Consider the following 144,179-nt stretch of genomic DNA (forward strand, 5'->3'; position numbering starts at 1 on the left):
CTGTGGGAGGGTGGGGAAAGGAGATGCTGAAATTGTGGTATCCCTGTGGGACATGAGTCAAAGTTGTGACGTGTTAGCAGATGGTGGTTCTGCTGTTAGTGAAGTCTGTGTCTATGAATGGAGGAGTGTGAAGAGTATATACTGTTGGATGACTGAACTTTTCATTTATTTTGTGGTTTTTGTTAGATATATGTTTGTCAAGTGATATACAATGTAGTGCTTTTGTGCATGCATACAATTTAAGGCATTAGAATTCTTACTAGTATTTTAAATAAATTATGATATAGCCTCCATTTCTGCCTAGTAGTGGAAATGGCATTAATTTACATTAAAGTGAAGACAAAACTAAACAAGACTTGTGTGAACATTAAAAAAATGATAAATACAAATGATAAATCCTGGCCCAATAGTACAAAACAAAACGAGGGATGCAGTAAAATGCCTTTACAAAATTTCATCTTAATGTACCTGAGAGAATGGAACCATAACCCCAAAACTTGGGACAACCATATTTTCTTTTTAGATGACTAATTTGAAGTCTTAGGCTTTACCTGTTTGAAACTGAGGTAAACTGCACAGATTTACACAAATGGACTGGATCTATGATAGAAGTTTGCATCAGTGTAGTTATGCCAGTTGCTAAAAATAACACTGAAGACAAGACTTTAGCTTCCTGTCCGCAAATGATCAGGAAATATTTGCAGCTTAGAAATAGACTTCAAAGCCTATTTATTGTAGGAATGGCCCAAATTCCCTGATGGACCATTTCAGCCTCCCTTGCCAGTCTCATTCCATTAAGATGATGGAACTATCCTCAATCGTGAGTCTTCTCCAAATAAAAACAAGCGTTTTCTCATAGACTGGCCCAAAAATCTTACTTCTGCAGGAACTCACTTCTGCAGGAAATCAGGATGAACACTTTCAGAGCAAATTGCTAAATCAATTTCTTCAACCTACTCCTTGCACAATACCACCACCAAAAAATAAAAACAGTTTCTACTGATGGGACACTGTGGTGGTACCATGTAAGAATAGTTTGGGTTTTTCATCAAAGGCTGTAGCCGATGTCAGTTTGAAGATGATCTTCCAAATTTGAAGTAAAAGTATAAAACTATGGATGCATGTCTGTCTGAATCTGCTGACAGACAACTCTAGCACCCCTGGAGCTTCTCAAAGTCGTAAGGCACAGCAAAGAGCAAACTGACCACTCTTGTTAGTTTTCAGTTACTAGCAGAAACTGTGTGGACCCTGGTGAAATTGAAAAGAGCAGGTTGACTTCATTCTGGTTTCATTTGTGTAAGTTTTGCACAGCTGATGTAGAAACCACTAGAACTAATCACTAGAGCTGAAAACTTAAAATTGGAAGCTATGGGAGGTTCTCTTCTACCTTGGGGAAGTGAGGAGACTTAGAAGGGGAAAATTCCTAGCAGCCAGAGGTGTTTTGATGTAAACACATCAAATTTATTAGCTGGTGGCTATCTGGAGCCTGCAAAAGATGGGAGCTCCAAAGTGGATAACAAGGACATCATCTTGGCAGGAATCATAGCAGTTGGGGTTGGGTGTGAAGAAGAAAGAGGCTTTACTTTTCAACTCTGTGTTGCTCTTGAGCAGTAGCACCATCATTTTAGTTTAATTCTCTGGCTATTAGGAGTCGAGTAAATTTTAAGCCCTTAGTATGGTGGAAGAGTGTACAAGGTAAAGGAATGAAAGTAAGAGGCAGGTGGAATAAGCTACAATGGAGAAGTAAGGAATGGAAAGAGGCTGTGTAGGACAGAAAGAGCATGCAGGGGAGGAGGCAGCATGCAGTGAAGAGGGAAGAAGAGTTCACAGGATTCACTTTTGGTCTGGGTTTACCTTTTGGACACATGGGTGTGTGCACTTCTACAGCTTTAAGTACAGCAACAATGGTGCTCCACTTGGGTCAGGGCCACAGGCGTTCATGTAAGAGCCAGTATGGAGAAACAACTGCTCTACCCACTTCTGCCTCCTTAAGACAAATGGAGGTGCCATTCCCACTAGATTGGGCAGATGTTTAGAATATGAGCTTTTATGCTTTGCTGAGCTTCTTGGACTTGACTTGACCTCAGTGGAATTCAGATATCCTGCCCGGGCTCCTCAAGCTCTGCTTCCCCTTGGTGGGTCTGTGCTAGGTGCTTTCTCAACTGGAAAACAAAAAGGGGGGGGGGGTGACAGGTCCCCTGCACTATCAATTGTTGGCACCAAAATGAGTCATTATTCAGCATCGATAGTGCAGATCTTCACATAACTGTGATCTATCCTCACACACTTCAACCTCCTTAACCATGCCCGCCTTTAAATGACCAGCCAGATGAACCAACAAGCCGCAGAGATGAGTGGCTGGGGCAGGGGACCATCACTGCAGCTGTTATGCCCTGCTACCCTTTCAGGAGTGGCTGGGGGTGTCTCTTGGGCTCATCCCCTGTAAAGCTGAGATGGGGGAGGGGGCAGTGCGCTGAGAGCTGGGTGCACACCACAGGCCCTGCTACGGCAGCAGGCATGACAGGGGAGGGGCATTTGGGGCTGTCCTCCTGGCTCCAGCCCTTTCGCCTGGGCGAGACGAGAGGCCCAACCCCCTGGGCACAGCTGAGTCCCCTGCGAGCCCCCCCAAGGGGGGAGCTTCCCGTCTCTCCTGCTCCCAGCACAGCCTTGGCCACAGCTAGGACTGAGCCCAGGCAGCCCACCTCGCTCGAGGCTCCGTCTCGGCCCCCGAGCCGCGCCGACGTGTAGCCCGAGGCCTACAGGCCGCCAGAGGGAGCCAGAGCGCCTCTGACACAGCCCAGCAGCGGCAGAGCGAGGGGAGCCACAGAGAGACGCCCAGGGCAGGCCCCGCCCCCACCGCGCCCCCCACTCCCTCCCCAAAATGGCGGAGCAAGCATTTCCGCTTCCGGGTCGTGCAGGAAGGCCGGGAGCAGGGAAGATGGTGGCGGAGACAGGAGCGCCCGGGTGGGGCCGGCGTTGGCCGGTGTGGGGCCGGGTGCTGGGCCTGCTCTTGCTGCTGGGTTTCGGGTCACGGCCCGGCGCCGCCACCACCCACTGGGTGGTCACCGAGGATGGCAAGATACAGCAGCAGGTAAGGGAGGCCCATAGAGACCGTCACCATGGAGATAGCCCCCCCCCCCCCAAGGAAGAACCCCTCCCCCTCTCCCCCATAGCGTGGGGACATCCAGTTCCCAATGAGACCGGGGACATGGACCCCGCCTCCCTGCTGTCGCCATGGAGATCTCGCAGGGTACCACCCCGCCCTTGTGGGCTCAGCCGCCCGACGCCCCCCTCCCGCCTCTCGTGCCAGTTCTTTCCTCGCTGCGTTCTCCTGGAGACATCGCCTTGGCGACACGTTCCAACACCTCCTCCCCCCCCGCGCGCCTTCCCCAGCGCGACTGTTCTTGCCTGAGCCTGTTCCAAGGGAATCGCCCTGCTGCTGCTGCTGCTGCCGCCGGTCAGGGTGGGCCTAGTGGGGCCTGATCCCAGGTCGGTGCCCCAGGCAGGGCCCCCGGTCTCTGCTTTCTCCTCCCACCTCTTTCCTTTGGCGGCTGATGGGGGTTTAGTCTCTGCCCTTGAGTGTCCAGCGCAGATGCTGAAAGAGTCAGGCCGAGCTGTCAGGAGATCCTTTCCTTTTGTAGATGGAGGCATGTTGGTGTCCCCGGGTAACTTCTCCAGAAGAAACTCCCTGACGGTTGTTGCATAGGGAATGGGTGTTTCTTCCTAGTCCTTGAGTCTAGTATGGGGTAATACTGGCTCTGGGGGGTGATACCCAGTGCGGTGGTGCCAAGGCCAGGCTGGTTTGAGAGCTCATTTCAGTGACTAGCTGGTACTCAGAACTGCTCGGCTAGTTCTTCACTTGTGATGCCTCTTGGCTGAATGCCTGTTTCAAGTAGCACCACAGTTTCTAGGAATTGATTAGAAAATTTGTAATATTTGCCAGTGAAATACTGTCTCAACCCAGCAGGCCCTCACAAGATATTAAGGTTATTACGCAGTAGAGCTAAGTACTTGGGAAAGCTTACCGTTAAGTTCAGACTAAAGTTATGTTTTGAGCCTTCAGGTTCAGTGACTGGATGTAACTCACTAAGGATGTTCAGATTTATAGATGGTGCCACCCAAAAAAAAAAAAAAAGCTGAATTCTGAGTCACAGCATTAAAGTAACTTGGTCCGCCTATGCAATAAGTGCTCTGTAACCCTGTGGTGAAGCTGTCAGGCAGTCCTTTTGATATTAGCAGATCTCAGTGTCCTTTATCTGGAAGATGATGGAAAAGTGACTACAGTGCCTGTTGCTTTTGTAGCTGAATCTCTTTGATTTGGTGATGATTAAAATCTAAAGTATGGATGAGTTTGGGATTTTCTCTCCTAATTCTCTTCCCTGTTCCCATGGGCTGGTCTAGGATAAGACAAGGAAGTTATGTTGTTTGCACTGAAATGCAGCTAGTTTTTATTTCAACTCTACTGTATTTGTATACTCTTGGTCACAGCTATTCATTTTGATACTAACTCTGTCTCTCAGTTCACTCAATTACTGAAGAGAAGTAGTTACCATTGAGTTTGCTCTTTTCTTACCAATTTGTTCCCTCAGTATTGTAAAGAGAAACAATAAATCTACTTTACACTAAATAGACTTTTAGCCTAAACTTCCGTTCAAAAGCCATTTCAGTATTCTGAAAGGAAAAGGAGGAGAAAGTCAAGGAGTCTTCTCCCTTTCTCTAATAGGTGAATCAGAGAAAAGAGGGAAAGGTGGGTGACTTAGACATCAAGTGTCTTACCTCTCTAAGAGGGAGCAACTTTGTGGGGACTAGTGTAAAAAAAATCTCCATCTTCAGTGTTTCAAATAGAAAGGGGGAACCGCTTTTTATGGACTGGACCCTTGATGCCTCTAATTAGGGTGAAAGTGCCCTTTATAGGATTGGGGAGGATCCTTGGAGTCATAAACAGGAAGGAGTAGGACTTTGTCTGTGATTTCTCTCTCTTCTGATCCTGCTGACTCAAGTGGGGAGATCAGGTGGTCATCCACAATAATGGAATCTGGTAGTGCCCAGCATCTCATGTGCATCATGTATTGTAATCTTGACACCGTAGTCTAGATGAAGCACTGACACTTCTTTTTAAAGTCACTAATACTTTTTGAATATCTAAACAGTTTGATTAAACAGATAAGGCATAGCTTTTGAAAGATCTATTAACAGGAAATACAGAGAGAGAACTCATTAGCTATATGCATATTTGCTTCCACTTGTACTATGAGGCTGTGATGATCTAGATAGCATACTTTCTGGTCCTAAACCAGTGGTTCCCAACCTTTTTGGCTTGAGGGCCACAGATATAATTTTTACAACCCTGAAGGGCCACCAGTCTCTACCAGCAGCTCCCCCCACTGCAGCCAGATGGAAGGAGTTCTGCGAGGAGGCTGCCTCCCTGCTCACTGATCTCTGATCCTCTTGGCTGCAGCAGGGAAACAGCATGTGTCTTGTAGCCCCATGCGCTCCACCTGTAACATGATCCTGTCCCTAGGCAGCAGCTCCCTTCTGCAGCCAGGGGGACAGGAGATCAGTGCTCCCTTCCCTCTGGTTCCAGCAGGACCCCAGTGCCTCGGGACCCAGGCGAAGCACTTTGCCGTGCTCCCTGTTACAGCTAGGGGGAGGGGAGCGTTGATCTCCCATCCCCTTGGCTGCAGTAAGGAGCCTGCACCAGTCTTTTAGACCCAAGGCAAAGTGCTCCAACTTGGTCTTTAGGCAGCCAGCTCCCTTCTGCAACCAGTGGGAGGGGAGAGGCAGGCCACTTTGAAAGCCCTCGAAGGCCATGGGTTGGGAACCACTGTCCTAAACTGTTGTGTGGAGTTCTTGTGCCCTATTAAACAGCTGACAAGTTCCATCCCAAAGGTGGCTGAACTGAGCATCTGCAGAGTGTATGAAGAGCTCCAGGGTAAAAAGGGCCTTATAAATGTAAGCTTCTTGTAAATTGTTTATTTTTAACCTAACTTCCTTTCCACAGAAGTTAGTATGTCCCCAAATAATGTAAATCAAACTGGCATCTATCCACTCCCAACTTTATTAAGGGAAATGAACTGTTAAGTTGTATGTACTGTGGCTATAAGTAGTGTGGTGAGATTGCTCTCTCTTCAGTAATTTGTAATTTACTATTCTTCATAAGGTGGTGCAATTGTGCAGACGGAGCATCTTCCTGAGTAAGATCTATATCCTGTGGATGGATGTTAGGAAGAATGGATGGGAAATTCCAATTGAGAAAGTAATAGCTTCTGTCCTAGTGCTACTTTCTCTTCCAGGAAGATTTTTCTGATTGCTAAAAATCCTGTGGTACTTAGAAGGTAGTATGAAATACCCAGGAAAAGAAACACCTATTCAGCAGTGTTTTTCTCAGTGTTCTAGTTGGGGATGCCTGGCTCTTCTTATTGTCAATTTGAATTTTTACAGTGCAATTGCTAATATTACTGAAGAAGCATATGGTTATCAGCTCTTCCAAATACAAAATTGCATGTGTGCCCAATGCTTAGTTCACCTCTTCAGCTTAGGTACTACAAGTTTCAAGGAGCATACACCATAAATAAAAAGTGATCAGCTGCCCCAGGGATTCATTCAAAATAATAAGCACTTCTGTTGTGTCAAGACCTGGAAGTGTACTGCAATAGCATAAAGCTGTGCTAGTGAATATGAAAATACCCCCTGCTTGTTTAGCATCAACCACTGTCTGTTTTTCCAGTCTCAGCACTGTTGGAGCAAGCCCCCTTTGTATCTGCATCATCTTTAACACTCTATATAGATCTTTGCCTCCTCAAATCCCATCTCCTTTCCAATCTTGGCTGAAAAGATTCTCCCTGAGCAGGATCCTTCTTAATTTCTCCTTCCCTTTCTATTAAAGCATCTTGAGGTATAGTTTGTATTTAAAAAGTTTCTAGAGTTCTATTTAATGAAGATTGCTATATATAAATAACTATTAAATGAAAGCAGGGCTTGACAAATTTGCTTTGTAGCTAGGAGCCAGCCCAAAAATTAAGGAGCCAGACAACGTGGGCCCAGCGGCAGGGCACCCTGGCCGGAGCACAGCAGCTCCTCTCCCCTCCCGGCCCCGCTACATGGACGCAGTGGCGCCCTGGCTGAAGCATGGCGGCTGCTCTCCCCTCCTGGCCCCGCCCCTTCCCCTCGCCTCTCTTTTACAACTTGGGCCCAGCGGTGGGATGCCCTGGCCGGAGCGCAGCAGCTGCTCTCCGCTCCTGCTCCTTCCCCCCGCCCCTCTCCCACAATGTGGGCCCAGCGGTGGGGTGCCCTGGCCAGAGCGTGGCAGCCACTCCCCCCGGAGCCCAGTCTTTCACTGGCAGAAATACTAGGCGCCAGAATTAAATTCCTAGACACCATGGCGACCTGGCGCCTGGGGTTTGTCGAGCCCTGATATATAGGTATTTCTACTGAACCTATCATCATCAGTATCTAGATGTCATTAGGTTTGTATCCTAGCAAATACAAATGCAGTACAGCACCAGAATAACTGAGGTTGTAATCTTATCTGTTTTTGATGACTACAGTTTTTGCTGCATAAGCATTAGTTAACTTCAGCAAGGAACGTTTTGTAAGTTAACATGTATCCAGCATATCCTGTGAAGGAAAACTCTACCAAGCAGAAAGTGCTTATAATCTTGAGCATTTCAGTAGTTTATCAATGATCTGAACTTTTTTGAACTTCAAATAATTTTGTTTTAATGCAGAAAGCAACAATCTCTAACTTGTCTTGTCTAGCATTGTTAAAATAACTCATTTTATTAAAAAATACAAACTTAGAGGACACAGGGATGACCCTGCAGCTAGTGTACACTTTTCTGACCTCAATTTGGATGAACATGTGATAATTGTGCGCTGTTAACATTGTCACCAAGGAACTGTCTGGCATATTGTAAACGCGTTTCTAATGTGGAGCTGGAGATCTTGTATCCTTCCCATTGGAATGGTTTATTATGCAAAGTGGCCTTATTATCTTGATTTATTTCCCATCTCTGAACTTGTTCCTTTGTTTTAATCCCAAAGGGGATGATTATAGAAATCTCAATCTAATTTACATAAAAATCCTACCTTAATAGCTGGTGTATGGTCATTGAGTTTGCATTCTCACCTCAGCAGGTCTGCATTGAATTTTAATTTTTTAATTTATTTGAATGTTCATAAGGTTAAAAAAACAGAGCAACTGAAATTATTTCCCTTGCCAAGAGGATTGAAACAGAGTCTAGTTTCATTGCTGCATCAGGAAGTGCCCTTTCTTCAAATGCCAAAATATGATCCTGTAACATCTGAGTGCTGTAATCAGTGCACTGCAACACTGCCCTCCGCTACCTACAGCAACAAGATGTGAGAGGGACTATATACCGCTTCAGTGATGGAAGCACACTGGTGTTAGGAGGTGCTACTTGAGAGCATACTCCCTTTTGTACCAGTAGATAATGCACTTAATTAATTGAGTGTGAACCTAAATTCCCGCCAGTGCATCTTTTTGTTTTAATTTTCCAAAACATTATTGGTTTTTAGTTAAGTCCCCAATTTTTTCAGGTGTGTCTGTCTTGTTACCAGAATAATTTGTCATTCAGTCAATTGTGTAATTATTGTTACTATTAAATAAAAATAACTTTTGAATTGAGCAGGACAGGTGGTTACACATTTTCAATAGGACTGTCCTCTGCAGGTATTTTCTTTTTCTCTCAAACGTTGGCAGCGGGAGCCCTTAGGCAGTGCAACTTTGTGTGTGGTGATTTAAGTGAGGCCACATGTAGTAGGGACTTGTCTGATTTTCACGCTCTTGGGTATCCTGCAGTGTACTACTGAATGATCTAATTAGCTTTTCCAAATCACTAGTTCTCAGGTTCAATTGCTACTGCTCTGTGTACCAAACCAATGTTACTGCTTCACAGTTTTTTCACTGGTTTTCTAGCCTCCCAGTCCCTATTTTAATTATGAGTAAGGTTAAGATTCTGTCATGGGTATTTTTAATAAACGTCAAGGACAGGTCACGGGCAATAAACAGAAATTCACAGAAGCCCATGACCTGTCCCTGACTTTTTCTAAAAATACCTCAGGGAGGGGGAGAATTAACAGTCAGAGCACTGCTAAGGGCTAATCTCTGCCAACTGCTCCAGGCCGGGGAAGAGGCGAGGTCGAGGGCGAGGCTGACCCAACCCCAGCTGCTGCTTCAGCCCTGGAGCTGTTGCTTTGGCGGCCCCCCAGCCTGGAAGACATCTTAGAGGTTCTGGAAAATCATGGATTCTGTGACAGAATCATATCCTTCCTTATGAGCCTCTGTTCTGGGCCTTGGTGCCTCCATAGCTTCCCATCTTCTGTTCACAGAAAATTCTAGCCTGCCATGGAGACTCCCTGTTTACAGTCATGAGGCTCAGCTTTGGAGTAGGCTCAACTCTATTACCAGTTTTAGTATTGCCAAACTAAATGGGAAGTGGAGAACACTGGTTGGTGACTAAGGTCTTAATCTGGTGTTAATAGTTAGCACTTACGTGACTTAGGTTGTTGTCAAGGTTAGTATTTGCAAAGAAGTAAGAAAGAAAGTATAGTTCTAATTTAAGGAATGGGACCTGAACTTGAGAGGTTTTGATTTATTCAGAGCTATAGAAGTAGCCCAGGTGAAGATCAAGTATCTGAAGTGTGGGTGCATGAGGGTATATCTATACTGCAGTCACAGGGCATGATGGTAGCTTGAGCCAACACATGTGAGCTGGCTTTAATTGAGCTAAGTCAGGTCTGAGAGCAGTGAAGACACAGCAGCTTGTGTGTCAGGTCAGGCTAGCCCCATTCGTAATTACCCAGGGTTCTGGGTAGGCTGGTAGAGTATAAGCTGAAGTGTGGGCTGCTGCAGCTTCATTGCTCTGGGACCCCCCCAAGCAAGCTCGATCAAAGCTAACTCAGATATGTCTACTCGTGCTGCAGTTGTACCCTGTGATTGGAGTGTAGACATAATCAATTAAATGTAGGCAAGACTTAAATGATGGTGATGAGAACGTAATATGAAGCCTCGAGTTCTTACTAGGTTAGTCATTAATCCTGGATACTTAAATGAGCGACAGTGACAAGTAACACGATCCCTGACTGTCACTTTGCACAATGATGCGTACATTTCTCTGCAAATTGCACTACAAGTTACTCTCTGCATCCAGAGCTGAAAGTGGAGACGGTACAGAAACTCCAGCCTTTGTGCAAGGTGCTGCATTCTGTACCCTTGCGGGGGGGAAGGAGGAAGGATGCTGAGAACATCTCATGCTTGTGTGTTGCACTCTTCACTGGCTCCTGTTGACCTGTGGTGCCTGTATTTTAAGGCCCTCAACATCAGAAATCACTTCTCTAGTCACAAGCCTGAGACAGCTATGTCCCCCTCCCCCCCTTGCAATAAGGTGACAAGACTGAGCCCAAACTTAAGAATTTCAGTACATGAGAGAGATCTTGTCCATACTACTTTAGTAAACTGGTATAGTTGCCTGAGAAGGCTGAGAACTACTGTTCCAGTTTATACTAAAAATGTGTGTAGGGATTTCTATTGTCTCAGTAATGACCGAGCCATTGAGTTTCAGCTGTTGAACTAGTTGCTGTTTTCAGGTCAAGTTTATCATCCTTTGGAGTAGTTAATATATTTTCCTTTTGATGGGCTTGCAACCACCTTGAAATATTTCCTGCAAAACTACTGATACAGCAGTCGTTGCTCTTTTTAACAATATTATGAGCATATGTGCTGAATGGATATAAACCCGTTTGTATCACAAACCTGGCTGTAAAGTTCAGACCAGTATATAATTGACTTTATACTGCACTTGTGGCTGTCACTAAGACTCAACTGAGCAGTGGCAAAACTAATACTATGCACTTAGTCTGTTGCAAAGCAGAGAAAGTGAGAGGACCAATACACATGATGCACACAAAATGCAATGCTGTCAAGATTTACTTGCCTAACTCATTCATGGCTCCATGGATTGAGAGAAACAGCTTTACCGAATTTGTGTAACAGGGTGGTTTGCCTCTTTAAGGGGCAGCCAGCCCCTGTAAGAACAGGTGTTTGGGCCTGGTAGATGGCATTATCCAACCCATCTGGGAAAGGTCAGATGATTGCCTGGTGAGGCCCTGATTTCTGTGAAGTCTGAAAGAGCTTAGTTTAAGGGGGGAGAGCTGTGGGAAGCAGGCTGGCTCCTGTGGCAGGGCCTGGAGCAGGGTGACTTCCAGGTAGATGGCTTATAGGAGAACTGGGGAAGAGCTGACAGGAATATGGAGGCTCTGGCAAGGAGTTTCCTGGGTCAGGAGAAAGGTAGCTTTTGGATTTACGTTGAACTACTTGATTTGGAGGGTTTCTAAAGGTTGATGGTGCAATCAATGAAACAGTGCCCTAGAGAAAGGGCCTGAACAGATCCAGGGTGTGGCATTTAAACTTTTCTTGGCTGGGGAGGTTAACGAGCAGTTTATATCACACCAATGAAATCTTAATAAAATCCCACATAGTCCCATTATATGTGTTCTCTCGCTCCCCTATTCCGTTTGCACCAAACAAAGGAACAGGAAAGTTACATAACAGTTCATCAGAGGTTTAAACTAGTAGCACAATTATATTTAAACAAGGGAGAGTCTCCACATCAGGATGGTTCATGGATGGCTTTAGAGCTAGTTAGTGCATTACTGATGTCCGAATAACCTTAGTATGTACTTGTATGTAGAGGGAGAGGGGCTAGGTTGCTGGAAAATAGTATATTTGGTGACAGTTGAGGAAAAATGCAGTTTAGCAGCCTGGGACAATCCAAAATCCAGTGCAGACAAACGAAAAAAATTACTGCCTGCCTGCCAGATTGTCTGTTGGCCTGCCCCTACATTTCCTGGCTGTGTTGACAGACCAACAAACTTGATTAACTGAAAATGAAAACTGAGCCCCTGCCTCACTTTCCTTGTAAATGCTAGTTTGCCTGGCTATCTGACCTATTGCTTTACTAAGTTTCTCCTCCAGCTCTGCTGGACTCATTGTGCAGTTTTGGAGGAGGGAGCATCCCGGGAGCACAGCTCCCTTTGATAGCATTTCTGAGGAGATCATGGCTGGAGGTCAGTGATCATTGACCAGCACATCCAGCATGAAGAGATTAATCAGAACACCAAATGTAAATGTAGATCAGACTCTAGCTTGATTGTTCCAGATGATTCGGAGTTTCTAACCTATAATGGCACATGCTTGGTGAAGCACCTGTCGCTGATGTGTGCTTGACAAAGATAAATTGTATAGGTTCATATATGATAAGATCAGTGGTTAGATGTTAGTCAGATTGAAATAGTGATTGTGTTGGTATGCGTGGTCAAGTGTAGAGACCAGTCAAAGAGATGTAGAATTATTTGTTTGCCAAGGCAAGTGTAAAATAGGTAGCTTCTATTAGTTCCTATTCAAGAGTCAGTCTTTGAGGCAGAGGGAACCTGAAAGAGGGTCAGAGAGGTGAAAAACAGACGAGTTTGGAGGAATGCTGAGGCCAAGGTTTATGGGGTCATGTTACAAATGAATTTACCCCTTTTTGCAGAAAAGGGGTAAATTTGGGCCAAATCCAGTGTATATGCATTGGTATGAGAAAGGAGGACCACCACTTGTTCACAATATGAAACTAAAAGGCCCCAATCCTGCAATTCACTGCATACAGACACAGAACTGGGATCTTAGTGATGGAAAAATACTGCTCACTACTTCCTTGGATACCCCCATTTCCTATTACGTGTGACAGGAAGCATAAGAATAAAACATCAACATGTCACTTTTAACATATGAAATGTGCAAAGATTAAACAGTCTTATGCTGTTCCATACTAATGATGCAGCTGCTTTCCCTTTTCTTAATTCAGAAGTGTGAAGGTAGCATGACAACCAAGTACAAGTTAATACACTTTATTTGAAGCCATCATTATCGTGATGAAGTGGAAACGTGAAGGCCTCTGTCATAAGATTTGTGAGAACTGTCAGAACTATGCAAGTTACACAGGTGGTTTAAACATGGTGGCAAAGATTCTTTTCCTGAAAATTGTGCTATTAAAAACTCAGGCTAAGATTATAACCTGCAGTACAACTTGTCTTGCATAGTTCTCAAAACAAAATCTACTCTCACCTTTTAGAAAAACTGCTACAATCCTGCTAGCAGCAACCATGTTTGAATGTTGTTGATCCAATGTGGACGGGGTCTAAATGAGCTCTTCTGTCATGCAACTGTAGACTTTCACTCAGTTTTGCAGATACCTTCAGTGTGAATTTTTTGATTTACTGGCAAAGGCATAGGCTGGTACTTCCTAAACACACACCACTTGTAATGTGAATGGTATGCAATTGTGGGAACTAGACCTACAAAGACAAAATTGATTTCTTCCTCAGAATGTTTCTAGAACCACACATGCTGCTTACCACTTCTGGGTTAGGAAATGTATTAGCTAGTGGAGAAGAAAAGAACCATTCCCAAGGGGAAGATTTACTTCACAAACTGTATGTTGGGACAACTACTGCAGTGAACAAGAGGCCAGCATGGCAACTAACTGCTGTTTACTGCGCATCTCATAGAAACATCTTGTCTTATTTCATAAGCTATAGGACTATTACAAATCCTTGGAGCTTTCCTCCATATGACACATAGAGACCTGCCCATAGACTGATTACAAGATACAGGATCAGTGTGCATGCTTGCTGGCAGAGGCAAGCTGATGGGTGAGAGAATGCCCTATCTTTTGGGCCCTATCAAATTCACAGTACATTCTAGTCAATTTCATGACCATAGGATTTGAAAATTGGTCAGTTTCACAATTTCTGATGTTTTCATCTGTAATGTGTAACTGGGGGATGGTGTAACATTGTATGTGTGTGGCAGCCAAGGTTCCTGCAACCAGAGGAGCCTTTCAATCTCCCTCATGCTGCTGGGAGTGTCCCAGCCGGGGGCCCCTAGTTGCTAGTCCCAGCCAGGCTGGGATGCTCCCAGCAGCACAGGGGAGATCATATTTCATGGGGAAAGGCTTATTTCATGGTCCCTGACGTGTTTTTCACAGTCATGAAATGGGTAAGGCCCTACCTCCCTTAGAATCCATTGCTTTATCTGTGTGAAGATTTATTGTGAGTTAGGTTTATAGCTTTTAATGTGGGCAATAGTCACAGCATTCCTATAGGCTAATAGATCAGCTATGAAGGGTAGGGCTAAGCTGTAGAAGACATTGGAGGTGTAAATGATAAACTTGTGTTTGCACTGGAAAAGGGATTGGAGAAAGGAGGAGGTTATTATCCAGGAGGACTATTTTTGATAGCTTTTGAATTATTTGAGGAGCAAGATTGTAGCTGTAGAGATGTAACATGTCATAGGATATAGCTTCCAGAGAAGGTCAGTTGGTAGTATGATTTTCTAACTTCTAATCATGTCTTGATGAATTTTTGGAGGTTGCATGCCATAACACATCTTGTGGGTGATTGTTCAGTTAAGAACATTGCTTTGTTTAATGTGATATGTACATTTTTCCCGTGGATCTCAAAGTTCTTTGCAAAGGATGGGGAAGTCTTGTTTATATCCCCATTTTGCAAATGGGTAAACTGAAAAACAAAGAGATTAATGTGCCATAGTCAAAGAACTTTTATAGGCTACCAAAGAGGAACACTGAATATGTTGGATCCAGAGTTTCGTCATCAACTTATACTACCTGAAGATCATCTGCATTCAGATTCTTCAGTAGATGTTGTCAATCCTTCTTAGCAATTGTATTACAACATGGAGACTCCTTAGTTTAGCAGATTATGCTAGGGTAAATGCTATCTCTGACTCTTCTGAAACTGGAAGCTTTGAACATATGAAACACTTGAATATGGAACCTAACGTATCAGATTTGAGAAGAAAGTCAGTCTTACTCAGAAAAACTGTTCAGTATCATGGTTTGTTCAGCTTAGGCTCTACACCCTTTTAAAAAAAAAAAGTCAGCAAATGTATTTGATCATGTTCCTCATGATTTATACTGATGTAGAGTATTTGTAATGACTGTCCATAGAAAACAAACTCCTACCTCTGTATGTAAACTGCAAGGTCTGCTAGTGGAGGTGAAAATGCTGGGGAGTACGAAATGTGACCTTACCAAACTTTATGTAATTTCCTGGCAGGTGGAAATGGCTTGAGTAAATTCGGGGATGTCACTACTTGTGTTTTTTATTTTGGGGGGAAGAGAAGAGGGGTACTCAAATTCTTCTGAGCAAGAATCTCCTTTCATTTTAAAGGACTACTTCAGTAAAATATTACAAGGCTTGGATGCTATGCTGGACTCTAGAATAAATCTTAAAATAGATTGAATGAGTGTTATACTGATTGCATTTGCCCACATTCAAATGTCTGCAAATGATATAGAGATTCCAAGAACAACCACCTCATACACTTTGTAATACTGACTTGTGCAGTGGATGAGGAGGGCTCTGTGAGGGAGAATCAGCATGCGATCATGTAACTAAAGACTGCCACAATTGAACTTGATTTTGTAACCCTAACAATATTCCTGACATTTCTTGGTATATAATTTTCTAGGCCTTATCTGCTATATAATGGACCCCAGTGGCTAATCATCAAGATTTAAACCTGGAACCTTCAAATCCACAGTGCTGACCATATTCACCGGTGCCAAAGGAGCAGCTGTTAACTGCCATTGGTAGTAGGCTAATATCTTCTGTATAGAAAAGGAGGTATCTGTGACCCTTTCGGGCCTAGGGTAGGCACCTGAAAATGCCAAGGTCAGGGCAAGCTGTAAAAGGAGGGCAGATTCTCCTAGCACTGGTGCGTGACACTGAAGTCAGACTTCCCAACCAGCCACAAACAGTGCTTCTGTTTCCCCACACTGGTTATCAAGAAGCCAAAGTACAAATATACACAGCCCCCTTTACTGCATTTCAGTCTCTGGCTCCCAATCAGACACTAGGTCCAGTAAAGAGATCAGTTATTTAAAACTCTATGCTCTTTACCAAAAAGGTTTCTCCTGACCCCAAAGGGTCAGCCACAGTACCAGATCAATATGTTTGGATCTTACCCAAAATACCACGCTGCCAGCCAATCCTTTAGTAAATAAAACTAAAGGTTTATTATAAAAAGAAAGAAACAAACTATAAGAGACGTGTTACAGGATTAAAGCAATCACATACATACAATGATTTGAAAGTCCATATATATCATGTCTCTAGAAGAATTGTGGAGTTTGCAGGCTTGTATAATCCCTCTGGTATACATCCAGTACCTGATGAGTCTCAGTCCTTTGTTTCACAGCTTCAGTAGATGAGTTGATTCAGAGGTAGGTGATGACTGAAAGACAGACTAAAGACTGGTGCCTGAAGACAAAATGGATATTGTGCAGCTGCCTTTTATGTCCTTTGGTCTGTGCCATGCTGCATGTGGAATTTTGCAGGAACCAAAATGGAGTCCAGAGTCACATGAGTAAGTCCTGGTGACTCATCAGGTATATCCCTGGCTTCTCCCTCTGGGTCCATTTTACCTGTGAATTTCTTAATGGGCCATTAATTTTTTATTAATTATTATTCATTAATTAAAGGATTATTTCTTATTTTTATTAATTTATTTCTTAATGGGCCATTAATTTAGCTGAGGTTAGTCCTGCTTTGAGCAGGGGGTTGGACTAGGTGACCTCCTGAGGTCCCTTCCAACTCTATGATTAAGCAGGCTTTTGTTCTGCAGCCATCCTGTCTGGGGTGTTGCCTAGACACAGCACAATTGAAATACAGATATATCAACCATGTCCATGGTTTCCATTACAGATATAACATATGAACATAAACATCTTATTTAACACATTATAACCTTTCTAACAGTACATGACATGGCATATCTCATATGAATTATTATGATTTTGACATACTGATGTTAAACAATGTAATAAATGCCCCCCCTCCCCCCCAATCCATCCAGCAAGACACCCCCAACGCGAGATCGGTATAGAAGGGAGTAGTCAGAGCTCCTGAATACACCTCAAGGGCCCCCCTAATCCAGCCAGCGTCACAGTATTGATAATCCCATGCCTGTGTAAATAATTACAGATTGATTGGCCCACTGAGATGTGTGAAGTAGAGCTAAGGGAGGACACAAGCTATTGAGTTACCAGTCCCAGCATATGAACTATTGAGACAGAAGCAGGGTGGTTTTGGTTGAGAACCTTAAACTCTGGAATGTGCTTTGGTCTTGATCTGACACTTCATGGTGTACTGTTATGCTCATTTATTTCCAGTCGAAGTAAGTATGTTCTTGAAAAGGGTTGATAATAGGTTGGTGCGTCAAGGTGATGGTTAGCTTATGTTACTTCATGGATGGAAACATTTTAAAACTGATCACTGCAATTTCTATTTAAGGTCCTTGGTACAACAGTAATGGGCATTTTAGAAATGCATATAAAATAAGGGGTTTAATCATCCATTTGCCATTATCATGAGTGGAAGCTGTACACCTGAAGGTATTTAAATAGGGCTGAAATTAAATCCCCAACTGAATTGTAAACTCAGAGCCCTGAAGCTGGCTGCAATATTGACTGTGGGCTCTAAGTGCTACTGTAATACAGAAGAATAACGGGTGCACTGTCAATGTCTGACAATAAAAACTTCTGAATTTAGTTCAACAGCTGCATAAAACTGGTTTGAGCCTTAGCTGAATGACATTAATTTTTATTTTTAAAACTCCATTTATCACAGCTGTAACATTCTCCAAATTTAAACAATTACATTTTTTAAACTGTCTTGCAGGTGGATTCGCCAATGAACTTAAAACATCCTCATGATTTGGTGATACTAATGAGACAAGAAACAACGGTAAACTACCTCAAAGAGCTGGAGGTAATGCAGTGTTGTGAGGATTAATACATTACTGTTTGTCAATTGCTTTGATGAGAGAGGCTATGTAAATGCCAAGTAAGGAGAGAGGTGTTAGCAGGGAACGTAATTAACCTGTCCGAGTGTGCAATGCTGTTTCAGTGGAAGAATAAGGAATTCTTCCCTGACTTCGTAGGCTTTTTCTTCCGGAAGTTTGGTAAGTCTGGCATTATTGTCCTGGGTTGCATTGCTAAAGATATTATTAATATTCATAACATTATCCATAAAACCTACATGAGCTTTTTAAAAAATATTCCTACTAAATTATATGGTTCTGTCACCTGGAGTAACACATTCCACAGGCTGCTATACAGAGAAACAATGTTTGGAGTTGTAAATTGGTTTAGCTGCTATTTAGAATGGTCCTTGTGGCTGATCAGTTCCCACAATGCTTGTCATTGTCTCTCAGTTATGACTTTTCTTTCCAGGAATTGACCCTCCTGCACAGACCAGGAAGCAAATCACCTATGTTTTTCCTCTCAGGCCCTTATTAAGGGAGAAGGGATGAGAGCCCAGCTCCTCTGACAAGGGGTTTGATGTAGTCTTTAAATCACTGCAATGGAGCCTAAATACTGTGTTTATAGGCAACTTAAAATGCATAGAATAGATTGTAAACTCTTCAGGATAGTAGGATCAGTGTCACTTCAGCTTTCTGAAAGTGACTGGCAGGCAATTGGTGCTTTAACAAATAATTCACTACATAAGCAGACTATTGAAAAGCTTTTTTGTGTACATGATGCTGTAACTGCATACATACCTTTATGTAGTATTGCTTCCATATTCACAGTTGCATGATACTGTGCTTTTGAACGCTTTTCTGCTGCAATGTTAAGTTAAAGGAGCATATTGATTATCTCATTGTTTCATGCATATAAATTCTTCTGATATTTAATGGATGTTCTACCTGCAGTTCTAGGTGAGAATCAATTATGACTTACTATACTAGATCAGTTCATTGTCCTGCTTCCAGCGATAGTCAGTACTGATGTTTCTTGGGAAAACAAAAATTCCTTTGCCCAATTGTTCATGAGGTGAAGAATGGGCGGGGGCAGAATTTTTAACTCTTCCATCAACCCTGCCCAACTCAGATCATGCTTAGCATGCAGAAGTCTTAATAGTCATGGTTGTAAACCTATCAAGTTCTTTGAGTCCAGCCATGACATTTGTGTTTATTCTGGGGGGGCGAAGGTTTGAGGAATGCTACAGGAAGAGTGTAGTGGATTGCTCTCACCTTTTGAGTGCTCTCTTGCTGTCTGCTCATGTCTACCATTCTCTTTGGCTACAAGCGCCCTCTGCAGACTGTCAGTCAGCCTTTTGTGGGTCTTCTGTGGCTTGGCCCTTGGCCAGGTCATACAGTCCAAAATACCTTCCAGGGCATAATGAACTCAAAACTAAAAACAGTTCCTTGCCCTTCTGGGCCAATTTATAAACAAAATAGATTCTGACCCTTTCTGGGTTAAATTCCCTCTCTGGAATTGAATCAGCAGGTTTCATCTGCCACTGATTGCCTCTAGTAATGAGGCTGGGCCTGGTCTGGTTCCTCTGGCTGCTGCTAGGCGGCACCCCTCTGGCTCCACCTCGGAACTGACTAGCTGGCCACAGGCAGCTCTTTTTATTTTGGCCTGCTGGGCCTTGATTGGCTTTTGCTAGTCCCCAGCTCTTCTGGATACTGGAGGACCAGATCTCACAGATTTTGAAAATGGCTGTTCTTTTCCTCTCAACTGTTTCCTGGGGCAGGGTGCAGCAGAGCAGTGGGGCCTCCAGTATGGGGCTGCGAAGGCCTGGTACACCTTGTCACAAGGAGTCTACACTTCATATGGTAGCATTTCCTCTTTGTTTGTAAATTTACTTATAGTGAATTTTGAGTGGTCTTTGATCATACTTCAGGGACAGTGGGAGAAACAAAGAGTCTGGTCAGTTCATGCTGTTTTTTTCTGTAAGTGTATATATCTTTTGGCTAAATCAAAATATCTGTTTAAAAAACACACTGAAATCAAGGAAAATATCTCTGATTTCTTAAGGGAGAAGAAGGGAGACCTTTTTAGGTGGTGGTGGTTGTTTGAATGGGCTGCTTTGTTAAGGAAGAAACTTGGTTTAAGGAAGTGTCCTATCAATGGGGATAGCTTATGTCCTTAATATATGCCTGTTTCTATTTCTGTTATGCCTGCAGAAACAGTTAGTTGCTCAGAAAATTCATATAGAGGAGAATGAAGACAGAGACACAGGGCTGGAACAAAGGCATAATAAAGAGGATCCAGACTGTATTAAAGCAAAGGTGCCGTTGGGTGACCTGGATCTGTATGATGGCACATACATCACCTTAGAGAGCAAAGATATCAGGTAATGAGATGAGACTCTTGTCCCTTTAATGAGGTTTTACAAAATGAAAATTAATATCTGAGAGGGGTCAAAAAAAGTTCAAACAGATAATTTTTTTTTTTTTAAATTGCTAGTTCCCATGGATAGCAGCTATTTTTATTGTGTGTTTAATGTTAGAGGGGTTTTCACTATATGTAGAGGAGCACTGCTTTCCTCCACCAAACTAATGCAATTCAGTCCTGACTTGTAGTGTTGCATTCCGGGGCTTCCATACAGCTCTGCCAGTGTCGGTCTATGATGATCTATAAAGATTCTACTGTTCCAAACCAGGACATGTCCTGAGCAATGACTGTCGGTCATGTGTGTCAAGTACACTGAGGTGTTTTTTGAGGGTGGATAAACTTCCTCTGGTGAGGAGCAGACTGAAACCACCAAGTTCATTTTTAACCCAAGACAGATTTGAAGTTGCATCTCCAGAGTAAAAAGTTAATGAATAAAACGTTACCTAACCCCAGTGCTTGAAAAGAAAAGGAATATGAATAGTCCATGTGAAGTTCAACTTTTTTGGTGGTTCATCTGCCATTCTTCAGGCCTGAGCTTCCTGTCTTACCATGTGTGCACTTTAGGTCCGGAGAAGGGTTACTTTATTAAAAACCTCCTCTCCCTAGAGCTGAGTTGTCTACCCCCTTTCCAGCTTCTACAGGTTTCTCTTCACAGTTCATAATATTTGTATATCACAATCTCTGACTTCTCTGGTCAGAATATATTGCAATTTGCTTTATAGAGGGAAGAATAATTACAACAGAAACACAATGGGTGGACAGATGTTCCTCAGTGTATGACCAAAATCTCCCAACTAGTATCTTTCTAACTATCAGTCTCTCTTCTAAGACAGCTAACAATTCGCTGACTTTGGGCCAAGCTCCGAAAGTGCAGTACTCCTATCCCTTTATAATGGCTCAGAAATCTGAGGGAGTGCTACAGTGGTGCTAACTAGCTCAAAGTCAGAAGTTAGCTCATTAAAAGTGGTCAGTTTTTAGCACAAAATATTGGCATTCCTGACTAACTCTTTCACTAGTGCCTCTCGTTAACTTTATGGACACTGTGTTTAATATGTTGCTTTCTGGTTTTAGTCCAGAAGACTATATAGACACAAAGTCTCCTGTACCTCCAGACCTAGAACAACCAGACTGTACAAAAATTCTACATCTTCCATATAGCATTCATGCTTTTCAGCACCTAAGGGTAAGTAGATAATTGCAAGGTGTTTCTCCTCCTCCTGCCTGATGGCCAAGCCTACACGAGAAGAGATTTGCTGTTCTAGCTAGATTGGTAAACTTTCCTAGTCTGAATGCAGCCTATACCAGCAAAAGAGTGCCTTTTGTCCATATACCTTATGTAGCTCCTCCCGTGTACCTCAATCTACACCAGGGCTTTTGCTGATATAGAAATGTATAAAAATTACACCCCTAAGCAACATTACTGTCATGACAACGTTTCTAGTGTAGGCTTGGCCTTAATGTGTATCTCTTGATTATTTTTAGTTTGCTTTAAAAGAAATGGTTTTAATGAAGGGTTTGTTATTTTGGGGGGGGCGGGCGGCAATAAGAGAGGATATTCTTGCAGTTGAAGCAGGAACCAGGGTTTCTTAGTTCTATTCCTGGCTGTGTTACCTTGGACAAATCATTTTCCATAATTTTTAAAGCGTCCACTCACTTCTTGGGTGCTCTGATTTTTGCAGTGCCTAGTCTGACACATTTTAAGCCTGACACTCTATAGAGGTACTCAGCACCTAAAGCTAAAATTAATGGGAACTGCTAGTGTTCAGAACTGCAGAAAATCAAGTCCTAGTTATCTCAAGTTAAGTGGGGGGGGAAACCCCGATCGTCCAGGATGAGAAGCTGCTTTTGGAAATGTTTGCATTAATTTCATTCTAATATTTTACCATCTGTAAAAGAGTATAATGCCTTTGTCTCAAGGGTGAAGCTTAGTTTGTCAAGTTTTTTGAGATTGAAGATATGAAGATGCTACAGGAGCATAAAATATATTGTAATTTTTCCTGAAATCTGCTTTATTGTACTCTTGTAACCTCTATAAAACTTTCAATAGACATTTATTGTGTTCTCTTTCTTCAATTTAGGGTGTTCAAGAGAGAGTTAATCTTTCTGCACCCTTGTTACCTAAAGAAGATCCTATCTCCATTTACTTATCCCGACGTTTAGGAAGAAGTATAGAGGACATAGGCCATCACATTTATGAAGGTCTAATGAAGGTATGACAGTAGGGAACCTTATAATTGTAGCATGCCCAAGAAGAGCCCGAAGAAGCTCTTGTGCTGCTGAATATGCCTGGTATGTGTAGTATAGAACACTATAGGTAGGTACTGTCTGGTCACATAGTATTCATCATGCGGAAGTACCAACAAATATTGAAATCCCTGGTACAAAGGGAAGCGCTTCAGTGTTTTCTACTGGAAGGTCAACACATCATGGGAAGCCATATCTATCACTGCCGTGAGGATCAGCAGCCAGAGAAGTAAATGGACATGATTTAAAGTTCAGCTTTAGTAAATGGTGAGATGTAGTTCATCAAACCACAAAAAATACACGCCCATCACCTTTACAGCCAAGTTAGCCTGAACATTTGGAATAGAGCCCAGGTAGTTAAAGGGTAAAGGCATCAAAAAGAGAAAACAATGGAAGCAAAATGGCCATTTTCTCAGAGTTTTCCACACTATACTGCAGCATACATTCCTTATTCAGCTTAAAATAAAAATATTGATGCTTAAACTGTCACTTTAGGCACTTCTCTCATTCCAAACCAGCACCCTCGTGAAAGTTAATGTTGAGGTTCAAATACCCTTGATGCATTTACATGCTGATTTCAGTCTCCCTTTAAATACTCCCAACTCCTATTGAGGGCCCATGTTGTTGCAGAAGGATAGGAGTAACGGAAGGCATGTTCAGAGTTTAACTTTTGCCTCCCATACCAATTAGGAAGCGTACTCAGCTTGTTGGTTTATACCTTGGCTCTTGCATTTTTACAGTTCATGTTTTTTTCTTACAGAACTCTTCTTCCTGGGTGCTGTATAATATGGCCTCATTTTATTGGCGAATAAAGAATGAGCCATATCAGGTAGTGGAGTGTGCCATGCGTGCTCTCCACTTCTCCTCAAGGTGAGAGCAGTTGATACAGGTTCCTTTTCCAGTCTGCTTACTATTTATCCTAAACAATACACAGTTTTTTAGTTACTGAAAATTATATCCTAAGAAAATAAGTGATGGCCATCTCTATTCAGTAGACTGTGTTCCACTATTAAGCAGCTACTTTTTAAATAGTTCTTAAGAGGGTCAAATAACCAGGAGGTAAAGGATAATAGTTTTGTTCAGTTTACATTAGAATTATGCAGTCTTTCACTTCAGTAATCCACAAACCTGACAATATCAAAAGAATGACAATCTTGCATCTTTTAGTACAAATTTATAGGCCAAGTTCTATACAGAAGGTGTCATGTTTTAGAATATATTTTGGCTAGATCATGCATTTAAGGCATGAAGTCAGCATTGCATACTTCCAACATTTACTAACTGCTGTTAGTTTTGGAAAGCCCTTGTAATATGTGTGGAGAGCACGTGAGAATCATAAGGATGCTCATCAGGAACCGTTTTTGTTTTTTTTCCTTTCTCTAGGCACAATAAAGATATTGCACTGGTAAACTTGGCAAATGTTCTACACAGGGCTCATTTCTCAGCAGATGCAGCCATCGTGGTCCATTCAGCTCTGGATTACAGCGACTTCTTTACCAGCTATTACACTTTGGGAAACATATACGCAGTAAATAAGATTTTATTTTCCAGAACTGCAGAAAACCAGATAGTGTAATATAATCTCTTTGGTTACAGTTGCAGCACTTTAGAATACAGAGGAATGATCAAACAATCCTGCAATAAGTTTCACACATCATTCAAGCTTGATGTTTTAAATTGGTTGGATTCAGACCTCTTTGCAGAGAAATTAATCTTTCAGCTACAAAGAAAAGCTTGTATCTGCTGTTGAAAATACATCTTAGAGCAACACCAGTCTTCTAGTTGATTTACCAAACAACATGGTTCCAAATTCATAGGAGATTGGCTGCTGATTAAAACAGAAATCATAAACTGAAGTAAAATTATCTTTATTAATCGCTGGAAGTGTTTTGTTAAATATTGCCGAACAGTGGCTAACTTTCTCTCTCTTTCAATCATTCTTCAGATGCTTGGGGAATACAACCACTCAGTCCTGTGTTATGATCATGCTTTACAGGCCAAACCAGGGTTTGAGCAAGCTGTAAAAAGGAAGCACGCGGTCCTCTGTCAGCAAAAACTTGAACAGAAACTGGAAGCTCAGCATAGGTAACTGAGAAATACATCCCCTGAGAAGCCTAACAAAAATTCATATGCAAGTGGTCTCATTCTCTGTTTTGTGCCTGTGATTATTGCTCACTGTTGTGGTAAAACGGTGATATGTTTTAACTTACTACAGTTCATTACTCTATTGCATAGTCATAAATCATACAAATATTGTAAGCAACCAAAAGTTTCATGTTAATGTGAAACAGAAAAAGCTAATGTTTAAAACAATTCAGCATAAACCTTTCTTGGTATCAAATTTTAAGATCACTTCAGCGAACGTTAAATGAGTTGAAGGAATATCAAAAACAGCATGACCATTACCTGAGGCAACAGGAGATCTTGGAGAAGCACAAGCTGATCCAGGAGGAGCAAATCCTGAGGAACATCATCCATGAGACACAGATGGCAAAAGAGGCACAACTAGGTACAAATTTTGTAATGAGTACTGAGTGTAAAGAGTAAGGTTAGTCACTTTCAATCAGACAGAAACAATTCACTCCCATATTGGGATGCTCTCAGGTGGCCATTTCATTTTGCTTTTGAAACAGTTGTGTGTGAAATGTTCTCAGATCAGTCCATGGGTCCTTGTGTGGCAAAGGCAAAAATCTCTAAAGTAACACTCTTAGTTTCAGGAAAAAGAAGTTTGTTCTTTGGGGCCCTCAGTTAGTACATGTTGACTGACTTAATGAGGAACTGTAGTCCACCATACCTAGAAATGGAGATGAGGAAAATTTAGGAGGCAGAGAAATTGTTCAGGAAAACATCTGGCAAAAAAAAAATCATCCCTCCTACTAAACTATATTTGGTTATTGTTAGATAAGATATTCTAAGGGCATGTCTACATAGTGAGTTAGTGCTGGGCAGGAAGCCTGGATGTGTATCTGCAGTGCACTAGTTTGCTGCACGCTAACTTGCCATGTGGACTTCGGTACAGCGCACTAAAAGTTCTGTAGTGCTTTTTGTACTCCCATTTCAACTACAAAACTTTTAGTGCACATGTAGTAGGGTGTGCATAGCAAGCTAATGAACTCCATGTCCACACCCAGCACTAACTTTGAGTAGATAAGCGGTAAGCTATAGGTTCTGGACTTGAGTGAATTCTGAGTAAATCCCAGGACACTCAAGGCACTATGAGAACAAACATTTGGAATGTAATGTCACAGCAGTAAGGACATTTGTAGTTAAAGGATTATGTCTATCCTACATCTCCAGCATTTGAGCAACCCTTCAGTTTTCTCAGTTAGCAGCACTCTTGTGCCTATCTGTTTGGAAAAGATTGACTGCCAGGAAAGCTGGATGAAGTGCAAAAGGACTGTAGGAAAATGAGCAGGAACTGCAGAACTGGGTATTTCACATCCCAAACTCCATGCAAACTATATTGCAGGAAGCATAATCAAATGTCATGTAGTCCTTCGTGCACACATTATTTTAGCCATCTTCTTTCAGAGATGGAGTTCTCCTTTAATACTAGTCAACAAGATGCCTTGCAACTAAATTCTGACAATGTTCTGCTTTGGTCAGCTGGGAAACCCTCTGCTCTTTCACAGCAATGAACTTTTGTTCATTTTTGTGCTCCATAGGGAACCATCAGATCTGTCGGCTTGGCAACCAGCAGCACAGCTTACACTGCCAGTGGGACCTTCCTGTTCGCTATCACCGTGGGGACATTTTTGAAAATGTGGAATATGTTCAGGTTTGTCTACTGTGAATTAGCACCACTACTGCTGTTCACTCAGGAGCAACACAAGTTACTCCCTCCCCTTATTAGCAAATAGTTCATTTTCCTTAAGGCTGACATAAGATTTTCATAATTGTTACTCCCAACAATTCCTTTTAAAAGGTCAAAATATAACTTTAGGAACTGTATAGTCCTCCTGCTAACGGAGTTAAGGGCACATTCTGCTAGTGTAATTTTCCTGTGTCCCTTATGCTAATAGTGGGAGAACTGGAAATAACTCAGATTCTGGCAGTCCAATGCATGTTATCATTCAAAGATGTTATTTTGTTACATAGGGAGGAGGCAAAATAAGGGCTTTTCTCAACCATCTTTTTGGAAAGAATGTTTTAGAGTGTCTTGTGAAACCCCAACATTGCCATGGAGTCTCTATTACTGCTTTTTTCCTCTGTAGAGAATACCCTCTTTCATCAGATGATTTGAGGAGGAGTGTAGTTGTCTGATATGAATATGCTATATTTCATATAGCTGGAGGTATGCCTCTAGAAATGTGAAGCATCCATTTCCAAATGTAGTTTTCTTGAAGGACAGAGCAAATGTACGTAAGAGCCAAATGCCTTTAAGGAATAATTTCTCCCATTGGATCCACAAATGGTACTTCCCATGGAATAATGCACCCCACTATGATAGCTGAAAAAGTGTTTAATATAAATAATCATTGGTTTCTACTTCATATGTTTTTTAAAATATTTAAAATGGATAGAAATACTTCCCTCTTTCTTGATGTTTTCAGACAGTTCTTGATGAATTATCATTCTAAAAACTTCTGTAATATAGTGAAATTTAAAGGGGAGGTACTCAGCATTACAGTTAATAATATTTTATATTGCTAAGAGGGTGAGTGGGAATGTGAGTTCTGCCCTTCTAACAGTGAATCACAATACTAATGGAGGTGCTGCTGTTCTAGATGCCTAAAATACCAGCTAGCGTGCTTTGGGTTTGATAGTGCCTGGAGAAAGGTTAAAACTGTCTGCAAAAGTAGCTGTCATATTTGTAAGAAGTTTTGCAAAGCCTGGTATTAATAGGAAGGTTTTTGCAATATTTCTTAAAAACCAATAGTATTTATAGCTTTGATCTGCATTTTCTCCTAACATGTTTGCAACCCAAATATTGTAATGCTGTGCTTGTGCAAGAGCACTAGAAAGTGAAAATGACTCATAAACTGACCAAACTAGTTTTGCTGCCAAAGCTAAGGAAATAATTGCAAGAAGTAAACAGCCTGCATGAGTGATGAAAACAAATCAAACTTACAAAATTCAGTGTTAGTATTTCCTTACAAGGTAGTGAACTACTATCTAAAATATAGTGGTGATGTCCCTATCATTTTCTTCCTTTATCAACAGTTTGGAGAAGACTCCTCAAGATCCAGTATGACATCTGTGAATTTGGATCTCCATGCAAACCAAAGCAATCTCAGCCACTCCTTGCAGTCTTCTCCTGTTGCCCGTTCTATTGTTTCACTGTGGGGCCTGGAATCTGATGCCTACAGGGTAAGCAAACAGGATGAGCTTGCTCTTTTATACAAGGCAGTCGTGAAAGATTGTGTTCTCCTTTACTAAAGGTTTATTCTAAAGCAGCAGTGCCCAACCACTCATGTGTAGCAGGTCTTATGTGCCTGGTACTCCTGAGTTCTTCTTCATTGTCTCAGATAAGTTGCTCTGCTGAACGCTAGTGCACTGCTATTTCTGCCTGTCTCCCACTCATTTTTGTGAACTCTATCACATAATGTGGATTTGGGTTGTTCTCGTGACTGCAAAATTGGGGCATAGAGCCCAAACTTCTGTTCATGATAGAGCAGCACAATTCACTAAAAATGAAAAGCACTGTGCTGCTACAACCAAAGTTTTGGCTTCATAAACTGGACAATTGCCAGAAAAGGCAGGAAACCACAGTCTTAATGGTTTTTTCTCTTCTGTTATCCTAGTGTATTCCTGAGACCTTCTTATCAGCTAGTTGATGTAAAGGTTAACAAGATTGATGAATTATTTCTCAACTGTTTAAGGAATTTTTTTTCTTTGCAATTAGGATAAACAGCATATTCTTTGGCCTAAACGATCAGACTGTGTAAAATCCTTCCCAACAATCCCAAACTCAGAGGAACTGCCAACCTATTTCCTGCCTCCAGAAAATAGGGGATTCAGGTAAGTGTTTATTAATCATGAAGTGAATTTCCCCTTGTATTGTTTAATCTGGTTATAATGATGTACCCACATTATGAGAGCCCAGGGTTCACTGGCAAACTAGTGTACTATTCTTTTAAAGGAGCTGACTTCCCCTCTGTGATTGATGAAGATGGTATGTTCATCTGGCTGATCAATAGCAGTCAGCATTTGTGTTCTTTGAAGGCCCACCCTCTTCCCACTCCACAAGAGGAGTCACAGGCATCCAATGCTCTGTCCACAGTACAGCTATAACCAAGTCAGGAGACCAATTCCAAGATGTTTATCTCCTGACCTGGATGTAAGATGGTTTAAAATGCAGTATGGACAGAACAAATCATGTGCCACTCAACTGTCTCCTGTGTTTTCATCCCAGCAATTTGAAACATGAGCTCATATCTTCTTGGTTCTTTTCACTGCCAGAGTCCATTCAATTCTGAGTAGCCCAGGAGAGACCCATGTGCATGGAGAGGCCCAGCTGCCAGATTGTTCCTCTATTACTGACACCCATAACAATGAAACGCTCTACATGTTGGTTAAAGAACTAGGTGGTCATCTGGAGCTGAAATTTAAAATGCCGGATGATCATGCAAGACAAGTAAGATGCACTGTTTTCATAAATTTTTCATTCTTAATGTCTACATTTTAGTGCCTTAGAGCTAAGGTCTTCAAGATAGGACACATTCTGGTAACAGAAATGTGGACCTGATCTTGCAAAGTGGTGCTCAGTATTTCTGTTGGCTTTCCCTTGCTGGGAAGTGAAAGCTCATAATACCTTGTATGATAAGATCCTGTGATGTGGCCTCTTTAAACATCTATCAAAAGTGTATGAAACAAAAAGATTACAGTTAATCTAGAAAGTACTCTTTTCTTCTAAAACCTCTGAAGATCACATGAAAGCTGTTCATTGGCTTTACTGCCTCCTTGTTGGCATGGGAGAGATTTCAGCTTCTATCAGATCCAGTAACTTTTGTCTGTTTTCTTTCTCTTTACTGCTCACTGTCCCTTGGTTGTTTTAGTGGATCTTTAGACTCTCCACACCAACAGCGCATCTGTATGCAGTCAGACTTTTCAATTTCAGTATAAAGAAGGGGCTTAGGAAACTTCAGGGACATGAGACTTGAGCAACCCAGACAACTATATCCTGTAAAAACTGTGTTTGAGACATCACTTTAAAATCTTCCATCCTATTTTTTTTTGTTTGTTTAAATATTTTTCATGTTGTTCAGATCTTGCATTCTCGTATCAACAATCAAACTACTACAGAGGAGCAAATAGGAACATTCATCTATCATGCTATAAAGAAGGTGAGTCAAGAATAGTAGTTTGAAGTAAATTTGAGAATTCTTACTTACCTATGAATGTCATAACTAGGCTCATGGTGTTCAGTGACACAAGTTACAAATTGCTTTGTCTGGTGAGTATAGCAGAGCTGAAATTTGTAACTTCTTTCAATCTAGGTTCCACAAAGAAGCATCCCTTTCACTCAGCTTATTCAGTGGACCCTATTATAGTTTCCTTTCTACGTAAGAACACTGGTGGAACGAAGGCCCATTCCTGTCAAAACTGGAAAGATACTGTGCAAGGGAATTTAACGCCATTCCCTGAACCAAACAATAACAAACACCCCTGGAACTAACATGTTGACCAACCAATAGACATTGCTTTGCTTATGTTCTATTCCTTTCCCCCACCCTTTGTAGACTGTTAGCTCTTGGGGGCAGAGACTGTCATAAGTGTTTGACACTTAGCATGATACTGGATCATGAGTAGGGCCTTTGAGTGCTACCACAATACAGATAATAACAGTAAATGTCAGGATTTCAAGTTAACTGTGTGTGCGCGTACCATGTTTTCAAAGTCTAAATACAATGCATGGAGTGTTTGTGCATCTTTTCATTGCCCATAATAAAAAGAAGAATAGATCTAAGAGTGGTATTCATATTCTTGTGCACACAACAACCCTTTGCAGGTCTAAAGTCTGAGTTTGAAGTGGCCATCCCAGTGCATAGGTTTTTTCAGTAATGTTCAGTTATTTCATGGCTCAAAATAATATTTCATGCTTTAAAAACTTCTCCAGTAAATAACTTCCTAACCAGTTAGATCTTTTCATAAGCAGACTGTTGTCATGCTTATGTGCACAAATGGCAGAGGACAAGAAGGCATTTTCAGAGCAGGAGCACAGCAGTTAGCATTATGGGCTCCCTGGGGAAAGACTAAATCTGTCTGCAAACAGTTTTGAACTTTTAAATTAATGACAGCATTATGTTGAAAAATAGCATTAAAGCCTTGGCAATACCTTTCTAAAGCAGTGTCATTGCTAACTTTTGCACAGCATATACCTATTCATTATTACTATAGCACCTAGAAGCCCTAGTTTTGGACCAAGTCCCCATTTGTATTAGGTGCTGTACAAAGAGAACAAAGACAGTTCCTTCCCCAAAGAACTTGCAACTGAAGTATGTAATATTTGGATGCATACAGAAAGACTAACGGGGGGATTACAAGGAAAAAGTGAGACCATATTGGTTAGAATGATAGGCTGCATGTCGCTTGTTCCTGTCAGTGTGAAGAGAGAGGAAAGGAAGTGTGCACAGCACCCTGCAACTGTTCCATTGAAAATGGTTTTATTTAAATTAGGGTGTTTTGCTGATTTTTTTACTAATTGCAAAGAAATCTGTAGTAAATCTAAAAATCACTGTTTCTCATACCATGTGCTGGGAGGAGGAACCAGAATTTACAACTAGAAATACAAAAAGTTACCCTTCTCCAAATAAATCCATGAAGTACAAAAGTCTTTCTGGAATCATGAAAGTTCTAGACAACAATAGATATTACTACAATTATGTCTAGTACTAAAACCAATACCCCAGATCCCCTGCATATAGACTATTGCATTTAGCATTATATTTATTTACTTTTCAGTAGTAGGGCCTAAGAATGCTCCCTTGACAGATCTGCATGCATGTGTGGCATTATTCAGTGAGTGCTCTCATCAATAAGACTTACTCATGCAAGTAACATTACACATGTGTAAGTTGTTGCAAGATTGAAGCATTAGATTTGTCCTACTATTACAGATTACCCGAAAAACATTGGGAAAGGGGTTTGATAGCATATTAAAATATTCATTATATTCTGTAATGTAAATTAAACCTTGTAATATAGAGATGTTAATTCAAAAATACTGAAGAAATACCATTATCTACAAAATTTATGGTTATAAGAAACACCTAAATTTGCTATAACTGAAAGAGAGAGTATTTGTTTTACATATTTTGTTATGCATTTGGTACAACTGTATATTGTTTCATTGTTCCTTCACTAAAGAATGAATTCGTTAAAAGGCCAGTTAGGAATAATTATTTTAGAAATCTGTTTGATTGTACATTTTATCCCTCTGCCCCACTATGTTTGCTACTTTAAGTTGAGTATTTTGGGTCAGTGACTATCTTACTATATTGTATGTTTAGACAATTGCCTAGCACGTTGTGGGCACTACCCAAAATACAAATGAATAGATAATTATTTAAAATAAGAAAATGTGGTTTTAAAACCTCAAATTGATACAGGGTACTTGAGTGAGAGAGAGAATCTGGAACTATGTTCAACTACTTTTTTAAAACTGACTAGTTCTCAAATTGATGGTATCCTTTTATGTGCATCTTTGGCAATGTGGCTCTTAGGTCCTAGAATGGGAAAGGTCTAAGCATCATTTATTCCTGTGGCTGGCCAGCATTGTCATATATGTATGCATTTAAGGACTGGAAATCATTCCGGGCAATCATGTGATTCAAGGGTGTTAGCTGAATGCTGTTTCTGAGCAACAGATGCTACTCAATTAACATTTGTTCACCTATCCTGCACTTGTGAAGTTCAAATGGTAAGCTAGCTAACCTCAGCCAAAACAGAGGATAGAATAAACTGTGTCCAGTTAATAAAGTGATCCAGTGAGTTGCTTATGTTGGAGAGAGTTTATGGTAAACGATTGGATTTTCCTGAAATGTTGACTTTTTTTTTTTTTTAAAGCCAAGGGATCCTATATGGCTCATGCTTAATGAAGCTGGACTCTATTGGCGTGCAGTTGGAAATAGTACCTTTGCTGTCACGTGCTTGCAAAAAGCAATGGACTTAGCCCCACAAGAGCATCAGGATATCCCTCTAGTCAATCTAGCTAACCTTTTAATTCATTATGGTCTTCATCTGGATGCCAGCAGGCTCCTGTTAAAAGCTGTGGCCATCAATAATTCTGAGGTAAGGTTTGCTTTTGTATTTATTCAGTAATGAAAAACAAAGCTCTTTTCCTGGAACATCACTTCATTAATTCCCAACCCCAAGTTTTGTTCTCCCTGTGTATATAATTCTTTAGGCAAGTCATTTGGAATGTGTTTAAGTTCCTTCTTCATGTTTGATGAGATCAGGAAGTTAGTGCTTGATAGCATTGGATACTTAGAATGTAAGTGTCTGGAAGAATAAGTGACTTTAAATATGGATGACAAATTAGGTTGTTTCTAGACACCAGAATTCCAACTTACTGGCTCTGTTGTTGGATTCAAATCCTGGCATCGAGAATCTTCATTTTAGGTAATAGATACTGACTCTGGTACCTAAAACGGAGATTCTTGATGCTATGTTAACATTTAATCCTTGTGCATTGGAGGAAAGAGAAACCGCTATATAAAATGTTTAGATCACGTTGGGTCAGAGGTAGACTATCCCTGAAGAGTTGCTCTTACCCATCAGTTTTACTGACTGGTTGGGCAGGGAGTGTGGTCTTATCACTAAAGCATAGTACTGGGATTCAGGAGATCAAAGTACTGTCCTAGCCCTGCCTCTGACTCATCATGTAACCGTATGCAAGTTATTTATCTTCTGTGGCTCAATTTTCCCATCTGTAAAATGGGGCTAATCTGTCCCTATTTCATAGTGCTGTTGTGAGACTTATTTCATTCATGTTTTTTAAATGCTTTGAAGATTTCCAATGGAAGATGCAAGAGAAATGAATAGTATATTACTGTACCTCTCCTTTAGAAACTGATGGATGCATAATTAGATTCGGAACTCTACAGGTATGGCAAGCTGAAGAGTAAATCTACAGCGCTCCAGCATGCTAGGCATTAACTGCATGGACTCAGGTACTGTGCACCAGAAGTTTCCTACTGCGCATTCAAACAGAAGTACATCAGTGCACACTAGAAAGCTTTTAGTGAACAGCAGGGTCCATGGACACAGTGCACGGCCCTACACACCAGCTTGTCACACAGTGTTTGTGTAGCCTTGCCCTCAATATTAGTTATCACTTAGCTGCGCAGAAGGGTTAATTTAGAATATGCTGCCTCCCACATAATGGGTAGGTAGATATAAAGATAACTTGCCTTTCAGAAATGTGGGGAGACGGTGCAAAACTGGATTACTGATACACTAGCCATTACTGGGAACCCTTTTTCTTTGGGGTTCTGTAAGTACTTGGCAAGAATTGTCTTCTCTGCGTTTTATGTTTAACAGTGAATTCTACATTAAAAGAATTCAAAGTGAATTCCAGTTGTCAGAACAAGGCCATTGCATTGTCAAAGAAAATGCTACTGATCAAAAGGTGTTCCAGGAAAAGTAGTGTGCAATGATAGTCTCTTGGCTATCTAGATATCCCTTTATAACACACTCCCATCTCTGGTGCCTGGATGATTCCTTTGTTTTCTTTTAGTCTTATGCATTTTACATTAATTTCTTTGCACTTTTTTAATGCCACTTATGACATCTTGTGGGAAGACTATTGCAAAAGTTGGCTTTATTTTTGCAAATGTTTTGATTAACTCTACTTAGTAACTATAGATATGTGTGGTACGAAGCTTTGGTATAGCTCTAAATTTTGTAGAGTAAATACTTTGTAGCCTGTAAATGATTTGAAGAAAACTTTCTCAGAGAAAAGATGGACATTCACTTCTCTCTCAATATAATTAGGACATGTTTACAACTTTCCTGCTTGTAATAGGAGATGTATACAACTACTGGATTGGCCAGAAAAAGTAGTAAGTCTTAAACAAAAAGGGGAAAAAACCCTAAGTGAAATGAGTTGGTCCCACTCCAATTCCCAGGGGACAAGAGTCCAAATCACAACCCGTTTTTCCCCCCCACCATCATATTGAGGTTTGGGTTTGAGGCACTTTGGCAGTAATGTATGTGGGACACTTGCATTGCTTCTGCACATGCTGTGCCTCTTATTTGGACAAACAGAGGACTTGAGTCTGCTGGATTGTCAGCGCCGCTCCCACCCCCCCCCCCCCCCCCGGACTGAACTCACTTTAAGTGGAGAGGGGCAAAAAAATAGATTGAAGAATTTTTAATACGAGAGCTAGCACAATTTTTGCCACAGTTTGAAAAGGAACCTAACTAGTTTAGATTGCTGATAAGTGTGTGGAAAAAGGAGGATCACAAGGAATGAATGATGAAATAACTGAATTAGTAAATTGAGGGGACACACCAATTGGTTTCTAAATATCATTGGTGTACTGACAGGATTTTCTTCCAATAACTTTGGCAAAATTCTAAAGCAGTACAAGACTAAGAGTATTGCTATCAAATTTGAATGTGCAGTGCTACAGCGGGGTCAGTTAACTTATCAAAAAGCCTGACAGTGACAACAATACTAACCAGACTGTGGATGCATTAAAGTTGGTATTTAAGTGGGATTCTCTGGTGTGTAAGGGAAAGACAACATGAACAAGAAGGTACGATTTAAGACTAGGGCAGGATGATTTTGGATTTTTATGAATGAATGAAGGTGCAGTGAATTACTAAAGGCACCCAAGAAGAATGAAATGAAGATCCCAAACACATGATGGGAATTCCTAAGAAGAAGAATCCATAAACTGGCCGACTAAGGTTGGCTGAAGCATCAGACTGAACTCAAATTTGAACTCTATGGACATGAATTAGTATCTTGTGACTTAATTGCATCATCAGATTGTTAAAAACACACACCCTTCTGAAGCATGGTTTTAATACTAGGAGCAAAATTTCTGAAAGCTGTGACTAGTCTTAAAATTTCCATGACAATGAGTATTGTTTATTGGAGGAAATTGGCAGCTCTGTTGCATAACCATGGTCATTAAGCTGGCCATAGGGTTAAATGCAGCACTTAATTTCTCTACATAAACCATAAAGATGCTTTTGAGAATAAAATATAATGCTTAATTGTGTGCCAGGTCTTAAACCATTGAATCCTCTTTAAAATGCAATCTGATTGGAAAAGTGCTTAGCGCATGTCAGTTAGTCCTGAAGAATTATTTTGTCTCTGATACAAGGACATAACTTGGACTAGCCAAAAGCCATGATTAAATGTCATTTTACTACTACAGAGAACTGAACAATGTGCTGAAAGACCCAAATCCCGAATTAGTGTGAAATTGGAGGTCTGAGTAATCATTCTTCTCTAGAAAAACAATTTAAGCTTGGATTGGCAAAAGATTAATCGGTGCATCCTTCCCATATTAGATCTCCCTGGTGGCACCAGGTAGCTAAAGTTATGTGGTACCTTTGCTTTAGATTTTTTGGCACTTTTCTAAAAACACCCCTAAAACGTTTTACTCCATGTTCTTTGCTGCCATATTCAGAATGGGTTGCAAATAAGTATTTTATGTTACACTTGTGGGTATAGCACAGATGTGCTTAGGTTTCAGGCTATTAAAATGATATACAGACTAGTATATCTAACTAGTTAATTTTAAAGCCAATAATTTAGGTTGATTATTCTGCATTCTAGGAATGAGCAGTCCCTTTAAAAAAAAACCTTTATCCCTAAGCTCCTTTTAGCTGATTTGTGGGGTGGAGGACAGCGGACATGGTCCATTGCAAAAGTTAACCTTCAGCTTTGAACTCTGAACACATTTGTTGTGCTGATACAAGTTTGCTTTTCTCTTTATAGCCCCTGACTTTCTTGAGCCTAGGAAATGCCTATCTGGCTCTGAAAAATATCAGCAGTGCCTTGGAGGCCTTCAGGCATGCGCTGGATTTGACTACCAAGTGTCAGGAGTGTGAGAGCAGCCTGAAGTTGATTCGCTGTCTGCAGTTTTGTCCTTTTGTGTACAACATCACCTCTTCTGTATGCAGTGGTAAGCAGCTGCTGAAAAATGGCCAAAAAGTGACATAGCCTTACAGCAGAGTACACTAACTACTGGAGTTCAAGACCACTGTATTCTTTCCCAAGGATCATCCTATTTCCCTCTGTTTACACTCCACTCTGCTAGCAAGGACCAGCAGTGAGGCGCATCTCCTCTGGGAGAGAGGATAGTACTCCATTCAGAGCTAATTCTGGGCTACATCTTAAATTACTAGAGGGGCTGCCTTTCAATGCGGAGCACATGCTGCCTTCACAGCAACCTAACCTCTTGTTTTTTAAGTAATGAGGGTTTAATCCATGTCTCTCCATGTCATTGCACAACTGCAACTGGTAGGTTACTCTTAGCCCCCTTATATGCCCATTTAAGTTCTTCAGACAAGTATTGTGAGCTCTCTTAAAGTTGTAGGTTCTGGTGAGGAATATTGTCTATTATAGTTTATTTTTTAATCCAGTACTTCCAATGCCTGAATAATATATTTTAAGTTATATTTACTTTTTAGAAATGCCTCCATATCCACTCACACTATATGATCATGTCTTTGTTCATGCAGGACATACAGTAAGTGCTCCTGGATTTCTAGGGATTTTTTGTTTTTGTTTTAAATTTCATAGTGAGATGGTGGTTTAAAAAGACAAGTTCTTTTAAAGATATCTCTGGAAAGATGTGATGCTTTGTTGCTGTTAATGGCTATTCACAAGAACAACCTTGTGGAGAAGGTTCGTTCAGTTTCACTGGGCCTCTCACTGAATATTTCAGATGTCTTTTCTGTACTTGCTAATGGTTCATTTGCTGCTCACCAGCTATCATGAATACCATTTATAAATGTTTTTGGCAGTCCCTTTTCTCTGAAACCATCACCAAGGGATACTACTGCATGATTTTACCCAGTATTTAAATGAAAGCCTCATATGGTGAGAAAAATGTTTGATTTTAATATTACTGGTACCTTCCCCTAAGGATTTCCTGAGTTACTGAAAATGCATAGGAACAAATCACTTCTCTGATTTAGCATCTGAAATTGAACACTATATATGAAGAAATATGTTGGCTGCTGATGGCATGTGAATGCCACACAACACAGGTGATCTTCCAAGACTATGCCAGCAGAGTAATAATCTTTTCTGATGCATTACACATTTTTATTTCATGATTAAGAGCATATTTGGAGTGCAAAAAGTAAAACCTCTTCGTTTGGCTTTTATAAATCTATTTTAGTAGGTGGTATTAGTGCTCAAGTGTTAGTCCTCTCATTGACCTCCATTCCCAAACCCTCTTTCCTGAAGCTGGCTTGGACAGCTCTTAACTCTGGGCTACCATCCCTAAAGTCTGTTAAAGAAATCATTCCCATAATGGTGTGTCAATTTGAAATGTTTTCCCTTGCAGTTTTCCCAACCAGTGTGGAACTTTTCTGTATGGCTTATAAAAAATCTTCCTTTGTCTTTTTAAAATGATTTTAGTGGGTTTTCTTCAACTGAATCCCCAGAACCTTGCTGGTCTGAAACCTGAATAATAGTCCATTCTATTTTGAAATGGAAACAGAGAGAGAACGCCTTTTAAAATTCTCCATTTAATGTGACTGAGAGTCTCATGTACAGTGACTGTCTGAACCCTCCTGTACTTCTACAAGGGATTTTCAGTCTTGCATTTCCTTTTATGTGCCCCTTCTTAATGTTATCACTGCCACATTTGAAAGTGTAGTTCAATAACTGTTTAAGCATTGCTGCTGTAAGTATGGTTTCCCTACTCAGGGCTTTTATTTTCTCTTCATGTTATAACACTGGGTTGTAGACCACTGTAGGAGGATTACATGGTTCTCCTGAGGGAGGGCTGGGAGGTGCTTGTGAAAACTATGCAAGCAGTATGGCTTTTGTTAATGTGGGTGTGGATTAACAGAGCAGGTATGTTAACTGTTTAGGTCTCTTTAAGGAAGCCTATAAGACCTACAATTAAAAGGGAAGCTGAACATTTAACAAGTAGATTAATGTCTTCATTAATGCTAGAAATCAAAGTTTTTGAGTGTCTTGCCATATATTTGTACTGTTCCACTTTTCTTTGCCTCTTTGTTTCGTGCTCTGTATTATAGACGGTAGAGATGGGAAAGATCAACTCGGTTATCTTATGGATTACCTACAAATGCAGGACAATTAGAAGTATGAAATTGACACATGGTGTAAATGTCTGTTTCATTAAAATGTTTAAAATAAACTTGTCAGTATATTCAACCTTGATATTGATGAGTTTTCTGGTTTAAAACATGGGTTTTAACCAAAATCTAAAGTCTTAAGAATGCAAAAATGGAGAAGCGGACTCATTTGTCTCACTTTTAGAGAGGGAGGAGAAAAACATTTCCAGGACATATGAGAATGGTTTGGGTATTTTTATTCATTGCAAACTTAGGTTAAATCTACTCTACAAGCTGGGGTAGGATTCCCAGATTATGTACTCATACTCATGTTAGCTTGGTGAGAGCTAGCATGATTATAAATAGAAGAGTAGCCTTAATGGTACAGGCAGCCTCCATGCGGAGTGCATACACCTGGTTTGTACTTATCACTGCTAAGCTGTGTTGTTGCTCCCCATGCTACTGTGGCTACACTATTTAGAACTCACACTAGCTCTCACTGGGCTTGCACAAGTATGTGTACAAAAACTGGACATCACACCCATATATCATGATGCAGTTGTAGCCTCAGGAAAATAACCAATGTATATCGTAAAGTGAGGGCCAAGAATTCAGAATTGTCTGAGACCATATTAAGCGCGCACATACTGAGACTGCACAGACAAAGTGGGGTTTACATACAGATACGTACATATGAGCACATGTATTCAAGTGCTACCTCTTGTCACTTCCAGGTAGGTGTATGCACACTGCTTGCACAGTTGCCGGAAGGTTTTTCTCCTAGTGGTATCCATAGGATCAGCTCTGGTGCCCCCTGGACTCGTGCCCTCCTGGGGCTGTATATAGGGCCCTGCCAATCTTGTCTCGTCAGTTCCTTCTTACCGCCTGTAACGGTCGCTGGAACAGTACTCTTCTCTTGCTCTGCAAGTTCTTCCCCAGTGGACTTTTTCTTACGTACCTGTAAATGGTTAAGCTTTAACGTTAGTAATAATAGTTCATAGATTAGTTAGTCGTTAGGATCCTGCTTATTGGGGGTCTTTTCCCCTCTCCCTGTCCCCGGGACTGAGGCATGCCTCAATGCCCTAGCTTTAAGCCATGCAGGGCCTGTAAGAAGCCTATGCCAAACGATCCGCATTAACATGTCTAAAGTGCCTAGGGGAAACCATCAGAGGGATTGCTGCAAGATTTATAGGTTTCTGCCCCAGAACCCAAAAGGAAAAGCCAGAGACGAAAGTTTATCTGAATGGAGGTAGCTCTTCAGCCCCCTCGGAGCAAAATCCACTGGAGCTGAGATCCAGCCCTTTGGCTTTGGTGCGGAACACACCGGCGTCAGTAAGGGATACAGTGCCCAGGAAGGACTATATGCATAGAGATGCTTGGCACCGGCATGGATCACCGGCACCAAGGGACTTTACACATGGAAACACACAGCACCACTCTTAATCCCCGATCCCGCGTAAAAAGACAGGTGAGGCTCACCGGTGCTGAAAATATCTGGGCGTAAAGGCTTGAGTGGAGTGTGACCCACATGGGGCCACTCCAGTCCTGGACACTCAGGCATAGCACAGTCAACTTGGGCCCTGCTGTGAGGGGTCAGAGTCCGGTGCCCTTGGACTCCTCGCCCAAGGAGAGCTCTGCGGAGGAGTTGCAAGTCCCCTCCATGCTGGTGACCTTTTGAGACTGCAAGAGAGTGCAGAGGGCACGGCACTGACACCCCCTCCTACGCGGGATCAAGACCAGGACCTCAGACCACCAGGTTCATAGAAGCTGGTGCTGTCTAGGGCTAAACCATCCATGATGCCACAGTCACCCTTCTCGCAGCACCACTCCCTGGCAGTGTCTGGCACCACCCTGTTTGCCTAGAGGCAAGCAGTACACCTCTGACTCCAAGGCAGAGTCGTACAGCTCAAGAAGGAGCCGGCACCATTCGGGCAAGTGAGGTGGCAGAGCCCCCTCCATGTTTCAGCTTTCACAATGGCAGATGCCAGCCCAGTGGCCATTCTGGACCCCAGGAGTATTCCACCAGGTGCAGGGGGTCACACTCGGAATGATCGCTCTCCCTTGTTTCTGAGAACAGAACCAAGCCAACTCGTGGGAAAATACTAAGTGGCATCGGATGTGGCACCGAATCCAGGCCCAAAGCCAGTGTCATGCCCAGCAGTGAGAAGGACTTGGATCTTGGCACCAAGGACAAGGAACCGGTGCCGAAGGGCAAAAACAGGGCACAGTTCCCATCAGTTTCTTCTCCTGGCTACAAGCCATGGGGTTTCATTCATGAAGTCCAACAAACTATGAAGACCTCCCCCTTGAGTGACCCAGCTCTGTTCTCTGAACAGACAGATTCTAAACTCCACAGCCTTAAGGACTGTCAGGCTACCTTGAAGCTCCTGGGCCTCCATGCTCCATCAGCCCAAAAGAGGCATTTCAAACCTCAATCCCTGCCTTGGTTTTATCAACATCAGCCTAGGCAGGACTATAATCCAAAGAGGGGCAGGAATTACAGGAGGAGGCTTCCTCAGCCTTCAGTCAAGGACCCGGACTTGCGACATAATTGCCTGGTCCTAAACAAAACTTTTGAGGGTGTAACAGTAACAGACTCGAATTCACCACCCCTTTTATTTTCAGCCCGCCTATCTCATTTCCGCCATGTGTGGGCCCAGCTCATGTCAGACTGCTGGGTGCTAAGCATGGTGACACTGGGTTACTCACTCCAATTTTCTTCCCTTCCTCCTACCCAAACCCCACCCTTTCCATCCCTCCTCAGGGACCCCTCTCACAAGCAACTTCTACTACAAGAAGGTCAAACTCTCCTAAGAATAGGAGCAGTGGGGGAGGTTCCTCTGAAGCTAATGGGCAGGGGATTTTATTCCCGATTATTTCCTAATCCCAAAGGCAGGCTCGGCCTATCCTCGACCTCTAAAACCTTATCAAATTCATGAAGAAGCTGAGATTCTGCCTGGGCTCATTGGCATCCATTATACCCTTTCTGGATCCAGGGGATTGGTATGCCATTCTTGATTTGAAAGACACTTACTTCCCCGTGGCCATCTTCCTAAGTCACAGGAGGTTCTTCTAATTCGTAGTCAATCGGACCCACTACCAGTTCATGGTCCTAACTTTAGGCCTATCTGCAGCCCTTCACACATTCACCAAGTGCATGACGGTAGTCATCACATTCCTGCAGAAGCGGAAGGTACAAGTCTATCCTTGACAACTGGCTCATCAAGGAACGCACCAGGGCACAGGTGGAGGCACATGTGAACCTGATACAGTCAACGTTTGACAGTCTGGGGCACTTGGTCAATGAGCAGAAGTAGACTCACATGCCCACTAAGGATAGAATTCATCAGGGTGGTGGTAGAATCTGTTCAGGTCAGGGCATTCCTCTCCGAATCGTGTTTCCTGTCCTTATGTGGCATCATAGAGGACTTAAAGTGCTACCCTACCACCATGGCTTAAAATGTTCCCCAACGGCTTCAGGCAATGATGGCATGCATATGTGTAGTTCAGCATGCGAGATTACACCTTCAGGTGTGGCTAGCCTCAGTGCACCATCCAACTCAGGCCACATAGACAGAGTATTCTCAATTCCCCACCCCAACCCCCACCCTCGGTGATCAAGACCCTAGAGTGGTGTCTCAATCTGCACAGGGTATGTCCAGGAGTACCTTTCTCTGCACCACACCCTTCATTGTGCCTAGTGACAGATGCCTCAGCAATGGGCTGGGGAGCTCAGGGCCCAAGCTCTTTGGTCTAACGAAGAACTCTTACTCCACATCAATGTGAAGAAACTGAGAGCAGTACGCCTGGTCTGTCAGGCCTTCCAAGCCCATCTAGAAGGCAAGTGTGTATGTCATGACAGACAATACAATGGCGATGTTTTATATAAACAGACAGGGTAGAGCATGCTCCTCTCCCCTGTGCCAGGAAGCCTTCAGACTGTGGGACTTTTGCGTTACTTGATCGATGCATCTGAAGGTATCCTACTTTCCTAGAGTTCAGAACAAATTGGTGGACAGTCTCAGCAGATCCTTTTTCATTCACGAGTGGTCTGTTCCCTTGAATTTGGTGAGCAACATCTTCCAGCAGTGAGTGGTTCCCCACATAGACTTGTTCTCAATGAAGCTCAACAGGATGTTCCTGCAGTTCTGCTCCTTCCAGAATCACAGCCCGGGATCAATCATAGATGCTTTTCTCATCCTATAGATGGGTCCGCTTTTTTATGGAATCCCACCTACACCGCTCATTCACAAGGTTCTGCTGAAGAAGAGGAAGAAAGGATTCTCCGTGATTCTGATAAACTCAACCTGGTCACATCAACACTGGTACACCACGCTTCTCAACCACTCAGAGGAATACCCAGTCACTCTGCCTCTAATTCCGGATCCACCAGGACCATGGCAATCTTCGGCACCTCAACTGTGAGTCTCTTCACCTTACAGTGTGGAAGCTCCATGGCTGAAATCCTCTGGCATTAGCGTGTCAGAACTAGTTAGGGAGGTCCTCTTTGGCAGCAGAACACTTTCCATGAGAGTCACTTACCTAGCTAAGTGGAAGAGATTTTTGATTTGAGTAGCTTAGAAGGGCATCCCACCTATGCTGTCTTCAATACCCTCTATATTGGATTATTAGTTACATCTGAAGCAACAGGGTCTGTCGGTCTCATCCATTAAGGTCCATCTGGCTGCCATCTTGGCTTTCCACCTAGAGGCTGCTGGACATTGTCTTCGCTAACCCCATGGTCGGGCATTTCCTTAAGGGCCTAAACAGGCTATATGTTCATGTATGTCAGCTGATTTCCCCAATGAGACCTTAGCTTCATGCTATCATAGCTGATGGTATAGCCATTTGAACCCCTAGCAACATGCTTTGTTTCTCTATCTATCCTGGAAGATAGCTTTTCTGGTGGCCATAACTTCTGCCGGAAGGATGTCTGAACTCAAGGCTCTTGTGTCAGAGCCTTCTTGCACAAATTTCTTCAAGGACAAGGTTCAACTTTGCCCTCACCCAGTCTTCCTTTCCAAGGTGTTTTCCCTGTTCCGTACATACTAGAACATATTCCTCCAGGTCTTCTATGTAAAACCACACACCAAGAATCGGGAGCACAAGCTGCATTCTGTGGATGTCAGGTGGGCTTTGACCTTCTATATCGAGAGGACAAGGCCATTCAGAAAAACAACGTGCTCTTCATAGCAGTAGCAGATAGGATGAAAGTTCTTCCTGTTTGTTAAAGAAATTCTTCTTGGATCACATCATGTATCCGGATGTGTTACAACTTGCCAAGAGTGTCTGCCCCTGCACTGATGGCTCATTCTACAAGGGCACAGGTGTCTTCGGTGACATTTCTGGCCCAAGTCCCTATCCAGGGCATTTGCAGAGCAGCAACGTGGTCATCTATTCACCCCTTCGCTGCACACTATGCTATTACACAGTATGCCAGAGACGGTGCTGCCTTTGGCAGAGCTGTACTAGGCTTTGAACTCAGACCCCTCCTCCAGTGGACCAGCTTGGAAGTCACCTACTTGGAATCGACATGAGCAAGTACTTGAAGAAGAAAAGTTACTAATCTTCTGTAACTGTTCTTCGAGATGTGTTGCTCGTGTCCATTCCAAGACCTGCCCACCTAGCCCTTTGTCGGAGTCAGCCAACAAGAAGGAACTGAAGAGGCCGGGGGTTGGCAGGGTCCTATATATGGCGTCAGGAGGCTGTGACTCCAGGGGGCACCAGAGCCAACCCTACTAGGGGAAAAACCTTGTGGTGACGATGCATGTGGCGTGCACGCATCTACTTGGAATGGACATGAGCAAAACATCTCAAAGAACAAGTTATAGAAGGTTAGTAACTGTTTTTAGTAGTTAGTTACTATCTCAGGCCTGCACACAAGTGTATGCACAAGTCTGAAGAAATCGCCATTTTTAGTGGTAGAATTTTAATTTAAATCCTAGCTTCTTGATGAGACAGGTTTATTGTGAGGTTTAATTAAGAACATAATTAGTGTGCGACAGGCATATATCCAATGATTTAATTGCTGTTCAGTATTACACCATCTTATGAAATACAATGAGCCGTAAACAGTACAACCAAAACGATGAATACTGTATTGAAATGCAGATATATAAAACAACCCAACCCAGTGTTCTATAAATTTGTTTCGTCTTAGGATATTTATGGAAACATTTGAGAAGTACACAAGTAACTTACTGAAAAGTACATGAGTAATTTACTATTAGATGTTCTTGCTGCTGCTACTGCTGGCTCCACAGTAAATTGAAACATGCTCTTAGTGATAAGATGCAGACTGTGTACTTTTATGCTATTTATTGAATCATACAGTTTAGAAAGGGGAGAGACCATGCAGCACATTGTCAATCATACATTTGAGTAATTCAGCAATGGGAATTCTGTTATTTGCCTTGGGGCATTTTTCCACAGCCTAAATGAATTATTGCTAAAAATCATCTCCTGGTGCTCATGATTCCCCTCCCCCCCCCACCCCCTTTTTTTTTCCAACTTTGTCCCATTGCTTCTGTATATATACCCAATCGGTCAACCAACATAGTTCTTTTCACCCTCTCCCTCCTTAATTTTGAATCCCTTCACATATGTTGCCAGATCTTGCAGCATGCATGGGCTATGTTTAGAACTCAGAACATGTGAATTAAACTTTCGTATAATGCATGGCCTTGATAAACATTTGTCTTGCATTCTTTAAAAGAACATTAGCAAAGTTGCCTGTGCTTCAGTTTACAGGCATGTGTGCATGATATGTTATCCCTATTCTTTGTCTGTCTGCTACATTAGTGTGAGCTGAGACAAGTAGCAAGACACACAAGACATTGAATTCTTGTATGCTTTGGTGTTGTGCCTGCTTACAGGAAAGGAGCAAATGGACAGAGGGAGGATTTTGTGAAGCAGCATGGGCTAATGGTGTGCGCATATGATTAGGAAGTATGCATTGCTGAACTGTAGTCATGGCTTACATAGACTGCATCTGGCTTATGTACCTTTTTATTCTGTTTTTGTTTCCATCTGTAAATGAGAGTAACCCATCCTTACCTCTTAATGGTGGTGTGATGCTAGATTAATGTTTGTACAGAACTTTTGAAAGTGTGCTTGGGAGTGCAAAAAACTTAAAAGTAAAACAATGTCATTGTAGGAAATGAGTTTCAGGCAACAGGTAAAAATTAGACTCCTGTTGATTATTAGTCTTTAGGTATTGTCACTATGGCATCTGAGTGCACTTTCCATCATTTAAACCAACAAAAACACTTCACTTATTTCCTTGGAATGGGGGAACACCAGCCAAAGACTAACTGCCAAGGGTCATACCTATACTGGCCCTTAATGGAAGTTGATGTGCAAGCTCAGAAGATATTTAATTACCTGGTGATTGGTCATTCGAAGACTGACAGGTCAAGTATTTCATATACATATTAAAGGACAGGTTGCACAACAGCTGTTTAAAGTAGTCTTAAAAAGTGTGCAAGTAATAGGATCAAAGAGAAGGACATGAAGGAGTTAAAATGCAAACGGGAAACATGGGTCAAATCGGAGTCTCCCAAAAGCTGCTTTCAGAGTTAACCACTCCTGTCAAATTTGTTCTGCTGGTATTGCCAGTGCAGCAAGATGCAGATGTTCTTCTGATAATGAAAGGAACTCTGTCCCACATAACATGGATGTTATTACACATTTTTATTTCCTGAATGCTAGGAGAGGTTTAAAGCTTCATTTTTAACAAGTTTCCTATTTGAAAAGTGTTTAACTGCTTGGAAAAGAGGTTGTCCTTCCACTGCATAGCACCATGATGTGAACACTCAGATATTGCTTGCCATAGCATAGAGTAACATTGAACTGCACAGGAGATTAAAGTTGGGGGGGGATCATTTCCCAGGTGGCTGCTGACAAGTGGCAGCTGCGGCAGTATGGGAGCTTCCCATACCTTAAGCTGCTTTATTGCATATAACACTAAACTATAGGCAGGCGAAACCCCCTTTATTTAAAAAAAAAAAAAAGAAAGTTAGAAAAAAATTATATTGCCTATATGACTGATTGCACCCCTCTTTCAAATTGTTTCCATTAATATGATCTCATGCCCTGTTGTGTTGTCATTTTAAAAAGCATACCTTTTTAAAAAGAAGATTGGGATGAAATCCTAGTAGTATATAGACTGAATAAATTTTCTTTCAGTTTGAAATTATAACTTGTTTTAACACTTTAGATCTTACTGTATCTGTACAGTCTCAAATTGTCTCTGACTTGTACACCAGATGTGGGGGTGCTATTAGATATTTTAGTTCTTGTATCTTTTTATTGATTACAAAGTACCGGTGGTGTCTACTATAAGCAGTTTAGCATACAGGATGTTCACACCATCATGTACTGTGTGCACAATATTTGTATATGTGTGTTTTCCTAAGTAATATGCATTTCATCACATTCTCTTTGTTATGATGTGTATATTTTGCAATTCAGGTTATATATTTAACAGAAGTTGTATACTTTAAGAGGCTGTTTTGGTTTGGTGCCCTCTTGTGGTCTGAATACCCTACACCATATGAAATCAGAAGTTTAAATTCCTTCATCCACCTCCTTTAAAAATAAAGCATGGGGGGAAAAGTATCTGCTCCCTTTTTTAAAAAACTAAATGCATTTCTTCCCTAGCCTTTTCAAATTTTACACACTTGGGATGCTTAGACCAGAAACAAAATGAAACTGGCTTCAAAGGTGAAACTACATGCTTGAGTCTCAACATAACTTTTAGTCAGCCACCATTCAAACATCAGATGACCTTTGGTTGGGTAGATAGGATAAAGAACTGAGATGAAATGATTTGCCTAACTTAACATCACAAGTCAATAGCAGAGTAAAAAATAAGACTCGTGGGTTCAACTCCCAATAGCAGGCTGCAACCACTAGACTGCACTACTAGTTCTGCAGGGTAATATTTCAGCCATACAAACTCTAAACAAAAACAGATTTTCAAATGCTATATGCTTCAAATAAGGCTAGTGTGTTGATTACCTTTGCAACCAATTATGAAACACTTTCTTTTGTTTTATCACCTATGGAAATGTTTCCTGTGACATTAATAAACATGTGCAAGAACCCCTGTCCTTTACTTATCTGGGATTGGACCCTGGGATCATCTGTAGACCATGGTTAGCCTTGCAGTTACAAATTGGAAGTTGCTAAAGGTATCCATTCCACCCTAGTTTCTTGGATATAGTCCATAATATTTGTGCTTATTGTATTGGCATCAACTGAGGTTTACCTTACTCAAACTGCTTTAACTTGCTTTTTCATAAAGACATTCTCAACTTTATCTAGAGGTGTCTCGTTTTGATACCTTTCTAAGGCAAAACCTCAGAATCGAATTTTGTTAGAGTTTTGCTGCAACTAGAAACTCAGACTTTTAGGCCAGAGGGGACAATCATAATCTAGTCTGATCACCTGCACATTACAGGCCACAGACCTTAACCCATCCACTCCTGTAATAGACCCATAACCTCTGACTTAGTTACTGAAGTCCTCAAATCATGACTGAAAGACTTCAAGTTACAGAGAATCCACCATCTATACTAGTTTAAACCTGCAAGTGAAACACACATTGACTTGGGTTAGATTCTGAACTCAAGTGATATTTTCATTAAAATAAACTTATCCCATTTCTTAATGACTTCCTTATCCAGTGAATGGAGGATGCTTGATCTCGCCTGAGTTTTCATTATTTAGAGGTCATTGCTACTTCCCTTGAAATTCTGCATGCCTTGGAGGGAGGGAGTTAGCCTGTTACATTCATTTCTTACCCCTTATTTTCTGCTTATTTACCTTCTTATTTGCTGTTTTATTAGCTTGAACATCAATCAGGGCTAGTCTGCCCTTGAAAGTTAGTGTGGATTAAGATAGGGTGTGAGTTTAAAGCAGAATAGCTGTTCCTTATCAGCTCCATGTCTGGACATTCTTTCATTCCAGAAAGAGTGCCTTGTTCCTTTTCATTTAACCCACTTTTTTGTTCTGATATACTAATGTCTCCACATGGATTTGCTCTAGAAGTATGTATAAAGTCCTCAGTTATTTCTAAAGCAAGATAAACTCTCTGAAGCAAAAATAGTTGGTGGAGGGGAGGGGGAGCAATGGGGGATTATATTAGGATTCTTCTTGGAGATTTTGTAACACAATTAAGAAACTCTAAATTCCACTCTAAATATTTACTGATTGCTACCCTTTGTGTTTCAAAGGCTTTAACAAGTATATATGTATTCGGTTGGCAAACAAATAAATAATGGTAAAGTTAAAATAGTTCTCTAAACAGTGGCAATGTGAAAATGGCAACGTTCTCCCTATGAATTCAGTTTTTTTTCTTACTGCCAGCTCTGGGATCTGAAAGCCAAGCTGGATCCTTTCTGCCCCAAGTGTCATCAGCAATAGAGATCCTGCAGTTGCATTACAGTTAATGGATCTGTTGCTTTGCAGATAGAGAAAGCAACCTAATTCTAAGATGTGTTGGCATTGCAAAGCCAACAAGAGTAAAAAATGTTTCGAACTTATGCTAATCAGTAAGGGGAGTAGATTTGCCTGATTCCACACACGAAGCAGATCTGTTGAATAAAAAACTAATTCCAGTTTTCTGTTTAGAGGTAGACCCAGCAGTGATGGATGTCTGAAGCTTTGCAAATACAAGGGAACTCAGTCTAGTAGGGCTATGGAAGTCTTAATTGAAAATATGATCTTGGGTCTCTCACCGATTCCTCTGTTCCAAGCTACAGTCTCAACACCAGTCCCAAGTAGGGAGGCAGCAATTCTCTCCTCCCTTGCAGTTCCTTTCGATAATCATTCAAACCAAGAATTGATCACTTAAAAACCAAAATCTACTTTAGTTCCACATTCTAAGTAAGTAATCCCCTGGATGTGTCTTCATCACATATTACTAGCAGACAGTTTTTGTCAAGGAATTACTCTAGCAAACAAGATTCCTGTCTTTGCCACCTTATTGTAGGTTTTCTGGTACTTGCCAGAATTTGTGCCAGGGCTGGCTGCTTGAATGAAGTCCTTGCCTGCAGATATTCTTGCTTGTCTAGCAGCTTTTTTGTGCAACTGGATGTAAGCCAAGGTACAGTAATTTCCAAACCAGCCGGCCCCCAGGGAAAGTGCAAAGTGATGCTAAGATCCTATTTAAGAGTTCCCTGCAACTGGAGTTTTTGGTTTTTTTTTTTCCCAAAATAAAACCAATTTCAGTATTTCCTTATCCATGTACACACCACACTTAAAAATCCCCTCATGTATTGCTGCATGTTGGGTATAACTCTTAGCAATGTGAGTCCTGCACCAAGATTCTGCAGGGAGGCAGGGCCCCCACATGGGGGGGGGGGGGGAAGGGTACACTTTACCGGGGCCAGGAAGCCCTGGGGGGCCTGGCCCAGGCTGCAACTCCCATTATTATGAGGAAAAATTTTTCATGGCTCATGAGATTGTACGTATGGGATGAGGGATTGTGGTATGTGTGTGAGAGGGGGCCCGTGTTACAAGTTGGTACTGGACCTGAAAAAAATTATGCTTGGGTCCTGCTGGGAGGTTTAACAAAGTAGTGTGGGTTGTTTCCAAATTACTATAGACTCTTGAGGAGCATCCCACCTCTTTGGGGTTCTCTTATGTGCTGTCTCCACACACTTCTTAAAACAAACTGTTTCTTTAACTTATGCATGACTTTCAGTGTTCTGTTAATTTTTCTCCCTTTTTGTCATTGCTGAACTGGTTGATTGAAGAGATTCAATCAATCGATTTCTTTGCCCAGTGCAAAGTCTGTCCTGCTGGCTAATGCGCAGACTTTTATATTATGCTCATCTCCATGATAGCTGAGCACCTAATGCCTGCTGTCCAGTAGTTAGCAGTTCCACCTTGCAAGAATGTATGGTGGCATTCTCTGAGCTACCTGCCCTCATCATACTGTATTCACTCTAGTGCTTTCCAGAATCAAAAACCTACAGATGGTAATGCAGCAAAAGGGAGCAGTGGGGCAGGTACTGAGGCACTAGAATTGGAAAAGACCCATTAAGTTCAATCTAGCCTATCTGTCAGGGACCAATGCAGGATTGTTCCCCTCAATATAGTCTCTAGAATTTTGAATGAATTCCACATCAGGTTAACAAATGCTGTTGGAGAAGTATAGGTGAAAGGGAAGAGGATTTATTTGGATTAGGAAGGAAGGGAGAAACTCCTGTTAAGAATCAAAACCTTTTGAAGTTTCCACACTATTAAATATCTTTTTGCTTTTTTTTTTTATTGGGGGGGGGGGTGGGGAAAGGGTATTGCTTTTTATAGACGGTGGGGAAACCATGGTACTCAATATCTGCAAACTCTACAAGAGCAGTAAGCGGGGCAGGGGGAATCATATATCTGGGCTGTGGAACTTGCCATTCTGATCCCCTGGTTCTTGTGTTGTCTGCCTTAGACTGTTTTAAATGCCCTCAAAATTCTAAAACTATAACCCAGTATAACTACTAGTGGCTTTGGGGCTAGGACAATTGAAAGCTTCCCTAGGGAAGGAAACATGTTTCTTGAGCCAATATTTACATGGGTGTAGTCCTTCCAACCATCCCACTACACAATCCCTATGCTGGCTGTAGGAGAGAGCTTGGTACTGTTTCAACAATGGGGAAGAAATCCTCAGTATTGACACACACACACTAAAATAGTGTCAGTGGCAGCACATCAGCCTTGTCTTGCTTTCACATGCTGTTCTTGTCAGCCTTCACTTTCTGGGCTTTCCTTGGCTGGGCTTCTGAAGAAGCTAATCCTACTTACTGTTCCCCTGCCTTTATCTGTGAGCAAAGAATCCTGCCTCCTTCACGGCCTTGTGTGAAAAGTGATCCATGTTGTCAAACAAAGTGATGAACATGTGAGAGCTCTCATCAGCTGATAGGCATATTCCTTATCTGACCACCTGAGCCATACCTGTTCCCATGTTTATACCACTCACTTAGTGCCTCTGAACTTTGTGGTCTGTAGCCAAGAAGGAGACCTTTCTTGTTTACTGCACAACGAGTGGTGTCCCTCACTATGTTGCTTCTCTGGGCTGCCCCTCTTAAAATCTTCCTCTGAACAAGGATTCTTGCTTACTTAACAGCTAGAACCATCTCCCCCCCCCAATCTATGGCAATGAGTAAACATGGGCTGCCTTGTTAAATCTGGGGACAAAATATTGAAGGTAAGACCTAATTTGTAGAATGAAAAGCAAACAAGAAGAAATCTTCCACAGCTCCTACAAAAACCTGAATTTCACACAATTTAAAAAAAAAAAAATTAAGCAGTCTGATGTGAAATCGGTTGCATCATATAAACCTTGTTATAATTTTTAAATATAGGCCAAATTTGGAACTGGTAGGAAATGTCTCATTGACTCAACACTTTTCACAATGTAGTGATTTAGACCCTTTAAGACAAACTAGTGCATGATTGTGTTTTGTTTTTGCAGAGACCCATAATAAAACAATGTGAATAGGCTGCCACCTAGCAAGCACTGTACTAGAGTTGTGCTAACACCGGTGATACTGTGTAAACCAGAAAACAAAACTGGTAATGTTGGCTCATTTAGGAACAAAAACTGAGGCAACAAATGTAAAAAGGATAAAAGAAATACTTTTTTACACATTGCATTATTAATTTATGGAGCTCGAAGGCCCAGCATATCAGTGAAGCCAAGAGCTCACTGGAATTGGGAACAAGTTTAAACTGTTATGTAGACAATGAGAAGGTTCACAGTTACATTAAATGAGGCTGAAAAAAGAGAAATTCTTGTTCTTTAGGCCATAAACCAACTGTTAACTACCTGGAATTAGCAAGAGATTTCCCTTTCCTTTCCCTAATTACCCATTAAAGGTAGTCTTGCATTTTTCTCTGAAGAGTCTGGCACTGGCCAGTGTGAGACCCCTGATACAAGACTTAGTTGGATCTCTGGTCTGATCCAAAATGGATATCCCTATGTTTCTACTAAATCAATGTGTCAAATGAGTGAGAGAATAATTATTAGAGAGAAAAGAAATATGATGTTTTGGACTCCCTTCCTTTGCTTGCAGAATCTAAAAGGTGAGCTAGGATGGAGGGTGTGTGTTTTTGAGGAAGTGCTATTGATGCTTGAGTAGGGTAGCACTCCTCCTTCTGCCTCAGCAAATAGCCCAGTGTGCTCCAGCACTATGCTACTGAACATGTTGTCGTCTAACTTAAAACCAAGATGTTGATTGAAGTCTCCAGCAAAGATTCTGTCATGCTTTTTGCAAGAGTAGAGAAATTAACTCTGTGGTTCTGGCCAAATTCTAGCGTAATTTTCTCCATAAATTACCCTTGCTATTTTAAGTAGATATAGTATTCTTTGCTTTCTGGCCTAAAATTGTTGGGTGTCACTGCTGGATATTGTTAAACAGCTGTTGCATTCCAACCTTCTTATGTTGAGGTAAATTACTCTGTTTAGAAACAGACTTACTTTGCTTTAAATGTATAATTCCATAGAGTTGCATAATCCTTTACAAGCAATTAGCCTGTGGGATGAAAGTAACTGTAAGGAGTACATGGTGTGATGTAAGTTTTAATTAACATGAGTTTTGGATGGGTGCATTGCTGACAGGTGACCGTCATGAGTGAGGGTATGTCTTCACTGTCAGCGGCAAATTCACCATCGTCAGATCGATTTATCCAGATCAATTGAGTGGAAGTGAAGACCTGCTCAATCGATCCAGAAGTCTATTTAATAAAACCACCTCCCCAAAAAGCATAGTGCTGCGTTGATGGATACATATTTCCCATCGGCGCAGCATAGTGGAGGTGGCACACAGAAGGGAATTTAGGAAGTCGACATAAGTTATGCAAGCTGCTCTGCGTCGTTTGCGTAACTCCCATCAACTTCCGCCAAATTTGCCTGTCAGTGTAGACCAGACTTGAGTTATGCAGGTGCTCATCCCATGCAAATCAATTAAATTTGTCATTGTTTCCTGAATATTGCTCATCCAATAAAGATTAATGTCATTTGGTAAAGGATAAGACGTACCATGTGTAGAGGAACATGGAAAATTTAAGGCAGATTATTCTTAAAATTATTAGGTGTCTGAAATCTGGTGGTCGTGGGAGTATTAGAAGTAGTTGCCATAGAGAAGAGTTCATGTGCAGAGTGCAAGTGAAACAGTCAAAGTTAATGCAGTTTGTTACATGACTTTGCAATGTGGATCTCACCACAACATGTAGTATAAGTAACACTACCAATATTAATCCTCATTGTTACATAAGTGGCTCTTTTAGCACTATCAGTTGAACTGATGATTATCAAACATAGTGCTTGATCCTGCAATACCCTTACATGTAAGTAGTCTTCACTCATACAAGTAGTCCAGTTGACTTCAAGCAGGTAGGGATCACAGGATCTGACCAACAGACAGGCATGTTCCCTATCCTGTAATCTTACCTGAGTAACACCAGGCAAAAAAGCCCAGAACAATGGCTCAGTAGAGGGAGATTGGGGCTAAGAGAAGTGAGGTTTGAAGGAATGTTGTGTGGGGCTGGTCAATGGTGATGTTAGGCGAAGGGCTTCTCTAAACATACATGGTGCCACTTTAACTATACCAGCAGTACAACCCCTAGTGGGGATAAAAAGGTGCTTATCCCATATAAGTTATTCATGTACAGGAAGGGAAATAAGCTATCCCAATATAATGGTTTTTTACTCCACTTTTATTCTAAGTCACACCCCTGGCTGAAATAGCTATACCCATACAAAATCAGAGCGTAGACCAGGCCTGACTCTTCTAACAATGAAGAGGTTTTCTTAAAGTGAGGGCAAGTAATTCTGGTTAGACTTAATGGCTCTGTGTTACCTTAATTTGTAATAGTGACCGGGAGAATCAGCCCCTGATCAAAAGTTGACATCAAACTTCTTTCAGGAAGTTCACTGCTTGCAACTGATGGCAGGATCTGTCTCAAGAGTGAGCTAAATAGTTTATTATGTGATTATCAACTGACTTTGCCATGTGGAGAGAAAACTAATAGTATTTTTAAATAATTTAAATATTATTGAGCAAATGCAGAGCCAGGTGCATAGGAGAACTCAGAGGACAAGCCATCAGCATTTTGTGTGTGTCTATCTGTCTGTCTCTCTCTTTCCCCCTTTCTCCAAAGGAAATCGAGTAATTTTTGAGGCACTAATTGAAATTCAGGCCGCCATGCTGCTTACCCTGCTGCTCTATATGTAGCACTGGAGCACCCTGAGAGAGGCATTGCTAATCTCATTTTCTAGTCTCTCATCTGCTGACGGTGCTGGAGAGTTAAATTTAGATGTCTTCTTCCACGTTTGGGCTCCATTCCCAGAAAGCACTGAGAGAACACTGTGGCTTCTATATCCACGTCATAAAGAACGAGCTGCTGTTGTAGTCAGTGACGAGCGAGGAGAAAGGGGTGGGGAGTGCGATGGTTTTAATATAAGTAGGTCCCCTCTTGCCCTTCATCTCCCCCCCACCTTAATTATTGAAGAGGATATTTTTATATCCTCTGTCTGTAAAGCAGCCCAATGGATTCTCCAAGGGTGGTATGTTTTAGTTTGTGTCCCTTTCAAACCACATAGCATACAAATTTAAACCGGCAGATCTTCCTCTTCAATTTTTCTTTTCATGTTTTATTTATTGTTGGCTTATATTTCATAAGGGCAATTTGCGGTGCTGTGGTCATCTGGGATTGGTCCATTATGCAGTAGTGAGGTATTGCCATCTCTTAACATGAACAAGAAATCTGGTTATATCAGAGAGCATCTGTCTGTTTAAATAAATTAATTAAAAAGCCTTGATCATAAAAACTGCTGTACTGAGATTTATGGTTAGTCTTAAAAATAAATCTATAGCTAAGCCAATTGAAATGCATTTTAGCCTATATCCTAGGTTAAAAAACAAATTATTTTTCTACAATTGAAGACCGATTTACAGTATAATAGTTCTCTTAATTGAAAACCTGTTAGTGGAATAAATGTAATAAAAAGAATGAACTGTATATACCTCATTGTAAAATAGAATGAGGTCGCTTGTTTTGTTTGCATAAGGCACAACATGTGGTGGTGCAGTCTACACTGGTGTGTGTGGGTGGGATATTCAGATTCACTCTATGTTGGCCTAACTTTGCTCCCCTGGAACTATTAACTTCCATGGAGCAGACTTAGGCCAGCGCTGAGTGCTTCTGCAGATCCCAGCCCACATGAATAAGGACCACTGTCAGGTAACCTAAAGATGGAATTTACTACTAACATCTTAAATTATAACTGACAATTTAAAAAAAAAAAACACTTTAATTTTTCATCACTCAGAAGGCTTGTTTAGCTTTTGCATTTCACTCAGTTTCTAGTTAGCTCCACTTTGATGCATAGGTCCTACTGCAAACACTATTGATTCAAAGCTTCCAGCTTTGCATGGGAGTGTTCACGTTTAAAAAAAGAAAACACCCTGTAAATATGAACAACTTTTCTATGATATAATGAAAAGGATTAAGATTAAACTCTAAATTTTGAGTTCTGCATTGGTTATCCCTTAAATATTATTAGACAGTTCTGCAACTTAAGCAGCTACTAGCTCTTCGTAATAAAGTGCGCATCGATCAAGTTAAGTCATAAGCATCCAAAGCAGTGACCAGGCAGCTGAGAAATGGAGAGCAAGAAAGGAGAGTTATTGGGTTAAATGTTTGCTACTGAGCTGACTTGGCAGTATTCCACTGGAGAAGGAAACCTTATGTCCTTCACTACCTGACAGTGCTGGATGCCAAGCGTAGTACTTGAGAGCACTGCTTCTGATTTTTCCTGGCTACTTGATACTTTGGAACTTTAAGGATGTTTGCATTATTTGTAAGCATTATGGAACCAAATCTTGCCTTTATTGAAGTCAATGGCAAAATTTCCATGGACTTGAATGGGAGCAGAACCATGCTCTGTGGTGGCAAAAAAGCCAGTTGAGAGCTTGGAGAAGGGGTAGAGAATTGTTAATGTATTATGATGATGCCAGTCCTACTACAGCTCTTTTTGTTCCGTATTTTACCGTAGCCCTGTAATCCCAGTGAGTGAGTCAGTACAACAGTGGAGTCTGTTATCATTTCATCTTCCTCATTTACTTATTTTAACTTTTTTAATTGACCCACCAAGACACACACAGCAGTATTGAGAAGCCACATGATCATGGTTGTATCCTGCATCTTTCCTTATTCCCTACCTTCCCTGCTGTTAGTTACCATTGCTCATTTTATCTCCTCTCAAGAGTAGACTGCGAGCTCTGTAAGGCAGGGGCCCTATCTTGCACATCTGTGGGTGCTGTAAAATAGCAAACTGTAACCTCTTACTATCAGTCTTGGAGCAGGATTCTCTGTAGCGGTTTCAGAGAAACTAGCTGATGCCACCAGAAACCATCCCTGGTGATGCTGTAGACCCAACTTGCTCGGTAAGTGTCTCACTTTGTACTCTGTGCTAACAGAACTCAGGATGGTGAGTTTTTTCATAATGTTTTTCTCTATAAAGAAACACTAGGCAACGCAGTGAGAAATTGAGTAGTATGGATGCTGCTAGATGTTCAGAGCCAAATCTCAGCTACTGTTAAACGAACATGGCTGCACTGAAGTCAGTGGAGCTATGCTGTTTTATGCCATCTGAGGCTCTGGTCCTTATTCTGTAGTTACTGCAAAGACTATTTCTCTTTAACTAAGATTGCACACTGTTTGGTTAATTTAATTAATAACTAATGCTATCTTATATTTCTAGAAAGGATCTCAACATGTTTGTAACCAAAATGACATACAAAAGTAAATTCACCCATAACTGAAAAGTAGGTTGAAAAGTAGCAGCTGTTTAATAGTGCACAAAATTTTAAGAAACTGAATACCATATCCACCTGAAACTGCAGGAGGTATTTAGGCATACAGAATGTAATCATTCTAATCATAACCACTGGATTTAACATTACAGTTCTTATAAGAGAAGCTGTGGGAATCTTAATGACTGTAATAGGTCAAGAACTTAGTTCTATATCTCATCTTAAAGGTGTCCCCTCTAGGAGCGCAACTGTTCATAACATTATGCTGTAATGTTGGTTCAGTACTGATGTAGAAGGAAGAGTGCCACCTGCTGAATCACCAACACCACTTACTACACCACCCCTGGAGCTCTCCTTTCCAAGTGCTTGCTGGGTCCTAAACCTCGATAATTTGAGACCTGCCAGAATCACCACCCAAGATGGTATGGTTGGTGGTAGGCTCACAGGTACTAAATTACATTGTAAGCTCTTTGAGGCATGAACCATATCTTCCATCCTTCTGAGCCTGTAAACATGATCAACAATGATATGCCTGGTTAAAATTTCAGTTGTATGGTGGCTATATCTAAAATCTAGAGGGTTTTTTAAAATTTTAATTTGTAGGCATTCTAGTAGAATGTGTCTCCTTAAACCTTCCAGAGATCCATGAATTTTCATGTGAGGATGAGTAATGTGCACGTTCTGACTCTCACTTGGCAATACTTTATGTACATCTGTAGTTCTATGTAAGCAGTTGTTAGTTGGGTTAAAAGGGATGCAGTTTGAGTGCAGTGTTCCTGAAATACTTAGAGGTGGGCCTATCTGTCGACTGTATAGTATTTCCATCTCTGGCAAGCATAGGGGTATGCTGCTCTTACAGTGAAAGAAACACTTTAGTTATGGAGTTAGAACTATACCAAATTCACTGCAAGGTGTACTATCTTGTGGAAGTAAATCCAAGCACACAAGTATGGGCTTAATTTTCTTTTATTAGCACTTGCATCAGTCTGTTCTGCACCCTGACACTCACTGACCAGATTGACTTTCTACTATGCTGGGATGGTCTGGTTACACTGCAGTGGTTTTATTTAACAAAGAAACCATTGTTCTCAGACACCTTAACTAGGTAAAACAAAATAAGATTTTAAAATACAAGTTAAGTAAACCACTGACTGCAGCCCTTGAAACTCATTTGCCTCCCTTAATCTAGCAATTGATAACCCAATATTGCCAATCCCAAAGCATTTGAAAATTGAGTTAGCCGCCGGCGCCGCCCGCCCCCCAAAATCAAGATTTTAAAATTAATGCTGCTTTGGTTCTCATTGTTTGACTTATGGTGGTGGAACCTTTATGGTTCATGTTTGCAAGCATTTCTTTGCAACCTTAAGTGCTAAAACTTTTTTTTAAATTGTTTTTTAATGAAAACTGAGATTCTTATGTAATCACATGAAGCCAGGAGCTGGGATTTAAGAAGAACACCACATATCATGAGACTCATGATAAAATATTGAAGCTTGGCAACACTGTAATCCCTGAACCGACAAGCCAAGAATAAAAATACAACGTAGACTCCATTCCCACTATTAACTACACACTTTAAAAATGAAAAATACATATGTTTTCACTTTGATTCACCTGCACTGTTAGCATCCCCCAGCCTTGGGCTAGTATTTGGGAATCAGACCGTGAAGATGAGCAATGGGCCACTGCTGTCCATGACAAGTGTAATGCAAGAAGTAAACAAACAGCATTAATGGTGACTAATTTAGATTTTAAAAGACATCTGTGTTTAAATCACTTCATTGTTATTAGTGTCAAAAGTTTGACTTCACAGTCGAGTCCCTTCTGAAGACTCACTGCTTCCATGAGACCCACCAGGCATAAGCCAATAATAATAATTAATTAAATCCTTCTCTGCAATTTCCAAGGCATCTAGTCTTTCCTGCATACAAGCTCTTTGGGGGCAGGAACTGTCTTTGTGTTTGATTCTATACTGTTCACAAAAAAGTTTTTGATTTAGCAGATGAGTGGGATTTTTTCCCCTGAATATGATTTTTATCTTCAAGAGAAGTCTGGTTACTTGAGTTGCAGTTTATAATACACCTACAACTCCCCTTGTTCTTCCCAGGATGGGATGATCAATGCTTGCCCTCTCAGCATCTTCTCTCCTTCTCTGCCTCACTACCCCATTTCTGTCACCACACATGCACAAATGTGCACTCCAATCACTACTAGAGGCTGAAACCATCCTTACCGATTTTCCTCTTTGTTACTGTTCTACTCTTTTCCTTCCTCTCTTTCCTTTTCAGTTCTGTTTATCTCCTTCTGCTAGGTAGAATGGATGATCTAACGGGTCTTCTCCCTATTTGCTGTTTAAAATTTTATTACATTAATATCCACAGGCCCCAATCAGGACGAGGACTGCATTTTAGGAGGTACTCTACAAACACAAAGCACAGTTGTTGCCCCAAAGTAACTGCAATGTAAAATGATATAGGAAGGCAGTGTTTTCATTGTTTGATAGGTGTTACTTACGTTATATATTTATAACTATCTCCATTTGCCCCTTAAACTGGCTGATTTCCTTTAGGCATAGCAGGAAATGTTGAGGAGGGACTAGATGGAGGAGAGGGCCTTATAGATCAGTTCAAAAAGGACATCCTAATATGTCATTCCTTCCCTTTCTTCTTGGTACTCCTGTATCCATTCTGTGCTGCTGCCTTACAAATAGCTTGGCTCATTGAATGTTGGCCCTGACTTCTGGATATCCCAATCAATCTGGTACTCAGATACTATAGTAATGGGGGCATGTAAGTTCCTAGTTAGATACCTTCCCTCTTTAATGCATTTCCATACTTCAATATATTTGCATATTTCAGTGCTATTAATTCATATGAAATATGCTTATTCTGTTTAGATTGCATTTGAAACCATGCCAGTGCCAACCACGATTATGAAGAGTTGTTTCTGGCACAGTTTCTCTGGTGAGTTGAGACTCTTGTCTTAAAAAAAAACATGCTTTAAACATGGATTTTATAACATGATACGGGAGAGGGGCAGGAGTGAGGAGGGAAACGCTCTCCACACAAATCAGAGAAATGGTGTAAGCAACAACCATAATTACTGCTAGCCCAGTGTTCATCACTGGATGCAGAGCGCCTATCAATGAATTATGGGGAAGATGGAAGTGAAATAAACACAGGCATGTTTTGATGATTGACAGAACACCAGTTCAATTGATAGGCACTCCTACTCAAAAGTGACTCTCAACATATGGCATTGAGGGTTCCTCGACTTAATGTGTCTCTGATTTTCCCATTGAAGGGGCTCACTTTGTAGGTAAATAGTTTCCCTCCACCCTCCAACTTCGAGCTCTGCAAATTTAGCCTGACTTTGAGAGTCAATCTGGGCTTTTTTTCCTTCTCTTACACCAAAACCTATAATAAAGGCCCTGCTGACCAAATTACAGCCTAGTGTCACCTATGCAACCTCTTTATCATCATAACACAGCTGTAACTGACTGGAACTTGGTCAACAATTGTCAGTATTGCACAAGGTGGAATAGAATCCAGTGTGCTCTGTCTTAGCTTTATCAGCAGCAGCTGTACACACACAACAGATCTGCTGAGTAAGAAAGTGACATTTTTAGTTTTTTTTAAACTTCATTGCACATCTCTGGGTCACTAGCTTTCATATAACACCAGCAATGTCAAGATCTGTGAAGAAACAGCGAAACCCATCACCTGGGCTTTGGGGCAGGAATTGTCTTTTTAATCTGTTTGTACAGTGCCTAACGCAGTGGGGTTCTGATCTGTGGTTGGGTCTCCTAGATTTTACAGTAATACAAATAATTAATAATAGAAGGCTACAGCCAATGAATGATCACATGCTTCTGAGCTATGTTGCCACCTTTCTGTCTATCTTTGCTTCTAGCCCATGTTCTCCAGTTACTCTTCTGGCACCCATCATTGGGGGCAGAGGCTTTAAAGTTCTGACTTGAAACTTTTCACTGGCATCCATAATTTGATCCAGTCTGCAAAGATCTTTTGGTTTCAACCAACTTCTGTCTTCTCCAGTGATACCAGGCAACTGGAAGAAGTAATTAAAAAAATTAGGCCACTTGGCTTTTTATATATAGCAGCACTTCTGATCCCAAAAAACCAGCACTTTCATGGAGCCTGTTTTTAGCTGTTAGTGTTTGTAAATTAATATTAACTATGCTAGTCTTAGGGTTTTTTTCTCTTGCTCTTCCCAGTTTTTTCCTCTTTTTATTTTAACTGCAGTTTTAAAAAAATAAAATAAAATAACTGTCTGTACCTCAGTCTCTTCTGCTTTCTTCTTCATCAGAATGCTACGTTGGCTAAGGTTTCCTCTGCTGAAGGGCATCATATTCTTAGAATGCACCTGACTTGCATCAAAGTCAGTTTGGTTTTGATGATCAGCCAGAAGACCTAATTTCAGCTTTGGGGTCCTGTGCATACAATTTCTTACAAATTACACATGCAGCTCTCTTTGTATTGCAGATTTAAAAAAATGAAACCAATTAAATTTTCATTGAAGGGGGACTAGAAAGGGGAGAAGGTGGAGATACAATGACTGGTGGAAGATGTCAAGAGTGAAAACCAGAAAGAATTTAATTGTAAGGCAGATGTTAAAACAGTTTATAAAGTTTGCTTTCCATTTTGTTTCTTCATTCACTCATTTCATAATATTTAATTTAGCCAGCATCTCAGTATATGGCTGAAAAGCTAGAGAGCAGTAAATATTTACTGTCAGTCACTAGGAGGCTTACAGATATAAATTTTTTTTTTTGTGCATCCCCAGTAAAAATGTGTGTGCTGATTTTTCAGAGGTTCTGAACACCCGCAATTCCTACTGTTTCAGTGGGAGCTGTGGATATTCAGTACCTCTGAAAATCAAACTGTTTGATTTCTTTTATTTCCCCACAAAGTCAAAGTTCCAGTATCAAAGAATAAGCCTGTCTTTGGAGAGGGCATGAATCTGTTCTATGATTTTTCAGTCTGGCAGTCACAACCACCTTCCTTTTCTCTGTCCCTTTCTTTGTGGGAAGGAGATCCTAAAATTATGGAAAAAGTTGAAAACCACTGATCTATTCAGGATCTTATACCACACCCATCACTGTGGATTCGGAGCACTTTCCGTAGTGCATTAAGCAATATGACTAGCATCTTTGGAGACAGTTGGGGAACTGAGCTTTGGGACTCCTGCGTTTTATTTCCAACCTTGTCACCGATTCACTACTTCGCCTCTCAATATCTTCATGGTACAATAATTCTTACCTCACTCACAGGAGACAAGAAGGAAGATTCAGAATATCTGGGTTCAGTTCCGTGGATTCCAATGCAGATTTCCTTCATCATTTTGTCTTTCTGTGCCGCAGTTCCCCAGCTGTAAAATGGTGATAATAGCACTTCCCTTCTTCAAAGGGGTTTTGTGAGGGGTGGGCATTTGATTCCTTATATTAGTATATTTTAATCTACCAGGTGCTCAGATACTGCTATAACAAGGATTATATAAGAACATGAGGTAGGAAGGTTGAGATTTACTGTTAATTAACATTGGTAAATCATTTGAGACCTGCAGTTGAAATGTGCTTTACAGATTGAAAATGTTGTTATAAGTTTGTATTTAGATTCTTAGCCTGAAATAAGGAGTAGCCGTTTATTTTACAGACTCTGTTAAGCTTTAATCCCATAGCTTGTTACCCTGGGATGCCAAGAGGGTTGGTAAACATCCTTGTTTACTTAAGGATGCCAAAGGGGCAGTGTTGTCATAGTGCAGGATAAATGGATACATTGCTCTTTGTGCTCCTTACTGTCTTTCTCCTTCAGGATTTGATTTTTTTGATAAAATTTCTCCCATACATTTTGTGTAGTCCTTTTATGTCTTCAGTGGATTCTGAATGCCGGCACCAGGGAGTTCTAAATTTTGAGTTAAATTCTCACTTTAGTGAATTTATTATTTTGGCTTAGGTTACTAGTAATAACATGACTAAATCGTGCTTCAGAATATACATCAAGGTTAGCAGCGAGAATCAGTGTTTATTTCCCAGGTACTGTTTGCTCTAGTAGTCCTCCAGCAGAAGAAACTGGGCTACTAATGAAAGAGAAAATTAGAGTAGATTAAGCATTTGAGATCCTTGTATGGTGTAACTTTTAGTGGCCTGATCTAGCAAAGTGCTCAGCACTCTGCACTCCCACTGAAGTTTCATTGGGTTGAGGGTCCTCATCGCCTTGCAGGATAGGTTTATTTGTCTCTGTAGGGGAAGAAGGAAAAAGGTGGAATGTCATCTCTGGATCATTGCTTCTGCACCTTTAATAATTCAGGTTTGTATTAGATGATGTGTCCAAAGGGAGCTGGTTTTATACTGTGTGTGTGCATATCTTTCTCTGTTTTTCTGCAGGCCACTGTCATGAGAGAAACCCTGATGGCTGCCATGACAAGCAGAAGTACTTTGATGAGCCCAAAGAGTCTGGAATAACAGCTGAGGAAGAAAACTCTGAGGGAAGTATAGTAGAAGATCCAGAAGCCTTTGTTCAGAGTTCAACAAGAGACCCTTCCTCCCTGAGACTGGAAAGTAAGTCAGCCTTGGAATTTCGGTGCATGGTTGGTGATGAGCCAGTTTCTGAAAAGGAAGCCAGGCTTGAAGTGTAGAAGAGCTGTTTTCCTTCCTATAGATGTGCTTCCCAGTTTTGCTTGCCACAAGGATGAAACACCTATGATAAGACAGAAGAAAGGCTATTTCTTAATTAATTTGATTTCTTAGTTGATCTTTCTAGTCCTTCCCAAATATCAGACAAATTAAAAGTGCTGCAGCACAAAGCTATGACTGAATTTCTTTTACCTTTTGAATGCTCTGTCTCTTGTAGTTTGTGGGGGCAAAAATACAGATTGTGTACAATGCTGTCACTTACTGGACCGTGACTTAACCATGACTAGTTTCTGGAACTGCTGCTTCTTCCAAAGTGAAATAATAATGAAACCTTTAAGAAGTTTTAAAGTTTTTAAAATATCGTGTAACGCATCTTGGACACATTTGCCTCTTTAATGCCGGTTTCACTAGAGGTGTACTGTATAAGGGCTTAAAGCAATCCCCTGCATGACCCAAGACTTAGAGAACTGTGTGCATTAATGTTTAATACTCTTCAGATTTTGAGGTCCTCAGACAGCAAACCTGGTGAGTTTTCCTCCTTTTTGCTTTCCCTCATGAAACACGATAGCAATAAGGTAAACTGCTGAAATGGATCTTCATAATGTTTCACTTTGTGGCACTTGAAAATGCCTTATTTCATCTTCTTATTCCTGTTAATAGTTTTTCAGGGTTAGAAAGGAAAAGAAACAAGTAACCTTTAAAACTGATCATATTCTGTTCCTACTCTCCTTCCACAAATCTAATGGCAAAAACCATTAGGTTACAAGTAAAAGCCAGAGAATAGCGTATTGCCCAGACTGAAGGATACTGTTTTCTAGAATACACTATCTTGATGTTTATACCCATCTCATTCTCACCTTGATAATACCAGATAAAAGTGGAGAGAGGAAGACAGGGTTGGTAAGATCAGGACATGGAGAGGTTTACTCCATGTCAGTGCTCAAGCTCAATAACCTACAGAGAAGCAGCTATCTATCCCACTGAAAGAAAGAGAATTGTAGTGGACAGGGAGCAGAAGAATGAGAATTGATGCTAGAGTTGCCCCTTTTGAATCAGCAATTGATGAAGCATCATTATGGGCAGACCTATATTTTTATAAAGACTTTCCAATAACGTCTCTCCATTTGTGACACACAATGATTGAGCAGTGATCTTCCTATTCAATATTTCTGATTTAAAAAAAATTAAATGAGAGCTTGGTACTGAGAACACAACTGTCATGGTCATAGCAAGGTCCAAATTTCACCTAAGGCTTGTTTGCTTGTGTCACTCTGCAAAGTCCTTTGTGTGAATGCATGTGTTTATGGGGAGGAAGAGGATTTGTTCAAATGAAATATTTCCATTCTGTTTATTAAAACAAAATATTGTCATCAGTCCAGCTCTCATGAGCAGCCCTATAATAACAAATCAATCCATGCAACTCAACAGTTTTGAAGAACTTTAAAATAACAAGCCAGAGTGTTTGAGAGGGGGGAAAAATCAGATTTCAGGCTCTGAAGAAAGTAGAAATAGTGATTTTTAAAAGTTGTAGAGGGTATCTTGCTTGGATCATCCTTGTTTTTCTTTTTTTATTATTATTATTTATTTTATTAAAGGTCTTAGATGGTCTGCATCATATTTGCACAGGTAGAAGACTAGGCATAGAACAGTAATACCCCATTCTACTGCATTTGGGTACTATTACAATGCAAATAATTTTGGTAACACTTATTGATGCTTCATTTCAGACACAGTTGTTGCAGAAAGCAATGACTCAGAAGGGATGGAGAGTTTGGGAGATCCTCAGATGTCTGAAGAGATGTTGGCCTTGGTAGATGAGTTTGAAAACTCTTGGTCTCTTGAAGCCTTCGAGGGGGCACTGGAGGTGAAAGGTCGTCGGATGGACTTGCAGGGAATCCGGGTTCTAAAGACAGGTTCTCAGGATGGATTGGCTACCTCCTGTTTTGGAGATTGTGGAGATGATGATGATGAAGCTGAATGGGTAAGAGTACTCATATGCAAGATCTAATTTAGTAGCATTAATAAGTCATATCCTAATTTTCCGTGACTGCAACAATGATGGTTTGAAAGGAGGCTGAACAATTCAGCCTGGAATATAGTTTGGCCTGTAGTCTTTATTACAGAGTCTTTAATCTCTAGGTCACCAATCTGTCCTGGGTCATATATGACCAAAAGACATGACCATCTGAGGGCTGTTTGGTGACCTGTACAAAATAAGCAGGCAAAACTCCTACCAGTATTCTTACTAATTGACCTCTTTACTGGTAGCAAAGAGGTCAAGTATTGCATGAATTATGGAGCCTGAGTACACTACTTATCTTTGGGGCCAGTCCAGACCCTCTTAAATGATGATTGAGTCTCACTGCCTGTGAATGGAAATGAAATTTACACTGCAATGTGCAGGTAGAGGATTTCATTCCCCCATGCGCTCAGATCTGGCACTTACCAGAACTGAATTCGTTTTAATAAATACATTAATAAGCTGAGAGAGAAACAAGGCGGGTGAGGTAATGAGGTGATGAAAAGAGAGAAGCTTTTGAGCTCCATGAAGCTTTTTCAGGTCTTTTTCTGACCTCAAGAAGAGCTCTGTGGAGTGTGAAAGCCTCTCTTTCACCAACAGAAGTTGGTCCAGTAAAAGATATTCAGCCACCTTTTCTCTTGCATATCCTGGGATGAATATTGCTACAACAACATTATAAACATTAATAAACAATTGTCTTTTAAAAGAAAACTAAAAAATAAAATGCTATTCTGCTTTAACTGGCCTTGGACTTTTACCCCCAATGACAAATTATTATAAAAGGGGGGTGCAATATTATTTAAAAACTCTAGTTAGTGTGAGGATACCTGATGTCCATTTTAATGATGCTAGTAACAGAACATAAAGGAAAATGTTCCAGTTCTGTAGCAATTAAATGAACTTTCTCTTATGTTAGAAAATTCATTTGTGTATGTATTTCATTTGTGCAACATGGTGCAATTTGTCACAGTTACTCCTAGCAATGTTGTTCTTTAACAGATCACATTCCAGGTTAAACGTTTAAAGAAACCAAAAGCAGAAAGCTTGGATCTTCAGGAACCCCCTGGGAGAAATGGAGAAGAAGGGGTTAATGTAGAAGATGAAAACCTTTACCAAATGGCACTAGAGATCAGTGGCCCAAAGATACCTTCCCCTGGACCACCAGGTAAATTACTGTTTTCAGGGAAAGCAAATCCTTCAGTGTCTCACATTCAGTTGCATTAATACATCAAATGGTTCAGTGAGAGATTAAAGAGAGATTTCAATCTATAGGAGTAAGTGACAGAATTAGAATTCTGTCCCATAAACACTCTCCTAGGAACCCCTATGTCTATGTAGTACAATACAACTATGTTATGTATAGCATTTTTCACCTCAGCTGTTTTCCAAAACATTTTTTAGGGGTAAAATGAAAAATAGGGGGGAGAGAGAAATTGAGAGGAGAAAAGGTAAGGGAGGAAAGATGGTTTTCGGGTGATATTTGAATGAAGCAAAAGAGAGATGATAGTGGTAGTATTTAACTAGTGCCATTGAGGTGCACAGTATTCTTGAATGTTCAGATACCACGGTGAAAGACAGAGTATGAGATACATTAGATAAATGAACAATCCATGTCCTAAGGAGTTTACAAAAAAACAAATGTGGGCTGAGTCTCAGTGGTCAGCTGAGTTTTCATTTTTACTGTGTTTTCTTTGGTGATGGCCTGAAACAATGACTAAAAGTCTGTTCCAGATGGCAGGAATTGCAGAGGAGAAGACTCTTACACCAACAGAGGTGAAGTAAGGTGAAGAAAGATGAAGGTTGTGTTGGGGAACAGAGAGGGAATGCAGGAGGAAAATAGAAGCAAGATTGGTAAGATAGGCTTGACCCAAGCATGAAGGTGTGCATCCACCTCAGGAGGTATCCGTGGCATTCTGCACATGCTAAAATCTGAAGAGCCTAGAGATGCCATAGAGGAGAGAGTTCAAATAGTCAAAATGGGATGAAATGAAGGTATGGGTGAGGATTTCAGCAGACAGGGAGTCTAGATAGTGTTGTACTTGGATGATGGTGCAGAGTTGTTGGTTTTGGGAGGGTTTTTTTTCTTCATATTGTGTTTTTCAAGCAAAGGGCTGTCTTATTGCAACAAATTTAAGACAGTGACCAATTGAGCGTTACTGTGGCTGAATGGGTAAGGTGCCTAACTACAGTCCTGAAGGTCGTGTGTTTGAGTCAAGCTCAATTTTAGGCTTAAAGGCCACCCCTCCAGTTCACCCAGGTGCAAAATGGGCAGTCATTGGTTGGACATGATGATGGCCACATCACTCCCTAGTGTGCAATGAAACTGCTGTGCCTTAACCACATCATGCCAATGAGTCATTGGCTCAGAGAAGATTTTTGACTTTGACCAATTGGTGTGGATTTGACCTTGACTAGGAGGCCATTTTGCATTTTGAAAGTTCTAATATGCACCTTTTAACAAGCTCCCATTTTAGCACTTGGAAGATTTGAATTTGTTTAATATTTAAATAGTAAAGATAACTTGGGGCTAAGCAGATTGGAAATTGGATTGTAGCCTGTGACTTTACACTTTCCATACGGCTGGGCTCACGAATGTTATCTGTCGTCTGTCTTAGGTATTTGTATGGCCTCTGATACTGTAGTATCTGTGTGTCTCATGTTCTTTAATGTATTTATCCTCTCCTCACCCCTATGAGGTAGGAAGTACTATGTACCATCCCCATTTTACAGATGGAGAACTGAAGAACAAAAAGGCAAAGTGATTTGCCCACGGTCACACAGGAAGTCTGTACTAGAACAGAGAAATAAGCCTAGATGTCCCAAGCCCCAGGCTAGCTCCCTAACCAGTGGACCATCCTTCCTCTTGTTATATGTTATCATTCCTCAGTGAGATAATCACCAGCAACAGGGGACTCAGAAATGCCCATATGAATTATTAAGTACTTAGGAATGAAATATATTCCATAGTGCTGACATGCTGTAAGAAATGATCACCCTGGCATGAATCTTCCTAATGAAGCACTGAGTGCAACTTTCTTTAAAGGGCCTCTAATCAAAGTGTTTTCCATGAATTGATGTTATAGTTTTATTTTAATTTTGCAAAATTAAAATAAAAGCGCTTTCATCCTCAGGTAGGAAGTAAGTTTTGGATCCAAATGGCGCAAAAAAAAAAAAAAAATCAAATAAGTGGGAATAGATCTTGAAATGCTGCCTAGGTAGTGCATTTAGCTCTTTGCTTGCTTGCTTCTTTTTTTTTTTTTTTTTTCTAAACATAGTACTGTTGGTGCTATGAAGCACTGTAATAGCTAAACACTATTAGGGCCGTCAGAGTTACTCTTGCTGAGCTATTTAGTGGCTAAAATTTTTTTCTTATACACTCCACTTCTTTTGAAACTGCCATGTGAGAGGCAGTATTGCCTAGTGGCTAAAACAGGAAATCTGAAATCTTAGGGCCTGATCCAAATCCCATTGAAGTCAGCAGGAAGACTTCAATGGATTTTGGCCCCTTGGCCTTACTCCTGACTTTGCCACTGATTTTCCACATAGCTGTGGACAAATTATCTTCCTGCTTCAGTTTGCTAATCTGTAAAATGGGAAGAATAATGTTTACCAACCTAATGGGGAGTGCCGAGATTTAATTTCTTAATGGTTTCTAAAGTGCTCTTGGATCCACTAGTAAGACTCTGTACAAGATATGATCCATCATGATCAATAGTAAAATTATTTCCTGAAAAATATTGACATTCTTCCATCTCACTCTGAAACAAGAAGAATAGAGGTTATAGTAATCAAAAAGTATTTGCATTGGTTCTGGAAGTAAACTGCAGAACTGACAAGGGAATCTCAGTGCTTCCATGGTAACATTAGTATTTAATTAATTTGCCTAAAGAAACTGTAAGTACAGAAATGCAGGTGTAACATTGCTTTTCTTGTGTGTAAACAAGAGAAGAAGTATACTTGAACTACAGCTGTGAAAAGGTACTAATAAAAAGAGCATTTTTAAAAATACACATTGCAATCTGTTATATCCTATTTAGGCTCCGATCCTGCAATCAAATCCCCTCAGGCAGATTTGGGTTCCACACGTGTGGAGCTCTTAGCACAGGAGTCCACTTGCAGGATTGGGGCCTTAGATAATAAGCTCTTTGAGGCAGGGAATGCCTCACATGCCTTTACATGTGTAAAGTGGTGCGTAAATCTGGCACTTGATAAATCTTTAAAAATTAATCTTTGGTTTTTTTAAGAGAATTTCTTGTATTATTTGCTTCTTTCTAGGGAAAAGGCATGACTATCGCAGCCTGGGCTGGCCAAGTCCTGACGAGTGTTTGAAACTTCGCAGGGTGGAATTTACTACTGTAGCCAGCACATGGCTAGCTGTTTCTGCTAAAAATATTGAGTGAGTATCATGCATGTGAACTTAATCAAGTCATCTGGATAGGGTGGTTGTATGGCCTTATTATGTACATATGCCAAACATCTTAGTGGTCTGATAAAACAAATGGCAACTCTTCTTCATCCAGTTCTGAAGCCAATTGCTTCAACCAATCTTAATACCACCTGAATGGTACTCATCAGCCAGGAGCTAGCAGCAGGGCTGGGGATTGTGACAGCCCCTTCGCACTTTGATTTGAGGGTGTTTGTCCCTATTGGCCACCCACACTTGCAATTTAGAGGTAGTGGTAGATCCTCAGTTGTTCTAGAAAATCCAGTAGCAGCAATGAACAGGGTGGCTATTTTCTGTCTGTTCTTGGCAAGGATGACCTTTTCTCTCAGATACAAACCATGTTACTGTTCTTGCTGCCTCTGTCAACTCATTAGTGTTATACGTGGGGCTCCCCTTTAAATCCATTCTTGTGCGGAATCCTGCAGCCTATTTGTTATGCACAGTATCTTGTGAGCATGACACCAATGCTCCCAGGTTTACATGGACTGCCTGCTGGTTTCCAGATGGTGTCTAAGGCCTGAGATACTGCTGCCTGTGAGTGAGAGTGTTGTAGTTGTGGTCAATGGAGGCGCTGAGTTAGCAGGTGTAATATTAGAATACCTGCTAATTATTATAGGTGATTATACCAATGGTATAATAGAGAGGAGGCTGTCAGAAGGTCATTCTCCAGCTGGTCCCTTTGGCCCTGGAACTTGCTACCTACCTTGGTCTAAACCTGCTGACATTCAGGGATTGCTGCAAAGGTAATCTATTTGCTAGGGCTTTTGGGGAAGGACTGCAGGTTTGTGTGAGTATATTTTGTTGTTTTGATTTACTTACTGGTTAGTTAAATTTTGGTTGTGTTCTGTTTCTGGGTGGTTTTTCCTTGTCAGGTTGCATCCAACGAAGTGGGTTTCTGCACACAAAAGCTTATGTCCAAATAAATTTGTTAGTCTTTAAGGTGCCACAGGACTTTTGCTGTTTTGCTAAAAACAGACTAACACGGCTACCCCTGTGGAACTTGTAAGGACTGTTATTTAAATCAAAATAAATAGAATATCTCCCTTCCCTTTTTCTTATCACTTTCTAGCCTATTTTGTAATATTGCAAGTCCCCTTCGTATTTGCATACTTCCCGAAAGAGAATATAAAACCTACTGGTTAGGCAGACAGAGGAAAATGAGCTGTCTTGGATTTGGAAACCTGGTCTTACTAATGTAAACAGTGAGCAATGTTGTGAAGGGGAAGAGGTTGGCGAGTTGGCATGATCTATGTAATCATACATGTGTGAAGTACTAATGGAAGGCTACCAGTCTACCTCCTTCCTTGGTGACTAACTCACCTCTGCTGCTGTAAGGAAACTAGCTTATGGTTAACTGCCACTCCTGAGGGAGAGCTCTGTGTCAACTTGAGAGCTTGTCTCGCTCACCAGCAGAAGTTGGTCCAATCAAAGATCCTACCTCACCCATCTTGTGTCTCTACCACTCCATTAGACAATCTAATAAGAGACACAAGTACCAGCTAGAATGGGTTAGCAAAGAAGTCTGCTGCTTTAGAAATGTGTCTGCAGGGTGAAGGTCAAATTTCTCCTGTTCTCTAAATGGGGCTCTGCCAGGATCCAAACAAAACTTAGCTACTAGATAAGCTGTTTTTGTAAATTGACTCCTCCCTCTCCTTCTCTTGACTGGGAGGTTCTTTGTATAACTTAAAACTTGTTTTCCTTCGTTTCTAGCATTACAGAGCACATAGATTTTGCCACGCAGCTGCAAGAACCAGCCATGGAGCCCCTTTGCAACCCCAATCTACCTACCAGTATGCACACCTTGGACCATCTGCAAGGGGTTTCCAATCGAGCTAGCCTGCATTACACTGGAGAGAGTAAGCTGAAAGAGGTACACCTCTGTCTTCACACTGCTGTTTGGAGACTGTGGACTATAAAATGGATCGAGAACTGGCTAGAGCATAGGACTCACGAGTAGTGATCAATGGCTCCACGTCTAGCTGGCAGCCGGTCACAAGTAGAGTGCCCTAGGGGTCGGTCCTGGGGCTGGTTTTGTTCAACATCTTCATTAATGATCTGGAAGATGGGGTAGATTACACCCTCAGCAAGTTTGCAGATGACACTAAGATGGGGGGAGTGGTAGATAGGATACAGAAGGACCTAAACAAACTGGAGGATTGGGCCAAAAGAAATCGGATGAGGTTCAACAAGGACAAGTGCAAAGTCCTGCACTTTGGATGGAAGAATCCGATGCACAGCTACAGAATGAGGACCGACGAGCTAGGCAGCAGTTCTGCAGAAAAGGACCTGGGGGTTACAGTGGATAAAAAGCTGGATATGAGCCAGCAGTGTACCCTGGTTGCCAAGAAGGCTAATAGCATATTGGGCTGCATTAATAGGAGCATTGCCAGCAGATCGCGGGAAGTGATTATTCCCTCCATTTGGCATTGGTAAAGCCGCATTTGGAGTATTGTGTCCAGTTTTGGGCCCCTCCCCCCCCCCACTACAAAAAGGATATGGAGAAGTTGGAGTCCAGCGGAGGGCAACAAAAATGATTAGGGGGCTGGAGCACAAGATGTATGAGGAGAGGCTGAGGGAACTAGGCTTGTTTAGCCTCCAGAAGAGAAGAATGAGGGGGGATTTGATAGCAGCCTTTAACTACCTGAAAGGGGGTTCCAGGGAGGATGGAGCTAGGCTGTTCTCAGTAGTGGCAGATGACAGAACAAGAAGCAACGGTCTCAAGTTGCAGTGGGGGAGGTCTATTTGGACATTAGGAAAAGGTTTTTCACTAGGAGGGTGGTGAAGCACTGGAATGGGTTACCTGGGAGGTGGTGGAATCTCCATCTTTAGAGGTTTTTAAGCTGCGGCTTGACAAAACCCTCGCTGGGATTATTTAACTGAGGTAGTCCTCCTTTGAGCAGGGGGTTGAACTAGATGACCTCCTGAGGTCCCTTCCAACTCTGTGATTCTATGATTCTAAGGCTCAAGAGACAGTGAGGTTTATGTAAAGGACGGGGATGGTTCAGAGGATTTGTAATAGGCTAAAAAGTCTTTCCGCTCTGATTCATTGCTCATGGGTAGTAATGAATGACCAAACTTACTACCATTTGATGGCTATTCAGCAGCCTATGATGATTTCACTTCATTTTTAGTAGGTCAGAGTCCATATTATTAACTCCCTTGTTGGCTTTCTAAACAAGAGGTGAGAATCAAATAGTCCCTGGAAACAGCACTGCCTCCTCCCTCTGAAAAGTGGTCCCTCTAAGATAGTGGCTCTTAAATAGGAGGTACACAGAAGTCTTCCAGGGGGTACATCAACTCATCTAGATATTTGTCTAGTTTTACAACAGGCTATGTAAAAAGCACTAGCGAAGTCAGTATAAATGAAAATTTTATACAGACAGTGACTTGTTTATAGTGCTCTATATACTATACTCTGAAATGTAAGTACAATATTTATATTCCAATTGATTTATTGTATAGTTATATGAGAAAGTAAGCAATTTTTCAGTAATAGTGTGCTGTGACACTTTTGTATTTTTGTGTGATTTTTGTAAGCAAATAGATTTTAACTGAGGTGAAACTTGAGGTATGCAAGACAAATCAGACTTCTGAAAAGGATAGAGCAGTGGCTCTTAATCTTTCCAGACTACTGTAAGACACATTGGAGAGGAAATTTGTCTTGCTATTGCTACCAAAGCTGTACCTATTCTGTGGCTAAACAGTTGCTCGGGCTGTCAATCTGGCATCTTTCGCCAACAACAAAGTTATTTCAAAAAAAGTTTACTGCATATGTTGAGCAGATCATAAAATGCTGAATCCATCTCTTGTCATGTATCAGTATTGTAGTCCAGGGGCCCTGTTCTCACTGCCAGCTATCACACTTTTAGTGTACACAAAAACCCCCAGGTATGCAGGCAATACAGAGTGCTTCTTAGGGGAGGGATCAGGTCTTTGCTGGGAGACACCATCACATTTTAAGAAGCCATTTACTTGTTTATGTTGCCTTGATTTCATCTGCTCAATTTCCACTATCTAAGCACCTTTTCTTCCTCCCCAGGTATTACAGAATCTTGGCAAAGACCAGTATTCACCACAATCATTAGAACAAGTCGGAACTCGAATAGCCAAAGTTTTGGAAAAGGTATGTGTGTCTGACAGACAAAATTGCAGCAGGGCCTTATAGTGGCCTATACTTTACTTAGCCCTGAGGCTGGACTGCCAGTTATCTGTCTAGAAACTCAGTCTAGGATCATGGTGGTACTGGGTGATAGTTTAAAGAGACTTGTATCTCTACATAATACCTACGACTGCTTGCAAGCCTTTTCTGACACACATCCTATGCATATGCAAATGGAGGCAGATCTGTCAGATCTCTGTGCATATCTCTTTAATAAAATAAAAATGTTTAATGTTCTTTAGTATCCTACCCTTATGACATCATCCGTGTACTGGGCAGCTTTGGTTGTGATCCTTTGTTCTTCTCTACTGGCTTCCATCTGTGGATCTTAAAAGTACTTTGAAAGCATTAATAAATGTAGCCTTATGGCATTCCTGCCTGGGACTGTACCGTTATGTCTGTTTTAAAGCTGAGGAAACTAAAACATAGAGATTAAGGTCCAAATTCTCCTCTTACACAGCTTCAGTTCCCACTGAATCCAACGAGCATCACCCAAATAAGTGAACCAAGAACTAAGACTGTGGCTGGGTTAGGCATAGAGCACGTCTTTCTTAGCCATAAAACCTATTCAAACACGGCAAGACTGCTATTGAGTTAATTGTGTGTGGTGTGTGTGTGCACACATGCACTGACTTTAGCATCCCAATACACAACATTATTCATGCATTATAGCTCTGCTTTTTAAATCTCCTGCTACTTTCTAAATTAATATCAACCTCCAACATTACATAGCACATGGACAAACTGGAGAAAGTCTAGAGAAGAGCAACAAAAATGAATAAAAGTCTAGAAAACATGACCTATGAGGGAAGATTGAAAAAATTGGGTTTTTTAGTCTGGAGATGAGAAGACTGAGTGGGGACATAATAGTTTTCAAGTGCATAAAAGGTTGTTACAAGGACGAGCGAGAGAAATTGTTGTTCTTAACCTCTGAGGATAGGACAAGAAGCAACGGGCTTAAATTGAGGCAAGGGCTGTTTAGGTTGGACATTAGGAAAAACATCCTATCTGTCAGGGTAGTTAAGCACTGGAATAAATTGCCTAGGGAGGTTGGAAAATCTTCATCATTGGAGATTTTTAAGAGCAGGTTAGATAAACACCTATCGAGGTGGTCTAGGTAATACTTAGTCCTGCCTGGAGTACAGGAGATTGGACTAGAAGACCTCTCAAGGTCCTGTCCAGTTCTATGATTCTATGTGTGACATAGCATTCAGCATCAGGCAACTGGTAGGAAGCTGCTAATAGCAATAGATTTGCTGAAAGTTCTTATCTCCTTTTTTTTAAAAATAGATAAACCACATTACATGGGGATTGCATCATTATAGGTGGTGCTGGTAGCAACATATGCTGTTAATGTTACCTGACACTTTCTATTGTAAGACCCTGTTTTCAGTTCTTATAACTTTGCCAAACTTTTAACTGTTTGGACTGAAAATTTCCTTTCTGGGTGGTGCCTCGGGCTGATTTTCTAAATATTTCAGCCCAAATGGCTTAGTTGCCTCAGAGAACAAAGGTAGGGAAAAGTATATTATTTTGCCCATATTTAAAAATATATATATATCTTGAGATCCTTTCTTTGAAATGCTCTAGTACCCCATATGCTTTGGAGCAGGGACTTGAAATTTGGAAGGAGTGGTCGTTGCATCAGGGACATACCTTTTGCCATCCTCATGAGAATCCATCCAAATTTGGCCAAGTTATAAGCCTTTGAAAAATCAGTTTGCACAAGCTCAATAGAGACTTAGAGCTTTACAGCTAAAATCTTTGAAGATTCTGTTCTCATTTAGCATGCCTGAGCCACTCTTCTGGTGTTGACCAGACTGTGCATGCATCATCCCCACAGAGCAACTGAGTATGTTCCAGACCAGGGCTACGGGGATACAGAAGGGCTTCTCTTTTAATGGTCCGTGTCAGGGACACTGGAACTAAAAGCCTGTTTTTCTCAGTGACCCCCTGATGAACCCAGACAGCGTGGAAGAAGAAAGCCATCTGATTCAACTATAGAGTAGACTAATGCAGGACTAGGGCAAAAGGAAAGGAGTAGATTGAGAGAGAAGTCTGGTGAGACTGAGCCTGGAGATAGGGGAGAGAATATGTAACTGAGTTGAAGAATGGATGCTGAGACTGGTTAAGCAAGGAGAATGAGACTGTAACAGGAAGCCAGGGATAGGGAAGAGATGGGACAGTGACAAGTTGGAGAGGTGGGGAAGAACAAGTCTAACTTGGGGGTATTTTTTTTAAAATTAAATATAATTTTAAAAGATTCCCTGGCACATTGTTAGATGCCCTGGCTAAATTCTAATTTGGATGTTTACACTCTCCCTACCTAAATTCCCTGTGTAGATTCTGTTGGATGCAGGATTCTGTGCTAAGGTAGGACCAGGTAAACACAGACCATCCCTGAGAGGTGTTTGTCCAACCTGTTCTTAAAAACCTCCCACAACCTCTCTTGGAAACATATTCTGCCCTAAAGAGTTATATGGTGTTGCTCTACATTTATAACAGTATATCCCTTACCCACCTCAGTGTTACTGTGATGCTCAGTTAGTGTTTGTAAAATACTTTGAGGTCCTCTGACAAGAAGAGTTATGGAAGGGAAAAATAATCTCCGGACCCTTGGTGCCGATCTTTGGAGCGACGGCACCAGTCACTGGAATATCACTGGTCCCTGGAGCGATGGCACCAGTCACTGGATTCCCGTCGCAGATCTCTGGAATCCCGGGCCCGGTCACCAAGCTCATATAGGAATCCTAAAGACAAGAGCCAGTCACTGGATATGTGGACATATGTGGACAGCACCACTCTCTGGCACCGGAGCACCGACACTCCCAGTACAGTGGGGAGAAGCAACTAGCTTTGGCACCCCCATGATCCCTAAGGAGCAGGTCCTCGGATTGGAGGCGGGAGGAGGTGACCCTACCTAAGGGGCAATCTTCTACCGTGGCTGCAGACTTCCCCATAGTACCCCCAATGCAGATCTGGCCACAAGCGCAGTGTCCCATGCCATGGCAGTTTTAGAACCCATGGGGATTCCCTCCGGCCACAGGTTAACAAGGACAGTCACTCTATGGAGCATCAGTGCCACAGTCATTGGCGGCCACTCTCCTGGTACTGGACCTTGCACCCAGAAGTGGCCAAATTCATTTTCCAGAGGTGGAGCACTCCCCCAGTGGATCTGTTCACCACCAGAATGGAACACCAGGTGGAACAGGAAGTGCAATCAATTCTGTTCCCTGTAAGGACTTGACAACGGCTCGCTGTCCGATGCCTTTCTTTTGACATGCTCGGGCGACCTCATGTATGCCTTCCCACCAATATCGCTGATCCACAAAGTCCTCAGAAAGATCAAGAGGGGCGAGGTGCGGGTCATCCTGATAGCCCCGCATGGCTGTGCCAGCACTGGTTTGGGATGCTACTCGATCTATCCATGGCCCACCTATGGGCACTCCCATTGTGATTGGACCTCCTTTCTCAGGACCACGGTCAACTGCTTCATCCAAACCTAGCCTCCCTGCACCTGACGGCATGGATGCTCCATGGCTAAACCTGCAACCTTTTTCTAAGCAGCTCTAACAGCTCTTTGCAGCAGGCTTTTGAAATTTGGTACTGGGAAACACCTTGGGCTAGAGAAGTGCCTTTTCTTTGCCCAATGAAATTCCCTTTTTGTTTAGTTGCGTTATAAAGTGTTAAAACACTGGTTAGGAGAATTCAGTCTTGCATGCATGGATCACATGCATACGAAGAGTAGAATCCATGTGGCCAAAGGCCCATAATTACTCTCGAGTAAGTAATCCATTTTTTCTTTAGGTTGCAGAGTCAAGCATTCAGAAATTACGAAATGCCAGAGTTAAGGTTGTCCGTGCAACGTTGATTTGGCCCCTGGTGCATATACATTATGTTACAGTCCTTAATTACATGATTACTTACTGTTTTTCCATAGGACTCTGGCCTCAGGAGGTGCACAAGATGGACACACAACAGGTCACAGTGAAGGTTGCAGGGGCAATCTTAAATCTGGCATTTCCTGATTTTCAGGCATTTGATTTTGCAACTTAAGTAAATTAACTTACTTATTTTGTAAATCTCATTATTAGATAAGGAACTGCTTTTGCTGCCTTTTGTCAAGGTATATTGCTTCATTTTTAAATGGAAAACATTGGTTATGGATCTGTGGGGAGTGTAGAGGGAGGGAGGAGGTCAGGCTGGGAGAATGTTGTGTACGGGTATGTGTATTTTTTTCCTCTGCTGCATTGTTTTGGGTTTTTTTCCCCCCAGAATCAGACTTCCTGGGTCCTTTCCAGCATGGCAGCTCTCTACTGGAGGGTAAAAGGTCAAGGAAAGAAGGCAATAGACTGTTTGCGGCAGGCCTTGCACTATGCGCCGCATCATATGAAGGTGCGTACAACATTGCTCATCACTGAAATGAAATACTGGCAACTCTTCCCAACTTGTGGCTCATATGTAGCCAGATAGTAAGTTCTCATCAGTTGGCTCTCATCAAGCCCAGTGAGTGTAAATGTCAAATGTACTCTCACCTGGCCAAGGCACTGACCTAGGATATTAGCCAGTCCTAGTGAAGGTCCTTATGGCTTTAATCCACCTCTTTATAATATAGGCTGTATTTTTACACACCTGCAGAAGATACAGTTATAAGTGTCTCCTAAGCCTGGAAGGGCAGGTGAATATTATTCAAGACTGATGTGCTCCGTAATAAATGACAAGCATGGTATTAATACATAAATGAATTGATTGATCATGCTGGGTATGGCGTTGCCTTAGCTGCTGAATTTACATAGGTATGCTGGGATTAGAATTGAGAAGAAAAGAAGAAAGAATGGTTTTGTCATTAAGGCATTGGATTGGAATTTAGGAGATCTGGGCTTCATTGCTGGCTCTGCCACAAACTTCCTGGGCCAATCATTTAATCTTTCTGCAACTCTATTCCCCATCTGTAAAATGGCAATTAGGGTACTTCCCTACCTCGTGGGTATTGGGAGGATGTACGTGTGTTTGTGCAATGCTCAGACACTGTGTTGATGGGGTCCACATGGATGGAAAGAGATAATTTAGTTTGTGCTGGCTCCCAGTCCCAAGTGCACTCCACGTGACAACACTGAATCTATTTCCTTTCTACTACATCTGTTTCACTTGTGTAATTCAGTCTCACATTGCATTGCATCTCTTAAAGGAAGACTAGAACTAGGAGATCATGCAGGCTAAGCCCCACCAACTCTATTTCCTTATGTTCCCACCACTTCCTTTTTCTTTAACTGTTTAAGGCTCTTCAGAATTGGTTCCCTTAGCAATGTGTTGTGTGGGAGGGATGGGAGTAACATGATTGGCAGTTGTTAGCACACTGCCAACTTGGCAAGAATACAGCCCTGCAGTGCTGACCAGTCTCCAGCAATTTCATGTAATTGCTCAACACCAGAATGCTTTCCAACCTCAGGACTTGTCTTCCTACTGGAAGGTGCACCTGCCTCCAGAAAAACATGTGGGCTATGTTTGTTGAAATCTAGCTGCAGCTTGAAAACTCTGTGGGGCTTGGCACTGAATGAGCAACTATTCAATATTTTGTTTTATCCTCATGTGTCTCCATGCCTTATTTATGGCACATTGTTTAAGCCCTTTTCTGATTACAGAATTTCCTCATAGGTTTTTCTGTGGCACTCTTCAGTATAGATTCTGAGGGCTTCGCACACATTAATGCATTTATTTTACAACACCCTGAGAGGTGAGGTGGCACTATTTGCATTTTACAGATGAGGAATGGAGACGCATGGAGATTAATGTCAAAAGTGTCCACTAATTTTGGGTGCCCAATATGAGATGCCCAGGACCCGATTTTTCAGAGTACTTAGCATTATGTAACAATGTATATGTTCAAAGCACAGCTCCCATTGATTTCATTTGTAGGTATGAGTGCTCAGCACTTGTGCATATCAGACCCCAGTCAGGTGCCCAAACAATTAGTGACCACCTGTGGAACATTTGGTTTATGCAGCTTTCCCAGCATCACATAGGAACTTTGTGACAGAGGCAGGGATAGAATCCAATTCTCCAGGGCAGCATTCAGCTGCCTAAATAAGACAAGACCATTCTTTCTCTTCCTGAAATCCTCTACACCTCCTCACAACACACCTTCTCACTTCTGCAACATATGAGGCAGGGGCCCCACAGACAACAGTCTCCTTTACTACACAACACTGATTTATCCCCAGAGGAGTCCTGTGGGGAAAAATAGTATGTGATCATGCATATGATGAAGAGGGCCAAATTAGGATTGCACAGGCAGTCTTAACACTGGCATTTCTTAACTTTTGAGATGACTTTGCAACTGTAACGAGTGTTCTTTTGATGTAGTTTTTTTGTGTGTAATTACACATAAATATTACAGAGGTTGGATTTGTACTTCTGAAGTCTAAGACCATGAGTAATAAAATGGGAGTGAAACATCCCTCTTCAAGAAATAACCCAATGGGAGGGAATAAATAGTAAAGCCCCTCTGTCCATAGCCTTCTCTGCCAAGTCCCTGATTTAAGGTCAAAAGAATGCAGGCTGTACTGCCCTCTCCATTTACACCTCTTTCTCTTCTCTTTTCAGGATGTGCCACTAATAAGCCTAGCGAACATCTTCCACAACGCAAAACTTTGGAATGATGCCATCATTGTGGCTACCATGGCAGTGGAAATAGCCCCGCACTTTGTGGTTAATCATTTCACACTGGCTAATGTCTATGTAGCAATGGTGAGTAGCAGCTGATACAGCATGAAGTAGCACAGAGCCCAGAAGCAAGCTCAGAATCTCAGGGCTCAAGTTGCAGGAGGCTGGAAGTGGAGATGCTCAAGATCAGAAACGAGGAATATTTTCTCAGATGTGCTCTTTGAATTTTTTCAAAACCTACACTGATCATGTAATGCTGGGATGGCTGCTGTTTTTATAGTTTAGTGTCATGAGGTTTAGTAATGACAGCAGCAAACTGCTGATAATTCTGCTTAATCTTCCCTCTAAATAAGGTCTTAAAAATTTACATGGCACTGTAAATTTGGAGCCAAACAAAGAGTCCCTACCCTGTCTCTATAGGCACAAGTGTATACAACACAATACAAAATAACTGCGGATAAACACAAGTGAGGCATAGTTTCAATGTCTAAATTATCAGCCCACAAAGATCACTAGTGGATAGAGAGAATTCAAACGCCCTCACATTGTAAACCTATTTCTTTCAACACATGATTTTACATCCTGTTGATTAAAAGGAGCGAGAATGTCTCATGCTCTTAGATTATCCACTTCTCGTTTGACCTATGTTACATACTTAATTCTAATCAACTTGAAGGGCTGGTGCCAAGAAATCAGGATGGGTACCATCAACTTGAAATCTAGTTAGTATTAACGAATGAGTCTGACGTATTTTCACTTGCCTCTAAATGCCCCTGCCAATTTTTCAGGACTAAGTCACATATTCTTAATTTTTGTATTTGTTTTGACTCTCCTTTGTTGCTGTGTGAAAAGCCCACACAAATAACGGGAAACTGACCAGGTGATCAGATATTACTTTGGTGGGGGTGGAACATATAAATAATTAGATAAACTGCGACACTAACTGCACACAGTGCTGTCAGATGCATAGTGGAAACAAACTGAAAAAGATTTGTTTCCTCTTCTCCTTTCTTATTGTAGTAATCTGAGTGGTTACTTATGACAATAGTATGCAAAACATGTCAGACAGAAGTGTTGAGTTGCTGGTGTCCCTTTGAAGTTAACTTTTTGAAAATACATACTACCATGCTTTTCCCCATGCTCAACACACCCTTTCCTGCCTCCAGAATGCCCCTTGCACTATGGCTCTTTGCAGGAAGGAAAGGGTGTGACAGAGCTGGCAGAATTGGTTCTGCACCAAGTGTAGAGGGCTTCCTGGGCTTTGGATGTTCCCTGTGAGGGGCCTTTTTTTGCACCAGTTCAGGCAGTTTATAGGGCCTGCAGATAGGCCAGCATGGAGACAAATTCCTCTTCTGAGTTAAGTTACCACATATATAAAACAGAGTAGCTCCAGCACGGTGAATGTGATTCCTTTACGTATGTGAGAGCAGAATCTGTCCCAGTAAGCTAAATATCAAAAGTTTCATGTTAGCTACCAGTACAGCATTAAAAATGTTGGCATACGCTATATTTGCTAGATTTAACCAGCAAATTGCCATATAATTTGGAAATGTTCGCGATCTGGCTAGTGCATAAAATTCTGGGAGATTCTACAGAGTCTTACACAAAACTGCAGAATTGTATAAGAAAATAAAAGTTAAGAGACATCAGGGTAAAACCAAATTACTATAAAAGTATCCTTACGTGTGTTACAAATGGCAGTGTAAATAATTATCATTGGAAATGCAAAAGTTCTTGGTTCTTCACGTCAGATACTGCACATCAATTTGTCACTTTTCCCATAAGAAACTAGTTGGGGCTGCTTATATGTAAGAAATGACCCTTCTTATTTGACTCAGGAAAAACTATTTTAATTGGTTATTATAAATAACGCACAGATCTTTTATCTAAACATTTCGGAAAGCCTCACAAACACTGACTTACTTAAGGTTCCTAACCTCACTGGGAGGTGAGTATTACCCCCATTGTGTAAATGGAAACACTGAGGTATGAAGAGGGTATGACTTAAGCGAGATCACTTGTTGAGTCAATGGCAGGGCAAGAACCCAGGAGTCTTAACTCTGAGTCTCCTGCTGTAAGCACTAAACCACACTGCCTTTTGATGCATTATGCAATTTCTGTTTTTTTTAAAAAACAGGCAAAAAAGAATCTTTAAAAATAGGCTTCAGTACTATGCATTATCTTGCCTTTCATCCAAGGATCTCAGAGTGCTTTACAAACACTTACTGATCAAGGGTACATCTGCACAGCAATTGCCCCCGCCAGGATCAGCTGGCTTAGGCTTTAGGACTTTAAAATTGCTCTGTAGACATTCAGGCTCATGCTAGAGCCCGAGCTCTGGGACTCCCGCAAAGGGGAGCGTCCCAGAGCCCAGACTCAAGCATGAGCCCAAATGTCTACACAGCGATTTTTAGCCCTGCAGCCTGAGCCTTGCAAGTCGAAGTCAGCGAACCCAGGCCAGCCATGGCAACATCATGGGTCTTTTATTCCAGTGTAGATGTACTCCAAGGGTCCTATCCTGGAAAGTGCTGCGCATGCACAGCTGTCCTTGACATAAGTGTCACTCATCACTCTATGGGACTGGGCCATGAACCACCCAACATCCCTGAGAGGTAGGTGAGGAAAATAGAAAGATTGCTTCAACTACTTCCGGGGTAGAATGCCACATATTTAATGGCCCACTGCAGCACTGTATAATCATTTAGGACAGGGAGTGAATAAAGTATGTTGTGACTTTAATTGTTTTGAAGGCTAACATTTTCCATCTTCCTTCCTTACAGGAGGAGTTTGAAAAAGCCATGAGATGGTACGAATCAACGTTAAAACTCCAGCCCGAGTTTGCACCAGCAAAGAGTCGAATCCGCACTATCCAGTGTCATTTACTCATGAAAAAAGAACGACGGTCTCCATAAAGATCAGCAGCTTCTTCTTTTTTCTTAAGAAAACAAATCATTGTTCACTATTCTGCTTTTAACGAGAGGTGCTAAGATAAATTGGGGAATCAAGATTTCTAACAACTCTTGGAAAGAAATTGGGGTTTGGATCAAGGGGTTTTTAGTTCGTTTTTTCAGACATAGAATTATCTTTGGGAAATAAATACATTTCATAAACCATGATTTAAAACATCTGTGTAAATATTGAGCCAAGAAACTTTCCACATGTCCACGACCTACTCCAGAAACATTAGGTTTTTCTTAATGCCCAAATTGGCGCCAGCACCAACAATTACTTGCTTCATTTTGTAGCATCAAAGTCAATGGAAATGCAAAGCACATCCCTGCACCAAATAGCAAAAAAGTTATATTCAGCTCTCCACCCATCCGAAATTCATGCTTGACCCAGTCTCGTCCAGTCCATGTTGCTGTGTTACCAACTCCAAGTTAGTTTGTGGGGGAGGAGGGTACATGATTTAAAGAAAATCTTAGTTTAAAAAAAAAAAAAGATTTTTAGGATCATCAATCTTCTTTTATATCGTTCTTTCTGTTAGGAGATGGGGAGGAGTAGGAGGATGAGAACAGCAGGAGACACAGTCTAAATGGTTTGTATTTTGGTTACAAGATAAAAAGAAGCCAATCAGTTAAAATCCAAATAAGAGGTTTTATGTCTGTTTGTATATTCGAAGCCCTCTGCAGCCCTGAGTCTTTGTTCTATTAATCCTTTGTTCACTGTATTTTTGCCCATCTTGGAATAAGGTGCAAGTGTTACAGTCCATCTCTGTGAGCCTTGTAGACTTTCAGCTGCTGAGAGAGAGAACAGAGATTATGAGCAAACAAGTCAGGTGAAGTGTTTCCATATCAGTCTTCTTTGGTCGGTGGAGAACCTGAAGCTCCAGACATCATTGTTGTATCAACAAGGGCACATACGTGGAACAAAATAAAATTATGTTTATGAACAAAACTCTAGCCTGTAATTTAATTTTTCTGTAAGGGTTAATTTAACACATGTATCATTTTCAGCCCACAGCTCCACCCTGGGGGTGAATACAGAACTGAGAGCCAGGACTCCTCCTTTAATCCTGGGTCAGCCATTGATTCTCTCTGACCATGGACAAGTCACTTAATTTCTGTGCCTCATATTCCCCTTCTGGAAGAAAAAGGGGAGATGATAATTAGAGCTGGTCAGAACATCTTTGACTATATTAAATTAATCAAAATTTGTTGTTTCAGCTAAGCTGAAGTATTTAGCAGAAATTTATCAGTTTTGATAAAGTTTTTATCAGTGGGACTTTTTTGTAGCCAGGTGGTTAGGGCATTAGCATTGGTTGGAATGTGGGAGATCACGGTTCAAGTCACTGCTCTGACTGATGCAGTGTGATCTGAAATGAATAACTCTGCTCAGACTTGGGCAGAGCAGGAATGTGAACCTGGGTCCCCCTCATCCCAAGTCAGTGTCTTAAATGTGTGCGTACACCCCTTCCCGAACATAAAAGCTCAGGTTTTGATCCAAAAACAGACACTGACACAATTGAAAGAGTTTGTTTTCATTCCAGTGCAGAATAAAAACAAATTTTGGAACCTCAGAAATTGCATTGAAACAGAACAGTCGTCCTCCAATCAGGTCTAGTGATGATAGCACAGGTAGAGCTTCTTGAAAAATGAGTGGTTGGGAAAATCACAAAAAATGTCAGTCTCTTGTTTTGAGGTTTTTAAACATTTTTGAACTTGGAAAGAACTAACTTCATTTACCGTTTCCCCTCCCCCCCCCTTTTCTTCCTCCTATCCTCATTTTTCCTCTTTTTGTTTTGCCACTGAAATGGAGATAAAGGGGAGAAAATAAAAAATGTTATGGCTTTTGTTTAAAAAATGGAAAAATTTGGATAACAATTTTTAATAAAGTTTTTGGTTTTGGACAGAAGCTATTTTTGACCAGCTCATAAAATACCCCTGTAGTGAAGATCTATTGGTTCTTTAAGGCACCCTGAACATAAGTGCTGAGCATTATTTACTGCAAACAATTGCAAAAGAAGATATGGGTTTGACCAAATACTGCAGTTGTGCAGATTCATTATTATAAAAATGTATGAGGCAAGTGCTGGTCTCTGGTGACCAACGAAGCCCATGGTGTCACAAAATTTGTCATTTCCCAGACTAGAAGTTTATTGAAAGCTAGAGGTGGTTGAGGAGGAGGAATGTGTATATAGGCAAAAATACAGAAATTGTCATTTCATTAAGAGAAATACTCCAAAAACCTCTTAATAAACACGGCTGATAAAATAGCTTAATAAACACCTCTGATAAAACACAGCTATTGGATCTGAACTCTGAAGAGGCTTGTTGTATGGTAGTCTAGCTTGGTTTCTGTAGCCAAGAGATACGCGCATATAAATGGGAAGAAATCTCATCATTTGTCATGTGCCAGGAATAATTATAGTAAAAGACTTGCTCAAAGTTGAATTAAAGCAACAAGAGAGCTGGAAAAATCTATTTACAAAGTGGCTTTTTAGTCTGCTGCTTACCTCAGCCTTTGTTTGCAATTAGAGCTGCTAATAGATGTTGGGAGCCACCTAGTCAGTGGTACAAAAACCTCCATTGCTGTTTCATCCACAAACTTTACAAGGAAAAGTACGGTTTCCTGTTCTGGCTCTGGACTGAGAAGATGTCTTCCTCATGCTCCCCTACCATGTGTGCTGGTCAGCACCAACCAAGAGATTGACACACTGGATTCTGTACACTCCTGCTCTCTCTTTCTGGCCGGTGCCAGTTGTTCATGAGAACTTAGAGAAGCAGTGGGAAGGGGGTAGACAGCAATTATCGGTCTTGGCAAAGGATTCAACAGATCTTTATGGACCACTAGAAATACAGCAGAGATGAAAATGTTTAACAATACCATAGCAGACCATGTGGAAAATACCATGAGCACTGCTGTGTACTTTTCTGTTAGAAATAGCTATTAAATAGGCAGATTGTATACAACAGGAGGGAACAAACACTGTCGATCAGTAACTGAGACTGTCTGCATGACAGTACCCACAAACTGGTATCATAAGCAAGAAAATCCTGGGACTCAGCGATACAGGCCTTTTTAGTCTGATTACTTTCCAGACTTCACATCAACTTCTTCAGACAAATACCTAATAAATGATTCAGCCATTAACTGGAAGTCTGCTCTTTGAAATCTGTCTGCATCTTGGCTAGGTACCACAAGGAGGCCTCCTTTGCCTGTCCACCAAAGAACTTCTATTTACAGCTGTCCATTCCTTAGTGTTTAATTTGTACAATTCACCTGTCCTATAACTCTGGGTGCATTCACAATTACGATTTAAAAAATGTTACAAAATAGACCTGAGTTGGCAGTATCAACAGTAATTCTGAAATTCTCCTTTTGTACCCAAACTAAGACCACCTCCACGCAACCACGCCTCAGAAAAAGTCTGAGGATATAGTCTTATATGAATATAGTCTAATATGCCCTGAATCAATAGAGTTGGGGGTTGTCTGATCAAGAGTCAAACCCAAATAGAATGTCCTTCATTCCAAACTCCCTGCCTCAAAGCCCCACGTACTAAACTAGGTATTGACTATTTGAGTATCCCAGTTCTAAAATATCAGGTTAAAAACGGAGGAGTTAAAGTACGCTGGACCCAGACAAAAACACATTAAAAAAAAAATAAAAATTGACTTTATAAATTAAAACTAACAACTTGAATGGGGTGCAAATGTATTCTATGGAGCAGAATGTAACGTGCTCCATGCAAAGTCTTTAAGTAAAATGGCCAGCTCATTCTGCATAGGCTGACCTTTCTCAGGGCTTGTTCACACTTACCCGGAAATTCGGCGGCAGTCAATGGGAGTTACGCAAACTACACAGAGTAGTTTGCATAACTCTCGTCGACTGCTTCCGCCCGCTGTTCACATTGCACTGAGCCGACAGGAAAAGCGTTCCCGTCGGCTCAGCGCTACACTAGTTGAGGAGGTGGACTTATTAAGTCGACTCCCTCATCGATTGAGCGGGTCTGACTGACTGCTCAATCGATCATGAAAGATTGATCTGGTGGCGGCGATTTTGCCGCCGCCAGTGTAAACATAGCCAGAAGAGTGTATATCTGTACTAATCCAGTGCATTGGTGACAAAGGCCTGTTGAAGCAAGTTCTTACAGCTGATAGCAGATGTAGCAATCAACTAGCCAAAAGCAGATGAAAAACATTCTGGGTTACTGCTGCCATCTGGGCATCTAGCAATAGCCTATGGTCCAGTTTTGTATAGTATTGACACAAGGTGAGTGGAATCTCCCTGTTCCCAGGTAGCTCTGTCATCTTCAGGTATGCCATAGTTGCCTTGTACTGACAATAAACTTCTCCAAAAGAGGAAAATTCAGACAGAGGGTGATAATTGGGAAGATTATCCCTGTCAAGACCATGTCTTGATCCAGGGCCTAACAATTTGAGAGATGTTTGCATGCTGTCTTCACAAAGGGAAGGGAACTGGACACAATTTCCACCAATAGTGGATCCAGTACCTTCCCACTAGATTGTACCAGCCAAGAAAGACACTGGTCTTAATTGCAGATAGTAACCCAAAATTCCCAGAGCACATCCAGAAAACAGCTGATCTGTAAACTAGATCAGCTGAAATCCAACTGGAGAAGACATAGTAATGGTGCTTTGCCACTGCAGAGGTTCCCAGGCAAGTCCAAATCAGAGTGCTTTCATCCAATGGGAAAACTCACAGCAAGAAACATTTGATCGTCCCTCCCTCCAACAAAAGGTAGCTCTGAGTCACCAAAATCAGAACAGTTCTGCTGATCAGAACTTCATCAATGCTATAGTGGAAGGGAAAAACATCTCTTCTCTGCTCCCGTCATGGCCTCAGCACAATATTTTATCAAATCTTTTTGTAATATAATAGACTGTAGTGGGAGCATGACTTCCACATCCAGTGTCCTATCTCCTTTCCTCACTTCGTCTGTTGCGAACAATCTGTACAGAAGTAAAAAAATGTGCTCCTAAACCAAGACTACTTTGATTTAAGCTTATAAACCCCTCATTCACCCACTTCTCCATAGCTTACTGAAAAGATGTGTGCAAAAAAGTAATCTGGGTAAAAACTGTAGAACTACAAGCCATGTACTTAGCGTTCTTATTGAATCAGGGTTTAGGGTCCTCGCTCTGGAGTCGGGAGACCTGTGTTCTGTTCTAAGGTGAGAATCCGTACAGCAACAACATTTGATTCTCTGTCCAAGAATTCTATTCCCAGCTTTGCCACTGACCTACTGTGGGACTTTTGGCAAGTCATTTCCCTTCTCTGTGCCTCTTTTCCCCTTCCCACCCTTTGAATGTCTTGTCTAGCTAGAAAATAAGTTGTTTGGGGCAGGGACAGTTGCTTGCTACATCTTTGTACAGTGCCCTGATTTCAGCTGGGGCTTCTGTGTGCTGCATAATACATGTAATACAAATAATATGAATAATATAATTAACATAAGGAAAATCAGTGAGGCTCATAAAGTGGGGAAAGGAGGAATATAAGGGCCACCACATCAATAGTCAGCAGATAGTTTTAAAGATCTTCCTTTGACTTGTGAGAAAAAGTCAAGTTCTCCTCCTCTGGAGAATTTTTGGTTTTTGTGCGTAGAATTCAAAATTATTCCCTCTGTTTCAAGCATCATAAGTGATGTCCCTCTGGAATGCTGCCAATAACCCTATAACCTTGATTTCTTAGGAGAGTAATTGGTCATATTTCTTCACATCAATTGGGATCCTTTTGAACACAGGTCCAAGAAGGTAAGCAAGGCATCCGTGTCTCCATGTACCTTGGTCAACTGTAATTTTTTTTTTAATATTGCTGAACACCCAAAAATGCACTAGGCACCATCTGGCTGCTCACAGACTCATGCCTGAAGAGTTTATAATCTATGACCTGTCAACATTTAGGCATGTAATTTTAAGCAAGTGAGTAGTCTCATTGATTTAAATAAGACCAACCTCATGTTAATTCTAGTCATACACATAAGTGTTGACAGGATCAGGGCATAGGCAGAGATGTAACAGGAGGAGCTTTATTGCTAACCACAAGCCTTCACAAATCATGAACCAGGTCCTAAAACATTATGAGATTGGCTTAAAAAAATCAAGATTTTAAACAAAATTATTTTCGCCTTCCGGTTTTTGAGCCTTTAGGGTGCAGTGGGGTCACGTTTCCCCGTTTTTCTCTGCAACCATGAGGGCCGGAAACTTACTTTTGTTTTTAAATAAAAGCCTCACCTTATCACATGCTGTCAGGGGCTGAAGCTTTAAGAAAAACTTGAAATATGACAAGATTCGCAATAGAATTGTGACAATTGACAACACTTGAGGAGGGAAGACAAAACAGAGAGAAGAGGTACTACTGAAGGAATGTAAGATTACAAGTACAAGATCATCATGAGCTTGCTTACTATGCTACTGGTTTGGCTTGGCTTGGTTTACTAATTTAAAGCTCTCTCCCCTTCCTTAGTCCCTCAGAATCAGGATATTGCTAGATCAGTTCTCATTATTAACGTTGTTTATTATTTATATTTTAGGCTGCCTGCACATGTTTCACAGCAAGGCAGCCCTCAGCTCCAAAGAGCTTACCATTTATAGCCCCCCCAGCCTACAAGGAGCTCTGGGTGGGCACAGGGATCCACCTGTACGCAGCACTGTGGAGGATCAGGGACTGAATGACATATATTCAATTTTTTTTCATTATCTATCAATGTCCATCCAATGCTGCAGGTAAGCAAGGATATAACACAGACCAGCAACAGGTGAGGAAAGGAAGCAGGAAAGGGGTTATTCAGCACAGGCACACATACAGCTGGGTAGCTGAGAGCTCTGTGTTTGTTTAATTTACAATGTCTTTTAAAGGATCAAACAGCCATGTTTAATATGCAATGCTGCAGAAGTGGAGGGTAGAGGGCAGAAGAACAGATTTTGAAAGGGACGGCCAAGTGTAAGGGGTATTGTGGTAGAAGGCACAGACACTAGTGAGAAAAAATAAAAAGGGGCGTGGGTTGGTGGTGTTGATGGAGCAGAGAGGATGGGAAAACAAAGGGAGACTAGGTCAGAGATGTAGCCCAGACCTGTGTGGTGTAAGGCTTCAAAGGCAAGGACAAAAAAGTTTTAATTTGATGCCAAGTAAAATGGAGAGCCGTTGAAGTCACTCAAAGAGTGACATGGTGGAAGTAATGACAGGAAAGATAATTGTTCACAACAGCCTTTTGGGTGGGACATGATTGGTGTCTAAAAGACCCAGGGGGAGGAGGCTGTGATAGTCATGGTGAGAGAAGATTAGTGTATGAGCGAATGATTTGGCCACCTGGATGAAAAGGAAAGGGCATATTTTTTAAAATGTTGGGTAGGAATATGGGCCTGAGTTGCAGGGACAATGGTGATAGTATCGAGTCTTATAGAGAACTGGAGGAATAGGCATCTATATATAACAGACATATTATAACTCAATTTTGACCACAAATAAATTTGAACTGACAGAGAGCCGTCCTGGATGAGGGACACCAGGAGTGGAGAAGTATATCTGAGCGCATTAAAGATCATGCTCTAATATCCTGGTTGCTTCAAGATGTTAGAGAATAGGTGATACTGTTACACTAATTTCTTTCCTCAAATACATATTGCCACCAGACTTATGCAGGTCTATGGCCCTATTGCCCCAGCAGCATTGTACTTGTTTGTTTGGCATGAAAGTGACCCACATTTCTCTGCCTGAAACAAAAGATTTGATTCTAGTAAATCAAGCAGTGATCCTTCTAACCTAGGAGTGAAGCAGTGGAAACCTTTCAGCTGTTCCCTTTTAGTTGCCCTCCATCTCTGTCTAGACTCAAAATTGTCTCCTCCCTAAGTTTATTTAATGAGATTATTATTATTTATTATACTTATTTTAGAACTATTGAAGTTTAAGCTAGACACCCTGGGTCCTACATGGGAGGGAAAAGGGAACTGTTGACTGTCTTTCTACTCTGGTTTGCCCTCCTTTCTTGTAAGCGATTGATTGGAAATGGCAGTGTATGACTACTGCAACCATGAAAGGTGCCCAAATTTTGGAAGGTGGGGGAGATCTCTGTTCTCTGGAAGCCACCACCAGCAAAGATATAGCTTAAGTGTTGATCTGGTGGTGACTTTTAGTGTTTATGGGAATGAGAAAACAATAACGGGCTAATGCTGAGCAAAAATGTGGAGAACTTCTCCCACCCACACTCAGGCAATGCATCTCAGTTTTGGGATCCTGGTCATCCACCTCACGCCCTGCTGAACAAGAACTCCCTTTAGAGTTGCTGTGCAACATGGTGGTTTTGTAATATGGACAAATGCCCTCTGAGCACCACACATGCCATGAACACTTTTCCCAACTCTTCAGACGGGAACAGCTCTTGGGTTGGTCTGTTTAGCCACTTGGCTCTTCCTCTCAGCATCCAAAGGACTTGCGCTTTTTTAGATCTTTGTGGTGTGATTCAAAGTGCTTTCCTGGCCATGTTGACTGAACACTAGGTAGAGAAATAGCCATTGCCCATTACCCATATGAATCCAAGAGGAAAACTTCTATTTTTCTCTGTCTTTTTATTTATTGATTTCATCCCAATTTCTTTGTATTTCTCCTTTCCCTTAGCAATTGAGAGGCAGCCAGGCAGCTGCAGTGCTTGAGTAGCTGAGGCCTGGGTAACTCTTTGGCGTAGCAGGTTGCTGCCACCAGTACTGGGACTGAGCTATTCAACATGAGACTAGCCTCCCAAGGTAATGCTTCTGACCTTCAAGAACTTCTCTCTGTGTCCCAAGCTGAAAGTCTTCAGAAGCAATGGTGTCAGGATGAAAGTAAGCTGTGGTGGTGGGGAGTTGTTGGGAAGGGGATTTAGAAAAGGTGGGTGAATTTTTAGTGTTAGTGAGAATGGAAAAACTGACAGTAGAACGAAACATGTGAACACCAAGATTGAAATACTTGGTATGGCTCTTCAACTCCAAGGCCCCACCAGCAGCTCCTGATTACACTCTTCCAAGACACAGCATCCCATATTTGCCTGAAGATTGGTCCCAAGATATCCAGCAGGGATCCTGGGCAGCAAGTCCTCTTTTTTTCTTTTCTTTGGGCTTGTCTACACTTACCTCCGAGATTTGGCAGCAGTCGACTGGAGTTACGCAAACTAGGCAAAAAACTTGTGTAATTCCCATTGACTTCTCTGTTTCTGTTCTGCGCGCTGTCTTCACTGAACTGCGCTGACGGGAACCGTGTTCCCATTGACGTAGCGCTACGCCACTTGAGAAGGTGGTCTTAATACGTTGATTTCTGGATTGACTGAGCGGATCTTCACTGACCGCTCAATCGATCCAGAGAAATCGATCTGACAGCGGCGAATTTGCCGCCGTCAGTGAAGACATAGCCTTTGTCTTCCCACTTCCTGCCAAACATGAAACGAGGGGGAATGGTAGTCATCTCCTTCTTCACTTCACCCTCCCTAGTTTCTCCCCTCCTTACTTCAGGGCAGGTCTGAAGATCCTAAGAACATAAGAATGTCCATACTGGGTCAGAACAATGGTCCATATAGCCCAGTTTCCTGTCTTCCGACAGTGGCCAGTGCCAGATGCTTGAGGGGGAGTGAATAGAACAGGACAATTTATCAAGTGATCCACCCTCTTTCATCTAGTCCCAGCTTCTAGCAGTCAGAGTTTTAGGGACACCCAGAGCCTAGGTTTGTGTCTCTGACCATATGATGGACTCATCCTCCATGAACTTCTTTAGTTCTATTTTGAACCCAGTTATACTTTTGGCCTTCACAACTTCCTCTGGCAATGAGTTCCCCGGGTGGAATGTGTGGTGTGTGAAGAAGTACTTAGTTTGTTTTAAACCTGCTGCCTATTAATTTCATTGGGTAACCCTAGGTTTGTATGTTATGTGAAGGGGTAACACATCCTTATTCACTTTCCCCGTACCATTCATGATTTTATAGACCTCTATCATATCCCCTCTCAGTAGCCTCTTTTCCAAGCTGAGCAGTCCCAGTCTTTTTAATCTCTCCTCATATGGAAGTTGTGCCATACCTCTAATCAGTTTTGTTGCCATTCTCTGTACTTTCTTCAATTCTATATCTTTTTTGAGATGGGACAACCAGAACTGCATGCATTATTCAAGATGTGGGTGTACCATGGATTTATATAGTGGCCTTATGACTTTTTCTGTCTTCTTATCTATCCCTTTCCTAATGGTTCCTAACATTCTGTTAACTTTTTTGACTTCCCACTGCACACTGAGCAGATGTTTTCAGAGAACTAGCCACAGTACTCCAAGATCTTTTTCTTGACTGGTAACAGCTAATTTAGACCCCTTCATTTTGTATGTATAGTTGGGATTATATTTTCCACTGTGCATTACTTTGTATTTATCATCATGGAATTTCATCTGCCATTGTGTTGCACAGTCACCCAGTTTTGTGAGATCATTTTGTAACTCGTTGCCATCTGCTGTGGTCTACAATCTGCTCCACTGTGAAAACTGACCATTTATTCCCACCCTTCGTTTCCTATCTTTTAAGCAGTTACTGATCCGTCAGAGGACCTTCCCTCTTATCCCATGACTGCCTACTTTGCTTAAGAGTCTTTGGTGAGGGGGACTTGTCAAAGGCTTTCTGAAAGTCCAAGTACACTATAGCCACTAGATCATCCTTGTCCACATATTTGTGGACCCCCTCAAAGAAGTCTAATAGATTGGTGAGGCACGTTTCCCTTTAGAACTCTTCCCCCAACATATCATGTTCATCTGTATGTGTGATAATGTTGTTCTTTACTATAGTTTCAACCAATTTTTCTGAAAGTAGGCTTCCTGGTCTGTAATTGCCAGGATTGCCCCTGGAGCCTTTATTAAAAATTGGCATTACATTAGCTATCCTCCAGTCCTCTAGTACAATGGCTGATTTACACAATAGGTTTCATACCACAGTTAGTAGTTCTGTAATTTCATATTTGAGTTCCTTCAGAACTCATGGATGAATATCATCTGGTCCTGGGGATTTATTAGTTTAATTTTTCAATTTGTTCTAAAATCTCCTGTTGACACCTCAGTCTGGATCAGTTACTCAGATTTGACACTGAAAAAGAATGGCTCTGGTGTGGGAATCTCCCTCACATCCTCTGCAATGAAGAATAATGCAAAGAATTCATTTAGTTTCTGTATAATGGCCTAGTCTTCCTTGAGAGCTCTTTTAGCACCTTGATTGTCCAGTGGCCCCACTGATTGTTTGGCAGGCTTCCTGCTTCTGATGTACTTACAGAAACTAACAGCAAATATTTTTTTTCTCTTTAGCTAGTTGCTCTTCAAATTCTTTTTTGGCCTGCCTAATTACACTTAACTTGCCAGAATTTATGTTCTTTCCTGTTTTCCTCAGTAGGATTTGACTTCTGCCTCTTTTACTCTGTTGGTTAGCCATGGTGGTGTTTTTTGGTCCTCTTACTGTTTTTTTAATTTGGGATATACATATATTTTAAGTCTCTATTATGGTGCTTTTAAAAAGTTTCCATGCAGCTTGCAGGCATTTCACTATTTCCCTTTAATTTCTGTTTAATTAGCCTCCTCATTTTTGTGTAGTTTTTTTAATTAAATACCACTGGAGGGGGGGGGGGTTCCTTTGGTATTCCCTCCCCCCCGGCAAGGATCTTAAATTTAATTGCATTATATTATTTCTATTAGCAAGCAGTTCTGCTATATTCACATCTTAGACCAGATCCTGTGTGCCACTTAGGACTAACTCAAAAATTGCTTCTTTCCTTGTCGATTCCAGGACTAACTGCTCCAAGAAGCAATTATTCATGGGTGTCTAGAAATTTTCTCTCTGCATCCTGTCCTGAGGTGACGTTCCCATTCAATATGGGGATAGTTGAAATCCCTCATTTTTATTGGATTTTTCTGTCTTTGTAGCCTCTCTAATCTCCCTGAGCATTTCACAATTACCATTACCATCCTGGCCAAGTGGTCAGTAGTATATTCCTATAACTACGCTCCTATTTATTCAAGCATGGAATTTCTATCCATAGAAATTGTAAGGTACTGTTTGATTCATTTATGATTTTTACTATATTTGAATCTCTGCTTTCTTTCACATACAGTGCCATTCCCCCACCAGCATGACCTACTCTGTCATTCCTATATAGTTTGTACCCTGTTATTACCATGTCCCATTGATTATTGTCATTCCACCAAGTTTCTGTGGTGCCTATTATATCAATACCCTCATTTAATACCAGGCGCTCAAGTTCACTCATCTTAGTATTTAGACTGTTTGCATTTGTATAAAAGCACTTTAAAAAACTGTCAGTGTTTAGTTGTCTGCCTTCATGTGATGTAAGTGAATGGGACTATTTTTTGTTTGGCTGTTTCTCTTCAGTTCCTACCTGTACTTTATCAACTTCTATCCTCTCCTCTTTACTAAGATATAGCGAATCCCCTTTAATAAATCTCCTAACTGATGTGTCTGTCTGAACCACGTGCTCCTCTGCACCTTTCGCTTTCCCCCAGCCCTTCATTTAAAAGGGCTTCCTCCTTCCAGGCCGGGAAGGTAGCCATTACAGATACAGAACCACTCCAACATTATCATTACTATGCCCCTCTCCGCTGTTAAATGGGAAACTGCAGCATAGCTGAGAAGTGACCCAGAGCAACTTATCACTGTAGCCTCCTGGAAAAAAGTGGACATAACTGGACTCAACTACAGGATCTCTCCTGCTGGGAGGAAGTCAGACTCACTTCCTTCTGGCTCAGTAGTGTACTTTGCTGGGGAATCTATGTGCTGTTGAAAACATGCAGTTGCTGGACCTTTGTCAAATGCCAAATCAGCCTGGCACTGCAGGACAGACCTGTGCAAGTTTTCCCAAAGCACCTTATTCCTGACCTGCAGCTATCCCAATCCTACCCTACGTTGGGCAACTCTGACAATGTACCGCAGCCTCTCTTATTTCAGTCCTGGTGCCCTGCACTTTTCTGTCAACACCCCTCTATTTTCACCTACAGCCCTCCCTGATAGTCCAGTCTTCCACACACCTACCTCTTGCTCTGCCAGGTCTCCTTAACTCTAGCCCGATGCACCCCTTGGTATTCCAGTTCTGGGCCCTAATCTGTCTAAGAGCATCCTTGCTCTTCCAGTTCTATTTCTTTTCTGAGAAGCCTGTCAAATCAGATCATACATTTTTAAAAAAAATTATGAACAAAGGCCCACTGGGGAAAACACTGAGCCCAGCACACTGACCCCTCTGGTGTCCCTAGGTCACCACAGGTAAAATTCTTGTGCATGAACCCATCATGCCAGTGTTTATGTGGAGAGCACTATGTGACAATCCAGGGACATAGCCAGATCCATTCCTAGAAGGGAGAAAAAAGAGGTTCCCATGACTAAAAGAGGCAAATCCTGTTCACCCATTAACTCTGCCCTAAGCTGAGGAGAGGAGGTCAGCCTCTGAGCTGGATTCCTTTGCCCCAGAGGAGGGAAGAACAGCACTGCCTTTTGGAAATGGGAGGAAGCAATGATTTCAGCACCAGTGTCACTTTCACTCCAAGCATCTCTCCTCCACTATGCTTGTGAGTGGCCAAAAGGAAAGAAGCTGTGGTCTATGCTTCCTCAATCCTGTAGGTGGCAGCTGGACCCCAGTTTAAGCATTAGGGAAAGGAGAACTAGCGCAAACAGACAAACATGCACAGGAGCTAGTGGGCAGCTCCCCACACTTGGAGACAGCAGGACTGGATGAGTGAAGGAAGAAGACTTACGGGGGGGTAAAAGCTGCTGAAGGACCATGCCCTTCCCATCACAGAGAGGATTCTCCCCTCCTGTTTGAGCCTCTAAAGCCCCCTCTCTCAAACAGCAGATCCCCTATTTTCAGATATCCACAGCTTTCCCCATGCACCACTCCCTACCCCATCATATATTTTATTATAGACAGAGTCAGCAGATATAGGATGGGGGGGAGGAGGCGACTGTGTGTGTGTGTCCACTGCCACAGCCTGGCTCTGGTTCCTGTCAGTTTAAACTCCTGTCATTTTCAGCAACCTGCACACAGAGTGTTTCCTGAAATTTGGCTTGTGAATTATTATCTGATCCGAATTCTCAGCAACCCTCCCAGTGAATGATAGGTGAATTCATCACACACCCAGTTAGCACAATGAGTGGCGACTGTGTGCCTCTAGGGATTGTTAATGGAAACACAGACCTCTCACCTTTAGATCATTGGTTCATGTTTAACCCAGGTTAGTAGGGAATGAGCATTGTTAAACCTGATTCTTTGGTAGCCTGTGTGAAATGGGTTTGGTGGATGAGCATCAGTATTACAAAGCCACCAGCAGCGTTGGTACTGATCCCCACCCTTCCACTGAAGGCAAACTCCGAAGAGAGGAGTGAAAACTGCACTATTCTCTTAGTAAAGGTACTCCTTCCCGGGTGTGGTCCACGGGCAGGGAGGAGTGTGAGGAAAGCTTTCCCTGCTGTTGCTTGTATGGTGCCTGTCTGTGCATAAGCAGGGGACCATAGGCTGCCCTGATGTCGGTCTGGTACCTTTCAGCAGCACTAAAATTCACTAAAGAAAATAAAACACATGGTGCATTTGCTCTAGAAAACAGAGAATTGCCTTGTTAGAGCTCTGCCAGTGTCACTGTGCTGAGACCCCTTTACGCACAACGATTTGAAAAAGAGGAATCCTGAGCTCATACATTTGGAATGCAGCTTTGATTTAGGATTTCACCCTTCGTTACTGAGGCCTGTAGGCTTTCACCATGTGCCATTTTCAGAGCTAGTCATTGTCTACTTCCATTTTCTCTGGATCCACTGGCTATGTTCCATGCAGATTATTGTGTGGGTCTTTTCATAGGAGACCTTGGAAACTGAGGTGCTGTGTGCTCTGCATGGACATGAGGGACTGGCTGCAAGCCACAAAATTTGCCTCCAAATCCAGATTCAGGTTTCAAGCACCCTGAAGTTCAGGGCATTAAGATCTTGGATTCTGGATGGATACAGCTCTATTAAATATTAAAGATCCCATAGCACTTATGGTAAGAGACAGAAGCATGCATAAGGTAAGCAGGGGCACAAGCCCCCTCCAATAATCAGCAGGGGCAGAGAGCTCCTCCAGCCCTGGAGCCACGGGGGAGAGAACGTGCTTCTCCAGTCCTGGTGGTGCAGGGAGGGGGGTCACAGAGCTCCTCCAGACATGGGGGGAGGGTCACGGGGCTCCTTCGGCCCCAGGGCCATGGCGGGAGCACAGAACCTGTCCCCACAAAAGCAGTGAAATGTAAATTCCCATGCATGCTCCTGGTTAGAGAGAGTTAGGGTTTGCCCAGGTATGTAGGGTGTACATCTGCTTTCCTTTCCCTGTATGCTGCGTACCAGGTGTTTGCTGGATCAGCTCTTTGCCACCCTAGAGGTAGCAATATTTCGGGGGCAGAGGGAAGAAGTGAAATGAGCCCCATGTATATGTACTTTGTAAAGTACGTTGGGATCCTGTCTGTGTATTGTAAAGTACAGCTCAGACAATCTATAAATTGTACATCATTATTCCAGTCCCCCTGCTAAGTCCAGCCTCACCTTACACTTTCTCAGAGAGAGTCTGAGGTATGCAGCAGTCAGTTCCCTCATTCCTCTTTGGGGTATGGAAGGAAGAACACTATAATCAAACAAAAGTTGTAATCTGAGCACAGGACTGCAAAACCCTTAACTCTAGTTCCACCTCTGACTCTCTCTCCGGCCTTTGGCAAATCACTTAGCTTTTCTGTGCCTCAGTTTCCACCATCAGGATTAATATTATGTTTCTCTAACATGGAATATATTGTGAGGCTTACTTAATGTTTTCTGAGTACGCTGGAAATGAATATCACAATACGGTGTGCAAAGAATGATTGTTATCACCAAAGGACCCACCTTTTCCAAACCTCTAGAAAAACAGTAGAGCTCTGTGGGCACAAGAGGGCGTCAGTCTTAAAGGTCTGGCCTCATAGCATAATCAAAAAGAATGGAAGACATCCTTTTCTCCATTTAAATGATATTTAGTTTAACATTGTTAAGTCCATCATTTACTATGAGAGATTTGTGACAGTAAGTTGGGAGGGGGCTGAGAAGGTTATCTAAAATTGAAGATCAAGCAGTAATAATTATCTGTATGCACTGGACAGGACTCAACCAATATTGAATCAGAGAAATTAACAATGGAAGTGTCTGTTAGAGATGATCTAGTTCAGAGCAGGATTGTTCCCTGCAGTGTATTCAATGGGACTTTATCCAATCAAGCTGTAATTTTCCCAAGTGATAATATTCCACCTCTTGTCTCTTTCACAATAATAATTTTCTCCCGATATTCTATCTAAATTTTCCTTTGTTTGGTTTCATTCTTTGGACCACACTAAACAATTCCTCTCCCTCTTTGTAGATGGCTATTCTGTCCTTCAGTCCTTCGTCGTTTGGTTAATCTGTACATATTTCATGAATTCTCATGAGCCTTCCTTTTAAGTAATCCCCTCAGCTCCTTTATCACACTGGGTGCTAAGATTCTGGTACCAAGTGATCCAGAGCAGAATGGAGAATCTAGTTGCAAGGAGTTCCCCATTTATCTTTTTTGGCACTTGCCAGTGCATTAGCTAGAGAACAAGGCACTACAACACATGTATTCTATGTCTCTAGAATGTAGGATGCAGACCACAGTCCAACTCAAGCGGATTCAAACATAAGAGTCTGTGTACTTGGTTTCAAACCAGGGGTCACAGATCAACAGATCCATTTCTGGACATATGGACTCAGATTCTCTTGATAACTCAAATGGAAAAGAAAAGAATCCAATTCAGGGATTAATATGTCTCCGGAATTAGGAGTGAGACAGAAAGCCTTTTCATCTCTAGGTCACAAGTTCAACTGTGGCCCATCTCAGTAATGACAAGAAGTAGTTGCTGTCCTAATGGCTATTTGGGGACTTAGGTGAAAGGAAATGTGGGGTGGGGTCTCAGTCCAGTTTCTAGTGCACCGGTGTCTACATTCCACAAACTACTGGCACTTATTAGTCTCAGCTGAGAGCCCAAAAATTCAGTGGGAGATGAGGGAGTCTGGACTAGTCTTTCACCTTAGGAGGTGTGGCCCCCGCAGAGCAGGTTGAGACACATTGGCTGGGCTCAGCATGGGGAAGCTTGCCCTGCTCATGCCCAGGTTGTACCCATTCCATGGATACAGAAACCAGCAATCGCCAGGACTGTCAATCTTGTCCCTTTTGCCAGCATGAAACGTGCTTTAAAATGTATTTTAAAAAGCCAGGAATCCAAACACTATTAAATGCAAAGAAATCATGAAAAACAACAAGGAACAAAAGCTCTCAATCCAAGCTAAGCACTGCACAGACAGGAACCTGCTCTGACGTACATGAGCACCCCATAGGGATTAACTCTCTCCTGCCTGACAAAGCCAGCCTCACAGTCTCCATTTTGCAGGGTGTTTTGTGTGCTACAAATGTATTTAATTTTGCTAGACAGATAGATTGATCGGTACAGGTTTGGCAAATATCAAGATCTGTCTCCACTGATATAAGCCTTTGGACCAAGATATTTCTTCCTACATGAAGGATCCAAAGGAATTTCCCTTGTGAAAGTGATACATGACACAGGCAGCAAAGGTCTGAAGGGAAATGGAAGAGTAATTTCCCCATTCTGCTTCCCTGTCTCCTGGATCTTGACTATGGGGCAAGGGCAGAAATTACAATACTACCAATAATTAATATTTTGCTACTGCACCCTTCATCTAAGGCTCTCAACACGTTTTACAGCCATTAATTCATGAGACCTCCCAATACCCCTGTGAGGTAGGCTAATATTATTAACCTCATTGTCTAGATGGGGAAGCTGAGGCATGGCGGCAAAGGACCTCACCTAAAGTCAGACAGTGAAGCTGTGGGTAGTGCTTGGAATAGAATCCATGAGACAGGATTCTCAGCTCTGGCTTTAAGCGCTAGACAGTGTTCCCTCCCTTTCCTAAAACTGCAGGAAAAAGGCTGCTGCACTCCCAGCCACCCAATAGAATCTTCTTTGGGGTATTGTTGTTGATGGTACCTGGGAAGGGAGGACCGTTGTCTCCTGGGAATATACAATCCACTCATCTCTCAAAGAATGCCCAGTAAATTGGGTGGACCAAAAGAATAAAAACCACAGCACTGGTTCTCTGCATAGTCTTTCATTTGTGTCGTGGAGCATCAGCCTTGCTGGCAGTATAACTTGAGAAGGGCTCACTGCAGTTATTGGTTATGTCAAGTGTTAAAACAACTGCTGCTATCCCCCATCTGAGCACAATGAGGGGGTTTGATTTTCAGATGTGTCTTGTTCTCTGATCCCTTTCTTGCAGTGTCTATGCGTGGGCAATTCACAACCCCACATCAGTCTCACCTGCTCCAGTTCATAGCTCTCAGGGTTTTGAAGTGCCCACAGCCACAAAAAGAAAATCTTGGAGGAAATTTCCAGTCATCCTGATACTTAAGAGGGAGTGGCACTTAGATAATTTTTTTCTTATTCACCATGATCAGTGTTTCTATGGGGAAAAGGACTCAGCTCCCACATCAGTTCTGACTTGACATGACTAGCATCTTAGAAGACCTTTGATGGAAAGGTGTCTAGCCTATATCAGCCATCATAATAACCAGTATTTCCTGGAGCTTGGCACGAGACCTGGGTAATACTTCTTGTCATTTTTGAAACGCTCCCCTTATTAAGCATCTGTGACATCTGTTAGTTCTCAGAGGGACAGGTAGGTTATTATAGGCACTAAGTTTCCCTTAAAAAAAAAAGGGAAAATGTAAAATGTTCATTTGCTTTTGTTCTACTGGATTTTAAACCATATGACATAATGGCTCTGAAATCTCCCCCCTGGTTGTATCTGTCTTAGGGGGAAAGAGAGAAGAGTAAAATGGCTTCAGGAAAAGATTTGTGACGTAATGGAGAATAGAGTGTATTTGCTTCCACTATGGATTTGAGGGAACATTCAGCATAAAATGGCAAGCCTTTGAAGTTTGTGGTGTTCATGAAATGGACATCCATCCAACAACCGCCTCAGACATAAATGTACTAGAGTGAGAGCTATACTAAAGCCCCACATCCAAATGTCTCTGAATTTTGGAGTGTTCTAACTCTGCAGCTAGATTTTTGTGGCTTGAGCCTATCCCTAAAATAACTCAGATTGTGACTGAAGGTACTGAGCTAATATGCCAGGATTGTGGTATAGAGCCTGACAAAGATATAGCTTAGACAGGGAGAAGCTATCTAGCCAGCATGGGGTGCTTGAGCTAGCAAGTTCAAGAGCACCCAGCCATGTTTTTGGCTGGTCCTGTTTAATCAGCTTGCACTGTGTTTAATAATTCAGCATGCTTGTTCCTTACAAGTGCTGGACAGCTAGAACCATGCCTCTAGTGCATTATAAAAATGTCAGAGGAAAGTCCCATATTTTGCATGCTTGGACTTTTCTGAAACTCGTCTTTCTTTCTAAGCTAATTTTCTTCAAATGCATCGAAGGTCCTTGTTTTCAGTGAGCTTTCAGTGTAGGGGTAAATTTTAAGTTTTAAAAGAGAAAACACTTTGGGGTTATCAGAGCATTTTTAAAAAAAAAAAGAAACATCTGAACATCAAAAGGTGAAAAATCACCAATTTCAAGCTCATGTATCTCCAAAACCACTGCTAGATGAAATTTGACCAAATTGGTCAGAACCACAAACTTCTCAGCTGAAACCAAGCAGGAGTTAGGATGGCACAGTGTTTGCTGGATCGCTTAAAATCCACGTAGTGTGTGCCACATACTCTCCCTTGCTTTATAAGCCCTCCAAAGGTTAATTACTGCCATCTCCCCTAGAAAGTTTTAAGTGCCTCAAAATCTGGACTTGTAACCACAGTGCCTCTTCAGCCATAACCCTTATGACACTGATATGACCACAGTATTTTAGATCCTCCTTACCTGATATCTTCCAGTGCTGTTTGCCTTGCCATCTCCATTTGTTTATTGCAAAGGTGGAAACCTGATAACCAGAGGCCTGATGCTAAAGCTTTACAGATCTCCATTTTACAGAGGCATAATTAAATGGGGTTGGGGAGGGGTGAATTAAAAAAAAACATAGAAAGCTGATCTATGATAAAAGGTTTAAATGTATGGTGTGTGGCCAGTGACATATGACTCACTTGAGCCTATCTTTATAAAAGTAGCAAAGTATGAATAAAACACCCAGCTGGCATCATGCCAGTGTCCCTGTAGCTATATAGGAGCATAACGGCAGCCAGTGTTGTCAGTTGTCATCAAGACCAATGGAAATCTTAAACCCTTACTCTTGGTGTTTAGTTGGCAGCCATGCTCCACCCCAATCTCCTAGAACGAACTCTCCTTTTCAGATCCTTCCACTGCTGCATTTTCCCTGTAATCTCTCTGCACTCTTGCCCCCTTTTATTTTTAAGTTCAAGAAGTGATGGGTTAGATCACTGATTAAAGACATGACTCCCCTACCCCACCTTTAAACAGATTAAGCATGAATCCAATTGTTTTGTGGAGCTGGGCCAACCTACTCCTGGCTTTGTTACTGTACTTTTATGAGGAAGCTTGTTTCTGATTGGCGGGACCAGCAATATGATTTGCAGACATTAATTCTCTTTTATAAAACATAAGCTCAAAAATCCTTTGGGCCTGATTCTCATTCCCTCCATTTCAGGGCCTGGAAGAAGGGCAATGTAGATCTTATATGCCAGTTCTACATGAGTATATCCCCATGGAGCCGTTTCCACCCCCAGAAATCCCGTTATGCTGCTCTGGCAGTGCAGTATCACTCAGGTCTGGTCTACACTAGGAAATTAGGTCGGTATAACTATGTTGCTTGGGGGAATCCACATCCCTGGGCAATGCAGTTAAACCACCTTGACCTGTGGTGTAGACAGCATTAGGCTGGCGGGAGGATTCTCCTGTCAACCAAGCTACCGCCTCTTGGGGAGGTGGATTACCTGTGTTGCCCACAGAACTCCTCCCATCAGCATAGAGACAGTCTACACTGAAGTGCTAGAGCAGTCCGGCTGTGCTGCTGCAGCGTTTTAAGTGTAGACACGCCCTTAGTTTCATAAAGCAATATTTAAAAGTGGGGGTGGTTTGTCATTTTGAAAATAAATAATGTGTTACAAAAGCCTGGGCTTTTGCAAATACAGGAACGTAAGAATTGCCATTTTGGAATAACTGGTTTTTCCAGCGTCGTTGGGGAAAGTGGGTTCTGCTTATTTTCTCCCCACATAGATATAAGGGAGTTGTGAGTATCTCACTAGATAGTGAGAGCCTTTATTAGGGGATATAGGTGGTTCCCAAACTTTTTGCCAGCACAACCCCATTTGAGTGAACGGTTTCCTCCCGGGATCCCAGACAGCACATAGCGTGCCATCCTGCAGATCAAAACGGCATCCTTCACACAGCATGAGCTCACACGCACCATGCGTGCAAGGTCATGCTGCAAAAAGGATGCATAAAGCAAAATGGCATCTTCCAGACAGCATGACTTCGTACATATGGTAAATGCAAGGTCACACCGTGCAAGGATGTCATTCTGTAGAGCAAAATGGCATCCTCCATGTATCATGATCTTGCACACCCTGTGCATGAGTGGTCACGCTGTGTGGAGCAAAATGAGACCCTCTGCACACTAGGGATTGCCATGATTCCAGCTGCTGATGATGTGACCCACAGTTTGGGATCTGCTGCTTTAGGATGTGGGTGGAGCAGTCCTGAGGGAGGAAGCTCCTAGGAGCTGAACTCGTCTTTACTGTTGCTTTCTTTGTTAATAAGACCAAACTGCATCAGAGGGGCTGAGTTTGGACATTACGTTCAGTGTGGACTGTGTCTGCAGAGCAGGTTGGAAAAGGTGCCTGTTTATTACCATATTCTGATCTACTTTCTAGCATCTCCCATCCAAAGGTACAAAAGCTTTTTACTGATATTAATTACTCTAACCCTACAACTTACCCTGCCTATTCCTATTGAACAAATGCATCGGTGGAGTGCTTTGCTGATGGTCACAGAGGGGCAGAACTGGTAAAGGAACCCAGGAGTCCTGATTTCTAGTATTTTATTATCCATTAGACAATGCTTCTTCTCTTTTGACATAATTGTGCCATTAAGTTGTAATAAACGGTGGTGCTCAAATGAATTTCTGCTCGGAGGCTTGGGTGTATTTTTTTAATTCAATAAATAAGTAGATATTGTAGCTTTCACAATCTGCTACTATCCCATGAGGCTACAGTGTGAAAAGCACCACTCCCTGTCTTTTCTGAAGGGCTATTCTTCCCTCCAATGCCACTCATAGCAGCCCACTTGCTGCAAACTCACATAACCCCTACCAGCTAGGAAATCATCCCCTAAGATCTGATGGCAAGTCTGTTTTGGGGGCCTTGCAAGTAGCTCAGAGGGGTAGTGGGAAGTAAGTAACAACATAACTGGTTTGCTCTCTGGGAGAGAGAGAGGGAAAAGGGAGGATTAGACACAACAGGCAAGTTTTTGTTCCCTTCTGTAGTGGAGAACGGTGGGGGGCAGGGCTGGGAACAGATCACTGCCCCTCAGAAATGGGGAAGGAGCCCTTCAATTTCTGATTCAAAAAGTTTCATTCTCAGGGATCTGACTGCAGAGGAATACCCTAGTCTTCTTCACAGAAGGGAGGGATAAAAGCTAAATAGTGAGATCAAGAAGATTGCATTTCTCTCTCTCCCTTAGAAGGGGCCTTTCAGGTCAGGTCTGAGGCAGCTCGCCAGGGGTGGTGAAAAGGTAAGGAAGGTGGCATTGCTACTGCCTCAATATATCAGCCGAGTCTCTGGAGCAGTCCTTCTGGTGCCTTCCACCAGCACTACAATTAAACAATAATGATATGCAGCTGATTGCAGTTGCCCTGAGTTTTCCCAGGTGAAAATGACATGTCCCAGAATACAATATAGCCTGGTTGTTTGAATCAAGATGGGGTTGCTTGGTAAGTAAGCAAACAATATGTGTTTTGATGTGGTTAAATGTAAATATATGTATACTAAGAACACAGAATGTAAGCCATACTGACAGAATGGGGGACTCTATCCTGGGAAGCAGTGACTCTGAAAAAGATGTGGGGGTTGTGGTGGCTAGTCAGCTGAACATGAGTTCCTGGTGCACTGCTATGGCTAAAAGAACTAATGCAAGCCTTGGATGCCTAAACAGAAGAATCTCAAGTAGGAGTAGCGAGGTTATTTTACATCTCAATTTGGCATTGGTGTGACCACTGCTGGAATACTCCATCCAGTTGTGGTGTGCACAATTCAAGAAAGATGTTGATAAATTGGAGGAGGTTCAGAGAAGAGCCACAAGAATGATTAAAGGATTAGAAAACCCGCCTCACAGAGACAGGCTCAAGGAACTCAATCTACTTATCTTAACAAAGGTAGGGGTTAAGGGATGATTTGATCATAGTCTATAAGTATCTACCTGGGGAGCAAATATTTAATAATGGGCTCTTCAGTCATGTGGAGAAAAGTATAACATAGTCCAATAGCTGGAAGTTGATGTTAAATAAATTCACATGGGAAGTAAGGCATAATTTGTTAATGGGGAGAGTATTAACCATTAAACTATTTACCACAGGTCATGGAGAATTCTCCAACCCTGACAATTTTGAAATCAAGATGGGATGTTTTTCTAGAACCTCTGCTCTAGGAATTATTTGGGGGCAGTTCTCTGGCCTGTGTTATACAGGCGGTCAGACTAGAAGATCACAGTAGTCCCTTCTGGCCTGGGAATCTAAGAATTGCCTGCTGGGTCTTTGCAGGCACCATGGCTTGTGGCTCCATAATAAATATGAGTGACCATGGATGGCATTTGCCCCTGGGGCACACAGTCCCCATCTGTAACAACACATCCCACTTTAGCTAAGCTCCTGAAACTACAACCTTTCCTTTCCCACCATCCCATCGCATAGGGATGGCTATTGGAATGTATGCTTCTCTAAACCTGGACACCTTTGAAATGTAGAGGGAGAGACATCTGGGGAGAAAAATAAGGGGATTCTTTAAGAAGGCTGCTGCTGTTGTTAAAACACTGCACTGTGACTCAGGAGAGCTGAGTTAAATTTCTCGCTTGGCCATAGACACACTCTATGAGCTTGGGCAAGTCACTTAATCTCGCTCTGCTTCAGTTCTCCATCTATAAAATGAGGACAATGCTTTCTTTCTCCCATCCTTTGTCTGTCTTGTCTACATAGTTTGTAAACTCTTCAGGGGAGGGATTGTCTCATACTATTGTGTAATAAGGCCCTTTGATCCTGGTTGTGGTCTTTAGGCACTCCTGTAATATAGAAAATAAGAAAGAACCATTAAAATCCTCATAGAAATATTTTGGCATAGGAGAAGTTATTTTGGAGAGACAGGGGGATGGAAATGAAGATTATGGTAAAATGCCTATACGGCACCTCCTAAATGAGGCTGAGTTAAGCATCTCTGAATTGGTGCGTAAACGCCATTTGTTTTCCCTTTATTCTTTGCTGCCCTGACTCATTGTGGGCTGAAGCGAGATCTTTCTGTTGCAGAATTTGTTTTGCCTTCAACTTAAAAAAATAAAACAAACTTTTGACAACACCACTTTTCTTCATCCCCCTCCTCCATCCCCCAGACCCCTGCTTCAGGAAACTGCCAATAATCTCCAAGTACCTATAGCCATCTCTGTAAAAATAGCAATCTGATTGCAAACTTCAGGGCAATTGCTGCTTGATTTCAACATATTTGTTCTCCTTCTTCCCTGTCTTTTATCTCTCAGGCCTCAGTGCCTCACTAAAGCAACGTCCCTGACGACTCCCAGCCAGGGTTGCCTTCTTAAATGTGCTGCACCGTTATTAATGGCCGCAATCTCCATCTCAGAGTACTTAAAAATACACCCTTCTCTAAATATAGTCAATCTGTGTGTGTTTAACTACTACAGAAGGAGAATCAAAGAGGACCAAAATATTGACATCCACTGGGTGTGTATAATTTGTTTTTGTTCCTTCTTTCTCATGCACAGCTTTGTATATTATGCACACACCTTTGTGGAAAATCTGTTATTATTTAGCAGGAGGAATGTGGCCGCTGTTTCAATCTGGATTCGGATGGAGTTTCCTTTGTTTATTTTTCCATGCTCTGTCCAAACGGTGTCAATGAGAATGGAGCTTAGTGAGCTATTTATAGTCTGTCTCCACACACGACTGCATCTTTCCAGCAGCAACATGCCCCCTGGAGGGGGGGAGCACAGCTTACCTAAGATATAGGGGACTGAAGAAGACGTGGAAGCACTCTAGCTGTAGAGGGGATGAGACAGAGTATGCTTAGTGCAGAGGAGATGAGGAGGTGCAGGGAGGGCAGTGGTTACCTGACAGAGAGGTTTGTGGGGTGGGAGGGAGGGAGGAAGGGAGTGAGGGCAGAGAATTTCTGGTACTGCAAAGATGGGAGAAGCAGGGAACAGAGTATGGGAAGGGGAAGTGAGGGCAAAGCCAAGTGTGACTGGTAGTTGGGGTGGGGAACAGGGTGGGGGTGAGGCAGCCATCATTTGGAACAAAGTGGAGGTGATGCTCAGTTGGCAGAGAGCGAGATTGGGGGGCGGGGGCAGAGATTGCCTGAGACACAGAGAGATTTTGAAGCGGCGGGGAGCCCAGCTCAGATGGCAGTGATGGGGGTTTGAGGGCAGGGCTCACTTGGAAGAAAGGTGTCTTGAGTGGTGAGGTTCACCTGACAGGAAAAGGATCTGGGGGGGTTAGTGGAGTCCAGCTCCCCTAGCAGGGAGGGGGATTTGTGGAGGAGCAGAGCCCCAGCGTGCGTGGCATGGGCCAGTCACGTACATCTCAAAGCTTTTAGAACTCCATGTTCTCTCAGACATCTGTCACGAACGACTCGGGCTGGTGTTCACTGCCCAGCCCTCCCTGCCCCCATTGCTATCCTCCTCCCTGCCTCAGGGAACACCCTGTGTCCAGACTCTGACTTCCAGCACTTCTGGACACAGGGCAGCAAAGGGATGATGTGGCAGAACCTCCCCATCTGCCTGAGTCTCTGAAGCGCATCCCAGCAGCAGAACCCTCTCCTCTTGGCACCCCCCTTGTAGAAACCCACCCCCCCTTCTCTGAATCCTGGTCTCTCCCCTCCCCCCTGCAGCTTTCCCTGGCCTCCCTCATTCCGGGGTTCCCCTTCTATTCCCCCTCAGGCTTTTCCCTTTGCCAGCCTGTGAGTGGGTTTGATTCATCCCTTTCCTTGCATGCATATTTTGTGCTGGTGGCAGTTTCCTAAAAGGGGTGAGTGCAACCCGCCCAGTAACAGAAGCAGCCACTGGGGATTGGCTTTACGGCCATGTTCTGTTGTTAGCATTAATAACCTTGCCCTTGGTGCAGTCTGCAGGGCTTTAGGTGCTGACTAAGGAACAGGAGCATAGAAGCATGTGTGTGCACGCATCTGTGTGTGTGTGTGTGTGTGTGCGCGCGCGCACATGTGTGTGTATAATCACTCCCTGTATAGGTATAAGGGGATAAAGGGGCACCCAGTTTTGCTAATGGGGTGCAGTGAAAAAGCTGCAGTTTCTGCTTGAGATATTGCTTGAGCTGGCAGGCAGGACTGGGCTGGCCAGATGGAGGGATGAACGGGAGGCAGAGAGAGAGGCAGGGAAGGGAGGGGGGAGAGAAGGCAGCTAGACACCTACGCAAACAGAGCGAGAGGAGATCCTTGGATGCAAACACAGACACAGGCTTCCTCCTCCTCCTCACATGCCCCTGATTCATTTCCACATGCCATACACGTGACATGCTAATTCAGGGCTACTACAGAACTCCAGGGCGAGAGGAAAACGGGTGAGAGAAATAATACCCAGTAAGACACCAGACTGCAACCTTTAAGGGGGATTTGGCTCAGCTTAGCAGCATCCCCACTCTGTGATCCCTCTTGCCACCCCAAGGCATAGAGTGGGCAGCGAGAAGGGGGGAAGGCCTTACCAGCAGCCCTCCACCCTCACCCACCCACACACCACCACCCTGTGCGAGCAGTTACATGTGACTCCAGCACACGGAACCAGCTCAGTGCCAACACACATCACACCCTTCCTCAGGACACAGGGTTAGAGCAGAGGTACATTCCCCCTTCACGTTCCTGCAGCACGACACAGGCTGAGGTGGAGTGAGCTGCATTCTGCCAAGCCACAGCCTCTGCCCTCTCCTCTGAAAGTGGGAGACTTTGAATCCATATTTTAAAACACATACGTGCAAAAACCCTATTGTGCTTGGGGAAAATAAACCCAAAGCAACCTGGTTAAAAACCAGAGGGAAGCATCGCCCAACACCATAGTGTGGAATTCTCCACCCTCTGACATGACCCTCCCCTCCCTCCCCCCTCATGTCCCAATCCCCTCTTTAATTACCAGTGCCATTCGCACCAAGAGGATTTTCTGTACCTGTTCCTCCCATGTTAGGCCACCTGCCCTGGTTGCTTATTCCCACTGAAATCTTGCTCCTCCCCTAGCACAGCACTATCTCAAGAGGTATGAATGCAGTGGATTCTCATGTTTGACTCAAGTGTTATTGGAATCCCATTCTGCTTAGGAGAGAGACTGTAAAAAAAGAGAGAAAAATCCTAATAAAAGCTTCAGCTGGCCAGATTCTGATCTCAGATACACTGGAGTGAATTGTGGAGAACTGACCCTCTAAGTTCATGGGTATTACTCTGGATTTACGCCAGCGTAACAGACAGCAGAATTTGACCCACTATATTTATTTCATTGTCCTGTTTATATGGTGCTCTCATCACCTTCTCTTCAGATGAAGAGTCAAAAATATACACATCACCTGGATTCATAATTTATATAATGTAAAATGCAGCACGCTTTCCAGTGTCATTATTCATCCCATTGAAAACCTCCCCATCCCCTTACTGAAGCCTGACTCAATGCAAGGGTTTTGCAGACTATCTGAGACCTTCACTAACTCAAGCTCCATCGTGCGTGCGTGCGTGCGTGCGTGCGTGTGTGTGTGTGTGTGTGTGTGAGAGGAAAACAAATTCCTGAGCCATTTCCCAAGATCATCCCTCTCCCAGCCTTCATACAAACCTATGGACTGGCAGGTTAGCCATCCCAGCTGATCTCTATAGGGAAGGAAGTGGTATGTGTAGTGCACACCAAAACCATGAAGGGCTTTGGCAATGGAAAATCAACATCTTAAATTGTACCGGGAAGAGAATAGCAGCCAATGCAGATAATGGAGTGCAGGTGGATATGTTCTCTGTGCAGTAAAGCACTAAGCAAGTGAGCAGTCCTAACAGAGGTTTCTAAGTGCCTTTCATACGTGGCCCCCAAACAGAACTCATTGCAGCAATCTGACTTCGAGGAGGCAGAGAACTGGATAACGGTGATGAGGTCCAGATCCAAAAGGAAAAGTCAAACTCACCAAGGTCAAAAAGGTGGGAAACAGTAATCTAGGTCAAAGGTGTTTGTGACTCAAGAGAAAAACTCCGCTCACCAAGTATTTCTTGACTCCATCCAGCACCTATCTGCTGCCCTGGTGACTTACATGGGGCTTAAAGGCACCTCTAGGGGCCAGAGAGACTTCTCCCAGCACAGGAGCTTCTTGTGTTGCTCCTTTCATCATCTCAACAGGACGCAGCATGGGGCATGAGGAGGTGGAAAGAAGCATGTCTGTAGTATATGGCACGCTGGAGATTCAGGGATGTGATGCAGCCCTTGAGATGTTCATGTAAATTACAGCAACCCTCAGGGCTGCTCTAATTTATGATGGGAGCTGTACCAGCCCCATCTAGCCCTGAATCAGGGTGGCACAAAGCCACCTTTGCCCTCCTTCCCCCTGGGTTGTGCCTTGTATGTTGTGCCTCTAAGTGACACAGTATAGAATCAGATCACAAATTTTTCAAGGAATCAGAGCTGAGACCCAAGGTCAGAAGCAGGCAAGTCCAGCATTAAGCAGATGGTAACAAAGCAATTAAGCCATGAAAATGGTCTCCTGAGAGAGAAGGCTGCTTGCAAAGTCCTCCTTGACTCCTGTCTCCCCTTTCCATTTCTCCCCTCAGTGGGAGAGAGCAGCCTGGTACAGGCCCAAGGAACGGCTTCTCAGGACAGCTGCTTGCCTTCTTCTGCATTCCTGCAAGGCACAGAAATGAAGATCCAGTTTACTGGCTGCTCAAGGTTTCCCCTGATCTGGAAGGCAACTTTCTCAGCAAGAGGCTGGTTATTTTAAATCAAGATCTGGGGTGGAGAAGGGTAATCTCCAGAACCACACTCTCAGCCACCACATTTCTTATTTAGAGGAAGTTTGATTAACACAGAGGGAAAAATCCTCCTGATTAGTGCAAAGTGCAAAGGAACAATGGAGAAGGTGAAAGGGGTTTTGAGTTAAAAGCTCAACCCAAGTATTTTGGAATAGGAGGAAAAGGGGAATTTGGGTATGGGAGAAAAGTCCAGTGAGTTACACCAAATTGTATAAGACTCCCTAAACACTGAGGCTGTCATGTAGAAACACAGGTTCGTAATAATACATAGCACAATATAGTATTTATTAATGTTATGTCTGTTACAGTAGCTCCCAAGATCAAAATCAAGGCCCTATTGTTCTGTGTGTTCAGTCAAACGCAGAGGCAAGGCCTCCGCCCCAAAGAGCTTACAATCTTAAAAGACAGGTGACATGAGATGGGCAGGGAAGGTGGTCAGATATATACAAATTCTCATGTTGATATATTTTAAGGCCATAATTTATCATTGTTTGTATTATAACAATGGATCAGGGCCCATTGTGGCAGGCGCTGTACAAACATAACGAGGAGAGTGCCCTGCCACCAAGACTTCACACTCTGAGTGAAGATGGGACCATCTAGTTTGACCTCAACAAGATACAATACACAAGCTAGAACAAACCCAAAAAGTCCTGTCTCTCAGTTCCTACTCTAACCATTAGACCACACACTTTTCCATATGTGTAGGGTATAGACATTGGGCTTGTCATTATATGAATATCAGTTCTCTCCAGCTGCCCCCACCCTAGCAACTTGGCTGATTTGTTGTTTAGTGCTTTTCACCTTCTAAAACTTCATCAACAATAATTCATCTTCATAGCGTCCCGTGAGGTAGGGCAGTAATAGCTGCATGTGACAGAGACTTCCCCAAGAAGGGAGCAGTGCGATAGCAGAGATTAGAACCCATCAGATTCTGGTTCCCAGCCTGAACTCAGGCTGTGACACAATAATCCCACAGCCCTTGTGCTGGTAAAACTCTCAGGGAGTTCAGTGGGGGCTTTTTACTGTGTATAAGGACTGCAGGATTTCTCCCTAGATGAAAATCAGTTCTGCCTTCCCTTAACTGCCAAGATCTGCATTGAGTGTTTCCTCTGTAAGTGCAGTTTGTGATCAAATACTTATGCCCAAAGTCAATCTCCAATGTTTTGGTGTCTGTTGTTTCTAAGCTCTGTTTGAAATTCCTCTGGGCATTTGTGTTTGGGTCTCAATTCAGTTCCCCGTGGACAGGGGTCCACACAACAAAAACCACCCCCACACCTGGCACTAGTTAGTTCCACATTAGGGAGCATAGTAGAAAGGCTAAGGATTGAATGAACTATGGAAACTCAACTCCCTCTGCTAGGCCAGGTTTGTGGCATACAGGTCAAGGGAGAACCACAGAGGAAGAGGTTGCCCTGCTGATGTCCACGCTGTGCCTGTGCTATGAATAAATAGGAGACTCCAGTTTGCCAGGATGTCAGCTCCAGCACGTTTTGTGTTGGCTAAATTAGCTGAATCTTTCGAAAATCATTTGCACATAAATATTTCTGTGCTCCTTAAAGCATTTTTATTTTATTTGGTTTTGTTTTGGTTGTTTTGGTTTCTTGCACGCTGGCCTTTCACCAGGTCATTCCCACACTGTGGACATTCTATTTCTGCACGAGGTGATGTTTTAAAATAACACCCAGGCTCCAGGAATCCTGCAAAAACCTCTTTCTCCAAGCGTCACCCACTCAGGTGTGGAGGGGTTTGTAGTGTGAAAAAGGGAGCTAAGTCAAGCCACAAGGGGGCATGTTCTGTTCTAATTCATAAAATGTGAATTCATTGACAAAAATACTGAACAATTGGTGAATGGTGTGTGCATAAGTTAACGCTGCTGGAGAATATACTATAAGTCAACGGTTCCCAGCCTGGGGTGTGGGACCCCCTTGGCAGGGCACCAAAAATTACAGGGGGTCTGTGAGGCTTCAGTAATATTGAGGTCATTTAGCCCCCCGAGCTCCACGCCGGCCAGGCGCAGCAGCCTCAAACCCCACTCTGGCGGGAGTGGAGGAGCTGATACCCCCCACGGCAGCAGCAGCCCCAAGCTCCATGCTAGCAGGAGTGGAAAAGCAGCTACCCCCAGCCCCAAGACAGCTGGGTGCCTAGCCAGAGCAGAGGAGCGGCCCCTCAAGCCCCTCACCAGCTGGAGTGGCCCCACCTCTTCCCATCCCTCATGGACTGAGGGTAATGGAGGCGGTGGGGGCTGGGCCGGGGCTGCTCCAGGTCCTCACCAGGAGCCCCGCAGGCGCAGGGCTGCTCCGCTCCGGCCAGCACAGAGATCGGGGGGAGGGGCTGCTCCCATACGGCCCCTGTTAGGTCAGTGGAAGCGGTCCTGGTGAGGATGCACTCTGCCCCCCCAAGAAGGGTAGTGTGGACGTCAGCCGCCGCAGTAATTATGTTTTGTCGACTTAGTTTTTGAGTGTAGACAAAGCCTTAGTGGTATTATTATTATCATTTATAGGGGTTATATGTCTTTATGGCCGGGGAGGGGAGAGAAGGGGGCATGTGTTTTACCTAGTGTTAACTAGTGGGGCTTTCACTCAAAAATGTTGAGAGCCACTGCCATAAGTGACAGTCAGGGGTTGTATGCAGTGAAAGGGGGAGACCTGCTGGAGCAGTGGTGGATGCCCTCTGGTTCTCTGTAGATTCGGATATGCCTCCATTCGGAGAACTTTGCTGCTAGAGGAGTACTGATATACTATCCTGGCAGCGCACTCCTAGCGTGGATGCAGCTACGTCGGCAGAGCTCTGCTCTGTATTGCTATAGTAAAACCACCCCGCAAGAATGAAACAGGCTGTACCAGTAAACGTGCACTTTTGCCAGTATAACTGTGACTACACTACTAGGGCTTCTGCTAGCACAGCTATTTTATGGAGGGATCACCCCTCTTCACACCCCGACCAACACGGCTATGCCTGCAGAAGTCCGAGGTAGGGAGTTGTCACTAGTGGAAAGTAATGGGTCTAATTCTGCCTCCAGATCCCACTGAAGTCAATGAGGGCAGCACTGGTGTAGCCCAGGGGAGAAGATATGAGCTTAGTGACTGTGATGGGGTGTCCTACCCACACAGGACTGGATGGGGTTAAGATAGCCAGCCCAGCCAATTAACTCTACACCTGGAGGAGGAGATGGGAACTAATTGGAAGCAGGTTCAGCTGGATAGGACCAGGTGGGGCCTGTAAAACACCAGGTAGCTGGTGACAGAAGGGGAGTGCAGGGAAGTAGGCTGTAATCGCTCCCTGAGAGGAGGGAGTTGGGAGGCTGGTGAATCCAGTGAGGGGTGGGGGGAAGGTAGGAGAAGGCTCAGGGGAATAGTAGCAAGAAATAGGACCTTGGCTGCTGACTGGAGGGCTCCTGAGCTGGAACCTGGAATAGAGAGTGGACCTGGATTCCCCTACAGTCAGTGGGGATGTGGTACAGGCCAGGTAGAGGACAGTGGACTGCATAGGAGTCCTGGAAAGACTTTGTTACACCACCCCTGGAAGGGGAACGCATAGGGACCTGGCTAGAGGGCCCAGTCACAAAGAGGAGGATATGATTCTTGGAGTGAGAGAGGTCCGTAGGGTGAGACGATGATAGGACGGACACCACCAGAGGAGGGCACAATGCCTGGCCAGAGCTAATCCCCAGGATGGCCAGGAGGAGATGCTAGTTTAGTAGTGAGTGGAGGCATCTGTCACAGTGACCCCAAGTTGGCTCTGGGGGTGCCTTAGTCTTTTTGAGTTTTGTAACTAGTGAACTCAACCAACAAGTATTTTGGATTCCTCTGCAAAGAAAGCTAGAAATGGGAGGAAAGGATAAGAGGGTTGTGTTCATATTCAGATTATTTATTTCTAAGGAAATTAGCTGCAGCTCATAATCTCCTATCAAGTTGTCAAAAAAAGTCTCAGGAGTTGGAAAGTTTGGGTGTCCCTGTGCTATAGGAACCATTGACCTGCCACAGTCAATTCTTTTAGGGAAACCTGGTAAAGATCACTGATGCTGAATAGAAAGATTAAAAAAAACTTTCTTGAAACATTCTTTTGCTACCTTGTAACATTTGTCTAGTTCTCTCTTCACACCTAGCTCTTATATAGCACTTTTCATCAACAGACCTCAAAGCCCATTACAAAGGAAGTCAGACATTAGGCTCATTTTATAAAGGAGGAAACTGAGGCACCGAGACGTAAAATGATGTGTCCAAGGTCACCCAGCAGGCCTGCAGTGAGGCTCAGAATAGAATGCAGGTCTCTTGAATCCCAGTCTACTGCTCTGTCCCTAGGTCCTTATTCCTCATTATGATAATCCTTCTGTTCCCACTGTGTCTCCCTGACTTCTGGCATTGGTGCTGGAATTTGTGGCAATGATTATGTCACCAAGAGAGGGTTGTGATATGAGAAGGCTGTGCAATCTGAATGGGCTAAGCACAGGACTGGGAGTCTGGAACTCTGGAGCAGAGCTGGCTGGGAATTTTTTGACAAAATATCACTCCTGATTTGTGAAAACCAAACTGTTCTCAAAACAGGGTCAGATTTGAGCAATCTGCCAACTTGAAAAAAAAATTGTGGGTGTGGGGGGGGGGGGAGGAAGAAAAGGTTTGACATTGTTGAAATGTTTCTCTCTGGCAGTTTTGGAACAAAAAAATTCAGGGTTTTGGTTTCTAAATAACTTTGCATTTCCAAATTTAAAGGAGACAAAAACAAAGAGTTTAAAAACTGAAAAAAAGAAGGTCCACATTAAATGAAACATTTCAAAACAATCAAAACAAAATGTTTCCATTGACCACACCAAACAAAATATTGGTTTTTTGGTTTGTGAATATTTATGAGATTTTAACTTTTTTGTCCTAATTTGAGTTGAGAGAGAAATTCAAATTCTCATAAATATTTGAGGGATGGGAAAACTGTTTCCCACCCAGTTCTGCTATTCTGTTCTAATCCCAGTTATGCCACTGCCTCACTAAAGGCTAGTCCTTTAGCCACCCATGAATGCTTGCACAGTGCTTAGAAGCGCTCAAGTTCTGAGTGGAAAGAAAGGAAGAGGGAGGAAAGCACAGGGAGGAACATGGATGGGTTGCTGTAGGGTGCTGCATAGGCATAGGCATGAGCTAAGGCTGCCTTCTATTGGTTTATTAGTGCTGTGGCAATGCAGATAACTGGTGACTACCTCTGTTTTACTAAAACATGCAGAAGAAATGTCCAACTGTGAACACGTGATCAGTTTGCCTGTGAGCAAGACAAGGCATTGAACTCTTCCCAGCCATAGAGTGAGTTCTAGACATAAGTACCTGGTGCACAATCCATCCCCAATACGTGTGGATCTCCTGAACACTGTACAGCTCTGAAATCTCCCTTCTTGTACAGGAAATGGTGCTGCTCAGTTTGCTAAGACTTGGGGCCAGATTCAGATCTGGGGCGAGATTCCACCAGGGTTAGATGGGTCAAGCCTTTTTGAAGGGCCCTAGCAGTGGAAATTCTGCCTGGGGAGAAAGACGTGGCAGACCAGAGAGGCTACAGGTGTTCAACAGGGTATGTCTAAACTGCTTCTGGGAGCAAAGCTCCCAGCCCAGGTAGACAGACTTGCACTAGCTCAGCCCAAATTAGCACTCTAAAAATAGCAGTAGGACATCGATTCTCTGGAGGAGATTTGGGCTAGCCATCTAAGTGCAGACCCAGGGGGTTGGGTGGGTTTGAGAGCCCAAACTGCCACCTGCCCCTCCATGTCCACACTATTTATTTTTAGTGCATTCATCAATGTGGCTGCAGTCTAGGCATGGCTGCACTGACCAAGAAATGCATGATGCTGACTGTGGAGGAGGCCAGGCTATGGTGGCAGGAGGATGCGCTGATTCAGCCTTGCCCAGTTTTTAATTTGTGCCAAGGATGAGCCCCAGCACCTCTAGGCTTGGCAGTTCATAGCCCCGACACCTCTGGGCTGGCTGCCTCAGTTATGAATGTAAAAAAATTGCTTGTGCCCCTGCACCTCTTTCATCACAAATTAAGCACTGGCTTTACCGCATGTGACGCCTGTCTAAAGCAGCCCTGAGGGAGGACAGAGCCTTTTGATCCTGGGAGGTGGATTCTACATCTCCTGCTACCAGTCTCAGTGAGCGTGGTCCTGTGTGTGAACAGGCCTAATTCCAATGACTCTGATGGAGTTGCACTCACCCACGCCAGGACTGAGCTGTGGCCTTAGACACTCAGGCTGATAGGCAGAGAGAAGGGACCCATCAGATCTTAACATAAGCATTTAAAATGTGTGGTTTTTGATTCCCCATTACACCCCAAAAGTGCCAGCAAGTCACAGCTGACTAAAACAGAGGCTTTCCCCTCCTGTATTCCTAAATCCTCCCTCTCCCTATTAGGGTTCACCTTGACCAGCTAATGTGTTAACATTCTAACTTGACCTGCCTCTAGTGGGGCTTTTAGCTGTGCCAATGAAAATGTGTTCGCTGAGGTATTTTTAAAACACCACCTTTTCCTCAGTCTAGACAGGGAGCCTATGTGATACTCTCTGCGCCTAAGCACAAACCCCAACGTTAGTAGTGACTTGGGCCTGCGGTCCTGCTTAGGAACCACAAAGGGCCCTACTCTGCTCACCACTGCGCACCCATATAACAAAAAGAAGGTATCTTCTCCCAGGAGCTTACAACCATGCAGTGCTGCTATTGCACATCCTGTGAGTTCCCTAGCCCCAGAATGCAGGCAGGCATACCACGCCTGTGCGAGTGTCTTGCTTTAGTTTACAGCCCAAGAATGCTCAGGAGATTCCACCTAAAGTCAATCTGGGAAGATGTTCCTGAGTCCAGTCCAGTTCCCAATAGCCAGCATCACAACACCCTCATCAAAGTTGGCCCGTTGTTGCTCAGCATGGATGTCAAGGACTGCATGGGCCATGCAGAAAAAACACGCCCCTCGCTTTCCTGGGCAGCAGCCGAGCAAACTTCCAGCCCACCAAGGTCCCTCACTCCTGTTATGAAGTGACTGCACCTCTTGAGCTAAAAGAGGGAGTTCAGCCTCTGAGCCCATTCAGTTCGTGGCACCGTCTATCTCCTCCCTCAAGCCCCCTACTCTCTGTGGTCCTCCTGGAGTTCGTTTTCAGCTGTGCCTGGAACAACTTTCCTGAACCCCGGCACCGTACAACTTATCCCTGCTCCTCCCGGTCCCACCTAAACACCCCGCTTCTTCAGGTTCTCTTTCCAGGGCTAACCCTTCTGCATTGATTCCTAGGCACATTTAAACAAAGGAAACAAACAGCCAATTGGATTAAGAAGCAGAAAATAACCAGATGTGCATGTCACACACAAAAATAATCTTGGAAGTTCATATCGTGTTTCCCTTGTCCCTCCCCTTGTCTGTTTGTGTTTTATGGGATGTTGTTTTTCTCTATATCATGGCTAAATTAGACCGGAATCACCTCGCAGCAGGCACACTGTCTTTTATGTCTCTGCGAAGTGCCATGCACACTGAGCTATTTCCTTCTACCATAGTAATTGTCCACAAACTTAATTAGTGCCCACTTAATCTTGCCCAATGGTGCCTCATGTCCTTCCACAATGTGGAGAGTGGCTAAACTTAAACCTCTGAAAACCAGGCAATACAAAGTTAAGGTACGCACCAGCCTCACAATGCAACCTTAACTCTGCCCTCCTGGAGTCGGCAATACCCAGTGGGAAGAATGGCTCAGTGAAGGGAAGGGGAGGGTGCCCTAATAAGTAGACCTGCGAAAGTTCTCAGAGCATGTGTCATTATTGGTGTTGTGTTCCACAGATCTGAATTCCAGCATTTATCTGCACGCGCACCAACTGCCTTCACTGTAGTAGGTGTAGCTGCATTGAATGGTGGAAGGATTAGTTGCAGCAGGCTGACAGAGCTGTTACTGTGATATGGCAAGAGGGGCATGGGTACTTTGGAGGATCAAATATACCTCATTTCAGTGCTGAGCTCTGTAACTAGTGTCCACATAAGTGCACAAGGGTGTTTTCTTGACTTGGGGATTGTCAGACATCGGTGGCATATATGACTGTCATCTCCATGGCTTACTGAGGGTAAGTGAGGCCAATGTCTCAGATGGAATCTTCAGGGCAAGAGTGAAGGGGGGAAGTAACATTTAAAAAGTCTGAGTTGGTTTGTGTGGAGAAGACTCCGCCCAGATCTACACTAAAAACTTAAGTCGACCCAGCTACATCTCTCAGGGGTGTGAAAACACCACACCCCTGAGCAACGTACGTTTTGCCAGCATAAGCGTTTCTGTATACAGTGCTATGTCAGCAGGAGACGCTCTCCCACCGACATCACTACTGCTGCTCATTGAGGTTGTTTTATTATGTCAACGGGAGACCGCTCTCCCGTTGACATAACGCAACTACCCAAGCTTTATTACAGTGGCACAGCTGTATTGGTACAGCTGTGCCACTGTTAGTTCCTAAGTGTAGACTAGCCTATAGTGTCAGTGTTTATGCATGAGCCGGGGAGTTTGCTATGCCTGACCTAAACCCAAGTTTTGCCTTGGTAAAAAGAAGGTGTTAGATTTTTGTCCTACACTGCTTATGTGCTGTTCCAAAATATTCTAGAGCATTCATAAGATTAGAGTGCTAGTACATGTATTATTGGTATGCTGGGGCATCACGCACAGAGGGCACAGATAAGGTTACATGTCAGCCCTGCAATGTACCTTCATGTTGTATTTTCTGGTTTTCAGAGATTTAAGCTTATGTTACCTTAACTCTTCATTTCCTGATTTCCAGGGGTATAAATTTAGCCACTCTCCACATTATGGAAGGGCACAAGGCAGCACTAGGCAACCTTAACTCCTCATAAACAAAGTTTTTAGGTATTTCATTTCCTTGGTTTAAAAAAAGAATTCCTAGTATCTCCATGTACCACAGCCCAGCCCCCCTGCCTCTCTTTCCACTGCCTCTGGCTCCTTGGTAATGATTACCGTGACTACAGAATATACTGGCTGCATGTTAGTCACGTCACCAGCCCTACCTCATCTGCTTGTCTCCCATCCCACTGCCTGTCCAGTACAGTCTGGCTCTCCCTCCTTAGCCCAAGTCCACGCACATGCACGGTGCCAAACCCAGATGTACACACAACCTCTACTCTTCTCCATGCAGAGGTTTTTGGGGGGCCTTGAGCAAAATCTGAAACTGAACCCTTACTGAATCCCCACCCTTCCAAAACATTACCACCGAGAGGAGGCCCTGAAGTGGAGGAGGGGGGTTGGAGATGAAGGCCGCACTGTATTCACCCCACAGCAGTTGTTTGGCTGCTGTCACACTGGGCTGGGTCCAGCTCCCCACTCTGGGAGTTGCAGCCTCATGCATGGGGTCACAGTACCACTCAGGTTTAGCCCCTCTGCCCTTCCATCATGACAGAGGGTCCACTGGGCCAAACTGAGTGTCACTGCAACTTTGTGCACCAGATCACACCTCCACTCCTTTTGGGGACCTGGGGCAAACCGCTCCTTTCCCTTCAACTTCATGCCCTGGTAAGCCTGGAAAGGCCATGGGGAGGTGGGAGTGCATGTAACAGCTGGAGGCAGGAAGGGACAGGAAAGTCCTTCCTTTCCCAAAATCTGGGCCTAGTGTATGGAGAATGGGCTCCACTCAACCATCTGCAGCATAGGCAGCTCAGAGAGGAGCCAAGTGGCCCATTCAGCTCAATGTGAGGTTCTCAGCTGAATCAGAACACCCCATGGGGCTGAATACAGCCTGAAGCAAGATCTCTGAGCTGTGAACTGCTCCATTTGCCTCAGTTAGAGTTCTCATCTGCACCCCTTCCCCCTGCAGGCATTTAGTATCCTGGCTTATACATGAAAGGGCAGGGAGAGGCGCTTTGATGGTCCCCTCATCGCTAATCCCCCCTTCCTGCTGCCACCCACCCCATGTCCCTCCTCCAGCCTCCCACACCCACTACTCCCATGTTTTCACCCAAGAGCTTTTCCGTCCCCATCACCTGTTCCCATTTATCCCCTCTCCCCCTAATTCTCCCTCTCCTCATACAACCCTAAGCACCTTTCTCCATGTCCCCCCTTTACCTCTAATCACCCCCCTTCTCCACAGCACTGCACTGCCCTAACGCCATCAGCCCCCCTGAACTTCCCTCACTAGTCTGACTCCCCCACCCCTCATTCTGCACCAAAACAAGTTATAAAAATCTGAGCGGTTCATGTTAGAGGGGTTATATAAAGAACCCATTGACCAAGGGACCGGTTTTCCTTTGATCACACTTGATTCCATTGTTCAGGAAACGTGATTGCATCTTTTATCTGTCCTCCATCTGCCCTCTGTTTAATCAATGCTAATTTTCTTGACAATATTTCAAAACTAAAATCAGAATCTGCCTATGGATTTTAGAGCACATTAAAATAGTCTTAAATCAGAAATTTTGGTCTCAGGACAAAACTTCCAGAAAGAGCCTCTGCAGATTGGAGGGAACGTGCACATTATAAATGCCCTGAAAACAACCCAGAGTAGGGCTCACTTACTACTCAGGTACCAGTTCAGTGCCCACAGCACATCACCTTGAGCTACCAGTCACTGTGAAAACACTAAAACAGTCTGCCTGGAAAACTTTTTACTTCAAAAGGGCCTAGTTTTCTTGCACATGCGCATTTCAGTCTCTTTAGTTCATGCCAAGCTCTAAAGCCAAACTGTAGGGTCAATAACATCTTCAATATTGCTTCCCTAAGGGGGCATTGGGTGTGGTGCACCATAAATGTCATGCACCCGAGATCAGTTTGGGGTGGATCAGAGATACTGTTTGAGCCTTGGTTGTGACCAAAAAAAGGTTAGCAAACTGAGTGATGTTGTAAAATACTGGTTTTTAGGAGGTCTGGATTTTAGGAACTCTTTGCTCAAATGACCCCAAGTTCTGACCACTGACACCACCCAGCATGCCCATGAGGCACAGTTAATTTCAAGACAATCCATGTAAACATGTGGATTTTAGAGCACTTAGCTTTCTTTTAAAATGTGGACTATGGTATGCTCTGCCTTAACTAAGGGACCTACCATTGAGGTCTCTAAGCACCCATGACACTGAAGCAATAATAAGTAATAATTGGAGTACTTAGTAAGCTGGTTATTTAATCATCTCCAGACTTAGGCCCCAATCTTGCAAAGACACGTGCTTAATGTTACGCCCATGAGGAGTCCCACTGACTGCAATGCCGTTAGTCACAGGAGTAACCATAGACATGTGAGTGAATATTTGCAGGATCAGGGCCTTATTTACAAACTGATCCTTAAGCTCTTACCACCGGGCATAGTGCCTCCTGAAGTGAGTAGTTCCATTGACGGGAATGCTCAGAGCCCTAACTGTTACCGGGGATAGTGCTAGTTTGCAGGATCAGACCTCCTGCGAGTTAAGTATGTCCAGCTCTGCACAGGGATAAGTCAGGGATGGATAGAGAACCTTGACGTGGACACTTGGCCACTTAGGGTATGGCCACTTATGGACTCCATGTTTCCAAACCTGCATTTGAGCATCCACACTGCATCGTAAATCTGGACTTACAACTGCGGGATCTGGATCTCACAAGGTTTATCTAAACTGCAATAAAAAACCCATGGCACCAAGTGTCAGAGGCCCCATGGGGCTCAGGCCGCAAGGCTAAAAATAGCAGTAAAGATGTGCAGGCTTGGGCTGGAGCTTGGGCTCTGAGACCCTCCCTCCTCGTGGGGTTTCAGGGCTCAAGCTCCAGCCTGAGTCCGAATGTCTCCACTGCAATTCTTGGCCCCGTGAGCCTGAGTCAGCTGACCCAGGTCAGTCGTGGCTATGCTGTGTGTCTTTTATTGTGGCCTGGATGTTCTCACAGCCATGCTAATGCATCCATACTGCACTACGCAGACATTCTGATTTGGGTCTGCAACTCGAGCTGCTTCCACACTGCAAAATGACAGGGCTTGGACCCAAATCAGAGTGGGACTTGGGCTTTGACATCACCCCGCTCCCCCTGCCTCTTAGCAAGGTCTTAGGACCTGGCTCCTGAGTGCTTACTGACCCAAGTCAAACTGATTTGTGTGTGGGCAGAAGTGGGGATTGGGCTCAAACCTGAGTCAGAGCCCAGGCTTAGTGTGCAATGTAGACATTATGGATACATCTACACAGCAAGCAGGATCCTAAGACAGCAAGTCTCAGAGCCCACGTCTACAGACTTGGACTCACGTTATGCACTGAAAATAGCTTTGTAGATGTTCTGGCTTGGGGCTGAGCTCAGGTTCTGAAGCCCATCCCTCTTCTGAGGCAGCAGAGCCCAAACCTGAACATCTACACAGCTGTTTTTAGTGCCATAGTGAGCCTAAGTATGTAGACCCGGTCTCTGGGGCCCTAAATGTCTAACCCAAAGCCCCTGGAAGTCAGTGGACTTCCAGCTCACTTCCATGGACTTTGGATCAGGCCCTAAGATCTGGGTCTTATTTTCACATGGTAAATGGAATGAACTTTGAAAAAAATTAAATCAGTTTTGCTAGGCGAGGATGAACACAGTCAGGAAACTAATAAGCAGATTGCAAACTTAAATCCACCTAATCAAATTCCTCTGGGTTGTGGTGTCCTTTCTGTGAAATCAACCTGCATTAAAGGGGCTGTGTTGCTGTTTGTGAATGTACCATCTCTGTAAATTACCAATGCTCCATTGCATTGTGTTTGTATGAATGGGGTTACATGTGCTTGCCCACTGGTCCACGTGAGAGGTGGGCTGAGGAAGCAAGGATGTTTTTTTTAAAAAAATGAATCGAGAGGGAGAACAGTGGAAACTGTGGATTAATAGTAGAAAGGGAATGGTATCCTAAAATAACCCCTCTGTCATTTACTCAGCCACCCACCACCCAGTGCCAAAATAAAGGTGCAGCTCTTTCATTTAAAATTAATTTTTGGCCCTTGAGGGTATCGCTAGATCAATATCTTGTGCCTCTGATCTCCTGTGGGCCACCCTTCACTGGCTCATGAAAAGGCTAAAAACAGAAAGATACAACACAAAAGATACTGCAGTCAGCTCAAGCAGGGGGGTTATTTTTAGATCAGTAAAGGGAAAGGAGGAGAGAGGGGGGAGAAGGGAAAGAGAGAGAGGCTGGTCTGGGGTTTGCAATCTAATTTGGTCTTTTTCTTTCTTTCTTTTTTTTTTTTTCCCCAATTCCATCAATGGTATTTTCCATACAATCTGATTTCTTTTTGACTCCTAGGGAGGGGGGTTTGTGGGGGGGGAGGCACAGCAAAGCTGGGCTGAAGATTCTGGAGTTTTATGGCTCATTCCAGCTAGTGGCTTCTCTCTGCCAGTTGAATTAATTTGATACTATTTTTGAAAGTCAGTGTTTCTAAGGGAGACCTAATGACGCAATGACGTCAATGCAGGTCAATAGCACACACTGGAGGAACTGACTGTGCTACCGGGAGCCAAGGGCTGGGAGCCTTTTCCAACCAGCCCCAGCTCCCGCGCACACACACACACACACACACAAAAGACTCCTGGGGGAGGAGTGGGGGGAAATCCTGGAGTGGTGTATGCACAGTGCCCCCCACCAGGCTAACCCGGCCCCCCTACAAAATGATGCGTGATGTTTGTAAGCACCAAAAAAATTCTTTTTAAAAACAACCCCAAGTGTGATCATCAGACGCACTGCAGTGCCAAAAAAAAAAAAAAAAAACACCCAACAAAAAACCACCACCCTACCTGTCAAAGGCAACGTTATTGTAATCCATGCGCGCGCGCACACACACACATTTAGGTTGTGAAATGCAACGCACACAACATTAGGGGCTTGCCTATAAATAGAGCCCGCGAAGGTGCGTGCATTGGCAATTTGTTCCCCAAGCCGGGAGGGGGAGAGGGGTGTTTTGCAAACGTGGGCGATGAGTTATTCTGCTCTGATCAGTTACTCAGGAGGTGCCTGGATTGGTGGTGTGGGGGTGGATGCGTGGGTGGGAGGGTGAGTGGGAGGGGGGTTTTGCTTCTCTCTGTCTCCAAGTCAGGCACAGAACACGAACAGGTTTTTTTTTTTTTTTTTTTGCCTTTCTCCTGGAAGAGTGCAGACACACATTACGCGAAACCCACAGCCTTTTGCGAGACACACAGCTCCAAACGCTCTGGTTTATTTATATAACACCCTCCCTCCCAATGCCTCTCCCCTTCCCCTCCTATCCCATCCCAGATTCCCTGGAAATCCAGCCGAGGCGTGTGGAAGTGGGGCAAGCGTTTTTGTTTGGGGTGGGGTTTTTTTTGTTTTGTTTTGGGGTTTGTTTGGGTTTTTTTTGCACACAAAAATATAAGTGAAGACGATTTGGCAAGGTAGGTTCTTGTCTGTGTGTATGTGCGCGTGTGTGTTGTGCTTTAGCTTTTTGGAAAGTTTTCTGATTTCAGTTGTTGGATGCTTTTGCAAGAAGCAGACTTTGCTGATTTGCTCTGCTGCCAGCCTTTTAAAAGCCTCAACGACATTGCATTCTCCCCCTCTTTAAAAAAAAAAAAAAGAGAGAGTCCTAGACTGTCGTGTCGTGCGTCCTGTGTATTTGATGATTCCTGCAGGAAAAGCGTGTCCGTTTTTTAAGAAAAACTGGAGGGGAGGGGGGTATTTTGGATGTTTTTCCCCCCATTTTTTTGCAGAGGTTCTTACTTTCACTTTGTCACATTTTTAGGGGGTTGGCTCACTCTGGTAATGATCTTGCAAATTGAATTTTAATTGCAGAAAGGTTTTAAAGTCAGCAGCAGCAGAAGGGTGAAAGGGAATTGGCATTTCTTGCCTGCAGGATTTGCCACCATTGGGAATAGATCCCCCCCAAACTATAGGTTTTCTAAGTAAAGTAGTCAGAGTAAATGATTGAACAAAGTAATAATAAAAACTCTGATGCAAGAGAGTGAGAGGCTGTTACAATCTCCAGCCACCTGTAGAGGGAAATCTTTATACATAGTAATCTTTTATAGCTGTATCTACAGGGAAACTAAGGAGAATTACATGGTCCAAACTTTGCTACTCTCTATCTGCAACAAGAGGTGCAAACTGTTTGGTTAATTTTAGGGTGCTTGCAAATTGCCAGAGCCCTTTACCTTAAGAGACACTGTAGTGTTTAGTATCTCCTCACTCTTAGCTGCAACCAAAGTGGAGACTGAAATATCCATGCTGCACGTTCTGGTTTCTTTTAATGCTGCTTCACTCGAAGAAGTGGTTATCAACAGGTGTTTCGCCTGAGAGGAGTGGTTTTTATTTATTGATAATTTCAAGGTGTGTTTATAATCTGGGCAAATCCAGGAGGGATTTATTGTTCAAGGAAAAGGGAGTCATTTCAGTGTTTACAAAGTGGCCACGGGCATTAAGTGGTGCATTGGTTTAATGCATTAGCCTTTTACCACTGGAGATCACAGTTCAGCTTCTGATTTTTTAAGGTACTAGCTAAAATAATAATAATCGTATACATGTAATGTCATAGATATATAATGTGTTGTATAACACCTTTCTTCCTGAAGAATTCAAAAATGCATTACAAAACTATGACTCTGACCCTGCAGTTGGATGTACCTGGGTGACCCCATGACCTGCATGGCACAGATTGACTGGGGTTCCATGCCCCCATTCCAGGATAAGGGTCCATAGGCACAAAAATATGGAGGAGATGCTCTAGATCAAGACTGACGTGCACTGGCATACGGCCTGCAGTGGCAGGGGGTGCTGCAGGTCAGGAATGAGAAGCATCAGAAGGACGCACTCCACCTGACTTTAACCAGGGTTTTCAGTTCTCATTCTCACATGTTCCAGATTCACCCAGGGTTGTGGTGTTTGGTTTAACTTCAGAACTGGAACCGTCAGCTTTCAGCAGCAACACGTTGATGTGAATTAGAAACTCCTGAAAGTGTCTGGTGTGGTGCTACGCAGCCCTCATCTATGACTCTTCTATCCCCTGTATTTTCCAATCCCTTCTCCTGCACAGAAAAAAAACTATACAGATTTTGAATTTGTTTAGCCTTGACTTAAGTCCTCTCATATCTATCTCCCCACATCAGCAGTCTGAATATCCTACTGAAGGATAAAGGGACTGTCCATCTTGATGCACATTTCATCCAGACTCTCACTCTGCTTGGTGAAGATTGGTATGGGACAAGTCTTCTTCCTCTGCTTCCCTCTCGCCATGCTGTTGCAACAGCCAGGATCTGTCATTGGCTGACAACACAAGTACAATGTTCTTGGTCAAGCTTGATGCCATTGTACTCTGAGGTGGTGCCTCTGTTTTCTGGTTCAGTGACCTGTGTCTCTTCTTGATAAAGAAAATGAATTGTGATCTTCTGGTGTCTTACATTTTGCCTAAGAAAAAGAAAGAAAAGCATTTGCATTTCCAGTTCTCCTGATCTGCCTCTGTCTTTTGCTCTGAAGAATAAATCCCAATCCATGAGGAGACATCTTGGTCTCTTACTGCTTGGTAGTTTTGCTGCTTGTGTGCTCTGAACATAACTTCAGCTATTCTTTGCCACCATGTTTAGACCAATTCAAAAGCTGCTAAGTTGCCACCTCAAAGAAACCCCATCTGTGGTAGAGGGGCGCTTTTCGATGAGCTTCTCCATCTACTTTTATCTGCCCTATTCTTAGAGCCTTCAATTGTGCAGACTGTAGCCTCCAGCGCTGAATGACCATACCCTGATTCTTTCACACAGACATGTTCGCATGTCCTAGCTACACTTGCACAATCACATGCACACAGACATTTGCATGGACACCTTTGTGCACGCGTCTGTTTCCAGCCTTGCAGATACATTTGCACTACTCCTTCCGTAGAGAATGTTTCCATCCAGTGCAGAAGGAATTTTCCAGTCTGACTTTAGATCCTCTGCCCTCTTGCAGCTTGGTGTATGCCATGTGAAGTGCTATCACTTTATCAGAGTTTGGAAGCATTCTGTGTACTGAAATAATTAGACATTACCCACTTAAATCAACCATACACTCATTTACACCAGCTGAGGATTTTTCCCAAAGTTTCTTAAAGCAAGCTCATAGCTCATTAGCGACGTGTCAGTGTCTCATTGCTTGTGCCGAAGGGTACCTTGCATTATAGTTCCTCATGCCTTGTATGCTCTCCTGTGGCATGGATTTGCTAACATCAAGTTATGCCCCACAATTCTTCTTATCCCAAGGATGTCACGTAAGCTCATTTTAAAGCGAAGAACTTTTCTTTCAAATGGTGGTAGCATTAGCCATCTTGCAGAATATTTGCAAAGTACCAGCTGCATGGTACACTGACTGTTAAAATAAATTGTGACTAGCGATGTAAGGTACCATTTATTCCATTCTTCCCATTGCAATCTATATTTTTCCACTTAAGAACAATTGTCTGCAACAACTAGAGATCTATGCACAGTCTCCTTCATGATCAAAGAGCACCTGAGCTTGTACATTCTTGTTGAGACAAGCTCTGTATCTAGCCAGCAACCCAAATTCCATTCTGTGTCCTCTTGGCTCTTGGAGTTTTCTCTGTGAGTCGAAAGAAAAACTCACTCATCTACAAATGTGTCTTGTAAGGGGTAACAGGATGAATATGTTGGTGCAGAGGCAACATTGCTTGTGAGGGAATTCCATAAGGTGCTCACTGTCTGAGAAAGCTACCTACAGAGCATGAATGCTGGAAAGACTCATTGGCCAAATAATATTTTGCTCTTTGCACAGCACCTCTCATATTGCCTTACAACCATCAATCAAGTAGGCCACAGAACATCCCTGTGCGATGTTAGTAGCAGCACACTCATTTTTACAGAGGGGTAAATAGAAGTACAATGTAGATGAATGAATTGCCCAAATTTGCAGTCAGTCACAGGCAGAACCAGGAAGACAACACAAATACAAGAACTGTCTAGCAAAGAGACTGTCCCCTCCATGCTTCAGGATGTACATCTCTGAAAGCCACCTCAAACAGCATTGACTTTTTCCTGGCTCCACATGTTGCTCTTTCATTTGGTTGCTCTTTCATCAGGATGAAGACTCTATTTTAATAGTATCCGGCACTGGTCTCCCATGCTGCCAGGATCACAAAGAAGGTCACTTCTTAGAATAGCATGGGGCAACCATCTTGCTATTTGAAATATGTTCTTTCAAATATGCACAGGCTGCAAAGCTCTTCTTACCATGTTGTGTTCCTTCCCTCTTTAGATCCAATCACTAGCTTCCCATCACTTTTCACAATGAGATTAGGCTTCTCATCCTCACCTTTGAGGCTCTGAACAGCTTTACTCCGGTCTTGGTCTCTCCATTTGTCTCTTTCGCTCTGCCCAAGCCCTCCTTCTTAGCACTTGCTTTGTATCTTTATTCTACTCTGATCTTTGTCCCTCCTTCCCAGATACCCATTACACCTGGAACGTCCTACTTCACATTATACCTACTACCCTCCATTTGCTCCAATCTCTCCTGGGAACACACCTCTTCTTCTTCCAATTGCTTGCCTAAGCTAAAAAGACTGTTACACATTTATCTAATGCAAAAATCATTGTGTGATTGAGTTAACTTTCCTCTGCTTATCAGTGGCAGTTTTTCTGCTTTGTTTTGTCTCTCCATGTAGATTGTAAGCTTCTTGGGGCAGGGACTGGATCTTCCTCTGTATTTTGTACAGCACTTATCACACTCTCAATAGTTACAAAAGATCTTCCATCTTGTTGGGCTGAGCAAAACAATTATAAACTTATTTTAACACCTGAAGCCCAGATTTCAGACACTGTCACCTGAATGGAATGTCTAGCTCAGGGATTTGACTGCTCTTTTTAACATGATGTTTAGCATGTTGCTAGTGTTTAAAAAAACACAGTGCTTCTGTAACAAAGAAGATTGATACCTTGCTAGTTGGATTTTTATGCTAAGTTCACCATTAAGCAACAATTCCAGACTGTTTCTAAAAACAAAAGTTGAACTACTTGGGAAATAATTCAATATGAAATGAAGTAGAATTAAGTTTTTAAATTTCTGTTCATATATTCCTATAATAGTTGCAATTCTTGCATAGGTAACACAAAAGCTATCTATAATTGTGTGGAATTTACCAAGAAGTACATAAAGCTCTTGTGGCTCCTCAGCTGGCTCTGCAGCAGAAGTTTATAGCACAATGATAATAGTCTGCACTTCCATCACACATCCAAGGATCTCCAAGCATTTACTAATACTCAGTAAGCCTCACGACCCAGCCCCCTCCCTTATGCTCATTCAGTGAGGTAGGTAACTATTAGTACATTCCTCTAACTATAAATAAATTTAGACATAGTGAGGACAAGTGACCTGACCAGGACCCAGGAGTCTTGACTGCCAGTCCTTTGCTTTAACTCGTGGTCAACATTAGCGCAGTGGCATTTGAAGAAAAACATTGACTCTGTTGTTATCCCTTTGGATGTCCACTTGCAGTCATTGGTGGTGTGATCATGGTGCACAAAACAACCATAATGCAGTGGTGTTTCTGAAGAATTTCATAGGGGAACATGCTCTTCAGACTGTTAAGTGCAGCTGCTTCTTCCTGTGAATTTCCCACTATTTTGTGTCTTGTCTGTCCTGTCTTTTAGCCCAGGAGCAATTAAAGTTTTCACAGAGTGGACCCAGGCTACATCTTGTGGACACTTCTTCTCCCATGTCCCATCACACAGACTACCTCCTTTCCATTCATGATCAAATAATATTGCTGTAGCAAATACAGCCTTTGTTTATGTGGGAAAGTATTTTGTTTTTAGCTTCTTCTTAATGTGATTTAGTAGCTAGGAGAAAATGTGACCAACCAGCCCTCTGTATGTGTCCAGTAAATGTTCTGTAGGCACTGGTGATTCACAGACCACAAACTAAGACCCATTGGTTTAGTTTGGAAACTGAGGCAGAGACTTCTCTGATCTTTGTGTCATGTACAGGGTTGACCATGCTGTCCTTAACAGATATTAACTATTGGCAATAGAGAAACACAGGCACAAAAAAGTCATTGTGGTCTGTTTCTGCTGGTCCAGTAATCCTCCAATTCTTGTTTGTATTGCTGGAATCCATTACCTCTGGTGTTGTTTTTCTGTACCAGCGAATGCTTATTTCCAGAAGCATGACTTCTGGGTGGGTTGCAATGCCGGAAATAGTGACATGTAATCTAGGAAATGGGCATCACCCCTTCAGGTAAGTGGTAAAATGGCTGATATAACCCAGATTAAAATGTACCCCCAACTTTTCTGGATCAGTAGCAACTCTGCTGTTCAGATATGTTGTAATTTTTGATAGACAAATTAAATTGCATTGGAAACCAGAACAATTAGGATACAACAATTAGACAGAAACAGTGACCCATATCAACATCAAAGGCCAAGAGGAGAAGAGCTGGTTGAACAAATCTAGTCATTGTAATCCCATGTACCTCACCACATCCTTCACCTTATCATGTTTAACCTGTTGCTCTATATCTTATTCCTTTTCTCAGGATATGCATCTATCTTCCTCTTTGAGATGATTTAATTTCAACTGCTGATTTGAGTTATTGGGCGCCATGTTCTAACTACCATTTCAGTAAAGAAATTCTGCCTGTTACTTAAATGTCACTTATTTTCCTACCTTCATCCTCTAACACTGCCTATGATGCTTGGGTTTGAATTAGTTAAAGCCTTAGGCAGCTCTTTGGCATCTCTTCATTGCCTCCTCTCCTTTTTCTACCACTACAAGAAGCTGCCCAAACTTCCTCAAATTATTGTTGCATGTTTTTCTTCTCATTAATTCATCCATCCTGTAAGATGGTTACCAAGGATGAGTACACACTATTCTAAAGGTAATGGGGTCTTGTTCATGAAAAGTTCCAGTTCATTGTTTAGTGCAAGTCAAGTTTTAACCTAATCAAATTCAACAATGGATTCACCAGTAATGGTATCCCATGTGTCTGAAATATGCATGCCTAGTCTAATTTTTTTCCCCGTTAGTGTCAATTTCACATCAAGGAGTAGTATGATTTTCTTTGTTTCATGCTCACATATTTAAACCTTTGTACTTTTTTTCCTTGACCTACTAATATTGATGCTTTTCATCTTTTTAATCCTAGTATCACTAACTATTTTTTCTAGGACCTGACTTTGCATCCAGTGGAGCAAGACCCTGTTGCAGTGTTATTGCCTTTTAAATTGCTTTTTATTATAAACAGAATAAATATACCTAAGAAAACAGTGCAACTATACCAGGTGTTTCAGTCTGCTGGGGTTGAAGTTGGTTATAGATAACATGTGAAGTACAGCTATTAACATAGTGCATATGAAATGATAATACACCAAGTGGCCCATTTTGTTTGTTTGGTGGCCTGTATGTTCAAATTCTCTGAAAATCCTATAAATGGAAGCCACCTCTAGCAGCTTTTGGCATGTGAGTTTTTCCGTTATTAATGTGATACACACACACATGATACCAGTGTCAGAGAGAAGGCACTTTTGTCTTTTTTATGCTTCTTAAATGATGATCTCTCTGATTACTTATAATACTGCTTTGTTCTTTATATGCCTTTAATACACAGTCTCAATGTTTTAAAATCCGTAATGAACAGCTTGGTGTGGTAGGTAGGTATCATACCAATTTTATAGTTGGATAAATAGGAGTATGGAGAGGGAAAGTGCCTTGCCCAAGATGACGCACAGAGGTGGGGGAACCTTGAAAATTTTCATGGAACAACATAATATGCTATATATAACATAGATGAAAAATTTCAGACCAGCCCTAGTCTTGCATCAAATCTGGGCCTAGAAATTCAGACTCCCAGTCCCCTGCTCTAACCACCAGTTAATATTATTTCCCCATTAGCAACTTGAATTATCTTACTTTGCCACACTGAACAGCTCATAGCCCCCTAAATAGTGTGTACCCCAAATTTATCCAAGTCAGTTTGAATTTCATTGCTCTATCCTCTGACTTTTTTGATCCCTATATTGTCACATTCTCAGAGGTAACTAGTGTTTTGTCCGTGCAATTTATTTTTCTTTGTTTTTAAAGAAATGTGCTGCATGATTAATTACAAAGAAATAATTTAGTTCTTAAGGAGGGCCACTGGATGCTATGCTCTCTTGAAAATCAGAGCCCACCCCCAATAAATAAAGTAAGTCAGTCATTATCATTATGGTGTTATACCCTTTACTGCTGGTCACCGCATGCTCCCCTGCATTTGTAAAGTAGCAAGAGTCAATCTGCTGCTGTTGTCAATGGGAGACAGAAAATGAAATTAAAAGACTGTTGGGAGTAACTAGGACATAAGAGAATGCTGTAAATTATACTCATGACTGGGATTTGACCCCTGGCTGCCCAGTCAGTAGGGCTGGGGCAATTGAGGAGGTAACACTCAAACCAGCAAGGGGTGGGATGGGAGGAGAACATGAGGGCACTTTACCCATCATTCTATGCTGCTTTCTCTGGCTGATTCTGGTCTTGACTAGGCCAGCTCAGCTGAAGTCTACCACCCAGCCCGAAGGATCATTATTACATGATGTGGCCTTGAGGTTGAAGGATCAAAAAGAAAGATGGGATTTCCCCATGCCTCTCCAAAAGAATGCTCCCACTCAGGAATGTCTCAAAGGCAGGCTGCACGTGCTAGCCTGCCCTCTGCTCTGGGTAACTGAATTAGTTTGTCTCTAGTAGGCCAAAGATGTCTTTTGAACAGTGAACTGTGCATACTAATTGATTGCTATTGTACCGATGCCCCTGTCCTTGGAGTGCAGAGAGTCCTGGAAGGTTTCAAGGGCTTTTCAAGGTTTCATGGGATGTTGAGCCTGCACTCATGATGCACTGTGATCTATTCCACCTTCCCCCAACTCCTAGCTGCACAGTGGGATAGCTACGCTCAGGGCACTGTTCTCACCATCGATGCTAGGGCACCAACTGTGGATGCGCTCCGCCGACAGAAGGAGCATTACGTGAACATGCACAAGTAATGCAATTATAGCACTTTTTGACCATCGGTGTCGATAAAACTCTATTGTAGACAAGGCTTCTTTGGTGGTCTGTTTTGCAGGTAGTGTACATCAGATAACATCATGCCATGGTTCAGCACCTTGGATAGTTTTCCTGTTCTATGCCAGTGCCATGTATCCATACTCACTCTTCCTTCTGGCAGCCCCTTCCACTTGGAGGGAAGAATACAGAATCCATTGACTGAATTATGCCCCAGGGGTTAGGGAGGCTTAATTCTTTGGAAACCAAGAGATTGCTGATAACTATAAAATACGAAGATGGAAGATACATTCTCCTGTTGGTGTTTATAATGAGCAGGAGAAGTGGGAACTGTTGGTTGCAAAGTACATGAGCATCTGCCAAAGTTCTTTCCTTTCCTTTGGATCGGTTCCATTATTCTTATTTTATGTATCTGAAACAAGTGAGTCGCTGGGCATTGTATTTCGCTTTAACCCAGCCTTGCGTTGGGTGACTAGCCGCAGGTAGGGAAGGTAGGGAGTTCTCCTGTTAAGCCGGAAATTACACGCTCCTGCTACCAGAGGGTGTGCTTGTGGGAGAGGAGTTTGGTCCTTGCTGGAAAAGGCAGGAACACTCCAGGTTCGTTCAGAAGACGTTTGGAATCCTGTGGAAGAGCAACAAATTAGTTCTTGCAAGGGTGTGGGTAAGTTTAAAAAAAAACCAATGGCCAATCCGAACAAGGGGCAGAGGTGGGGACTGAGGGAGACGGAGACCTCTCTGCTGTGCCGGAGGGCCTGCGATCCAGCAAGGGAATAGATTACAATGCATACTCCAGGGTTTAGCACCAGGTTAATCCTAGCTGCACAGCTGCGTCTGTGTCTTCTCAAACCAGGGGAAACAAGCTAAAGACAATGAGCCCTTCCATCAAAGGCTCCTCCATCCCCACAGCCAGGGAGGATGAACTTTAAGCAGACAAAGTGGGGAGGGAGACTCGGGGACAAACAACCAGCACCCCGTCCGCGTTAGGCCCTGGCCAACTCCCGTTTTACATCAGGGAGCAAGACCTGGCTCCGGTGGGCGTGTGTGCGCGCCCCAAAACCCGTGCTGAGCCTACCATTTCCCTTCATCCGAGCTGATCTTCACTGGCGCTCCTGGAAGACGGCGTGTTTTGCGGCTGGCTCATGCCCTGACGGGAGGAGCTCATGGGACACGGGCTCTCTTCAGTTCAAGGACGGGAGGCGCCTTCCCCGCCTTGAAACGTCTCCGCGTCCTCCTGGCTGCAAGACTCGCCGCAGCTGCAAAGGCCAGACCTCCATGCGTACTTGCTAAAACCAAGGGCGAAGGTTGGAGTCACATACGAGGGTCGCCATGCACCGGGCTCCCTCGATCCTAGGGAGACAAGTCCTTGGTTGGGGCGGGCAGGGATGTGCTAACGGCCACGCGTCCGATCGCTCCTTCTGGCAGCTGCTTCCTACCAAAGACGGCTCGTGGGTTATTTTAAACGCCAGCTCTCTCCCTGAGCCTGGCATGGCCTACGAGGTGATCTGTAATAGCTGTGTGATTTTTTCCCCCCCAATGTTGTTGCACCACTAGCAGTAGTTGGCAGTGCCATTGTCTGGCTACAAAAGAGAGAGAGAAACGGCGTTACTTCATTGATTGCAGTGTATTGACATTAGGAAATTCATTGTCTGCGAAAGAAGTTGATGATAATTAACCGAGTTAATAAATAAAGAATGTGTGTATACAGATTAGACAGTAAAGAACTTCCTAGCTTCTTGCCTGCCCCTGCATTTTGTTTTTCACTCGGTCCAGGTGTGGAGTGGGTTGGTTGGTGGGGATTGTGAGGCAGGAGGGTTAAAATCTGCACCCTGGAAAAAGACACTTCCATCCCATCACTAAACCTTTTCTAGTCCTCTGTGAGTGAGAGAAAGAGAGAGTCTACGAGCCACGATTTTAATTCTTTGATACATACCTTGTGCCATCCTCCAACAACAAGAGATCTGTTTAAAAATAGCATCGACCCTTTGCGCTTGCCTTTTGTAGATATTTTAAGAAGTATCGCTGTCCTTTTGTCTCAGAAAAGAGCAAGCCAACTCACCTTTAAAGATCTTGATTACCTTACTTGAGAACATACAATGGCTTTTGGTTGGATCCCCCACCCCCATCTACCTGTCAGCCAAATATATTAATTCCCCTTCCCTTCCAATGCTTGTAATATGGGGGGGGGGATGTTTAGAGGTATATTTTCTCGTTTGGAGATGGGAAGGGTGGGGTGTGTGAATGACCTTTCTTTGCCAAATAAACTGCATTTGTCAACAAGCCCATTTCTTTTGTTTGATTGCTGCTTCCTGCATGGTGTGCTCTTTTAAAAAATATTATTATTATTAATTTGGGGGCTGTGGGGTGTGCCAATGTAGAACATCAGCTTTAGTCATTTGCGTATAGCAGCATTCTAATTTTTAATTGCAATTTCATTTGTTATTCTCTCCCTCTCCCCCACCCCCCTCTCTCTGTATAATCTGGATCATTGCTCTCTGTAACTGATTCCGTGGGAGACCAAGCAGAGTGCGTGGGTGCAGAATATAGAAAGCCAGAGCCATAGAATCTGTTATTTGCGTCACTCTTGGAGACGAGGCTGTTTGCCTGACAAATATACAGAATTAATCCTAGTTTTATCAATATCTGTCTTTTGCTACAGTAGCCAAACACAAGCGTAAGGTGGTGGTGAGGACTGGATATTGCTGAATGTTGATGTTTTTGTTCAGAAAGCTGGGGCGCAGGGTGCGAGTGTGTGCAGGAAAGGGAATGCGAAAATATATTCAGCAACCCCCCTGCTGCTTTCCTGAGAAATACCAAATCTCAGGTTTTTATTCCTATCTCTGTTTGCTACAGTTGCCAAACATGAGGTGTTCCTGCATGCTCTGCCTATGCAGATTTTTCTCGCTCCCTGTGTGTTTCTGCATGGGGGATCGGTGTGTGTGTGTGTGTGTGTGTTTAAAATACATCCATCCCCCCATTGCATGGTTTCCTCTCTCTCGATCTTATAAAGACACTCACGCCCCACAGGATTTTTGTGCAACACAAAATGTGGGGCTTGCTAATTAACTCTTTCCCTCGATTTGAAGCACCTTTCTGCCAGCACAAAGCTCCAAGCACAGACATCTTTTCTGATGAACTAGATCCTCTGAAGAGGAGAATCTGAACGTGACGTCAATCGCTGATAACTGACGCAGCCTTGTAAAGGAGTCTCAGGCTGGCTTCTTGCAGCCTGCATGCCCTAATGATTCTATTTTTTCCCAATTCCCCCCTCGTAGTGAATGACTAGAACGCAAACACACACATGCACACACTCCAGATTTGATGTATAGCTATATATAGACCGAGAGCTTCTTTATTCTCCAAACAAAGGAATTAAAAAAAAAAAAAAAAAAAAAAGCATTGGGTGAGGTGGAGAGAATTTTTTAAAAAAAAACCCTTTGTGCATTGTGTATGAAACCATCGCTCTGTCTCTCTCGGCAAAACAAGCTTCCCTGCCTGATCCCCACATTTGTGCATAATGTTAAACTGCTGCATGGTGGTGGTTGTGTTTTGGCTGTTTGTTTTTAAAGCCCACTTCCTAAAGACACTCCAAGTAGACAGACACAATAATGCTTACAAGGAAACAGGCAGAGAGGCAGAGACAGACTCAGTACAACTGTGGATTGGGGTTTTGTGTAATAGGACAGCATGGAAGGCGGTCAGGTTATTTTTTTTTTTTAATTCTCTGCAATGATGCATCTAAAGCAACTGTGGATGGTGGTGCAAAAAGAAGAGGGGGATGGGGTGATTTAGGGGGTTGGGGGGAACTTAATGCACATTTAATGTTTTGGATGTAACGTTCCAGCGAAATGGCTTTGTGTGTGGATTTTTCCCCCAGTACTTGCTAAAAATAGCATCGGGTTTTGATCGCGTTCCAGAAATAGACAGAGGGTTGCACTTGTATAAAAAGCGAGCGCGGGTGGAAGAAAACCTGGACATCACCGCAGTATTTTTTCCAACTCCTGTCTGGAAATTAATTGTTGGATTTTTCCTCTCTCTCTCTCTCTCTCTCTCTCTCCCCCCTATTCTCGTCCCCTCCCCCACCCGCCCTCAGCCAAGGAGTTCCTGTTTGGGTAAGTAGTGATATTTCCTGTGCATGCTGCAGAGAGTGACTGTGATTCGTGTCTTTATTTTATGCATGCTTGGTTTGACTATTTTATTTTTTCTATTAAACCGATTGGGGAGATACGAGTTTGCATAATGAATTTGGTGCATGCACGGAACCTGGAGACAGGGAATTCTTACAGAAAGGGGAATCACCCTGTCGGTAAATCTCTGAATCAATAGCGAGCTGCAACTCTGTGTGTGTGTGTGTGTCGGCGCTATTGAGTCCTTCTTCCTCTCTGTGCCTCTCCAGTCTCTCTTTTTATTTCTCAGAAGGGTGGTTAGACGCAGTCTAATGGCAAAACTCGCTCTGTAGACTAAGCGAGAGGAACTCGCTGTAGCTTGCCGAAAGGAAGCTGGCAATCTGCTGACACTACAGTCCCCTTATCCCTTGCAGCTTAACCAGGGGAAACCACCGGCGCGCTGCCTGTCTGGGAGCTGTCTACCAGTCGTGGTGCTGAAATCGCAGCCCTGGCTGCTTAACTTGGGCCAGAGGAGTTTGTCTCTTTATTCTTTAGATCTAGCCGCTGTCTATAGGTTAATGGGTTTCAAAGGATGCTGTAATCTCTGCTGCACGTTCAGAAGGACCCGAAGTATGCTGATATCCCTGATTATTCTAAGCTAAGGGTGGCTGGCAGTGTCCCTCCCATTCAGGTTTTCCCATTCGTGCGTAAAAGCGCTGCTGCTGACTCTGCTCGGAATCGCCTGCCCTTCCCGCCTGTGTGTTTGAAAAAGTCTGTACCTGATGATGGTGCTTCGCAAAATAAGAGGCTATAGGTTGCTTTATTTGGACTCACCCCTTCTCCTCCCACCTCATTTCCCTTCTCTAAGTGCTCACACCTTCCACAGTTCTCGTGTGTGTGTGTGTGTTTGTTTTATTATTGCCCTTCCTTCGCGTCCTTAGTCATAACCTCACCAGACGAGTTGGTGGAATGACTGAATTAGAGGCGAAGTAGTGGGGCGATTCTTGTGTGTACGGGATAGATGCAGGGTTACTTCAATGCTGCAAACAACAATCATCCCTTTTTGGAACCAGGGACGTTCTTGCTAGGTTACGAGCATGCAAGTTCATAGGCATTCCAGTTAGCAAAAACATGCCAGCAGATTGCATTGAAACAGACACACAGACACGATACAACACTCACATGCATCAACCCATTCTCCTTAACATGAGAAGGAAGGAAAAATTAATGCCCGACCTGATGTGGGGGATCTGTTAGCCGCATATTTATACCTGCAAGGAGTAGAAGTATTAAAGCCAGGCAATAACAAAGGAAGCAGCCTTAAATAAGTACATCTAGCTATCTCAGCGAGACAGAAAGCAAGCTTATAAAATGGTGCACCTACCACTCAAAGACCAGCAACAACTGCGGATCCTGCAGACAATGACATGATGCAGACACGAACATCAGTATAGCATAGGACATATTTATTTGTTTGTTTGGTAAAAGCACATCTTGGCTAAAATTGCATGCACTAACTTTATATATATATATATATATATATAAAAAACAAGGCATCGTTTCTTGCAATGAATAAAGCACAAGCCTATGTATTTATAGCACAGTAGAACGCCACCCATTAATGTCCTTAATGTAGAAATCGGTCCTTCCCCGAGCCTGCGTGGTCGTATTTACAAACTGATCGTTTAAAAAAAATCCACTTCCAACACGTGTAGCCGATTACTGTAATTCTTAATATATCTCTATAAAACAGTCATTAGCAACCAGAAATGCTGCCCTCCTTTCCCCCGCTCCCTCCCTTCCCCGACCCTCCCCTCCTAGATCATTGCATCTCTTGGCACAATGCATAAGATTACCCTGAACTGGATCCTATTAAATAATTCAATGGTGGCGGTGTAATTTTGGTTGGAAACTGCACGGATCTCCAAGTCGTGACTGTAAAAGTGAGTAATGTGCGCTGGCTGCGTCATGGCTCCAGTCACAGATGGTTCCAAACTGAGCAGGAATCGTGACTTCGACTTGAGACGTCCCCTCTACATGAAAAGACCATCCAATCAAAACGGCGTCGGGGGGCAGCTGGACTCCTTGGATCTCGCTTTCACTTTGCTCTCCCGTCCGTGTGTGTGTGTGTGTGTGTGTGTGTGTGTGTGTGTCTATATATAATGTGTGTGTCTATATATATATATAGACACACACACACACACACATATATATGTATGTATATATATATATATATACACACACACACACACACACAACAAGTTGCAGAAGGGGAAGGGAGTGGAGGGGTTAATCTTGGGGAATCTTCTGCACTTAGCAAGATCGTGACCCTCCCACACAGTACAGTAACTTATATACATACCTGGAGGAAGGAATGCTTTGCTTTGGGCTTCCTAAAAATATCTGGTGATGGCTGCACCCTCCAAAATGCTCACAGGACCGGACACTGATGCACCCAGAAAGGTAAGTGCTGGGGGTTTAAAACTTTTTTTTTTTTTTAAATACTGTGATCAGAATCTCCAACTCTGCTATCAGCCCGGCTGTTCAGCTGATTCGCTTGGGGGTTTCTAAAGCAAGCTGGTGTTGTTTAGAGCAGTCCGCAGTGTGGCTAGCAACACTTTTGGGGGAGCATGTAGGGACGCGTAGGTGTTTTGTATCTAGGAGTGTGTTGTGGAGTTCCTGGTGTGGGTTTTGTGTGGCATTACATCTGATAATGCAGGAACTTTCTGCCTCTACGCCTCATTTTGGAGAGCGCATAATTGATCAGTGACAACACCTTAATTGTGGGAGCAGACAAGAGATTAACTTCCAAGTTCCCGAGTTAGGGTTAGTTCTGCGAGTTCTAGTCGATCTTCTGTACGATTTCGTCTGTAACTTGAGTAGTAACCCGGCTGATGCGTGGAGGAAAAGTGGACGCTCATTTGCCTATCTACTGTTGCTGATGGGCACTAGCGGGGCTACTAATTTCCAGCAGGCTTTGTTAAGAAGATCTCTGGAGTTCAATGACACATTCTTGGAACTTTTCTTAAATGAGAAGATGGATTTCTTTGCTTGGGCTGAGTAGAAGCAGAGAAGCCATGATGGCATTAATAGTTGGTAATAAGTGGAAAGTAGGCAGTTTCGTCTCTCTTCCCCCTCCCGTCATATCTTGGGTGCCCAATCCACCGATGAATTGATACTGGTGGAATACATGGGCCATTGATGGGTGGCTGCATCAGCATAATTTGTTGACAAATGCCCTGGCTAGTTTAAGATTACTTTAGCTTCCTTCATTGCTATTATACTTTGGGCATCTCATTTTCTTAAACATACCTGGAATTAATTGCTGTTTGGATGTATTCATAATCCAAGTCCTTTCTTGATTTGATTTATTATAATTTAATTGTGCCTCTTTTGTTCTGGGATTGCATGGCAACACTATTGAACGTGCTCTTGTCTAGGATTTGTTGAATAATTAGAAATGGAAATGT

General features: G+C 42.7%; 1 protein-coding gene across 1 annotated transcript; it reads left to right on the forward strand.

The window, feature by feature from the left end:
- The first annotated feature begins 2,913 nt into the window (after positions 1–2,913).
- On the forward strand, positions 2,914–85,382 carry TTC17 (tetratricopeptide repeat domain 17). Its single transcript, XM_067557583.1, has 25 exons — positions 2,914–3,091; positions 17,764–17,853; positions 20,060–20,229; positions 21,342–21,453; positions 22,349–22,480; positions 23,275–23,384; positions 23,898–24,042; positions 24,460–24,599; positions 24,863–25,023; positions 26,180–26,292; positions 27,678–27,824; positions 28,360–28,475; positions 28,917–29,091; positions 29,723–29,800; positions 32,523–32,747; positions 36,415–36,601; positions 63,951–64,124; positions 65,927–66,180; positions 67,219–67,384; positions 70,495–70,615; positions 72,374–72,533; positions 74,703–74,786; positions 79,098–79,217; positions 81,426–81,569; positions 84,266–85,382. The coding sequence occupies exons 1-25, from the start codon at positions 2,939–2,941 to the stop codon at positions 84,395–84,397; spliced, it is 3,609 nt and encodes a 1,202-aa protein (XP_067413684.1). The 5' UTR covers positions 2,914–2,938; the 3' UTR covers positions 84,398–85,382.
- Positions 85,383–144,179: the final 58,797 nt, after the last annotated feature.

Source organism: Emydura macquarii, unplaced genomic scaffold (assembly GCF_026122565.2).
Source record: "Emydura macquarii macquarii isolate MOO-44397 ecotype Brisbane River unplaced genomic scaffold, CSIRO-AGI_Emac_v2 contig_1876, whole genome shotgun sequence".
In the NCBI taxonomy this organism is placed as follows: domain Eukaryota; kingdom Metazoa; phylum Chordata; order Testudines; family Chelidae; genus Emydura; species Emydura macquarii.

Excerpts from the sequence above, each read along its gene's own strand:
- TTC17 (XM_067557583.1), top strand. The coding sequence starts at position 2,939 with ATGGTGGCGGAGACAGGAGCGCCCGGGTGGGGCCGGCGTTGGCCGGTG. Across the intron at positions 24,043-24,459 it reads CTTTGGGAAACATATACGCA|ATGCTTGGGGAATACAACCA; the intron begins GTAAATAAGATT and ends ATCATTCTTCAG. Across the intron at positions 32,748-36,414 it reads TGGCCATCAATAATTCTGAG|CCCCTGACTTTCTTGAGCCT; the intron begins GTAAGGTTTGCT and ends TTCTCTTTATAG.